This window comes from Mus caroli, unplaced genomic scaffold (genome assembly GCF_978045245.1).
Source record: "Mus caroli unplaced genomic scaffold, Mus_caroli_1 scaffold_13, whole genome shotgun sequence".
Classification (NCBI taxonomy): domain Eukaryota; kingdom Metazoa; phylum Chordata; class Mammalia; order Rodentia; family Muridae; genus Mus; species Mus caroli.
This window is the reverse complement of record NW_028227268.1, coordinates 1,824,439-1,962,836: the sequence shown is the minus strand read 5'-3', so window position 1 is coordinate 1,962,836 and position 138,398 is coordinate 1,824,439. Positions and strand designations below refer to the sequence as shown.

Here is a 138,398-nt window from a genome sequence, read left to right as displayed (position 1 = left end):
GACTGGGGAAAGGTAGGGGACCTAGGCAGAAGGAAGGGTACAGGCTGTGGGACACTAAAGGATGCAGGCTGGGGAGAGGGCACAGAGGCTGATTCTATGGGAGCTGAGGAGCACTGAGCGGAGACACAGCAGAGAAGGGACACGCAGGTCTTGGCATACTAAGGGTGTGGGCTGAGGGAAAGGGTATGCAGGCCTCGGCTACCGGCTACCAGCTACTGGGAAAGAGATTGGACTGGACAGGGAGGAGGGACACAGAGTGTTGAGATGGAGACAGTGGGGTCATCCAGGCTTTGGGGCTCCAAAGAAGTCTGCTCCTAAGTGGGTGGAGGTTTTGGAAAAAGGAGTCGATGGATGCGGGTGACAAAGGCCAGGGGCACCCGGACAGGTTACGGTGATAGAGGAGAGGTCTAAGGTCGGGGGAGGCTGAGATGACGATGAGGGGTCAAGCCGTAGATGGGAGAGCGACTGAGACTGGAAGCTGATTTGAGACTGTGGGCATCTCAAGAGGTCACTGACGTCGTGGTGGTTGTCACGGAGGGCAAGGGTCGCAGGGGAGGTTACAGACGGGAGTGTCCATGGAGGTGCAGAGCTGGGGTCCTGCTGAGTAGCGGATGGTGGAAGGAAATAATAGGTGGGGGATCCAGGCACTCATGGTTACAGGGTTACTCGCAGGTTTGGGGGTGGCTTGTCGGGACACGCTTACACCGGTTGGGGTGCTGTTTTTGCACTGACCGCCTGCAGCTGTGCCACGATGCGACAAAAGGCTGGCCCCATCAGCGCAGAACAGCCGGGGCGCTTGGAGCAGGCGGCGGCGCCGGGCACCGACGCCGTGCCCCGCGCCCCTCCTCCTCCCGCCGCAGCGCCATCTTGCAGTGTTGCTACGAAGCTGCAGGCCTGGCGGCATGTAGGCGAGGCACGAAGAGAGGTTGTCACCTGCAGCTCTGGGGTCCTGGACAACCAGCTATACTACTATTCATTCATTCTTGGCCTGGTTACAGAGCCCTTTGGGGTCCAAAGTTGGGAGAGCAAAGGGATTGTGCTAGTCGGAGGGGCCCTGTTGGCAGGAGGGCCCCAAGACTGGGGGAGAGGGAGTGTCTGGGTAGAGGGTCAGCAGTGACTAGAGTAGAGTGGTCAGAGTCAGCAGGGTCAGAGGTATCAGAGCTGCCCTGATTTTTCTGACATGTTCCTTGTGAAGTTTGGGGGTAGCCATCTCTGTTCATGTTGTCAGCAGAGTGACCCAAAACTGCTCACCTGGAGGGCAGGTGGGCTTTTGGGTTGGTCTTGAGCTCATGGCTGACTAGGTGTTCTCTTGGAACCCTATGGAAAGGGTGATCAAGACAGGCCTGACCCAAAGAAGAACAACTTCTTCCCATGTCAGGCAAGGGCAGCAGTCACCTCTAGGTAGGAGGACCCTTAGTGTTTGGCTCTCCCCTGTTCCCTGACCAGGGTTGAAACAAGGTTCTGAGACTCCTCAGTTAATGTACAAAGGCTGTATCTGATGGGGGTTTGGTTGGGTAAGGGCCACGCACCTGTTGGTTGTGGCCAGAAGCCTTAGGGACTACAGTAGTGTCACAGAGGCATTGGCAGCTGATGTTGAAGGACATTCTAGGGCTGGTGAGATGGCTCAGTGGGTAAGAGCACTCGACTGCTCTTCCAAAGGTCCGGAGTTCAAATCCCAGCAACTACATGGTGGCTCACAACCATCCGTAACGAGATCTGATGCCCTCTTCTGGTGTGTCTGAAGACAGCTACAGTGTATTTACATATAATAAATAAATAAATCTTTAAAAAAAAATAATAAAAGAAGGACATTCTACAGTCCTGCTCCATGCAAGGAGTCATGGGGTGCATAGGGACCGTCCCTGGGAGCAGCTGACCTAGAGGGCATGGCCTGGGGGCGGGGGGGGGCATGCTTATGGAGGAGAGGAAGGCAGAAATGTCCTGGCAGGGAAGCTCATGGGAGAGAGGAAGGCACAGGCAGAATTGAAACACGGACACACGTGCTGCAAGGAATGGGGATAAACCACAAAAACAGGCTACTCAGTGCAGAGGCCAGGCGGGAGGCCGCAGAGGCCACGACTGGAATGTCCAGAGCAGCCTAGTCCACAGAGACCAGCCACAGATGGGGATTGCTGGAATCCCTGGGGAAGGGAAGTCCTGGGTGACCACAAGGCTTATTGTGGAGGTGATTTAAAAAAAAAAAATCTGGGGGCTGGTGAGATGGCTCAGTGGGTAAGAGCACCCGACTGCTCTTCCGAAGGTCCAGAGTTCAAATCCCAGCAACCACATGGTGGCTTACAACCATCCGTAATGAGATCTGGCGCCCTCTTCTGGAATGTCTGAAGTATAGCTACAGTGTACTTACATATAATAAATAAATCTTTAAAAAAAAAAAATCTGGAATTACATAAAAGTGACAGCTACGAGTCCAGAGAGTACAGCAAACAGTGCTGACCAAGCAAAGGTTGTCACAACCAAACCCTACTGAGTCTCAACTTCAAAACGTTTACAGATTACACTTACTTATTGTGTGTAGACACATACACTCACGGGTATCCGTGTCATATGTACAGGTCAAAGGACAGCTTTTAGGAGTCTCTTCTCTCCACTTAGTATGGGGGCTCCTGCGGTCAGACTTGGGTCACCATGACAGGCAGCAAGTCCCTATACCCACTGACCCATCTTGGTTTCAAGACAGGGTTTCTCTGTGTTGCCCTGGCTGGCCTTGAACTCACTTTGTAGATCAGGCTGGCCTTGAACTCACAGAGATCACCTGCCTCTGCCTCCTGAGTGCTGGGATTAAAGGTGTGTGCCTTTAAAGATTCGATAAAAGAGCTTGACTTTGAACATCTGATCCTGGTGCCTTCACTTTTGGAAATGCCAGCACTGTGGCGGTGAATCTTACAGTTTTCTTTTGTTTAAGAATTATTTATTTTATGTATATGAGTATACTGTAACTATCTTCAGACACACCAGAAGAGAGCATCAGATCCCATTACAGATGATTGTGAGCCAACATGTGGTTGCTGGGAATTGAACTCAGGACCTCTGGAAGAGTAGTCGGTGCTCTTAACCACTGAGCCATCTCTCCAGCCCAATCTTACAGTTTTTTGACATCTCAATAAAGCTTGTAGAAACCTAATAATTGAGTAGTTGTGCCTTAAAGAGTCAATTTTTTTTTTTTTTTTTTTTTTTTTTTTTTTTTTTTGGTTTTTCGAGACAGGGTTTCTCTGTGTAGCCCTGGCTGTCCTGGAACTCACTTTGTAGACCAGGCTGGCCTCGAACTCAGAAATCCACCTGCCTCTGCCTCCCGAGTGCTGGGATTAAAGGCGTGCGCCACCACGCCCGAAAGAGTCAATTTTTATGTTTACAAAACCAAAACCACATCAAGTAAAATACTCCATTTTTTCAGTGATTGCAAGAACAGAGAGGCAGCTGGGCCTCCGGAGCCTGAGGCCACAGCCACCACTCACCCTCATTCTGGGTGTTCGCAGATAGCTTGTGCTAGAGACACAGCCGGGGAGGCTCGGTGCTCTCGGTCACCTTTCCAGGTGTTCCAAGCCTCACCGCTCCATCACAGTGAAGAAGAAAAGCATTCTTTATTAGCATAAATTCCATACCTTCCTGCAGCCTGCCTTCTTTCTGACCTGAGTAGCTCCAACAGGGTCCCTGTGGTCACTGAGACCACCAGGACACTCAGGGAGGAGGCATGGTTGAGGAAAGAAGGCATGGAAACAGAGCGTGGGGAAGAGTCCTGGGACTCACTTTCCTAAGGGTGAAGTTGAGATGTCAGACGGCCACACTTCCCAAGAGCTTCTGACCAGGGTCCTTGCTTGGTCTCCTGAGACTCCGGTGTTCCTTCCTTGGCTGAAGGTCCCGGCATGACCCCAACTCTGCCTTGGTGGTTACCCGGTGCTCTGTGTGCACCCTCTTCCAAAGCCAGTGGCCACTGGATCTAGAGACTGCCTTAGGCTGATCTCTCCCTCTCCCCTTTCTGTCTGTGTGTGTATGTGTGAGTGAATATGAATGTGTATGGGTATGTGTGCATGGGTATGTGTGAGTGTGTGTGTGTGTGTGTGTGTAGTACTAAGATGCTGAGAGTGCTTGGTCACTGAGCTGCCCACCACCCCCACCCAGGCATTCTGTAAACATTTAAACTGCAACACATAAGCATTTCTGCAAGGTATCGAGCCTCCCCAGAGTCAGCAGACAAACCTATGTGGTGGATACCACAATGGACACCCCATTGTGGTAGGTCCACACCCTGCCAAGGTCGTAGCACCTCCAGGTACATTTCAACCTCAACCTCCTGGGAACACAGAGAGAAACTGAGGCACTGCAACATGTTTATAGCGAGATGCAGCCAGGCCTGGGATCCGTGGGCAAGGATGAGTGGAAGGCTAGGGTGAGCATTGTGCTTGCACTGTCCCAGTCTTGGGGGAGGGGCCTGTCACACTCAGAGACAGCCTTTCACCCTGAAAAAGAGCCCCACCTACCACAGCTGTGCTCAACAAGCTGGTGGTTTGGCCAAGCGCTGACATTGGCCAGAGACACCAGACGGCAGTGACAGCTTGCCAACGTTTCCTGGCCTCCCCAGGAAGGTAAAGCAGAGCCCAGAGCTCAGAGCTCGTCAGGAACCAGCCCACTTTCCCCGAAAAGGCAAACCACGGGCTGAGGCTGGGGCTGAGGGCCGTCTTTTCATAAAAATGGCTCCCTAGGAAAGAGCTTGTTCTCCTTCAGACTCCAATCGGTGCAGGGCAAGCTGCTGGGGACACTGGGGTTGGGAGGCAGGCTGCACCTGCTGCTGCTCCAGGCAAGAGAGTGGGCAGTATGAGTTTCCTAACAGCCTCTCCAAGGGGACAGGGAAATAATAGTGCGGTGTTGCCACAGCTACGGGTCCTGTGGCTCTCGTAAGCCAAGGCCAGGGCTGGCAGAGAAGCAGCAGCACCCACAGAAGCCGAGGGCCCATGAGGGAGTGTCCACGAGGGCTGTGCCAGGTCTAGAATCCTTGAAGCATGGTCTGGCTTCTGGCTCTTGCCTCCCCTCCCTGAGACTATCCCCTCCCTGGCTTCCTTGGCCAGGCCAGGTGCTACGCTACAGCATCTCTTGGAGATACTTATTTCTTTGGCTTTTATGTTACTGAAAACATCAGTCTGGTGTGTTGTTGGACACCTGTAATCCCAGCACTAAGTTGACAGAGCCTGAACAATTGCTTCCAGTTCGAGGCCAGCCTGTTCTACAGAGTGAATTTCAGGCTACCCAGAGCTACACAGTAGGATCCCATCTCAAGTAGTCAAGAATAAATTAATAAAATATGGGGTGTATTTAGTTGGTAGAGTGCTTGCCTCACACGCATGAGGACCTTGTAAATCAGGCATGGTGGTGCGTACAGGCCAGCCTAAGCTAAACTAATATAAGGGAAATAAAATCATCCCTCCCCACTGTGCATACCATGTGGTGAAATCCACAGAACATAATATTAACCAAGCTAAGGCGGAGGAACCAGTAGTACTGACACATCCAGGCCACTGTGTGACCATCACCACTGCCCACTGCAGAGCAGTCCTCTCGTTCCAGAAGGAAACTGTCCCCAGGAAACACCCATGGCCCATCCCCCTCGCTGAGCCCCAAGCAGCTGTGATCCCTGCTCAGTCCCTGTGGAATTGCCTATTCTGAACATTACTTAAAAATAGAGTCCTATAGCGTGTCGTGTGTCGTGTTTCCTGTTGCTCAGTGTGGAATTCCCAAGGCTCTTTCACATGGCAGCATGTTGCAGACTGACTCCTTCCAACTGCAAAAGAAATTCCACAGTTGGGCGGGGCTGTATTGGTGTGTGTGTGTGTGTGTGTGTGTACGTGGTGTGCATGCTCATTTGTGTGTATGTGTCTGTGCATGAAAGTATGCATGAAAGCATATGTGTGTGTGCACATGTGTGTGTTTTTGAGTGTGTGTGCACTTGGATATACATGCTCATACATATGTGTGTGTGCGTGTGTATGTGTGTGTCTGCATGCATGTGTGTGCATGTGTATGTGCATGTGCATGAAAGTGTGTGTATGTGTGCACATGTGTGTGTGTGAGCTGCTGGTGCCTGGGGTTGGAATAAAACCCTGTGAATATGACCGAGGCAATTCAGGTGCTTCTGAGACAGAAGGAAGGGTTATGTCTATGCACAAGGTGACACAGTGGAGGTGGATGGTCAGGGAAACTTCTGGAATGTCTTTAGCTATCTGATATGATAAGAAGAGGTGTTGCCTCAAAACCATGCAGAGAGCAAGTGACCTGTGCAAAGATCAGTGAGGCACTTGAGTCTGGTGGCGCACGCCTTTAATCCCAGCTCTCGGGACGCAGAGGCATCACATCTCTGAGTTCAAGGCCAGCCTGGTCTACAGAGGCAGTTCCAAGACAGCCAGGGCTACCAGTTCCAAGACAGCCAGGGCTACACAGAGACCTTGTCTGGAAACAAACAAACACATGAGTGGAGGCGGTGGTGGGGGATGTTGGGAAGAAAGGTTCCTAGGATAGGAGAGAGAACACATTAGTGGGGAGTATAGATGTGTATGGAGTTGTCAAGGGATAAATTGAAATAATAAAAATAAATATTTTGCCGGGTGGTGGTGGCGCACGCCTTTAATCCCAGCACTCGGGAGGCAGAGGCAGGCGGATTTCTGAGTTCGAGGCCAGCCTGGTCTACAAAGTGAGTGCCAGGACAACCAGGGCTACACAGAGAAACCCTGTCGCGGAAAAAGAAAAAATAAATAAATATTTTAAAGATTTATTTGCCAGGCAGTGGTGACACACGCCTTTAATCCCAGCACTTGGGAGGCAGAGGCAGGCAGATTTCTGAGTTCGAGGCCAGCCTGGTCTACAGAGTTAGTTCTAGGACAGCTAAGGACTATATAGAGAAACCCTGTCTCAAAAAACAAACAAACAAACAAAAAGATTTATTTATTTATTTTATGTATGTGAATACACTGTAGCTAGCTCAGACACACCAGAAGAGGGCATCATTCCCATTACAGATGGTTGTGACCCACCATGTGGTTGCTGGAAATTGAACTCAGGACCTCTGGAAGAGCAGTCAGTGCTCTTAACAGATGAGCCATCTCCCCAGCCCTTAAATATTTTAAATAAGAAAACCAAACAGAGTAAGAATAAACCAGCAAAGACCTGAATAGTCTAGAGTGGTAAGATTGAAAAATGCTAGAAAACAAGTACCTGAAGGCACAAGACAGACGCCCAGCACCACCAATCAGAGAAGAGCAAACATGACCAAAGATCCCACCTCCTCCCAACAGGTGGCTTGGCAAACAACAACAAACCAAAAACAAGCAAACAAACAAAACAGGAACTAACAAGTGTGGGCCAGCTTCGGACAACCAGAGCCCTGTACACTGTCGGTAGGAATGTGAACTTGTGTAGCAGGTGTAAAAAAGAACCCTGCATCCCTCCAGACACTAAATTTTGAATTACTAAACTATCAGTAATTCTACTTCTAAGCATATCTCTCAAACAAGTAAAAACGGACTCAAGGACACGCAGGCCACCGTGTTCCTGGAGCCAACGGGTACAGAGAATCTCAGTGTCTGTCAAATCTTCCCTGACCGCTGAGCAGGTGGGGCTGCTGTTTAAAAAGGAAGGTGATCTCCTGTTAACTTTTTTTTTTTTAATTTATTTATTTATTATATGTAAGTACACTGTAGCTGTCTTCAGACACTCCAGAAGAGGGAGTCAGATCTCGTTACGGATGGTTGTGAGCCACCATGTGGTTTCTGGGATTTGAACTCTGGACCTTCAGAAGAACACTGAGCCATCTCTCCAGCCCCCTGTTAACTTTTCTTGTTTCTGTGTCCAAACCCCTCAGGATAAGCCAAATAACAGAGGAAGGATTTACTGTGACTTTCCTTCAAAGAGATACAGGATACAGTGTATCAAGGTGCAGCAGTAGGCGGCATAGGCTTGCATTTAAGAAGCAGTAGATTGTAGCCAGCCTGGCAGGGCGTGAACATATTGATATTCTAAAGAGACATTTGTGGATGGGCACTGGTGGCGCACGCCTTTAATCCCAGCACTCAGGAGGCAGAGGCAGGCTGATTTCTGAGAAGGCCACCCTGGTCTACAAAGTTAGTTCCAGGACAGCCAGGGCTACACAGAGAAACCCTGTCTTGAAAAACCAAAAAACCAAAGAGAGAGAGAGAGAGAGAGAGAGAGAGAGAAAGAGAGATTTGTGACCCTCCAGTTGGCTATCACAGTGTGAAACAAGGAACTTCCTGGGGAACTGGAACTTTCCCAGGAATCTCACTAGCAAGAGGAACAGACTGAAGCCCGTGGTGGCCAGAGGAGGCTGACAGGCTCTTTGCACCAGACTGGAGCCAAGATGGTGGTGCAACCATACCTTGAGAACTGCTTGTCTATGCTTTGGCCTCACTGAAACCTAAAACCCATGTCCCTGCTATGACAGGGAAGCTTAACTCTTGGTAAAGAGAGCTGCAGGGACAACTGGTGTCACATACCCTGTTCTGCACTGTCCTTGAAGTCTTCCTTGCAGTCCTGGGTGGCTCCCTTCACCACCACGCCTCAGTCTCCACAGGGACCACGAGTTGTGGGGGGTTCTTCTTACCTTCCTGTAGTCTCCTGAACAAGGGTGCAGGTGGGCTCTGCCTGGGGTCTACTGTGAGGGTTTCTGAGGCGGGGGGTGGGGGGACGGGACACGGCCCAACAATGGCAGATGAACCTTCACCTTTACTCGCATCTGCTATGGCCAGATCTCAATGAACGTCTCCTTCATTGTACCACAGCTTGTATGTCACCCATAAGCCAGGGACCTCTGAGGGAAAGCTACATGCTTTCAGGGACACAGCCCGGCTTCCCTCCTTCCACTTCCTGCCAGCTCAGAGTGACCACAGATAGGTGCCAGGCTGGGTTCCACGGTGAAGCCATCTGGCAGAAGGCGATGAATAACTTGTGTTCACAGACAGCCAGGAGTCTCTTTTCCACCAGGGCTGAGGTGGGGGGACAGGAGTGACTGCGATCTGGGGAGAGGGTATGGCTGGACATACCAGACAAACGAACAAATCTCTATATAATCTAGGAGTCTCCCCAGTCATGAAAGTCTGCTGGGCTGAGCCTTCCTCCAGGCCCAGATCTCAACCTGAACATGGTATCTACATTTCCACAGTCCCTCCCTCCCCTGCACTGTGCCTGCCAGCAGAGGCCTGTCTGTCCCTCTCTGGTGGCTCCCACTGCACAGCCCCTCCTGCTAGTACAGGGGGGCCTTGCAACCAGCCCGGGGCTCCAGGTCTGGTTCCACTCTGGCTTTAGCCAATGCTCCCATTCAGTCATCATGGAGGCCAGGTGCTGCCAATGGTCAGGCTTCCCAAACTAGTGTGGATGAGTCAGGTGCCAGGGAGCCCCTTGGAGTAGCCAGTGCCAAACGGGAGTGTCCAGAAATAGGTGGGGGACAAGCTGCAGCCTCAAGATATAAACGAGCCAAGCAGATGTGGGTGTAAAACTGAGCCCCTGGGCTACTCAGCAACCCAGTCTGAATGAAGGACAAGCCTCACGGGGCAAGGAAGGCCGGAGTTGGGGCCTAGGGAAACCAGGAAGGTCTAGAAAAATGACATGGAAGGATGCTGGTAACCTTTCCTGCAGGCCGTGCTCCTGAGTCCCGGGGAGCCCCATCCAAAGGCCACTTCATCTGCTTGGTCTCAGTCAGACGCTCATGTGTTCTCATGCAATCTGTGGGTGCGTGGGAGGGTGTCCAGAAGCTGGAACAGCATGGGGCGTCTGAGACCTTGTTCACTACCCTCTGGCCCTGGGCACTGGGCCAGAGCCAAGACCTGCGGGGTGGTGGGCTCAGGGTCCCCCAATCCCAGACTCCGTCCCATGGGGCTTCACTGTGCCCTTTCCCACTCCTGCCTCAAAGGCCTTTCTCTCTCCTTAGCCTGTGACTCAGCATCCTTGGATGATGCTGGATCCTGGAGCAGCCTCTCTGAGGGCTATGCGGATTGCTGTTATGGGGGCTTGAGGGGGTCTCAGGACATAGCTATGCTAGGGCCTTGTGGGGTGGCTGGCAGGATGTGAAACTAGCCATCTCTGATGTAATGACAATTGACAGAAAATGGAAGGGAAAGGAGGTCTTTGAGGAAGAGAGGAAGGGCTTCTTAGGTACAGAGAGAGGCATGGGGATCTGGGAAGAACCTGAGGGGCTGTGGGGGATCCTCAAATTCTCCCACCAGACTGAACAGCACAGCTCCAGGCCTCATTGCTGAAGCTATATATAAACAACATCCTCAGGCCCTGATTCCACCTGTTTCCAGCACTGTAGGAGGAGGGGCACCAGTTACTAGTCAGATGGGAAGAGGGCAGAAAACACAGTCCAAGGGCACCAGATCTACCTCTATAAACATGTGTCACGTCTTATGATGGATAGGCATTCCCACCTGTAGAACAGAGCCCTCACTGAACATGTCTTGTAACTCTTATGTTACAATGTCTTGGTTTTGGCTACTTTGTAGGTTCTTCTTTCTTCCACCCTTCTCCACCACTTTTTCTTCTACCGTTTCAACCCCTTAAAGCTAGGTAGGGGGTGGGGAGGATAGAGAGGAAATGACAGAGATCTCTGAATAAAGTCAGGAGTCAGAAAGGGGATGACATCATCATTAGACTACTTCCCGTTGATTGGGGGCATCGAGTTCCTGAGGAAGTTTGATCTTCGCCAGCAGGATAACCATTTCCTTCTTGTTCCTTCTTTGTGTACAACTGCTTAACAAACCGAGACCAACAACAACCAACAACCCACCACCTCTCTTAGGCCTGAACATTTATGTACCCTCTGAAAAGTCCCCAGAATTCCAAATGTCATCACACAATCACAGAAACTGTCTGCAGCTGGAAAAAAATCACACCCCTGCTAGAGCACGAGACAAATCACAGCTGCTGCAAACAATCTGAAGCAGCCGCATATCCCACACCTGGGATTAAAACGAAAATGCATTCCCATATTTCTGTGTTTTTCAAAGAAACCAAAACTCCAAAATTGTCATTACTCTCTAGGAAAGGTTTAACTCCAGGGACCTGAGACCCAACATGCCTCCCATTTCCCCACTCAGTTCCAGGCCTGTCAGTCACCAATGTCTAACTCCTTCCCAGGCTGAATGGCAGCTGGGGTGTCCATGCCCAGGTTTAGGAAGTAGGACCCCGTCTGGGGCCATATCAGGAGACTGGACATGACCCCAGCCACCAGCCAGTCCTGCTCAGGACCACAGACTGTACCTCCTGGTACACACATGTTCTAGAAAGTCCACCTTGTGAACTTTCTGGAGAGTCAAGAAGCCAAGGACACTTGCCAGTCTTGCAGCCTGGGATTTCAGAAATACTTGTTTCTATGGTACCCCAGAACCCATCATCCTTTGGGAGTGCAATTCAAGAACTTGGTGGGTACAACCCAGACAGACATCTGGGATGTCTGGATATCTGGGTTGCAACCACTCAACCCCAGCCTATGCCTGCTCACTGGAGGCCTAGTCAGCCTTGACAGCCCTGGCATGACATGGTTTCCCTGTAAGGAAGGAAGAAGGGGCAGTGAGGTCTCTTCTCAGGCAGGGGCACTTGCCATCTCAGGATGGCACTTTCATCTTTCTCCACGGGGAAATCAAGGCAGGAGAAGCTGAGAGCCCAGGTCCTGTGGAACTCCCTAGACCAGCTGCCCTGTTTTGGTTTGTGACCCCACTACCTACACACTGAGGTTTGTGGGTTTGAGAGCCCAGGTGGGTAGGGACAGCCACAGCAGGGTGGGACATACAGCCTTTACCTCTTACCCGTCCTTCCAGGGTCAGGACAGACACGGATTGCCCGTCCAGATGAAGAAAATGGGCTTAGCCATGGGCACATCATTACTGTCAGACAGGACACAGAGTTGCTACCCTCATACACGAGACACCGAGTGCTATGCCCCAACTTGATTCTGCCCAGTGGGAAGGGATGTAGAACTGGGTCATCCCTGTCCCTGGACCCAGTGCCACCCACTGGGCTGCCTCTGGGCAGCTGGAGAGCATCACCTGAAAGACCTTCCAGACCCTGGAGAGGGACAAGAGCGCTTCCTAGAGTGGAATGAGATCAGGTAACAGCGGTGGCCAAGGAAATGGCCAGAACCCAGTGTCTGCCCACACAGATGTCATGCCTGCCCCTTGAGATGCCTGGCTGACCCTTGCTGGCCTGCTGTCGCGTCTCATAGCAGCTAACAGATGGGGAACATGAATCTCAGTGGTGTGGGATGGGCTGTTTTCCCCTAATCCAAGGGGTTTCTGGGCAGAGGGGAATCGATATCATAGGCTTGGGGAGGTCTGCTGGACAGAGCCAGCAGCGGAGTCTCCGTGGCGGCCCTGAGGTCTGGCTTATCTTGCAATGCCCTCAGGCTCAGGGCCTGCTAGGGACCTATTTGGGGGCATAGGAAGTGGCCATGAGCCCAAAGTCCCCAAGGTGCCACTGCCCAACTGTGGTCCATCCCTGACTTCCTGGTCCAGGAAATTCCACAGGCGTAGTTAAAGGCAGCTGACCAAGAGGTCTACTGAGGCTTGCAGCTGCTTTAATGCCTCAGTTTCCCTACTGAGAAAGGGGGTGATTACAAGGCACCTTTTTAGAAGGGTCTGCTGTGCATCCTTGAGTGTCTCTGAAGAAATTAGGGGACTTGGTCATAAATGTTGAAGGGGGACTTCAGCCTGTGCCTCCCAGGCTGCCACTAAGTGTGCCTTTCTCACACAAGAGGCATCTTTCACCACATCTGGGAAGTAAAAGGCCTATCTCACAAAACCGGGGTATTTCCTACAAATAGGTTTTCTGTTTTACAACTTTCTAAATTGATCAGCTGGGCGGGGGTGGGCACACTTTCAATCCCAGCACTTGGTGGGCAGATATCTGTGAGTTTGAGGCCAGCCTGGACTACAGGGTGAGTTCCAAGATAACCAGGGCTACATAGAAACGCTGTCTCAGAAAAACAAATAAACAAAACCAACAAAACAAAACTTTTTTTTTTTTCTAAATTGATCAAGGGGGAAAAAATCCCAACTAAGTAACAGCGCCACGATGAGCCCCTGCCTTGCCAGGTCCTCATGGCAGCAAAGAACGAGCCTCTGCCCCAGTGGACAATGCCAGGGGCAGTTCCAGCAGGAAGCAGAGAGGGTGCCATGTGCCAGGAAAAACAGAAAAACTTAAATGAATGCTGTCTTATGTGTGTTTGTGCTGGGAGTGCAGACTTGAGCAGAGGGGGAAAGATGAACTTTCAACTGGGTGTGTCCACCTGTCCTTTCTCCATCCCTTAGTTCCCTTGTCACTGTGGGCACCGAGAGGAATCCCATCTCTGGCTGGGGACACTGGCACTGAATTCCCTCAGCCTGATCTTCAACGCTTGAAGTTCCCTTCCCTGGTCTTTCCTGAGCCTGTCTGGTAGTCATGGTGGCATGCACGGTTGGCACACACAGGTGCGTGCAGGCTCAGATGCAGCCAAGTGGTGTATGAAGCATAAAACCTGCAGCCCAGGAGTCAGCTGTCAGCTCTCTTTTAGATTCCTAGGCCTGGCAAGAACCCTGCTATCCAGTTCTTGGGCCTCTGTCCCACCCACATTCACCCCCTCAGTGGGCTCTGCCTCACAGTGAAAACCCCATCTGCATGCTGATAGCTCCATGACAAGAACCTGTTTGCTCTGGTTGTCCAGAAGTGTCAGGTGAACAAGCAGGGGTGAGTGGCTTCCTCTAGGGCTCTGCTAGGTTCACCTTGTCTTAGGGCCTCTGCAGGGCTGCACCTCAGCTCCCCTAGATTGCATGGAGACTTCTGTTCATGGTGCCCTCTGAGGTCACAGGGCAGTGAAGTTGACCATTACTTCACCTTTCTCGAATCTCACTGGGCCTGTTTCCCCGCATTTCCCGTCTCTCAGCACACTGAGCATCCACCACAGGTTAGATTAAGCAGCTCAGACATGGAGTTTCAGATTCCAGAAAAGGCAGGCTGTGAGGCAGGTGCGAAGACAGTGCATTTTACTGCCACACACTTTCCAGTTGATGGCTGGTCAATGGGTAAGCGGCTGTGGGGGATGTCTCTCAGGTGTTAGGTATGTGGCTGCAGCCCTTCCAGGGGTAACCTCGACTAAGAGAAAGTCCAGCCAGTGCTCACACTGAAGCCCACCTTCACACCCAGGTCAGACTGAGGCTAACAGCCCTGCTGAATCTGCTAGGACATGTCATGGTGGCGTGCACCTGAAACCTCAGCACTTGGGAGGCCCAGGCAGGAGGGGCGAGAACTCAGGACAGGACTGGAGCCAGCCTGGACTACAAGCCTGGCTTCGTCGTTAAGAGCATTTGTTGCTCTTGCAGACCTGAGTTTGGTTCCCAGCACCCACATGGTGGCTCACAACGTCTGTAACTCACCCCAGTTCCAGGAGACCCGATATCTTCTTTTGGCCTCCGTCGGCACTATGCCCTCACGTGGTATACCACACTCATACACGTGAAATAAAAATAAATCTTTAAAATAAAATTCAGCTTGGGCTACATAGAAAGACAGATGGAAAACAAAGAAAAAAACAGGTGGACTCACTGGATCGAGTCACAAGCTACAGCCAAACTAGGGTTGCATATTACCTGTGACCACGCCTGCAGGCGGCTTAACTACAGGCCATGGGAAGGTTAGGTAGAAGGGGAAAGACTCAGACACCAAACAAGAAAAGCTGCTATGGGTAGACTGTCAGGTGAGGGGACCTCAAGGGAGAAAGAGCTATGGCTCCTGGCAAGAGGTCACATACAGCAACTCAGTTACTCTTAAGTGTGTATGAACTTACTAACACGGCCTCGACATGCACAAAGCAAAAGCAAGCATATCGGAACAAGAAAGATGTAAACATGGTAGGAGATGTGAGCGTTGTGTCCTCAGAACTTCTAGAACAAGTTGGAAAGAAATCAGTAGGACTACAAAGTGACTCAAGAGGCAATGAAGAAGGCAGGCCTTGCGGACACAGGTAACGCGCTAATTCCAGAACTCTAGCACACTCCTTGATTTTTCTTTTTTGCTTGTGTCTGTGACACGAACCCTTGTATGTCTATGTTCAGGCATATGTGGACACACACGTGTGTGGAGGTGTGGCCACACCCACGTGCACAGACGTGGATGCAGGACACTGACAGGAGTCTTCCGTGGTCAGGTTTCTCCACTGAAATCAATATGGTTCCTCAATATGGCTGGTCTAGCTAGCCAACTTGCTCTTGGTGGGGGGGCCAGTTTCCAGATTCTGAACACTAATTACAGGCACCAGGCCCAGCCCATAGTTGCTTAATGCCCCTCTCCCCAAAATGTCCTCCAACAAAAACTGTTATGTGCATGCTGTGTGCGCCTGTGCAACAGTGAACATGTGGAGGTCAGAGGGCAACTCTGTGGAGGGAGGTCAGAGGGCAACTCTGTGGAGGGAGGTCAGAGGGCAACTCTGTGGAGGGAGGTCAGAGGGCAACTCTGTGGAGGTCGGTCAGAGGGCAACTCTGTGGAGGTCGGTCAGAGGGCAACTCTGTGGAGGTCGGTCAGAGGGCAACTCTGTGGAGCTGGCTGTCTTCTTTCACTTGGTGTACTGGCCAGTTTATGTCAACTTGACACAAGTTCCAGTCATCAAAGAGACAATTGAAAAAAATACCTCCACTGGGCTGCAGGCAAGCCTATAGGACATTTTCATAACTAGTGATTGATGGGGAGGACCCAGCACACTGTGGGTGGTGCCACCCCTGGGCTGGTGGTCCTGGGTTCTAGAAGAAAGCAGGCTGAGCGAGCCAGTCAGCAGCACCCACCAATGGCCTCTGCTTCAGTTCCAGGCTCCGGGTTCCTGCCCTGCCTGACATCCTGTTGTGACTTTCTTTAATGATGATCAGTGATGTGGCAGGGTACACTGAATAAACCCTTTCCTCCCCCATGTTGTTTTTGTTTTGGTCATGGTGTTTCACCACAGCAACAGTGACCCTGACTATGACAGGTGGGTTCTGGGGACTCAGGCTGACAGGCTCCTGTGGTGAGTGTTTTATCTGTTAAGTCATCTTGCCAACCCAACAGGAAGCATACTTCAGGTCAGAGCCAGGCCGTAACCTGTGATCCAAACCCTAAGGCTGGCCTCAGCCTCCCCTTGTGCCCAGGCCCTAAGCATGACGTGTGCTCTGAATTCATATATGCCTTCAGGCTGAGAGTATGGCCTCAGCCCTGGTCCTGTACCCTCTCTTCTGGCCTCAACTGTAAGGTGAATGCTGGAGCTCACATACTGAGTTATGAGGAGACAGGAGAAATAACACATCATATGCAATCATGTGGCCAGACTTCTCCGAGGAGCCCAGGCAAAGTGCAGGCCAGGGACTCGGACAAGTGGCTGCTGAGGGGCTAAGGACCAGTCAGGCTGTCACAGGCAGCAGCTTCTAAGAAGCAGCAGGGTGGCCTGGCAGTCAGCTGAAGCTACACCACACAGGGTCTTCCAGGGCACTGGCTCTGGACTTGGCCTGTCGGGAAGATGATGGGACAGTGAGGCCTGCTCAGAAGACCTTGTCTGTACCAAGTGCTCTAGGCCTCTGCCTCCCATGTATGGGTAGCAGCCTTCGCTTCCCATCTGTGTAGACAGGCCACCCAGGCTGGGCAGTGTAGACAGGTTCTTGGGTACTGATATGTTCTTGGGTTCAAGTCTCTGCACCTTCATGGTGGCTCACAATTGTCTGTAAGTCCAGTTCAAGGGGATCCGATGATTTCTTCTGGCTTCTGCAGGTACCAGGCACACAGGTAGCACACAGACATACATGGAGACAAACCTCTCTCTCTCTCTCTCTCACACACACACACACACACACATGTAAACTTTCTAAATTAATAAATATTAGAAAAAGAAGGAGGAGGAAGAAGAGGAAGATGAAGAAGAGGAAGAGGAGGAGGAGGAGAAGCAGCAGCGGCCGCCGAGGTTACTGGGCTGAGCTAGAGACACAGTTCCTCCTATGAGGTGAGTCTGCTGTACTGAGAGGCCAGGGTAGGAACAAATGGCCAATACCTGCTGGGGATTGGAACTGAGAGCAGAGGGGCTGGCTGTAAGCCACTGCCCTGTCAGCCTGGACAAGTGGGAGGGGAGAGAGGCAGAGTTGGAGCTAGTCCTGCAGTGAGGACCACCACTCCTGACCATGCTGAGGGGCCCAGTGGTCTCCAGCTTCCGGCTCACCACGCCCAACACAGTAGAGAAAGACAAGCAGGTGACATGAAGCAGTTAAAAAAAGCCACCTAACCATTTTACTATAGAACAGCTGCAGGCATGCTGACAGTAACGTCCCGGGCACTGGGCTCCACGGTGCCTCTCACACACCAGCTGCTGTCCTACCCTTAGCTCTGTGTCTTGGAGCGTGACCTGGACACCAGCCGCAGGACTGAGTGTCAGCCTCGGGCTTGGCTCGTCATCCCAAGGGCGATGTCACTTAGAACTCAGAGATGACCCTTTGTGTTGCTCCAGCAGTTCCTCTAGGTGGTCCGCCCGCTTCACGGCAGCCTGCAACACATTTCAGTCAGGCCCTGGACACCCTGACCCTAGGCAAGACAATCACAGACTGCCCGAGGGACCCACCTCATGCTGTTTGCGGAGACTGTTCACGGCCGCCTCCTTCCTCGCTAGAGCTGTCTTCACCCTGCAGTGACGGGCATTCCGCTTCTGCACAGCCCCACCTTCAGTCCCAGGTCAGCCTGAAGGGCGGCCTCTTACCACCCAGCCTCAGCCCTACTCCACCTTGACTGGAGCAGCCTGCCCTGGGCCACTGCCTCCATGACAACCAGACCCTAAGGTGGTTTTTGGAAGAGACGGGGTTGGAGCAAGGTGGAAGTCTCATTCTCATGTTAGGCACAGAGGCAGGCAGGCAGCCACAGCCCCGAGTAGCCCTTTGGGAGGACTAAGGAGACTCTGGGTGGCTACTGTCACCCTCTCTGCTGCTGGCTCTCTGCTGAACATCACCTGTTCCGGCCGGAACCCTGCCCACCTCCTCGGAGAAGCACACGTGGGTCTTTCCCAGCCCCAGAGCTAAGTGACGCCCAGGGGAAACGCCTAGCCTTCCTGGCACACAGATGGAGACCATGTGAGCTCCTGCCCCTGGGCTATACTGCTTATTTGGAAGAGATAGGAGGAGGCACGACTGGCCTCCTGTGCCCCTTCCTGCAGTGCTGAGCACCCACCTCCGGTGCACCTCGTCTAGCTCCACCTGCTGGCGGGCCTGCAGCTCTGCGAGCTCCACTTTCACCCTCTGGGTCTCCTCCTGGGAGGCTGCCAGCTGCTCTGCAAACTCCTGCCGCACCACCTGGGCCAGGTTGGCCCGCTCACTGCACATCTGTGTGTTCACCTGACAAGCAGGGGGCGCTGTGAGCAGGAAGACAGAGTGAGCCCCCACCCCCACCCCATCTCCCCTACAGAAAGAGCCCTGGGCTACTCACCACCCGCAGGTCTTCTAGTTCCTTCTCCTTCTGCCGTACTAGGGACTGCAGTCGCTCCTTCTCCCCTTCGGCCTCCCCCAGGCGGCCTTTCAGCTCCGAGCACCGCTCCTGAAGCTTCCGCTCCGACTGCTCCAGCTCCGAGAGCTCTGTTTCATACTTATCACGCACACGCTTGACACTGGCAGGCAGAGGCAGGGGACAGTGTTCACTCTGTCTCTGCCTCTGCCCTGGGCTCTCCCCTGACTGTGGAGCTAAAGGCGGGAGGCTGCTCACCGGCTCTCGGCTGCTCTCTCGCTCTCCTCCTTGGCCAGTGTCATATCGGCCTCCAGCCGGTGGATGACCAACTCAATCTCCTGGTCTCGGCCTTTTCGGATCTCCTCCTTCAGCTCACGTTCCCTGGTCAGCAGCCATGCTTCCTGCAGGGACATGCAGCTGTCTCAGAACTGGTCAGCAGGAGGGCAGATAGGAGAAGCCGGAGGCAACAGCAAGATTAGCCTTGCTGGGCTCCAGGGGATGGCTCCTGCTTAGAGCCACAGGGAGACACAGAACAGGGTGAAGGGCTCCAGCCCTGCACAGGTCCCCAGGTCCCAAGAGGACCATGTTTTGTTTTCAGGACCTCCCGTGAGCAGGGACATGAGATAGCCCTGGGTAGTATGGCTCCTTAGCCAAGGGGGTCACTATTGCAGCAGGCTGTCCCTCTCTCTTGGAGAACTGTAGTCCAAGATGATCAACTACTACTGTCTGCTAGACAGGCCAAGGCAAAATGGCAAACCTGCCCTGTGGCCAAGGGGCTTGCAAATTCCTAAAAGGAAAGACCAGAGGCCAGGGCTCTGAGGGGCTTCGGGCTCTGGGTATCAGGTGACTCTGAAGGACGCAGACTGGGTGACTCCTGGAGAGAAAGGACAAGTCCTCTCAGGTCTCCAAGATGTCCCTGGCCCCACCTTCCTCTTGTTCCGACTCTAACCGTCCTGGATCCATGTGGACAGTGAGCAGCATGGCCCACCGAGGTCCGCACAGCTAGGAGGAAGAGCCCAGGAAGCCCTGAGCAGCGGCCCGCCTGGCCCAGCCTACCTCCTTCTTGGCACAGCTGGCCACCCACGCCTGTCTCTCAGCTTCCAGCTGGTCCTTCAGGGCCTTCAGCTCCATCTGAGGGGGGTAGACTGTGAGGGCCTGAGGCCACTCCAAGGCCCTGCCCACCCTGCTGAGGACCCCACACCACGGGGGTCAGGCAGAAGAGACTCCCTTCCTCCGCTGCAGGCCAGACTCAGCCGGCACTCGGAGGGGAAGAGCAGGCTGACCTGGTGCCTCCGCTCCTGCTCCTCTCGGCTCCTCTCGAACTCGGCTCTCAGGGCCCGAGTCAGGGCCGCACTGCTCTCCTCCAGCTGCTGCCTCAGCTCCTCCAGCTCCGCCCGCTGCCTGCAGGCCAGCAAGAGTCAGCAACAGAAGGTCACTGTGAGAGGGGCTGGCTAGGCCAGGGGTCACTGTGAGGACAGCCCTCGGTGGCACCTGGCTGCCTGCTGGCCCAGTCGCTCCTTCTCCTCGGCCACCTCATTGTAGAGCCGCCGCCGCTGCTGCTCCAATGCCCGCTGTTCCTGCTCCAGGTGCTGCTCAAACCTGCAGGACGGCGAGGACACTTACACCACAGTGGGTGCCCACAGTGCTTGATGCCGGTTACCCTGCTGACCAGGGCGGCCATATCAGCTCCCAGGGACCCTCTGCTGTCCGTGGGCTTGCAGCCCCCTTCAGCTGCGCTTGTGGCTTTCCGTATCTTCACACTGGCCTCTCTCTGCTTAGCCCCACCCTCAGGTGGGAGCCAGGCACCTGGTTCTTTGACCTGAGTAAGCGCCTGCCATGACCTGTACCCTTTTGTCTTTCCTGAGAGTGGGAGAGCAAAGGGCCAGCAGGTCACGAGAGAGGAAATGACAGCCTTAGGGGGACCTAGCCTGGAGGCCCTGACAGTGAAGGAGGGGTGTCCACTGGTCATTGGTGCCAAGGCATACTACTGACTCACAGAGCCATGTCCCTCGGCCACCATGTCCCAGGCTGTGACATCACAGCCTGGTTATAAGACAGTGGTGAGCCCTAGGGCCGAGGGAATGGATGCGTTGTCCTCTGCAGCAGAGTGACCTACACATCCCAGTGGGCCCGGCTCAGCAAGTCTGGACATCTGAGCGTAGTGACAGCCATCTCCCATGACCACACACAGGAAGCTCACAGCACTGGCTGGGCAGGTGGACGGCACAAGTCCCACACAGGCTGGTACGTTGCAGGGGTCAGGTGGCTGCTCTAGGCCCAAGCCTCCAGAGCCCTCCTTCCTACCTCTGCTGGGCGCGCTCCCGCTCCTGCTGGCCCAGCACCTCCCTCTCCCGGTCCAGGTGCTGCCGCAGCTCTTCTGCCTGACGCAGGTGGCGCTGTGCGGCCTGCTCTTCACGCTGCTGCAGCTCAGCCTCGTGCAGGCCCCTGAGCCTCCTCACCTCTTGCTTGTGCTTGGCAATTAGTTTCTGGATCTCAGGCTCTAGACCTGTGGGGACGGGGGTTGCACCAGAGATAGGGCTGCAAGTCCCCTCCCATCCAGCCACTGCCCCACAGCATGGCAAACCTGATAGACTAGAGGTAGATGAGAGGCAGTAGATTAGCCCGTACTCCAGAGACCTAGCTCCAGGAGTGTCTTGGATATACCATCAGACCACAGTGGCTTGCCCAGCCTCTTGGTGCTCTGACCAATGGGTCTCCCAGTGGCACACAGCCAGGATCCTGGAGAAAACGGATTCTCCACAGGGCAGTCTGAAGGTGCCCACTAGAACCCCCCTCACATACCGAGTCTGTCAGCCTAAAGAGTGCTGATCTTTTCTAGTTTTCTCTGGTTTCTGCAGTGTGACCTACATGTCTTGAGGTTCCGATACTAGCCTCCAAGGGGCGGGAGGTCCCCTTAGGATTCTGTGACCTGGGAGCCAACAGCTAGAATGGTGTTTGCGTCTACCTGCCTTAGGCAGCCAGGACCACGGCCTCACCTAGCACCACCTAGGTTTACTGTCACTAGAGTGAGCTGCAGGGCGGGGAGGCCCCACCTCTGACTGTGATTTCCTTGATCTTCTTCGTTTTCTCATTGATCCACTTCTCACGCCGGATTTTCTCGGTGGCACTCATGAGTTCTTTGAGTTTCTTGATCTCCTGCATGAAGAGCACAGGAGGTCAGTGAGTGCGGAGGGGGAGTCCCGTCCGTCCGCCTCCTGAGCCTGCAGGCTGCAGGGCTCCTTCCTCTCTCCCCAGGGCGGGGACCACCACAGCACACACATGCTAGCCTGAGGTACCACAAAGGGTAGTTACAGCCACTGGCTTGTAGAGGTCCCATTGCTGAGAGGGATGCCACCACCCACTGTAACTGAGGCCACAGAGAAGGGCAGAGAACTAAGGGACATAGGAAGGAGAAGAGGCCCTCTATCTGGAGCTGGTGTGCCTTTCCTGCTGACAGACACCATGAACAAGGCGTCAACAAACGTCACTTACTAAAGCCATGACGCATGTTTTCTTAGAGATGCCACCAACAAAAACCATTGAAACCAGAAGGAACACTTAAGGCCAGAATGGTTTATAGCTTTGCCTGAGCTATTCTCTCTTCCCCAGATTGAAGTGACAGCCTCAGATATTCACATTCACTCATGAACTACAAGCTCACTTACAGGAAGTCTTTAACCCATAAGCCTTGCACGTCGTCCACTCTAACTACGGAGGATCTTTCTTTACACACACCCACCGTGCAGAAAGCCGGACCCTCCCAGAGTCAGCCAGACTCCTCCCACTCCCCCCTGCAGGCCTCCTGAGCTCACCCATCAACTCCTGTGCTAAGAACAGCCAAGTTTAATAATCACCAACTGTGCTTTACGCTGAAATTCTCTGCCACAGGGATGCCTGAGAGGAAGGTCCCTAAGGGCAAGGGAGTTCCCTGGGCTGCTGTGGAGCCGTGACTCCATTCCTGCTGAAGCTGAAAGGACCAGCCGAGAACTTCGGTCTCCAACTCTGGCTGGGGGTGATGACCACTGGGGTCTCTTTAGACAGTCAGCCCACCCTCACATGGGGTCTGGGCTCCAGTCTAGGGTGACTTCAGAGAGAAGCATAACCAGGGGGCTGAGTCAGAGTTCTAACCAGCATCTGCAGGCCAATCAGGAGGGAGCTGGAGGAGCCTGGTGCAGCTGCGCTGAGCAGGTTCTGTCACCCAGGACACCTGCCACTGGAGTAGGCCAGGCTTGGACTCATGGGTCCATGGCATTGTCCTGTGTGAAGGGCAGGTGGACTGTGCATGCTGACCTGGGATGTGGCTGTCCACACCTCAGCACCTGTCCCCGTTGAACACCTGGATGCAGTTCAAGAAGAAGGAACAGGACTACACACACACACACACACACACACACACACACACACACACACACATCCCCAGCCCCCAACTCCCTCCAAAATAACAAACAAGGGAACAAAGGCAGGCCAGGCAGTAGTGGATGCTGAGGAGACAGAGACAGGCGGGGGTCTCTGTGAGTTCAAGGCTGGCCTGGTCTATAAAGTGAGTTCCAGGACAGCCAGGGCTGCCACTACCCCGGGAACCTCATCACAGCCTGGCATCGGCCAAGGAGCTCACCAGTTCGTGCTGCTCCTGCATCTGGGCCACGCGCTCCCGACACCGCTGGTCCCCGTGCTTCAGTTCAGCCACCACTGCCTCACACTTCTCGCTCAGAACTTTCTTGTCTTCGATCAGCTGTGACGGGGGTAGGGTGAGGATCTGGTGTCCAACCTACGGTCCCTCAGTGGGTCAGCACTGCCTCCCCGACTGTCACCTGGTCAATGAAGGACAAGTGCCGTTGGATGGTGGCCTCATACTGCTCCTTCTGCTGCCGCAGCTGCCGGGTCAGCTCCTTCTCTGTCTCCTTAACACGTCGAACAGTGAGGTCACGCTGTTGCGCCTGCGGGAGGAGGGGGAGATAGACAGGAGACGGTGGTGTTGAATCCCTGCCATGTGGGGCAGCAATGGCTCTGGCCCCTGGGCAGGATGCTGGCAGGCCCCGTCCCAGCGTGGCCCTGGGGTGATGGCTCATGGTCAGGCCCCGTCCCAGCGTGGCCCTGGGGTGATGGCTCATGGTCAGGCCCCGTCCCAGCGTGGCCCTGGGGTGATAGCTCATGGTCAGGCCCCGTCCCAGCGTGGCCCTGGGGTGATGGCTCATGGTCAGGCCCCGTCCCAGCGTGGCCCTGGGGTGATGGCTCATGGTCTCACCAGAGCTCTCTGCAGCAGAGCCATGGCCTGTTTCTTCTCCTCCAGCTCCAGCTTCAGCCGCATCACAGATGTGCGTCCCTCAGATCCTGGGCCCGCCTCTAGCACCAGGCTCTAAGGATATGGCAGTCCTCAGGCAGGCCACCCAGCAGTTACTGCCTACCTGACGCCCACCCTCCATAGGGAGTCACTACATGCCCCCTGTCCCACCCCACTGCAAGGGGACAGCTATGTGGGACACCTGGGCAACAGGTCAGCCATGGAGACCAGGTTTACTAATCAGTGCAGAGGAGGGCTAGCCTGCTCAAACACAGACCACGAGGCCTGGTCTGCCCTCTCCTGACCTTCCTGCCCCATTAAAAACAAGCCATATCCCTGTTTTCATTGTGGTCACCACTGTTCATTCAGGACAGAGCCTGCAGACCACCCACGTGGACAGGATGACCTATCTAGAGAGGATGCCAGGGCGGAACAAGGAGGCCCTGCTGGCTTTCACTTTTGTTTGGGGCTCAGGGAGGTTGCACTGGGGCCTTACAAATGATCACTTCCCATTGTGGCGGTTGACTACCTCCCGCCAGGGTGCTGGCCGCTCCTGTCCTGACTTCTCCATCTCATCCAGGAAGGTCATAATGCTCTGAAGCTTGGCCTCTGAGAGCAGGGTCCCGTCATCAGGGGGGCCAGGGGCTGCACTGAGTTTCCCAAACTTCTCCAGGTTGTCAGCTGTCAGGGAGTTGGCATCCTCTTCCTGCAGGGCCAGCATTGGGGACTCAGAGGAGCCTGAGAACTTGGGGTCCCTCGGGGATGGGGGCAGTGTTTGTGTGTGTGTGGGGGGCAGGCCTAGCTGTGGCTGTGGCCTCCCTAGGTGCTCAGACTTTGAGAGTATTGCCACAGCAGGAGAGGTGTATACCCTCCTGGGTCACTGTGTCCCAACCTCAAGGAGACCAGACAGGAGGGAGTCAACAGGCACAGCTGGACCTTGTTAGGGTCTCAACTAAAGCAGGAACATGGTGGCCCGTGCTTTCCTGACCTGCATGGAGGCCTCCCTGCAGGGGATGGTGTGAGTGCCCAGCGCCTGCTCACCTCGTCAGTCCAGGCATATCTGTCCTTATGGTAGGCCTTGGGGTGAGACAGCGGCTCTGGCTCCTCCTCCAGCAGCTTCAGTGTGTCCAGAAGATCGTCCAGGGTTGCTCTGGCCCTGGCCTTGCCCCTGGAAGAGCCTGACACTGCCAGGTCCTGTCTGGCTTCCCCCTGAGAATGGATGTCCTGTAGTAGACAGGTCAGGAGGGAGAGAGGTCAGGCCAGAGGTAGCTAAGTTACCCCACGCACCCATGGTCCCTGTGGGCCAGTGGATCCACCACTTGGCACATGACTCAGGTGCTGTCCTCAAAGGAGAAAAGTTCCGGCCTAGTGTCACACTGAGCAGCCTATGGCCTTGCTGTCCCCTAATGAATGTGAACTGGCAGGATTTCAGAGTGGTTCTGAGACCTCTCCATAGCAAGATCAGCAGGCCTCTGTCTCACACCACAACAGCAGCCCTTTGGGCTCCTTCAGGAAACAAAGGACCCCAAAGCTGAGGAGAAACTTAGGCCAGCCAGGCACGGACATGTCCAGACCTGTGGCTTGTCCTCTGGAGACTGCCATCGCTCTGGAGATGATTCAGAGGCAGGAGGGCAGGGGTCCACGGGGCCTGTGGGGTAGATGCTGGCACCTGTAAAACAGAATGCACTGTCATTCCTCCAGGGCCTGACCTTGGAGGGAATCTGGGGAGGAGCCAGGTAGAAACCAAAGAGACACTAGGGGGCGCTGGTCTTCCAGGGTGTGATGCTGTGTGGGAGCCAGTGCAACCCAAGTGCGGGTCCCACCACTAGGATTGTTGAGGCCTGGCCACCCTCGAGTCTAGCACCACAAGTGACCCAGGCAGCACAAGTGGGAGCAGTGGGACCCCAGGTCTGCAGGTAAAAGTCCCCGTGCCTGGCCGTATGAGCCTCCAGCTTCACCTCACTGTAGGCCTCCCAGGGTCGGGTGGACAGAGACCCACTCACCAGCGTTGTTGGCCTTAGGGTGTGTGACGCAGCCTGGCTCCTGCGTGGGTCGAGGCTGCTCCGGTGCTCGGGTCTCTGGTCTGTCCTTAGGCCGCCTGTGCTCGGCCTCACTTGCCTTCTGGGCTCGTTTCTGTTGTAGTTCCTGACAGAGGGGCACCTCTGAGCAGCCCACTAAAGCAGGGTGTCCCCTGGCCCTCTTGCAGCCCAGCTCCCCTGAGGCTCAGTGTCTCCAAGCATCAGTGTCACACAGAATGGGCTATGGGCTGAGGGATGACACCTGGGGTACCCAGTACCTGAATGGCTGCCTGCCTGGCCTGGCGAGCCTTTTCCTCCCGGGCCTTCTTCCTTGCTGCCTCCTCCTGCCGGTGCAGTTCCAGAAGGTTCCCACCTCCCAACCGCTGCCTCTGCCCCTGCCAGGGAAGCCAAATCCACAAACTTTACAGAACTGGAAGATGGGCAGAGCCCTGGAACCAACTGGGAGGTCTCCACAGGGCACCGAGCGTCAATTAGCATAGAAGGTGGGTGAGATTACCGCTCAGGACACGGAACCTGCCACCCTGGCCCAGCAGAGGGCCAGACCCACACTGAGATGTAGGCATATCAGAGACACAGCTCTGTAGCACTCAGCCCGGATCTTGCTCAGGGAATCATCCTGGCACTGGCTGGTCTCTTGGTACATCAACCCAACAGCAGCATCAAGGACAAGAGGTGCCACAGAGGGGGCTATGCACTTGTGGGTGAGTCCAGATCTGACGTCCATTTGATTTGTCTTAAGAATGGCACTTAATGCACTCGCTGTACACACTGCAGGCGGCGAGACCCTGAGGAATCCCACTGACCTCTCGCTTGGACGCCAGCAGGTGCTCAAGGGCTGCTGCTCCCGCTCGGCGCCTCTGTACCTGGCAGCGGTACCAGCGCTGGATGGTAACTGCAGCCTGGTTTACCTGATGGATGAACCTGTCCAGAGAACTAGATTCAGGACCAGGAAAGGTCCCCACATCCCTGTACCCCTAGAACAAGAAGCTGTTAGTCAAGTGTCCAGATGGAAAGAGACAGTGGTGGCTACACACGGCCCTTTCTCACCAGGCTATGATGTGGAAGGCCAGCCCTTCTAGACTCCTTTAAGACCTAAACCCACCCTCCTGGAAGACAATCCAGGGAGGGTGCAAGTTGTCAGTCTAAAGCAGGCTTGGATGGTTGTCCAGGTAACAGGATATTGCTTGGGAACAAGACCAAGCTCCAGGACCCCACAGCCAAGAACACAGCTGCTCATGAGACAAACAGGTCGGTGGTTGCTAAGGTCAGAGCACCAGAGGAGACCACGCGGTGGGTGGGCAGAGGGAGTTGGGGGAAGTTGAGATAGCCTAATTATTTTCTGTGTTATTTAATTGAGGGTTGTTTGCTTTGTTTTGAAGACAGGGTCTCTCTATGTAGCCTTGGCTATCCTAGAGCGCCACATGCAGTCCGGGCTGGCCTTGAACTCAGAGATCCTCCTCCTCCAAGGGCTGGGACTAAAGGTGTGTGACAAGGCACCCGGTCACTTATTTGTTTTTGAGCCACACATTCCACTCTGGCCTCAGATTCACCATGTACCTGAGGACGGCCTAGAACTACTGGTTCTCCTACCTCTGTTACCCACGTGCTGGGAATGTTAACATGTGCGACCACCTAACATTTGTCAAGTGGGTACATTTTAAACTAAACCCAGTGGTCTGGGGAAGAGAGCTTAGTGGTAAACCTTGCAAACCTCTGGGTCCCATCCCAGAACTGCAAGAAAACAAATAATAACTCAACAAAGCTGATTAAACCAAACCCCTGAACCCTGACTAGAAGGGCTATGCACAGATCGTTGCCAAGGGTAACGACAGAGGACCAAGTACCTCCAGCTGCCTGCCACAGTGCCCTGGCTCTGCAATGAGGCCCATCCAGAGAAGCACCAAGATGGAGCTCTGGGAAGCTGATGGCTCCTGGCCTTGCCTCCAGCTCCCTCCCTCCCACTGTCTACTGGCAGGACCTCTCCCTGTACTCAGCCCCGAGTCACAGGCCAGGTGGGTGCTCTGGATGGACATCCTGAGGCCACCTGGGAGCCCTCAATGCAGCTATTCACCTGCTAATGGGGCCTGGCAAGGAGCCACCATGGTAGCCACTGAAGGCCCCGCCTGTGCCCACCGTTGCAGCCCCAGAGGGCACTGTCAAGGGCAGCCTCACCCATGGTAGCCAGGAAGGCCCCGCCTGTGCCTGTGCCCACCGCTGCAGCCCCACAGGCAGGGGTTTGTTCTCCTCAGTCTTTTATCTCCTTTCTGCTAAATGTGTTTTTAATCACCAGTTTCACGGAGGTATAATTACCGTGCTATAAAACCTTCCCATTTGTGGCATACAATTCAATGCTTTCTGAGGCAGATTTACAGGGCTGTGCGTCCATCAGCACAATCCAATTCTAGAACATTCCCACCACCCTCAGAGAACAATCCCTGTGGTGTCCTGGTTCCTGTCACGCCCCAAGCAACTACAGCCCCTCCCCCATATAACCATCTTGCCCTTGCATTTTAGACACATGGAGTCTCAGCGAGTGTGGCCCTCCCATTCATGTTGTCTAAAAACCAACTGTTAGAGTCATAGGTCCCAAGCCCCTTGCCCCACAACTCCCTGAGAATGGTCACCTCTCAGCTTCCTCTTCAGTCACCTCCCTCCGCCTCAGCAGGCCGGTGGTGCCCCGAGCGGACTGACTGGCACTGGACAAGTTCTTCCGAGGCTTCCCCAAGTCGCTGCCCTCACCTCCCTCACGGGCTGCTGCCTTCACAATATTGCTGACGAGACAAAGAGAAGTCTAACTGTGTCCACAGCTCTAGGCAGGGTCCCCGACCCATGCCCTGGTTCTAAGCCTGGAGGAGGCCCACGAACCATGGTGCAAGGTTGACCTTTCACTTCCACCTTGCTGGCCCCCAGAACTACCCGTACCCCAAAGTCCCGTTGCCTGGCACCTGTGTAAATGTCCTCTACATTTTATAAACAGAAAGAGGTTCTCAGTACAGAAGTCTAGAAGCAGAGAAATGGGGTACAGGGCTCCAGTTACCCCAACTATGGCACGTGGTTCTGTGTGTGTACAGGAGCTTCCTTCAGGGCCCAGCCTGCCTATGTCCCTCCCCCAGGCCACATGCTTTCTGTGTGCATGGGAACAGGCCTTACTTGAGGGAGGGGGCTGTCTGGTTGGAGCTCTTGGGGGGTGACACCGTCTTCGAGGAGGCATAGTGGTTATGCACCATGGTGGTGACACAGTTGCCCACAGCACCTTTGTTGCTCCTGTCAGAGAGACCAGGAAGAAGTGGGGCTGGAGGAGACAATCAGGTTTGGTTTGTGGCACACGCTGCCGTAAAAACTCTGAGTGCATACTATGGCAATGACCAAGTGCTCCTGGGAGTCCATGGCTGGGACTCCAGCGGCCAACAGCCCTTTCCTGCACCCAAAGTGGATGATGTCACTATCCCCAAGGTCAAGGGATGCACTCTTGCTTTGGAAGTGGCCCAAAGCCTGCTTGCTCCAGTGGCTTCTCCTGGTCTATCAGTGAGGCCACAGCACCAGCTCCTGCCTGCCATGCTGGTCACTGCTCTCTGACATGCTGTGATCTGTCCTGTCCCCAAGAGTGATAAGCACAGCTCTGACATGGGCTCACCCTTGGCAGTCAGGTTGGGAGCCCCAAAGGTGACACCTCCCAAACGAACCATTCAAGTCATATACAGCTGGCCTGGAGGAAACTCCTGGACCTGACGTTTCTGAAAAGTTCAGCTGGGTGACTCAGGCGTCTAGAAAAAAGGCTCCTCCAAAGGAGAAGAGCCTTCCAGGAGGCCAGGAGGCTTGCTGAGCTGACCACTGGTACTGTCTAAACAGTGGCCACAGGTCCCTTTTGTGCAAGCTACCATCTTACAGGATTCTCATTTGGCTGAGGGGAAAGCCATTAGTTTGGTCATTGACTTCTCCACTCAGTACAGAGTAGCCAAATCCAGCTACATAAAAGACAAAGAGTCTCCTCGGACCAGGTGTGTGTGGTGGGACAATACCTGTTGTTAGCGGTGAAGCTGGGTGCCAGAGGACACTCCTTCCTCCGTGGGCCCAAGGCAGAGTCAAGGGTGCTGGGACTCTGAGCACTGGCTGGCAAAGCCAAGCCCCTGGGCTGCTCATCCTGTGGATCACACGGATACTTCACAGCCTGGGACACTAGGAGCACAGCCCAATACCAACAGCAGGCCCTTACGTGTCATGAGGCAGCAGATGCTATGCCCCAAGGGACCAGTGTCAGGACCAAAGCTCAGCAAGCCTGGGACACTCTCCCCTCCCCCCACCCCACCCCACCCCACCCCACCCCACCCCACCCTGCAACAGCTGCCTCTCTAGGCAGGAAGGATGTAGAAGGAGCCTGATGGTGATCTGGCAGGAACACCAGGACTCATGGCTGCCTCACACACCCCCTTACCAGGACGTTCCACGTGGCTCCCTTCTCGCTGGATGCCTTGCTAAGACTGGCCACCCTTCTTCTCCCACTGGTGCTGCCCTCAAAGAGCATCAGGAAGTCGGTGGGCTCTGCTGGCCTGTGTCAGAGAGAAGTATGCACACAAAGTCAAGGGCTAGGGATGCCAGGAAGGAAGGCAGGCGTGTGCTCTACAGAAGGCAAGAGGGCATGACTCCAGGACAGGAGTCTGGTCACATCCAGTTTCAAAGAATGTTTCTTGGAGGCTGGAGAGTTGGCTCAGGCTGAGAGCACTTGCTGCTCTAGCACAGGACCCAGTTTGGTTCCCTGCACCTACACAGAGGCTCACAACCCTATGTAACACCATTTTTAGAGGATATGACACCTTCTTCTGGCCTCTGAGGGCAGCAGGTACACATATGGCGCACATATAGGTATATAAGCAAACATTATATACATAAAAAATGTTTCTTAACCCTGACATACATTCCTAACTGGCAGAGATGCCTCAGTGGGACAAGGTCTGGAAGTCTGGGTAGCTATAATGAGCCTGAGGATCAAAGGCCTTAAGACATGTGGCTACCAGCTACAGCTATTACCCTCATTCCCCTACACACAAAGAGCCACACAGAAGTCAGCTCAAGAAAGTCAGAGGCAACAAGAAAGATCAGCTAGACGGCAGGAACTCCCCCAGGGGCCTAAGGACATACTATGCCCAAGGTCTGAACCTGATGAAGTAAGAGAGCCTGGAGCAATGCCCCATGTGTGGCAGGAAGCTCTGGCAGCTAGCAAACTGTGCACAGGGCCATGAGGCCCAGCATCATGCCCGAGTGAAACAATGTCACACAGTGAGCCTTGAAAGCATGCTCAGGGGGAGGGCCACATATAGGAGGCCACACAGTATCTCATTCTCATTATAAGAAATGTCCAGAGCAGGCAGATTCACAGGGACAGAATGCAGGCTGGTGGAGGACACAGTGAGCCTTAGCCATGAGGTGAAGAACACCCTAGATGGGGCCATGATGCTGGCTGCACTGACAATATCGCATGGGCCATGATCTGGCTCAGCAGCAGAGTGGGTGATTGCCTAGTGTGTGCATGGCACTGGGCTCCGTCTCTAGCACCAACAAATAAGCAAATCTCTGAGGTGTTCTTGAGACGTGAGCGGGACAGGACACGAAGTGTAGGTCAGGGACTGTTGGCATTCTTGGCTCTGGGCTGCCATCTCCACACTCTCTAGGAGGGAAGGGGGAGGATGATGGGCAGTCAGTTCCCTGATGTCTCTTCTCAGCCCCGACATATCCTTGGCAAGACTGCCACCCTGATAGACTCCACACCGTTACAGGCTTCACCCATCGCCCTGACAGAGGCCAAGGTACAGTGTTGGCATCACCAGCCATGTTGGCGAGCCACAGAATAAAGTACCACAAAATCCACTTTCCTGTGGAGGGGGTAGGCTCAGTCTGCCTGAACATGGAAGGCAGGGAGGTAGAAGGGGAAGGACTTGTCCTGATTCACAAATGGTGAAGAAGCTAGACACAATGCAGTGCTAAAATCCAGGAAGGCCACCGGGCTAGGGTCAACACTGAAACCCATCGGAAATGGGGACGAAGACCCAGCATGCAATGGCAGGGACTATGAGGCCCTAGACAACCTAGCAAGAAAATATGCAAGACTCTCATGGACTGGGGTTGGTGGAAGTTGGCAGAGCTTATGAAAATGTCACAAAGAAATGAGGTCCAGAGGGCCCACACTGAAGAGCTCTCCTCTGGCAAGTGTCATCCTTGCATAGCTTTCGGAGAGACAGGAGACAGCTTGGGGCCAGCACAGTAAGACACGGGGCAGAAGACAGGACATGAGGCCCTCCGCAGGACCACAGCACCACATGAAGCCAGAATGCCATGGTTGAATCTGATATGTCCCTTAAGCATTCAGTCCCCAGCTTATGGAGCCTTTAGGAAGTGGGGTCTGGATGATAGAACTCATGAGAGTAGGGGTGGCCTTTCCAGGTTACACTTCCAGTTTAGCATGTTCCTCCCCACTTCCTGTCGACCCCAATGTAAGAAGTTGCCAACATAAGCTCCTACTGTCTGGTGACAGTCATAAAAAATGTAAAGAATACAGAAAACCGATGGGGATAGAAGAGTTGCTACTGTGATAAATGTAGTCGCGTCCGACTTGCCAAAGGGTTTGTGGCAGGGACTTGGAAGTTTGAGGCTGAAGGCAAGGGGAAACCCTAATGATGTTTGCAAAGCCAAAAACAGACAAACAAACAAACAAACACAAAACCAGCCAAACAACAAACCAAAAACCAAAACCAAAGAACACCAACAGTAAAGACAGCTGGAGCCGGGCGTGGTGGCGCACGCCTTTAATCCCAGCACTCGGGAGGCAGAGGCAGGCGGATTTCTGAGTTCGAGGCCAGCCTGGTCTACAAAGTGAGTTCCAGGACAGCCAGGGCTATACAGAGAAACCCTGTCTCGAAAAACCAAAAAAAAAAAAAAAAAAAAAAAAAAAGACAGCTGGTTGGGGGGTTGGGGGGCTGCAAATGGAAACAAAGACATCAAGTTGTTACACTGTAGCAACAAATCTGGTTTCATTTTGTAAGAGTCCTGGAATTTTAGGTGAGGCTGAATTCAAAAGCAACAGACCAGTTTATCTGGCAAGACAGTTCATGACAGCAAGACATCCAAGCTAAGACTCTTAGATTTCATTGAAAATGGAGAGAAAAACAAATCAGGAGCAGGATTTTAAAGGCTTGCAGTAGGTAGAAGGGGATGGAAGCCTGCGGAGAAAGGCACACAAGGCAGCTGCAGTCGGAAACGGACACAATCTTTGCACCTGGACAATAGGAAAAGCATAGAAGGCAGACCCCACTGTGGACGGACGGCTCCAGGATGTGAAAATGAAAACACTATGCCCAGAGGGGTTGAAGAGGCGGCTCAGCTGTTATCTGTGCTGGCTGCTCTTGCAGAGGACCCAAGTTGGGTTCCCAGCACCCACGTGACTGCTCACAAAAGGCCTGCAGAGCCCCAGAGATGCCCTGCTCCACGACCAGCAAGGGCAACATTGTTCTGCTTCAGCTGCTGAGGCTCCACTGTAGCAACATGTGGCCCCAAGATGCCCAGATACACCACGGGCTGCCAGGGCTTGGTGGCGTCCACATGGTGGTGGTACATCACAGCATGCAGACTGCAAGAGTTATCACAGGGTTGGGGAGGCTGCGTACAGTGAGGCTGCATGGGACACTTGAGCAAGCAATGCAGGAAACTGTCAAGGGGAAGACCAGGTTGCAGTCTGGATCTCAGAATGTATATGGGGGAACCAAGCCTTTTGGAGCCCAACTGAATACATTATGAGCCCCTAGTACCAGATTTGGTGAAAAGACTTGCCTGGTTCTTTGCTGTGCCCTATTCTTCAATTTTAGAATATGAATCTTATTCTGGGCTCTGATGTATTAAATAAACATACTTTTTTTTTTTTTAATAAAATAGGAGCTAACTGTGACAGACTACAGAGACTGTTAAGTTGGACTAGAAGTATTTTCTATTATAACACGGTCAGGAGCCTGTGAGAATAAGGAGTGGGAGGTTGTGACTTCAGAGCGATGTATTTGGGTACCAAGCTAATAAGGGTTGGAGCTGCGCTGGGTTTTGTCAGTTTAACAAGATCTACAATCATTCGGGAACTGGCCTCTAGGCATGACTTTGTGATCCGTTAATTTGAGGTGGGAAGGCATGCCCGCTCTTTCTTCCCCACGTGGCCAGCACCATTCCTTGATTGGGATCCATGGAGGAAGCGAGCTGAGAAGGACACAGCCATTACCCTCCTCCACTGCAGAGGTGACCAGCAGCTTCCCGCTCCTGCTGTGGTGACTTCGCTGCAGTGACAGACTGCGTTGTGATTCAGAATGAGCAAGATCTTCTCCAGATGGCTTTTGTCAGGGTACTTTATCAGAGCCCAGAGAAAGAACTAAGACATTCAACTGCTAACAGAACTAGGCCTGCTCTCCCATAGGCAGATACATCTACAAAGGGCTTCCTGGGTATCATTAACAAGCATAACTACACTGCAGGCACACACAGACACACACGCGTGCGCACACACAGGCATCACACACACAGAGACACACATATACATACATGCACGCACGCACGCACCACACCACACACACACACACACACACACACACACACACACACACACACGTGCACGCATGCATGCTATATGCACCAAGCCCTCTCCACACACCACATACCTGCACACCCATAGTACACAGCATCCATATCACACAACCACAAACTACAAATACTCCGGGGCTGGTGAGATGGCTCAGTGGGTAAGAGCACCCGACTGCTCTTCCGAAGGTCCAGAGTTCAAATCCCAGCAACCACATGGTAGCTCACAACCATCCGTAACGAGATCTGGCGCCCTCTTCTGGAGTGTCCGAAGACAGCTACAGTGTACTTATATATAATAAATAAATCAAAAACAAACAAACAAAAAAACTACAAATACTCCATAATACACGCCACACAGGAAGCACAGCCCACAAATCCATACGCCACGGCCGTGTGCACGTAAGCCCCCGTATACACCCAACTTCTAGCACCGTCAACATGTGTACACCCCACACCTCAAGTGCGTCCTGCATTTTTCAGCCACCAGTAGTTTGGCAGAGTGGATGTCCTGAGTGCACACCCCGGGCCCTGAGGCTCTGTCTGCGTGTGGGAGGAGTGCAGCCCCGATTTTCCCAGATCCCACTGCCCAGCAGAGACCACAATGGACAGAGCTGCAGGAAAGGCTGGGGAGGGAGGAGAAGGGAGGCTGGAGTTACCTGATGGAACAAGACCACCTCGAGAGGTTGAGGGGGACCGGGAATCACAGTAGGTTACCTGGGGGAGCCCGTCCATGACTGGTTGACCTGTGTAGTGCTGTTAGATCTTCGAAGATTGTTGATAGCTCGGGGGCCTCCAGGTCCAGTGGCCTCCTTCAGAAGGGAAAAAAGAGCCTGCTTAGCAGAGAAGGCCTCAGACACCAGGCTAGGCCTTAGAGAAATCACTGGGAGAGTGTTCTGAGTTCCAAACAAGCTGGGAGGCTCTTGGTGGCACATGAACAGTGGGTGTGGGGGGCAGGGCCCAGCCTCTGAGAACCTAGGTGTACTGCGCAAAGTGGAGAGCCCTTCACCCCTGCAGTTGGGGAGGGCCCAGCGAGGAACTGTTCGCTCTGTCACTGTGGTCATCAACAGCTGGCCTAGTGTTCTCAGGTGGTGGATGCGATGCATCACAGGGAACAGGAGATGAAGCGGGCACAGCAGAGCACGGGCTGCCTGCAGGCCAGAAGCAGCAGCTGTGAACCTTAGCAGCAAGCTTGTCTCTCCCTTCTTTGGCCCTCTGCACTTTAAACAGCGGCACATCTGATTATCTACTCTTTTTGTTTGTTTGTTTTTCGAGACAGGGTTTCTCTGTGTAGCTTTGGCTGTCCTGGAACTCACTCTGTAGACCAGGCTGGCCTCAAACTCAGAAATCTGCCTGCCTCTGCCTCCCAAGTGCTGGGAATAAAGATGTACACCACTACTCTTAATGTGGAACTGTTAAATACATCAACTGTCACGGTGTCAGTGACGGCTCAGGGGTACCCATTCCTTTCCCCCACTTTTCTGATGGCAATTTTATATTCTCCACACTGAGGAAAGGGATAAAGGTGGCTCCTGTGCTCACAGAAGGTGATCAAGTGCGCATCAGATAAATGAGAGCGTGAGCTAAGAACCTTAAACTCCATCTGTGCAAAGGCTCAATGTCATCAGCCCAGGATAGACCCTCTCCCTATTCCATGCTCCCATCCCTCCGAGACAAAGCATGCCCGCTTCATTGTCACGTGGGGCATCTGCTACAATGACAAGTCCGGTCTCTTGAGATTTAGAGACCTTCCCAGAGCAAATGCCCTTCAGGACCCCAATGAGATCAAACAGTGACAAGGACCAGCAGTAAAATGAGGCCCAGCCCACAGGAGGTCCCGGCCTGGTGGACTGTTCTTTCATTAAGTATATAGCACGGTAGCATCATCCTACAAAACAAACAGCCGCACCGATCCCAGAGAGGAGTCCCGAGGAGAGAGGACTTGGCAGCTTCCCCCACCCAGAACTCAGCCACACCACACGAGCTGCCACTGAAGGAGAAACTGAGATGATAGAACTGCTCTCAGCAGGAGGCCTGCGAGAGGTGGCTGTGTCCAGGTAGCCACAGAGGAAGCCCATGCTTCCGTGTAGCAGGGGTGTAGCAGCAGATCTTTGGTCCACGCTGCCCTCCTTGCTTAGGGCTTCGGTGCAGTGGAGGGATCCACACAGGATAAGAAACAGCAACTCAAGCTGTTTGAAGCAGCAACTCAGAGGGCGGGGCTGAGAGTCACGCCAGTCTGAGCTGTCCGTACCTCAGCTGAGGCAGATGGCTGGCTCACTAAGGCAACTTGTCTGAACCAAATGTCCCTTACCGTCTTGCTACTTCTGTCCTTTACCATCTCGCTATCTCTGTCCCAGAATGCACCCTGAGCAATGGAGGGCTACGCCGCCTGACACACTTTTTCAGGAAGAAGGAGGAGGTGGGCCTTTTATCAAGAAAGCAAGCTCAGACACCAACCAGCCCTTCACCCTCAGCAAGGACCTGCTTCTCGGGCAGAGTCGCAGAGGACAGGCAGCATGCAGGTCTCACCCACGTTCCTCCCTGCTTTAGAAGTTCAGGCCAGATTCAGGCACAGCCCTGGCCCACAAAGCACTTGCTTCCTCTCTGGGCCTGGCCAGGGAATGCCTAGCAGAGAGTAGCTTTGGGTTACAGGAGCCCAGCTTGGGGCTGGAGAGATGGTTCAGTGGTTAAGAGCACCGAGTGCTCTTCCAGAGGTCCTGAGTTCAATTCCCAGCAACCACATGGTGGCTCACAACCATCTGTATCGATGCCCTCTTCTGGTATCTGAAGACAGCAATGGGGTACTCATATACATAAAATTAGTAAGGCCAGAGCGAGTGGGGGGGGGCGGGAGTCCAGCTTGACCCCTCATGTTCACACCATGAATTTCTGAGTGACATTCCTGATTCATGCCCCCACAGAGGTAGGCTGGGAAAGGAAAGACAGCTCTCCGCAAAGCCCTCCCTGCCCATCTGCTACCCACCCCACCCAGTTTCTAGAAAAGTAGCTTTGAAGAACCCAAGAAGCCTAAATACAGTGGGAACAGGAGGGGAAAGCCGGATGCCAGAAGGGCCTGGATTTGCCACAGCACAGCTCACGTGGCTCGAGTGGCCCACTGCCTACAGGAGCATGACCATGAATATGAGATAAACGCTCTTGTGAGGAACTGTTCCCAGGGACTAGATGCCACCCCAAGAGGGTCCCAGACCCACACTCACCAGTGCCTTTTTTCTTGGCTCGCTGCCTGTGGCCACAGACATGGAACGGAAAATAGACCTTGTGGCAGAGGCACTGCCGGGCCGCTGGGACATGGGCGGAGGGAGGCCAATCAGACTCAAGTCCACACCTTCTGGACTGCCTTCAGGAGTGGCAGTGATGGTCCGTGAACCTTTCATGGTGGACCAGGCTAACCCTGAAAAGGAAATGAGAGACGCAATAAGACACCGCAGGGCTGGGGATACAGCTCCGTCCAGTCTTCAGCATGGTATAAACCAGGTGTGGCAGTGTATGTGTGCAATCCTGGAACACAGGAGGTGGAGGCGGGAGGGCCAGACTCAAGACCGTTCTCAGATAGATAGTGCATTCAAGGCCATCCTGGGCTACATGAGATGGGAATGAAGCTTAGAGAGATAACCAAGTAGTTAAGGGTGCTTGCTGCTCTTCTAGAGGGACAGGACTTGGTTCCTAGTACCCATAGCAGTGGCCCACAACTGCCTGTAACTCCAGCTCCAGGGGATCTGACACTCTCTTTTGGCCTCTGTTGGTATACAGACATATACACACATACAAGACAGGGTTTCAGGGTTTCATTGTATAGACCTGGCTGTCCTGTCTGGAACTCACTCTATAGACCAGGCTGGCTCAAAACTCACAGAGATCTACCTACCTCTCTGTCTCCGGAGTGCTGGCATTAAAGGTGTGCAAAAACACCTGGCCTATTTGTGCCTTTCACTCTTCTTGAACTGTATCCAAGTATTCTACTGCGACGGAGGGACAGGCCCTGGGCTGTGGGCAGCCACATCCCAGGTCAGCACACATAGCCCCCTTCCCCCGGCCCTTCTCATGGGCAGTACTGGCTCACTTTTAATCCTAGCACTTGGGAGGCAGAGGTAGGCAGGATCTCTGAGTTCTGAGGCCATCCTGGTCTACAGAGGGAGTTCTAGGACAGCCAGGCCTACATAGAGAAACCCTGTCTCAAGAAACAAAGAGCAGGGCTGGTGAGATGGCTCAGTGGGTAAGAGCACCCGACTGCTCTTCGGAAGGTCAGGAGTTCAAATCCCAGCAACCACATGGTGGCTCACAACCATCCGTAACAAGATCTGACTCCCTCTTCTGGAGTGACTGAAGACAGCTACAGTGTACTTACATATAATAAATAAATCTTTAAAAAAAAAAAAAAGAAACAAAGAGCAGGGCGGTGGTGGCGCACGCCTTTAATCCCAGCACTTGGGAAGCTGAGACAGACAGATTTCTGAGTTCAAGGCCAGCCTGGTCTACAAAGTGAGTTCCAGGACAGCCAGGGCCATACAAAGAAACCCTGTCTTGAAAAAACCAAAAAAAAAAAAAAAAAAAAGAGGAAGAGGAGTTGGTGGAGGAAGGGAAGTGGGAGGTCGAGCAGAGGGGGAGACAAGATACCATGGAGGAATCTCACCCCTTGCACTCACAATCTCCACTCACTCTGGACGTGTGGGTCTACCTGTCACCAAAACTCTCAGAAGCCACCACTGGGGATGGAGGAGCTCAGCCAGGAGCATGAGAAGACAAGACTGCTCTAAACCCTATACTGGGCTCTAAATGGTGAGCTGTGAGTAGCTGGGGGTCAGCGATCCCAGAGGGTGCTAGCAGCAGGCAGTGGTGGCTGTGAGCCTGGCTCTGCCATTCACCCCAGCCCTAGGACATTCTCTACATTAAAAAGTGCATCTTCCTGGGCTATCCTGGGCTTTGAGATTGGATCCTGGAGATCCCACAACAACTTCAAGCTACTCTAGTAGGATGTGGACTCCCAAGTCCCTGCGTCACCACAGAGCATCCATGAACTCTGGGGACCTGGCAGCTGTTCTCTTGTTTCAGAGGCACTCTGATACCTCCCTTGCAGGGTGCTCTCTCTTGCAGTCTCCCACTGGCTCTTCTCATCCCTGAAAGCCCAAGCCCCCCTGAACTCTGCCCCAGACTCTCTCCTTTATATACCCTCTCCATCCCTGAGCTTTGCACAAGTACAGCAGGCTATCCGGCCAGGGCCCTGCTCACAACACCCAATACTTCCACACTGCTCTCGGCTCAGGTTACACCCACAGGGGAAATGGCTTCTCGGGATGGCAGAGTAAATCTGAGTACCTGAGAAGTCCAGCTCTGACCCTGTTTTCTGTAAGCACTCCACTGTGCATTAACTAAGCCTGCCTTCCTGCTGTTCTTCAAACCTAGACAACCACTACATCTGTAGTCCCCCTTCCTCCATGCCGCCATCAGCTTTTCTTCTATCAAACTGTTTTGCTTTCTCTAGGACTCCCTTGAGAGGACAGGGACCACAGAGTCTTGGGTCCTGATGTGTGGAGGGCACTGAGATCCTGAGATCTGGGAGGAGATGGGACACGGGACAAATGCTAAGTGATTACAATCCCCTTGCAGAGTCAGGGAGCCAGGGGCATACACTCACCATGGTCCAAAGTCAAGCTGCCTTGGTACTGACATCCAGATGTGTGTGGTGGGGGGCAGTGTCCCTACTCTGAGGCTGCTCTGCCATTAGTCCAGCCAGTGTCCCCGGTTACACATTTCTGATTGTGTAGGTGAAACCTAATACCTTGCCCTTCTTGGCACTGGCTACACCTTGATGGATCCTAAGCTCCTAAGTCTGGTGGACATAGCTTTCCCAACACCACGTGCAGCCAGTGAGGTTCTGGGCGGTAAACATAGCCTCTCCATGGAAATCTATAAGCCAGATGGCCGGAGGCTGGGGAGGCCAGCCTCACCCGGGACAAAACCGTGCCTCCGGCAGGAGCCGGAGGGGCAGGAGCCTACTCCCTCGGGGGGCCAGATGACTCGCAGAGGCAGAGCCCTTGAGCAGCGCACTGCTGTGCTCCTCCGCGGGCGACCCGCATCCCCCAGGCCTCTTGAGGTTTAAGGCAGGGGTTCCGGGCCGCCCGAATGGACCCCACGGCGACCTTCCGGGGCTGGGGGTACTGGGCACAGGCCGTCCTCGCTGCAGGGCCCGACCCTTTACCGCGAGACGCCCCTCACCTGCGCGGACCTAGCCTGGGGCGCAGGGCCCGTGGGCTCGGCCTGGCGGGCGAGGCTGCAGAGCCACCCGGGGCCCCACGGGCTGGCGCGGCCTCCGCCGTGGGTGACAATAAAGCGCTGTCCGCAGGGGCGAGCCGCGGCGGCTAGCAACCAGCCTGGCGCCTCCTCCGCTGTCCGTCACGCCGGCCCGCCTTTGCAGCGCGCGCCGCTCAGCTATTGGCTCTTCGGACGCCCGCCCTGATCTTCGGGTAGTTCATTGGGCCGTTAGGCTGTCCTGTAAGTCCCGGAGTGGGAGGAGCTGTAGAAAGCCAAAGTGGAGTGGGGCAGGCAGAGGGGCGGGGCTTTAAGGAGGCGGGTCCCGGCACCCTCTGAGGCCCCCCGCGCATCCCTGGGCCTCTCCGGTGCTTGGCAGGACCGCGCGGTGGTGTTTGTGCCTCCTCTCCCCATTCTTTCCTAACTGCTTTCAAAGACACTGTCGGAGTCCGCGAGTGTGTAGTTGTGGTCTTCTGCCAAAGGGTTCAGGACATACAAGCTCAGATGGCCTCTCCAACAGAAGTTAGATTAAATAACAATGTTATAAACTCAAATGCTTTAAAAATTATCTGCATATTAATCTTATGAACAAGCGTGTGAGTGTGAGTGTGTGTGTGTGTGTGTGTGTGTGTGTGTGTGTGTGTGTGTGTGTAAGTTAGGATGGTGGTCCAGGGCCTTGCATGTGCTAAATAAGGACTCTGCCATTGAACCTCAGCCATTTTTGCTCTAAGAAAGAAAGCATCTCATATACCACGTAGCCCAGGCTGTCCTCGAACTCACTATATAGCTGAGAATGACCTGGAATTCCTGATCCTTTGCTTTCCCCTCCTAAATCTGGAATTACGGGCAAAGTGCCGCCACACCTGGCTTTCATCTTTTCTTTCTAAGATTTAGTATGTGTGTGTTTCTGCATCATGTTGAGGGTGCTGCATCTCCTGAAACTGGAGTTGTGGATGGTTGTAGGATGCCATGTGGGTGCTGGGAACTAAAACCCGGGTCCTATATAAGTAAGTGCTTTCTTTTTTTTTTTTTTTTTTTTGAGACAGGGTTTTTTATGTAGCCTTGGTTGTCTGTAGACCAGGTTGGTCTTGAACTCACAGATCCACCTGCCTCTGCCTCTGAAATGCTGGGATTAAAGGTGTGTACCACTGAAAGACCCCCGAAGGGAGACCCTCACTCTGCCAGGTGTAAAACCAAGGCACGAGGTGGGACTCGAACCCACGATCTCACAACCCTGAAACCAAGACACAAATTCAATAAACTCAGATGGATCCAAACTCAGACTTCGCCATGCTTCAGAAACATAGGACAAGACACAAACAACCCAACACAACAAGCACATGTTCCAATGTTCGTTTCAGAAAACAGACACTCAAAACAGAGACACCAGCCAGCACATACACAAGAGGGGATCCCCATACCTCCAAGTCGGTTCTCGGGTGTGAGGGGTGGTCGCGTTTCCCGGCCAACGCACCAAATGAAAGACCCACAACGTGAGGACTCTCCCCACGTTCTGACTCAGGAGAGGCGACACCCCAAATCACACAAGAAACGGTCTTGCTGCAACTGCAAGAGGATTTTTATTCAAGAGCGCTCTCGGGCCCATGGTCATACACCACGCAGGGGTAGAGGACCATGGAGCCCCAAGTAGCTGAGTAAGGGGGTATTTAAAGGAAGAAACCACAACTCAAGGAGGTGGGGAGGGCATTGTTGGAAAATACCAAAAATACCAGTTAAGAGTCACAAGGAAGTATAAAGTCACAAGTGTCAGGTTATCTCTCAAGACAGTTTCTAAGAGCCCCTAACAATCTAAGAGCCCCTAAAGATAGCACATTTGCATTGTAGGTTCCAGTAATGGTCAGGGTGCCATTCTTTAAATGAACATTCTTTGAACCCAGGAAGCAGGTGGGTGGAGGAAGGAATGTTGCTATCTGTTTTATGACCAGCACCTGGAGCACTAAGCCACAAAGGCCACACTCCCAAGCCTGGGCCCAAAAGCCTCGAATTTTGCTACACTTCTTCACCACCACCACCCAGCATAGTAGGTGCTTTTAAACACTGATGGTGGCTTCTTTTTTTGTTTGTTTGTGTTTTGTTTTGTTTTTCGAGACAGGGTTTCTCTGTGCAGTTTTGGCTGTCCTGGAACTTACTCTGTAGACCAGGCTGGCCTCAAACTCAAGAGATCCACCTGCCTCTGCCTCCCAAGTGCTGGGATTAAAGGTGTGCGCTTTTTTAAAATTAAGAGAAAGGTTTGGTTTATACATATCAAAATTCACATCCTTTGGTGTCGGTTAAACACCCATTCAGACTTAGTCACCCTTCCGCCACACCCTACAGAGCCATTCCTTGTTTAATCCCAGCTGTTTCAGGCACCAGCTGGCTGGGACCCTTTGTTTTGTCTCTTGAGGAAAGTCAGAGACAAGATGGCACAGAGTGTCTTCCTACATCCCCCCCCCGACCCCCCCCCCTGAAGCTGGAGGATTCATTCTGCTGTCCTAGCCAACATGTCACCTGACTCTTAGAATGCCCCAGCAAGCAACTATTCCAAGTGAGAGTTCGCTCGATGGAAGCAGCTGTAGACACTCACTTGCTGGCTTTTGTCTAGGTTTTTCCATCTTCTGCAAATTACTAGGGCAGAAATCAGTGCTATTTAAGAAACTGCCAGAGGGCTGGTGAGATGGCTCAGCGGTTAAGAGCGCCAACTGCTCTTCCAAAGGTCCTGAGTTCAAATCCCACAACCACATGGTGGCTCACAACCATCTGTAACAAAAATCTGATGCCCTCTTCTGGAGTATCTGAGGACAGCTACAGTGTACACACATATAATCAATCAATCAATCAATCAATCAGTCAATCTTAAAAAAAAAAAAAAAGAAAGAAACTGCCAGAATGTTTTCTAGTCACTGTCCAGCCAATGTCCCAGTTGGTGTCTGTTCCTTCCGCTCTTGGAGTGTTTGGGTCCTGTTCTCTCAGTGACATTAATAGGTGAATGGTTGGGGTGTGTGTGTGTGTGTGTGTGTGTGTGTGTGTGTGTGTGAATACACTGTAGCTGTCTTCAGACACACCAAAAGAGGGCATCAATCCCATTACAGATGAGCTACCATGTGGTTGCTGGGAATTGAACTCAGGACCTCTGGGAGAACAGCCAGTGTTCTTAACCGCTGAGCCATCTCTCCATCCCCCTAGCTGGACTCTTGTAACCCAAAACTGCCCTTTGCTAGCTGTTCTTCTGGCCAGGTGAGTGGTTTGTACACCACATCTGCCATCCCTGCATTCGTCTCCCTTCATGTCTGTCAGATCATTTACCCACTCTGTAATTTGGGTGGTTTTCTAGTTTTGAGCTTTAAACTTTGGGTGTGTGTGTGTGTGTGTGTGTGTACACTCACGCCATAGCAAACATGTAGAGGTAAGGATAACCTTCATGAATCAGTTTTCTTTTTCTACCATGTGGGGCCCAGGGATTGTACTCTGGTTGTCAGGCTGTGTGGTAAAAATGCCTTCACCAGCCTAGCTATGCCATCGATCCTGTGTTCTCAGTGAGGTTTTCACATGAGTCTGCGAGACACGTCACCTGAACAGTATCTCAGTGTTTGGCTCGACTTTCCATTCCCTTAACTATGACATTAAAGCCTTTCCCTTTGATAAGATTTATTCCCCAACACAGGGTCTTAGTATGTAGACCTGGACGGCCTAGAGCTCCCTATGTAGACAAGGCTGGCTTCAGCTTCATGGCGAGCCACCTCTGCCTCCTGAGTGCTGGGATTAAAGGGGCATACCACCGTATCTGGTGTTTCTGATTCTTAGGCTATGGTTCACTTTAAATTTTTGTGTGAAGTCTGAGGTATGGGCCAAGATGTTTTCAGTTTTTTACACATTGCTGGTTCCAACACCGTTGACGGCTACTACCTCCCCACTGAACTACTGCAGATAAAGAAAAACCCCCAACCAAGGGCGTGGCTCAGGAACCTGGGCTTGTGAGGTTCTACCTCCGGGATGTGGATGTCGCTGACCATCACTTGTGTAGAAGACCCCGACGATACCAGCCTTGGCTAGCACAGCTGTGGTGAACTCTGACCTCTGGGCATGGCAGGAGAGGAGGGGTTCTAAGTGCCACCCCCCACCCCAGACATCACCAACAGTTACCAGGGAAAAGGCCACTCTTCAATGGTATACCCGCCATGAGCGTTTCCCTGCTCCTCCAACCCTTGACTCAGCAGCTGAACCTGTATGAAAATGTTTCTGTCCCTGGGGTCCACAGAAAAATTCCCGGTTTGAAAAGCCACACCATAGGAGTTGTAAGATCATCTTAACTGTTCTTATCTCTTTTTTTCCCTGTAAACTTTAACCTCAATTCATCACTGTATACAAACTGAGCTGGGAGTACAGCCCCAGGGGTCCCGCACTTACCAGTACACACAAGGCCCCACGTTTGACACAACTGAACACCTGCGGAGACTCTGGTGGGGTTTGGGACAGCCCCTCTCTAGCCATGCTCTCCGCTCACCCTGGAGCAGCATAACCACAACTTCTGTTCAGAATGCCCTCCTGGCCCCTCGAGAGGGGGGCAAAGCAGCACCACTGAGAGGGTCCACCAAACACTCAAGGAGGAAACACCTGCTCTACTCGGGAAAACAAGTCCTTAAGGTATTGATAATGATAATAATAATAATAGTAATAATGATAATAGGGGCTGGAGAGATGGCTAAATGGTTAAGAGCACTGACTGCTCTCCTGAGTTCAATTCCCAGCAACCGCATGGTGTGGCTCACAACCATCTGTAATGGGATCTGATGCTCTCCTCTGGTGTGGCTGAAGACGGCGACAATGTACTCATATAAAGAAAAATCTTAGCACAAAACCAACCGGCCCAAGTGGCACAAGCGGTGTAAACATGTGTTTATTGAGAAAGTGCACGTTGCATCTCCACAGGTTCTTCTGAGATGGGACGACTCTCTCCCTCTCTCCCGTGTCCTACAGAAAACTGTGGCAAGCTGGCATCCAGTGCTGGGCCCTACAGGGACTGACACTGGAAATGGCCACAGGGCACTTGTCTGAGGAAACTCTGAGAACCAGAGGTACCCGCCCAAACCCCCTATCCTCACGGCTGTGGCTCCCAGCTACTTTGACCTTTGACCTCCCTGAGGAAGGACCAGAGATCAGAACCTAACTGTGAGCCAAGTTGGTGTTTTCAACCCTCTCCAAGTGCTCATTTCTGAGGGTCAGGCCCACAGGGCTTGCCCAGGGCACCCAAGGTCAGCCCGGCAGCCTTGCTACTGGCCAGCTGTCACCGTAGGAATTCAAGTCCATACAATCATTGCCAGCACCTAGCAATGGGACAGGTCCGACTGGGACTGAGGTAGCCTGGGAGTTGGGGGTGGGGTGGGAGCTGGCCTCAGTGTCCAGCCTCCAAGGGACAACAGAGCAGCAAGGGGCGGAGGGGTTGTAGTCGACAGCCCTGGGGAAGTCCTGCCCTGCAGATGTACAAGGTGGTCTCCAGCTATGGACAGACCGCTAAGAAGGTCTGTGTGGGTCTTGCTGGGAGGAAGAGGGAAGCCAGTCTCAGAGTCAGTTCCCAAGAAGCAATGGGTGTGCGGACATCTTCTGAGGCACCAGTTGACCGTATTTTCCACACCTCCATGTTGGCTGGTCAGCACTAAGGGCCCAGATCCCTTCTATAGTGACTGTTCTGAGCACTGGGAGGCCCATCCAGGGTTCACCTGGCTCAAAGGCCGCAAGTTTCCTAGGTGAAAGGAAGGGGCCAGAGGGCGAAGGGACAGCCAGAGGACACCAATGGACCGCTCCTTGGTGAACACAAGGACAGGAGGCCATAAGGTCCTGGGGCCTTCCATATGAGGACCAGAGGGGACGCTGTACAGCCGGGCCCAGAAAGTCACATGTTTAAAAATGCAAAAGCTGATGGCTCTGAAACTGGACCTTCTGTGGTTACCTTCTGTAAATCTGCCTGGAGGTCCTGCGAGCTGGGGCAAGGCAGGCGGGGGCAAGCCACCAGCTCCATGCCAGCAAACAAAGAGTTGGGGCTCCACGGGAGCGGACTGGAGCTATCCTCTGGGGTGTCTGTGTTCTCCAGCCTCTGCTCAGATTCTGTCCCCTGTTCACTAGAACACACCAACTGGGTTCGGACCTCGCTGGGCTCCTCCAGAGCAGACGGAGGTAAGGTATTGGGGGATGGAGTGGGCACAGGACTCCTGGGTACCACTGTGGCGGAGCTGAGAGGCTGGAGGAAGACCTGGCTCCCAGGGGCAGGCACGGGGCTGGTCAGCAGGTCAGCTGGGCCCACAGGGGCAGCTGCAGAGTTGGGCTGGGCACAGAGCCTTAGGGTAGGGAGCTGTTGTCCACAGGAGGCTTCAAAGTGTCTCAGGATCTGCAGTAAAACAGGAAGGAGTTGGAGGTTCCTGCTTAGTGCTACAAACAGTGAGATACAAGGCTGATTTTTCTTAGTACAGGCAGGTACCCATTGTCATGAAACAAGTCCTACTGAAGAGATGGATGGGCAGTCCCAGCCTCAGAACCTTCCAGGGGACCAAAGAGACCTGATGTATCTGGTTGCTCTGGACACATGTTCCTGTAATGTTACCCTAAGTTTACTGGGTGTTGTGACCACAGGAAAGTTAACAGGTGCTAATAGTATATTGGCCAACCTGGACTAAGAGGCTGTGGCAAATTTAGTAGCAACAGAGAAAACAGGAGACCCTGGTCAGGTGTGTGGCCATGCCTTTAATCCCAGTACTTGGGAGGCAGGCGGGCAGACCTCTGTGAGTCATTGGCCAGCCTGGTCTATCCAGTAAGTCCCAGGCTAGTCAGGGCTACAGAGTGCGACGCTGTCTCAAAATGTAAACAAGCAAACAAACAAACAAACAAACACCAGCTAGGGATGCAACCAAGAAGACAGAAAGGGCACACATGAGGGATCCGGTACATGGATGGGACTCTGGAGATGAGGCAGGTGAACTACCCCAAGGAAGACTTTCTGAAGCAGGGTGAGTGTGTGCAGCACACATGGTGGTGAGCCAGGCACAGGAGTGGGTGTCCAGGTAAGGAAGGAGGCCGAGGCACCCACAGTGCCGGAGTCCAGGGAAGGTGGGCACCAGCCACTACGCAGGGCTGTAGGGATGCACCCACAGGTGCTGGTCGTGGCCAGCTGGGGCCACTCCGAGCACTGAGTGCTGAGACAGTCTGCCACTCCAGGGCCCACTCCCCACCTTGGTGGCTTTGTTGGTCACAGGTCCAGGGCTGCCCGCGCCAAGTTCCTGCAGCTGCTGTCGGCACAGGAGGAGGACGTGCTCCTGAGGCAGGAGGTCAGCACTCCCAAAGGACGCGATGGCACACAGCGCCCTCTGTGGACCAGAAGAATGGGAGAATGGGAGTCAGCTCTCCAGGGCGCCTCATTCAGGGCAGTGAAGGCCACACAGACCTGTGCATGGCCCCGCCCTCTTCTGCTCGGCCTTGGGTGAGGAGGAGATACTAGCTGTGCTGTGCTGCTGACCCCAACCCCCTCTCCAAGTTCCCAGGTGGACCCCATCAGCCAAGGGTGCCCTGCTGTCTTCCTGTCACCCACATAGACCCACGCAGTCCCCATCCCCTCACACAGCTCGCTCACCATCTGCTCGCACTCACTGGTCCCGACCAGTTGGCGCAGGAGCAGCTCCAGCACTGCCTCGCAGTTGAGCAGGCCACACCTGCACAGGCAGAGGACACATGGGAGGGATTAGGGGCAGCCACAGCAAGTTCCCTCCTCCCTGGGGGGCCGGGGCACGCAGGTGGGCAGCCCACTCTTTGATGAAGTGCTGCGTCTCCTCACGGCTCAGGAAGACACGTGGCCCCTGTGTCACAGTCCTCACTAGATTCAGTTCTTGTTGGCAGTCATTTGGGGGCGTGGCCTCAGCCCTGGGAAAAGCACAACAGCAGGGCCAAGTCAGACATCAAGGTCTCAGGGAGATGGGTGGGACAGCACACCTGAGCTCCCACAGTGGGGTAAGGTATGGCGTAGAGGTCAGGGAGCCTGTTGACAGCCCCACTGGGAGAGGTGGCCACCTATTCCACACACCTTTCTGCCAAGTCACCTGGCTCCCGGCTGGTGCCAGAGTGGCTGTCACTGCCAGACCGACTGCCCGAGTCAGAGGCCCTGCTCAGGTTGCTGGTGCAGGAGGAATTCTGGGAACTAGGACTGCTGTCCAGCTCATCCCAGCCGCCCCCAGCCTGCCCGGGCTGGTGTCTCACAGCTGAAAGAGACCAGAATGGCAGTTAAGGCCCAGGGCTTTCCACAGACCTCACGCCATCTTCTTAGGGACTCTGGGCTAGGAGGAGACAAGGGGTCGTGTCCTGAGCTCAGGTGTGCTGTCCCAGAGCTCCAGAAACTCCAAGCAAATAAAATGGGGGAGTGCTTCCTGCCTCCTGCCCTTGTGCCGCTCCTGCCTAGGCATGAAGGAACCGTCTGGACCCCTAAGGGTGGCAACCCTTGCCTCCATACCTCTGGCCCCCAGGATGGCTCCAGGGAGTAGATTCCCAGGGTTGGGATGTGTGTGGCTAGCTGAAGGTGTCACTGCAGGCTGGTAGGAATCACCATATGGCAAGGGTCCCTTGGTACAAGGATTATCAGGTCCAGGACGCACAGCATTAGCCACTACCTCTGCGGCCCTCTGGATGGTGGAGAGGAAGGTTTCACCTGCGGAGCCTGTAACAGAGGAGGCGGCATCAACACCCCAGGCCCCGCCCCTACCTCTGCCCACATTCCCCAGGATAGGGCCAGGGCGACTGTCTGCTCAGAGCTATGGAGGTAAAGACACCCGACACACACTACAAGTACAGTGGAGCAGCTGCACTGTGGTCTGGACACTTAGCTTACAGCAAGCAGTTCTGGCAAGGGATGTTCTATGGGGATTGCCCTGGGTAGTGGAAATGTCCTTGTCCCTTCACTCAAGGGGTGCAGACATGCAGACAAGGATGGTCAGGGGCGCACCCTTGCCTATGAGGTCCCTGAAGAAAGAACTTCCAAGTTAAAGCACCAGGCAGAGGCCCCCCAGCAGCGGAAGGGCCCGTCTGCAGCAGCGTCGAGCACATAGCTGGACACAGCCTAGCATCCTGCCCCAAGGACAGCTCTGTTCTGTGCTGTTGTATAGACCCTCAACAAACAAGTGTCAAGTGTCTGGTGAACAGGACCCCCCTCCCCCCTTCCTGCACTGTTACCACCTGTGCAGATGACCCTCTAGGGTCCTGTCACGGCTTGGAGCCTTGTCCCTCAAGCAGCACAAAGGCCAACGCAGTCAACTGACTTAAGTCTAGCTTCTCCTTCCTGTCCTTCAGGTAGACCTGGCCACTGCTGCCATACCTTCCTCTCAGCTTGGCAGAGGAAACAGCACAGGGGGCACAGGCAGGAAGGGACGAGTCCACTGGGGTATACTTGGAGGACAGCTAATGTCGATGCCAGTGAGGTCTGGCCCTGACCTCTACATGAATAGAATAAATTCCTTTTTTCTTTTTGGTCTTTGAGATAGGGTTTGTGGGGTGTGTGTGTGTTAGGGTTTTTGGGGTGTGTGTGTGTGTGTGTGTAGCCCTGGTCATCCTGAACCAGGCTGGCCTCAAATTCACAGATCTGTCTGCCTCTGCCTTCCGAGTGCTGGGATTAAATTTGTACACCCCCCCCACCCCAGCCTGATCCCCTCATCTCTCTACCCCAGACCTGTGTACCTTACCTGTCCGGCCGCTCTCCTTCGTGTAGCCGAAGCCTTGCAGGGCACTAAGAGGTCTGGCCTGAGCGCCCATGCCTAAAAGACACTGGCCTCAGCATGGGCCTTCCCCAGCCCTGCCCACATGCACAGAGACATCGAGGACACCTCGGGGGTGACCTCCGATGACGGCTGGAGGTGGTCCCCAGTAGCATACCTGCAGGAGGCGGGATCTGAGGTGGCTGCGATGGAGGCTGTGGCACGGTGTCTGAGAACAGGGTGCTACCCAGGTCCTAAAGGAAGACATGGATGCTGAGTCCCACCGAGCCTGCTACTCTGCCCATCCCCACTAGCTCCGCTCTTGAGCTGCCCTACCAAGCACGGCAGGGGGGGGGGGGCAGGGGGGGCGGGGGAGGGTTGTGGCTCGGCAGGGAGGAGTGAGCTGGGTCCCATGCAGCAGGAAAACAGCAAGCCCCTCATAGACACTCTGTCACCCTGGACTCTACGCAGTGACCCTGCTTGGGGCTCACCTGGGCAGCTGCCCGCACCTTCTGGTACAAGCTATTTCCGTGAAGAGGATCTGGAGGCCCTGAGAAAGCTGCAGGGCGGAAGGCAGACGGGACAGGCTGAGCCTGGGCACTCTTTGCTACCCACAGAGCAGGCCAACCCTCCCAGAAGGTACATCCCCCATCCCCCTCCTCAGGGGGTGGGGTGGGGTGGGGATATAGCATTTAACACTCTCCCTTGACCACCTGAGGTAGCAAATCTACCATCTACCTCTATGATGTTGACCGTGTCTGCTGGAGACAGACCTCCCACCTCCCACACACGCTGAAGTTATGCCTACCTAACTGCTTCCTTGGGTCCATGCTCTTCCACCCACCTGCAACACGGCCCTTCGCAGTTTCTCAGGGCCTAGCTGGCTGACCTGAGGTCTCTGTCAGGACCTTTTACGTATTGTTTTGCCCCTGATCCACAGGCTGATTCAGCCTGAGCTAAAACTCCTCTGCTAAAAAAAAAGGTTCCCTCATGGAAAATAAGGTTTTTTCACACCACATTAAGCCACCCCAAAGCTTTCCTTGGCTCAGGGCCTTTGCACATGCTGGCGTATAGCGCGCGCGCGCACACACACACACCTATACATGCCAGCTCTGCCTCATCCTTTCAGGGCTAAGAGCCATTCCTCAGAGAATCCTTAGTGGGTACCTCCAGCACTGGCACCTTTTCCATTTACAAGCTCAGAGCAGTCAGGACCCCAAGAGTAGCACCCAAGGGTTTTGTAAACCCACGCCCACCCCCTGCTTTCCCTGGGCACACTTGTGTCTTTCCACACCCAGCCCCACCCGCTGCTTTCCCTGGGCACACCTGTGTCTTTCCACACCCAGCCCCACCCCCTGCTTTCCCTGGGCACACCTGTGTCTTTCCACACCCAGCCCCACCTCCTGCTTTCCCTGGGCACACCTGTGTCTTTCCACACCCAGCCCCACCCCCTGCTTTCCCTGGGCACACCTGTGTCTTTCCACACCGAGCCCCACCCCCTGCTTTCCCTGGGCACACCTGTGTCTTTCCACACCCAGCCCCACCCCCTGCTTTCCCTGGGCACACCTGTGTCTTTCCACACCCAGCCCCACCCGCTGCTTTCCCTGGGCACACCTGTGTCTTTCCACACCCAGCCCCACCCCCTGCTTTCCCTGGGCACACCTGTGTCTTTCCACACCCAGCCCCACCCCCTGCTTTCCCTGGGCACACCTGTGTCTTTCCACACCCAGCCCCACCTCCTGCTTTCCCTGGGCACACCTGTGTCTTTCCACACCCAGCCCCACCCCCTGCTTTCCCTGGGCACACCTGTGTCTTTCCACACCCAGCCCCACCCGCTGCTTTCCCTGGGCACACCTGTGTCTTTCCACACCCAGCCCCACCCGCTGCTTTCCCTGGGCACACCTGTGTCTTTCCACACCCAGCCCCACCTCCTGCTTTCCCTGGGCACACCTGTGTCTTTCCACACCCAGCCCCACCCCCTGCTTTCCCTGGGCACACCTGTGTCTTTCCACACCCAGCCCCACCCCCTGCTTTCCCTGGGCACACCTGTGTCTTTCCACACCCAGCCCCACCCCCTGCTTTCCCTGGGCACACCTGTGTCTTTCCACACCCAGCCCCACCCCCTGCTTTCCCTGGGCACACCTGTGTCTTTCCACACCCAGCCCCACCCCCTGCTTTCCCTGGGCACACCTGTGTCTTTCCACACCCAGCCCCACCTCCTGCTTTCCCTGGGCACACCTGTGTCTTTCCACACCCAGCCCCACCCCCTGCTTTCCCTGGGCACACCTGTGTCTTTCCACACCCAGCCCCACCTCCTGCTTTCCCTGGGCACACCTGTGTCTTTCCACACCCAGCCCCACCCCCTGCTTTCCCTGGGCACACCTGTGTCTTTCCACACCCAGCCCCACCCCCTGCTTTCCCTGGGCACACCTGTGTCTTTCCACACCCAGCCCCACCCCCTGCTTTCCCTGGGCACACCTGTGTCTTTCCACACCCAGCCCCACCCCCTGCTTTCCCTGGGCACACCTGTGTCTTTCCACACCCAGCCCCACCCGCTGCTTTCCCTGGGCACACCTGTGTCTTTCCACACCCAGCCCCACCCGCTGCTTTCCCTGGGCAGACCTGTGTCTTTCCACACCCAGCCCCACCCCCTGCTTTCCCTGGGCACACCTGTGTCTTTCCACACCCAGCCCCACCCGCTGCTTTCCCTGGGCACACCTGTGTCTTTCCACACCCAGCCCCACCCGCTGCTTTCCCTGGGCACACCTGTGTCTTTCCACACCCAGCCCCACCCCCTGCTTTCCCTGGGCACACCTGTGTCTTTCCACACCCAGCCCCACCCCCTGCTTTCCCTGGGCACACCTGTGTCTTTCCACACCCAGCCCCACCCCCTGCTTTCCCTGGGCACACCTGTGTCTTTCCACACCCAGCCCCACCCGCTGCTTTCCCTGGGCACACCTGTGTCTTTCCACACCCAGCCCCACCCGCTGCTTTCCCTGGGCACACCTGTGTCTTTCCACACCGAGCCCCACCCGCTGCTTTCCCTGGGCAGACCTGTGTCTTTCCATACCCGTGGCTTCTTGGATGAGAGCAGAGTTTCTCCTGAGGATGAGGAGGAAGGAGGAAGAGCCATGACCACACAGGTAAAGCAGAATCTTCAGCACCTGAGGAAGAGTCACAGAGTCACCGGGCGCAGTGGCTGCGGGGCTGGTGGTGGCTGCGGGGTGGCAGTGGCTGCAGGGATGAGAGTGGCTGCGGGGCCGGCAGTTGCTGTGGTGCAGCTAGGTGCCCCTCCCCCATGACCTGGCCGCAGGAACTGAGGCCTCACCTTCTGCCTGCCATCCAGAGACTCACCTTGAGCTTCACATGGCCGGAGCTGCTGTCCAGACGGTTCAGGAGGTACTCCAGCAGGCACTGGCTGCTGCCTAGTGACTCGTGGGAAATCTCTGAGAGTCATTTGGGTTAGGGAAGCAGGTTGACACAGGCCATACCAGGAAGGATCTACTGGCTGAGACAGACTTGCCCTCCTGTGACCGAGGGCCTTCTCAGGTCTCACTCTATGAAGACCACTCCCACAGGCTTTGGTTTAACCAGCACTGGAACTTTTAGGGTGTCCCGGTCTCTATACTATTGGTATTGCAGTTCTTGGTGTTTCCCCCAAACCCTACTGCCACACACATCTGGATGCTAGGAAAAAGAACTTGTCTGTGAGCTGGGCGGTGGTGGCGCACGCCTTTAATCCCAGCACTTGGGAGGCAGAGGCAGGCGGATTTCTGAGTTCGAGGCCAGTCTGGTCAACAAAGTGAGTTCCAGGACAGCCAGGGCTACACAGAGAAACCCTGTCTCGAAAATCCAAAAATAGAAGTTGTCGGTGCTCCTGGAATAGCAGAAGACCCCACCCTTGTGCAGTATCCCTTCCTGCTATGTCAGGATCCCCTCCGTACTAAACACTAAGCCCGCCAATGGGAACGGTACAGAAGGATACTGGCGATCTCTTCAAACAGGTAGCCTGGACATGGGATGCTATCATCTGAGGTCCCCTTCAACAGAATGGGGAGCTGAAGGGGAATAAAGGCCATGGTGAGCTGCCAGCTTAGACAGGCTAGGTCCCAGCCACTGAAGGGAATGGAAGCAAGCCTCATGCTGACTGGGGCTAAAACTGCCCAGGAGAGAGTCTGGGCATGGCCACAGTCAACCTAAGAGCCACAAAGTAGAGCTGCAAACAGGCTCTGCTCTGGCATGGAGGAGTGACCCGGGAATGAGGAAAATGAACAAAGGTTCTCTAACGAGGTCAAGATGAGGTTCAGCCCCTGCCTCCTACACTAAGTAACGGCAACAGAAAGAATCTCAGGGCTTTCTGTGTATTGGATGGGTGAGACTCCTGGGTACAGACCCAAAGAGTGGGAACCGCTCAGCTTGGGGACTTTAAGGTTCCTTGAAGATGGCGAACTTCCATCTTACCGAGTCATGAATCAGCTTGGTTGTGCTTGCTTACTTACTTCCTTGCGTGTCACTGCAAGCCTATGGTGTTTACTTGGTTGAAATCTGGGAACACCCTATCTCATCCATCAGTACCTGGACGAGAGGGCGAGGTTTAGGAACTTTTAAGACAAGTATGTCTTCACCGTGCTATTTGTCTACAGTGCCTTCAAGGGGATCTGTAGGGAGGGAGCTGCACAGTTCAGTACTTGAGATCTTGTCCCAGACTTGAGTGATCTGATCTCTCGTAAGCAGGGATTCTTAAAAGCCTAAGAAGGGTCCCTGGGGCCACTCAGTGTCCACAAGATCCAGTCAGAAAGCTCAAGGCAATCAATTTATTGCAGTCAACAGCTGGCAGCAGGCTCCGCCCTCGCCACCCCGTGGCTATGGCCTTCCAGATGCCCCCTGTCCCCCGGAGATGTACGAGTTTCCAGGATCTTCTGAAATGAAGCCTGGGGAGAGCCGATGGGCCCCGCTGGAGATCGCCCGCCGCCCTTGGGGTTAACCTTCTGCTATCACGGCAGGCACACTCATTCTCGGCAGCTGCTGGACAGTCTGTCCCCGCTAATCTAGCGAGGTCCCCGGGCGCCGGGGGTCAGCACACCCGGTGAGTTTTACTCACCCTATGCAAGAAGCTCAAGCGGTCCCGCAGCGGCGGCACAGCTGCCATGGTCCAGGTAACCTCCCAACCTGCCCCGCTTCCGCCAGGCTTCGATCCTCCAATCGTCGCGCTCCTCTCGCTCCCCCGACCAATGGCTCGTAAGGGGCGGACATGAAGGCGGGAACATCTGCGCCTCAGCCAGTCCAAAGTCTCAAGAAGAGACGGACAAGGACGGAGACCAATTACAGAAGCACAGGACTGCGAATCTGACCAACCAGAAAACAGGATAGGCGGAGAGTCCGGATGTTCACGCGTTCGACTCCGGAAGAGGCAGGGCCCGAGATGGCGGCGCCCTGGAGGGCATGAAAGGACCGCTCATGTCTGTGAACGGAACGGTGTGGGGGCGTGTGCGGAGCCGTCTCCGAGCCTTCCCCGAGCATCTGGCGGCCTGTGGAGCTGAGGTAAGGAGCGAACGGAGCGGAAGCGGGATGGGTGGCGACTTGGGTCAGGTCCCTGTACGGTCCCGTCTTCCCTCAGGCCTCGGCGTATGGCAAGTGCGTGCAGCAGGCGTCCACCGCCCCAGGAGGCCGCCTGAGTAAGGACCTCTGCGTTCGCGAGTTCGAGGCCCTACGGAGCTGCTTCGCCGCCGCGGTAGGTGGGCGTGTCCCCGCTACGTCATCCTTGTCTGGCGTCCTCTTTTCTGCCAAGCAACTCCAGTGACAGGGGGACAGGGCCTCCAGTTAGCTGTTGGCGTCTTGCCGAAGGGCAACCCGATGAGACCGACCCCAGCTCCACTTGGTTTCTCCCAGCAATTCCTGCTAGATGCCAGGGCAGTGTCCTGCTAGGCACCCACCCTTGACGCTCCCTGTCCCCGAGGAGTAAAGTGCAGGGTCTGCAGCAGGTTCTCCCTGCAGCACGGAAGCGATGCTGAGAGCCACTTGGGTTCTTGATCCTGGCCTTCTTGCCCATGACCCCTCCACTAGAGCTAGGGTCGGTGGTTCAGAACCCAGGGCGACAGACACACTGCACTGGTTTCCCCGCAGAGGCTGTTCAGTCATCAGGTGTTGCGCTTTTCTTGTTTCTTCTAACTTGACCCCTGCCTTGTGGCTGCCTCCCAACCCTGTGCCCCTCCCTGAGCGGGAAGGCGACCACACAAGCCTTTATTTACTCTTGTGGTTGGTGGCCAGCAGCTGTCATTGAAACCCTAGGCACACTCCTAATGGTCACAGTTTCTGCTGTCCCTGCCACCCTCTCTGTGGCCGACCAGAATTGTGTGACTCCATCTGCTGCTTAGCCTGGAGCAGGTAAAGGCATCCCGCTGTGCTACCTCATCCATCCCCGCCCAGCTCATAACGGAACCTCTCAGTCACAGGGGCCAGGCGTCCTCCGTAGGTGAGCCCAGGCTGGGACCCCCAGAGACACACTAGCACCTCAGTTCTTTAGCGTGGTTGGGAGAAGGTGGCATTTGATGTGGTAGATGTCTTGCTTTAAGCCATATCTAAACAAATGCTTTCTCTTCCAGGCCAAGAAGACCATGATGGGAGGCTCCTAGGAAGAGTGGTGGGCACGGGGACCCTGTCCTGACAGCACGCATGTGGGCAGCAGAGTTCCTGCTGTGTAATGGTTCCTCCCACCCTGAACCATGGGCAGGCAGGGCAGGGCTATTTCCCGGCAGTGTGTATATGAGGATCTGGATTTGGTTGAGATGTAACATGAAGATGATTTAATTTTGTACAGTTTCAGACTTTTATATATAAAGCATGGTATAAGGAACTGGTCTCTCCCAAGAACAATGTATTCAGAGGACACCTGCGCCCCCACCCCACAAAGGTGGCAGCTCTCAGCTGGGTGTGGTGGTGTACACCATTAATCCCAGCACTCAGCAGGCAGAGACAGGTGGAGCTCTTATGAGTTTGAGGCCAGACTGGTCTACAAAGCAAGTTTAGGACAGCCAGGGCTTGTTACACAGAGAGAACCATCTCAAAATAAACAAATTAAAACGACAAACAACAACAAAATCAACCAAAACCCTGTTCTCGCCTTGGGCTGGAAAGATTGTTCAACAGTTAAAATCTCATGCTACTCTTTTAGTTCAGTTGCTGGCACCAACATGGCACCTCACAACTGTCTTTACCTCCAGTTCCAGGGGATCCAGCACCCCCTTCTGGCCTCTGCAGGAACCAGGCAAACATGTGGTACACAGACATACAGGCAAAACGTACATCTAATCTTAAAACAAAAACCCCTACTATTCTCATCAAAAGTGTTTAGTCTAAGTCTGGCTCATCGCGCCCCTGGCCTGACAGCTTAGAGTAAGGCACGCCAGAGGTAACCATGGCAGCAGCATAAGGGAGCAAGCCTACGCAGTGAGAAGTGCCCTGTGGATGCTGCTCAGGAACTGGGCAGAGGCTTTTCTAGACAAAAGCCAACAAGGACGTTATCTTTGGACCTTCAGTGGGGGGACAGCCATCCCTGCAGCCTGTTATGGACAATAGCTCCCAGCCTTCATTCTTTCTTCCCCTTCACACAGTGGGCTTGAAACAAGTTCAGAGTGCAGAAGGATTCTGTGTGTGAGTGCCACCTGCTGGGAAACATGGGAACTACTCAGTCCCGTTTCTTAGGTGTGGAGGTCACGCTTGTCCTTGACAGTTTGTACCTGCCTCAGAACCCTGGATCCCAGGAACAGGGCTAGGGCCAGGGACTGTCAAGCCCTACACGCCAGGCCCCAATCTCTGCCTCCATGTGGCACCTAACTGCTACTTCTGGAACCAGCCTGCCCATGTGGGGAAACCCAGGTTTTTTAGTTTAAGATTTATTTATTCAATGTGTACAGGTCTTGTGGCTGCGTGCATGTAAGTACACTGGTGGGCAGGAGGGCACAAAGGTGTTGGGACCCCTGGAACTGGAACAGATCATTGTGAGCTGTCATGTGGATGCTGGGAAGTCAAACCTGGGTCCTCCTTTAAGAGCAACAAGTGCTTTCAAATGTTAGGCCATCTCTTCAGCTTCTAGAAAACCCATGTTTGATAGATTCTTGAGTCCATCTCAAGACACGACTTCTTGGCTCTTACTACGACCCAGAGCAGCTAGATTCTGTCTCCGTGGACAGGGTGGTGCTGGGTCTTAACAGACCTGATGTTGGTCTGATTGCCCAGGGATTGCAGATTGTTCTCCACAGGTCAGAAACATTCTTTTCTCCATGTTCTCAAGAGCTTACAGCCCAAGGCCAGCCTCCTCAGACTGACTTCCCAACCTGCCAAGTGTCATCTTCAAGTTCTCTTGAAAGCTCATTGACTGTAGCTTCTTGTATCTTCTCCCTGAAGACTCCCAACTTTGGGCCCCACTGAACTCAGGCTCCCTCAAATCTGTGTGGCAAAAAGTTCTCTCCATTTTCCACCGTAACCCCGAAGAAGCAGACAGGTCACGGCCCTGAGTAGCCCTGGCCTACAGACAGCTCAGCTCTTAGGGCTCCAGGGCCCACGCCTTCCAGCTCTGTCATGATGTGAATATTAGATTCTCATACACACGGACCTTATCCCATGGACTAATGTTCGTGAAGCCTTGGTCCCCGGCTAGTGATTCTATTTTGGAAGGTCCTAGAAACTTCAGGAAGTAGGTCGCTGTAGGCATGCTTTTGAACATTGTCCAACGGGACATGGAAACCCTCTACCACATGCTTGTGCTGCAGTCCTGGCTGGGCTGCTCACATGGGCCAGGCAACCCTGGTACTGAAGCTGAGCAGAAGAAAGGACATTGTCCTCAAGTACTCTGGCCACAGTTGTGCACGCTCCTTAAGCCTTTGTGCCTGCACGAGTCTCCGGCCTCCAAACTGGGAATGCATTCACTGGCTACAATAGAGACAGCTTCCAAGGCTGTATCAGCCACATAGCACTGACGCTGCTCAAGCATGCAGTCAGTCAGTTGGGGCTGTTGTAGCAGAGTATTGAGATCAGGGGATTTATAAAGAATGCAAATTTATTCCTCACAGCCTGGAAGCCCAGAGTTACCAGTCAAGTTCTAGTATTGTGAAGCCCTCCTGCTGAATCTTCACTGGACACATGTTGCCTTGGTGGACCACCTTTTTTTTCTAAGCAATTAAAACTCCCTCCTGGTTCTGCTACTTGGAACCCTGCATCTTAGACCACACTGAAGCACAGCAAATGTCTCTGCCTCGGGTGAAATCTGGTTTGTTCTGTTTTTTTTTTTTTTTTTAAAGATTTATTTATTTATTATATGTAAGTACAGTGTAGATGTCTTCAGACACTCCAGAAGAGGGAGTCAGATCTCGTTCCAGATGGTTGTGAGCCACCATGTGGTTGCTGGGATTTGAACTCCGGACCTTCGGAAGAGCAATCGGGTGCTCTTACCCACTGGGCCATCTCACCAGCCCTTGTTCTGGTTTTGATCCACAGTTTCTCTGTGCGGCCTTAGTTGTCCTGGAACTCGCTATGCAGGCCAGGCTGGTATCAAACTCGGAGAGATCCATGCACCCATGCCTCTGCCTCCCGAGTGCTGGGATTAGAGGTATGCGCCATCCCTACACCAGTTCTGTTCTCTGGAGAGCTTGAGCTTTACTCTGTGCGCTGCTCTGTTGCTCCGGAACAGAAGCATACTGTTCTACAGCAGCAGCATCTGTGGGCAGGCATCACATTCCAGTAGCCTGCCTGTACCAGGTACCTACTAGACCCAGTGCCCACTAGAGCTAGTAGCGGAACTGGCAGGCTGCTGACCCGGAGGGGGGGGCACTGTCTACCTCAGCATTTTTATAGTTTACCAGCAACTCCCCCACCCCTAATCTGTAGGTTTGTGGGTTTTTTTTTTTTTTTTTTGGGGGGGGAGGGCTATGTGTGGTTCAAGACAGGGTTTCTCTGTGTAGCCCTGGCCTTGAACTCAGAAATCCACCTGTCTCTGTCTCTCAAGTGCTGGGGTTAAAGGCATGCACCACCACCACCCAGCTAGGTTTGTGTTTTCTAAGATAAGAAATGCCCTCCCTCACCTGAAGGCTGACAGCAGGGTTGGAGGGGAGAGCTAGGAGGAAGAGCTGAGGACAAGGACAGCCCTGCCTACCTCTAAAACAGATCCTCAGAGACCAGGGAGAGTAGAATGACCTCAGGACTATCAAGCTACGAGGAAGCCCCAGTCCCAGCAAGGCTACAAGAGCTCCAATCTGAGGGCAAGGCCAGATGGCGTCTTTCCACCAGATATTTCTTGTTTTAGTCAGAAAGGATGGGAGGAAGCCTGACGCCCTCTTCTCACATCCAAGGGCACTGCATGCATCTGGTGCAGAGACAGGTAAACATTAGTACATATACATGAGCCTAAATTTTAATTGTAATAAATATATTTCAAGAGGTGCAGAACATGCACACTAACTAGGGTGTGGCCTGGTCCAAACAGGACCCCACTGAGGCTCCTGGTCCTTCAGGCCCTTCATTCCAGGGCTTGGGGACAAACCAGGTTCTTATCCCTCAATCTCCTTACTGGGCAAAGGAGTGACAAAACATAACAGTGTTCTCTGCTCAAAGACAACAGGGGCAAGCCCTGGCAGCAGTACTGGCTGACAAAGGGCAGCTCGACTGGGTCTGAGGCCACACAGATACAGAACAGCAAATGAGACATCCCAGGGCTTGCTGGTGGCAAGCCTGAGCTCACTGTTCAACCTCCTTCCCTACAACAGGGATCAGCATGGGAACCTGTTGGTCTCCCAGCTGCACTCGGCTAGGGCGCATGTCCCTGTGACCTCCAGCCTGTTTGGTGTCCAGGACCCTGAATGTGTTTTCCTCAGGTAAACCAACTCGACTCGAGACTTGTCAGTGGCATTTTATTTTTTGTTTCATAATCAGCCTTCAGAAGAATGTGGGTGATAAAAACCAGGGGAGCTGTGTGCCTCCTTCCCCAGCCCAAGTCAAGTCATACCTACCGCCCCCCCCACGCCCCCCCAGGGCAGACAGACATGCCTGTTGCAGGTTTCCCACCCTATGGAGTCAGTGAAATCTGGCTGTCACAGGTTGCAAGTTAGAGGAAGACTGGCAACTTCAAAGTTGCCTGCCATGCTGTCAGCACTGCTTCTGGCCAGACCGTGAGTCTGAACAGACAAGCGTCGGAGCTGAACCTTAGCACTGTCTTTCCTGGGCTGCCTCAAAAACCAAACCATACTCGGGCTAGTGAGTGCTTTGGTGTAGCCTTGGAGCAAGTGATGTCTGGGGTGGGGTGGCAGGTTAGACTTTCACAACTCATCATGAGGGACTTAGATACTGATCCCTGGGAACATAAGAATGTGGCCTCCAATCAGGGTGGCACCAGAGAACACCAGCTGCCATCCAATGTCTAGCGGCAGCCTTTCCCTGACCAGGCTCTCAGGCTTCCTCCATATCTCCAGACAACTGTTTAATCTGTCGGCTATGTACCACCTGCAATGCAGCCCCTGCAGCCTGGCGGAGCTGGGTGTCCAGAGCACTGCGGAGGTCGTTCACCTGAACATTAGGGAGGGAGTTAAAGCTAATGATGACGCCATCCTTTGGAGCCAGCTCCTGCTCTGGATGAGAGGCAAGATCCCGCCGTCTCCTCCGCAGGTCAGAGCCAGCCTGCACTTTTAGGTCTCGGTTGGGTTTGGCATTCTCTGGCTTCTGACCCGCAGGCACAGCTAGTTTGGGCCCAGAGTTAGGGTCTGGTCTCTGCTTTGCCTCCTGGATGGCAGCACCCCCTTTTCCTCTGTGCTGCTCTTCAGGAGGTATGTGAACCCCTCGGGGGGCCTCACTTCTCACCTCTGGGTGAGAACCCTGACCTGTGTCAAAGATGGCCTGGGATTCTGGATGAAACTTGGCTTGGGCCTGAACTGGGGCCTTGGTGGGTCCCGACTGCCTGGATTTTGTGTTCTTAGCTTCTGCTCCTACCAAGGGCTGGACAGCCTCTTTCTGAGTATCAGCACCAGGGGCCATTGCTTCCTTTCCAGTTTCTTTCCTTTCTTCGGAGCCTTCACCAAAGACATCTTGGCGCTGCCCGGCAACTGCCTTGGCAACCTGCTTCTCTGGACTCTCGGGTACCTCAGCAGGGGCTGCCTTGTGCACTGCTCCCACGTTCCCTGGGACCAGCTCCTTCCCAGCTCCAGCCGCCTTGAGGGCAGCACCTTTCGGGTCTTCTCTCAGCTCAGTCGGGGCCCCCTGGGGCTCTGTGTCAGAGCCACCAGCAGGAAGGTCAGCAGGGTCTCTGCCTGGCAGCACCTTGACTTCCCCTGGGGGGTGCTGGCCCATGTCTTGGGATGGAGCGGGGTGACCCCTAGGAGCTCCAAGCACAGGTTGCAAAGGCTGTGAAGGGTCATCTCCCAGTGTCTCCCCAGCGTGCTCAGCCTCCTCCTCCTGTCCTTGGAGTACAGCCACCCCAGGCTCTGGCTGCACGTCTGCTGTGAAGGAAGGTGAGCATTGGTTTAGCCAAAGAAATGGACACAAGTTGCTAATGCACTGACTAAAAAGAAACTTTCAAGCAGTTAAGACTCACTAAGAGCTGGGAGATGACTCAACATGTGTGAATGCCTGCTGTTCTTGGAGAAGACCAAAGCTACTTTCCCAGCACTAATCCAGGCAGCTCACACCAGTCTGTAACTAGAGATCTAGGGGACCTGACATCCTCTACTAGCCACCACAATACAGACACACATAAGCACACATGTAGTAAAAGTAAATAGAAAAAGGATCATCAAGACTGAAACCTCCTCCTTCACACTCCAGGCTCTGAGCCTCAAAGGTAGCCCCAGACCTGGCTGTCCAGCTGCCTGCTCCCCTGGGCTGGGTCCTACCTACCAGGCTTAGGCTTGTCTTCCTCACCCTCCTGTCGCTGCTGCCGGATCTCCTTGTGCTGCTCCTCAATCACTGCGAGCAGCTTTTCCTGCTGGTCCAGGAGGCGCTTCTGCTGCACCTGCTGTTCTTGGATCACCTGTAGCAGCACGGCATGGTCCAGCATCTCTGCCCTCCCAGCTTCTGGTGGGGACACAACACACAAAGTCAGATGCACTCCAGACACCGGTGGGACTGCTGGCCTTTCAGTGCTGACAGTGACCCATGGGGAGTCGGTCCTGCCATGCCTGTATCTGCAACACCATCTGCATTGTCACCCCAGTCCCAGTGTCCCAGTGGCACAGAAGTGAGGCGCTGAGTTAAGGCTAGAGGGCTAAGCCCTAACCAGGGCAGCCTTCCTGACCAGCAGCTGTCCTGCCTGCTTTTCCTCTCCCCTCAGTGGGTCAGACACACTGGTCGATCCCAGATCCCTGTCTGTTTCTGGTTGAAAATGCACACCACATCCACACAGACATTGAGAAGGAATGCACTTGACAGTTAGTTGTAGGGTCTCTGGGCTGGGTGGTTCCTCCCCACACCTCACACATTTGTTCTAGGACTAACACAAGAGAAAATAAAACCTAAAAGCTACCTTTAAAAAAAAAGGGGGGGTGTTACTATTTTAAGAAAGTTTCTTGCAAGTGTTCAAGCGGAGCCTGAGAGCTGTCTGTGTGGACTGGAGGCCAGGGGCGGCTGGGTGGAGCCCAGGGACAGCTGGGAACCCAGGAGGAAGGAGCTCCACCTCCTCACTGGGGGCCACGCCCACAGCACAGGTAAGAAAGCTGTCCTAGTCAAATTTGCTGTATCCCACCCAGTCACCCCAGCTGCTCTTGGTGGCCACTAGCAAGTACAGCAGGGCTGGCTGGCTTCTCACCCCAAGCACTGGGGTCAGCACTGGGCCACTTACCCACAGCAAGCAGCCAGGGCAGTTTAATCTTCACAACCCATACCATTTTTATACTGGGCATCGTTAGAAGATGGGTGGGTTAGGGACTAGGTGTCAGAGCATAAACACATCTTGTGTGGGCATGGGGTGGAACACACCTTTAATCCTAGCACACAAGATTTAGGCAAGCAGATCTCCGTGAGGTAAGAGGCTAGCCAGGGCTATATAGCTCCCAGGCGCAGGGCACACACTCATAGGCTCCCACCAGTAACTCGCTAGAGCAATTCATTGCCAGTGACCTTCCAGGGGTCACAAGTATGTTCCCATGAGCACGCTCTAGAGTCTCCCCAAACCCTTCAGTAGCCTGTGCAAGGAAAGGCAGGTTGGACCATGGAGAGGATGTTGGGGCCCACCATGAAGAACAGAGCTGACTTCAAGAAACTCTGCTGGTCCTCTTGCCAATGCCTAAGGTCCAGACAGAGGCTTGAGAAGGAAAGAACTTCTAACACAGGGCTCCTTTCTTCTCCCTTCACATGTGCTCATTGACTGCACGGCCATGTGACTGTCAGTTACATAAAGATACACAAAGTCACACACACTGCTGGCACTGCCCGACCTGCTAAGAGCAAGGTTCTGAAAAAGCAGGCCCCACGCCTCCTGCATGCGTCAGCTTGAGAGGGAGAGGGAAAAGGTGCTGTGTCCAGCTGGAAGCCCCAAGGGCAAATGGGAAACAGCATGGTGACTGGCTTTCTTTCCCAAGCCAGAACCTGCCAGGAGTGGGTGTCTGGCCGGGATGGAAGCCCTCACACGAGACACAGGCCACACAAACAGCAGCAGGTACATGCAGCCCCAACCCTGTCTCTAGCTCAGGTTTCAGTTGCTTAGAGACACCGTTAGGCTGTTCTCTAAGGACAAGGCCACAGGGCTGAGAAGGAAGAGGGAGCTGGAGGGTCAGAGACCCCACCTAGGGGGCTGTGCTGTGTCTGGAGGGGTGCCACTCCTTGGGACTGACCCGTCTTCATGCAGGGCCCTCAGGGGCTGCATGTGCCACCAAGGTGGTCCCCACACTGCCAGGGCCTCCACACACATGCTTCTTTACATCACAGTCCTGAGCCGTACCTGCTACTAGCTTTTTAATCTCAGCTGTCCGTCCCATTGAGAGGCATATGGAAGAGAGGCACAATAGGAAACCATGAAAAGTCTCTTCTTCAGAAAGAAAAAAACAATCAAAGAATCAAGCATGTTTAGGTGACAGATTACAGAAACTGGAACCAACAAATTTAGTCAGACTAAAACCAGAGACAAAAATAACAAGTGTGGGAAAGTTCCACAAATAAGTTGTGAGCTCCAACCAAGCAGAAGAAAGCTCTGGGTTCTACCTTCCAGGTCTGCACTGTCAGCCAGGAGCAGTGGCTGAGCAGCTGCTCAGGTCTGGCCTTCAGGGCTGAATGAGAAGCAAAGCCTCAGTCTTTTCAAACCCACTGCTGGGCACAAGTACCCTAGGCAGGCCCAGGTCAGACTTCAGCTGAGGGTTCACCAAAACTAACTAGGCAGGTGGTCACTAGAGGGCTCCTGGGCGGGCTAGCACTGCAGCCCCTGCACAAGAAACACCACAGGGAGACCATAAAGCCAAAACGGACATGAAACTTTAGAGGAACTCAGGGCACATCAGCCGTGGCAAACTTCAAGTGCTGGGGGACACGGGGCATGCTGCTGACCACCAACGCCACCCCAGCCCGACCTGCGCACAGGTACACCTCAGGCACAGCCTTCAAATGAGTCTTCAAACCTGTGTACCAAGGCCTCCCTCCCAGCCTTTAAGCAAGAGTAGAGAAAATATTAACCTGCTTAAAGAGGAAATCAAAATAGTAGTTAAAAGCCATGTGACGATGTGACACCTCTTTTAGGGGCACAAAAGGGGAGATTAAAAACAATCCTAGAGAGGTAGGAAATAGGGAGGGGTCACTGGAGGTGTTTCCTTAGCATAAAAACCATGGAGGCAGGAAGGACCCAGGAGCACCCATCCCACCCCAGTTCATTCTGGGGCTCCTCCCAAAGGGCCAGCCTCACCTTCCAGCTTGCTCCCTGCCTGGTCTCCACCCTGTTGCTCAGCCTCCTTCTTCTCCCTCTGCTCTGCAGCCTCCGGCCTTTGTACAGGGAGGCCCGCCTTCCCACCTGCACACAGGGAGACTCAGCTGCTTTGTTGGAAAGTCAGAGTTGGGTGTGGGGTGAGGGGCTGGCAGATGTTTCCTAAAATGACTCTATAGCTAGCAACCGCCACCCGCCCAGCACAGTTTATATCCAACCTGATGATTACCAGGGAAGTAATAAAGAAATATTTAACAATCTCAGCTGATGGCTGTGAGCCAATGGTGACTACCTGAGCCAATTAAAATGCGAGCGCTGTCCTAACCAGCTCTTAGACGGGTACTTAACAGTGTGTTACCTGTCAAGCGTTCCTGCACTGTCCCCCGTGTGCACCCCAAGAACAGCCTGGCACCTGACATTTAGTGGTCTGGCAACAACTGTGTGACAGATATTATGGAAGCTGTCAAGCTCCCAGGCTCTTCTTCACTCCACCAGCTGCTGAAGGGGCCGTGACATTCACATGCTAATCATGTGGAATGGGAGGGCTGGGGACTGAGAAGGACTAGCCCATTTCTGCTGCACCCACCAAGGGAGCTCCCCATGATGAACTCCAGGCGACTGACACTCACCAGCATCGCTCTCAGCAGCATTCTCCACGGGCTTCCACAGGGCGCCTCCAGCCTTCTGTGCAGGCTCCCTGCCGTCATCTGCTGCCAGAGCCTTCAGCTCCACAGAGTCCCTGGCCTGGGCAGCTGGCTGCGGATCCCTATTTCCTGGCCTGGAATCTTCCTTCCTGGGCTGCACAGGTGGCTGGCCATTTGCTTCTGGAACCTTCTGAGGACGTTCAGTTTCTCCTACTGCCAGGACTTGCCCGAGTCTCTTTCCTTCCCCTCCTCTCTCAGGTTCCTGCTTCTCCTTCTCTGACTCAGGCAGAGGTGGTGCCCCCTGCCCCCTGTCTGCAGGGTCTCCTTCATCAGGGAGCCTGGGAGGTGGCTTTTTCTCCTCTGGCCCTTCTTGGTCCTGGCCTTCATCCACCACCACTTTATCATGAGGGATGGGAGGCTCATGGCGATGGGCCTCACCCATAGGGACAGCAATACCTGGAAGGGCATAAGGACAGGTAGAGGAGATGAGGCTGAAGTTCCTAGGAATTAGAACTGTCCTCTGGCTCTCAAGTGTGACATGACCATAACCTCAGGTCCTCTACAGCTATCTGAGGACTGCCAGGACTCCAGAATGGTAATGTCACAAGAGGAACAGTAGAGGGCGGCTGTCTTGACCAAGGGGAAGGTGGAGCACAGGTCTAGGCTAAGTTAGACATGCGAGCCCTTCATAGGGCTGCTTACGCCTTTCTCTGTCAAGGCAGCTGGTTGGGGCCATTTACTTAGCACTCACCTTGGCCGGGGCGATCCAGCTGTGCAGCTTCCTGCTTCTCCTTGGGAGCTTCCCCGCCAGGCACATCTACTGGACCCTTGATCTGGGCCTGCTCCAGTACCTCTTTGTCCTCTGCTGGCTTTAGCTTCTCTTGGCTATCCTCAGCAACAACTACAACGGGATCCTGGACTGCAAGCACAGCATAGTGAGTCACCAGAAACCAGTACAGGCTGGGCCATCTTCCTAAGATCGGGACCATATATCGAAGCCAAATGGCAGAATGGAGGTTTCTTCCTGTTTAATCATGATTATCAGCTAAACGGTACAGAATCCTTCCTTTTCATTCATGATAAAAAACGTCGTAATTCAATTTATACCTGTAGTCAGATGACATGCTGTGTAATACTTGTCCACAACCACCAGGTGGCAGCGTGAGCACACAGCCAGGCAATGTCCCTAGGGTCTCCCAGCAGGGACCAACTGCTTGCCCTGAGGCCTAAGCTGAAGGACTTTTAAGGATATGGTTGGGTGGGCCTGTCAACCTCTTGCTGTTGGTGGGGGAAACTCACACCACAAGGTGAGACGAAAGGAGAGGCTGCCAAAGTTGTCCTTCACATGCCCACAAATGCATAGGGGTCCATGTTCCATCAGGAAACACAGCAGAGTACTGTGGCTCCAGAACTGGAGAAAACTAGCTTCACTGAAAAGACTGCTTTTGAGAGCTTGGGACCTAGCTGGGCTGGTAGCACACACAGGCCCTGGCCAGGGCTCAGTACCAGCATAACATAAACTAGGTATAGCATCATCATATGCTTTGGAGGTGGATGTGGGAACCTTACAGATTCTAGGTCATCCCCGGGCTAGTTTCAGGCTAGCCTGGGCTACGTGAAATCCTATCTCAAAAAAACAAAACAAAAAAAACCATGTTCCGAGTGCTGGGGAATCATAAGAGGATCTGAAGAGCTATGCAGATGAAAAACCACCTTAGAAAACAGAATGTGAAGACGGCCATGTGGTTCTGAGCACTGACTGCTTGTGCAAAGGGCCTGATTCAGTCCCTAGTACCCACACCGGGGTTCAGACCATCTCTAACTCCACTTCTCGTTGGTCTGATGCATCTTCTAAGCTTTCAGACAGCAGGCATACACATGATATACAAACACATACATACGAGAAAAAAAGTTAAGGTTTGTTTGGTTGGTTTTTTGGTTTTTTTTTTGTTGTTGTTGTTTTTTTTTAATGTAGCCATGGCTGTCCGGGAACTCAAAGATCCACCTGCCTCTGCCTCTGCTGGGATTAAAGGCGTGCACCACCATCACCCAGCTAAGAAGAAAAACCTTTTAAAACAACAGCAAAGGCCAGTCTACTCTGAGCAGTGTCTCACTCGTGTTCCGGTGAGGCGGAGGCCTGCTGCTCACTGTCTGGAGCCCTGGGGCAGGCTCCGCCCGCATGGCAGCTAAGCATTTGGCTCAGTGACCACACAGGTATGGGGTTGCCCTAATGCTCTTCTGAGAGGCCTCTCAGGATTGCCAAGCCTGTCTGTATTCTAAGATAGGAAGTAGCCTGTCAGGCAGAAGCTGTGAGCCTGTGAGGGTTTTCTAGGCCCTACTACCAACAGTGAGCTCCAGGAATTCATGGCTGCTGGCCAGCACTGGACATGGGCTCTCCAAGATAGAACAGACCTTTCATCAGGAATGCATGTTGACAATGACCCCAGCCACAACCAAACATAAACTTCCAAAGCTGGCAGCTCTCACCCTGCACAGCCCCTCCCATTTGTTTCCAATTTCAAGGCAACCACAGGGTAAAAACAGGAAACAGTGTGGTGGTAAGGTTCACCTGCCTCACTGGCCAACTGACAACCAAGAAGTGAAGGCTTGGCCTGGTATGGCCCCGAGGAGGGATGGCAATGCTCAATGAGTAAGACTCCTCACACACTCTACCTGCCATCCCCTGTAGTCATCAGGCCTGCTGACAGTAACTGGAGCCAGCAAAGACCCATGTTTTGTCCTCCCATGCACAGATGGACCAATGAGGTGACAAGCCACATGCTCACCTGCTGCAGTGTTTCCCTAAGGGACAGACAGGAGTCCTGCCTCCCAGAAGGCCCACCTCAGGAGGTCTTGCTTGTGGAGCAGGGCTTGCTACAGGCTGTAAGTGTTCTCCTTCGTTCTTCCCTCCCTCCTCCCCTGGCCCTCTCGGAGACAAGCTCTACCACTCCGCCTGACTATCAGGCTTGAGGCCGCTTCTGCCTCTGAGGAGCTGGACAGCAGGCCCCACATCCCAGTGGAGGTCTGCTGGTCACTGGCCTCCTGCGCTCATGCTCACCCCTGCATGCTGGCATCCAACCTAGAGATGCTAAAAGCCTTCTCCCTCTGGATGAGGTCCTGCTAGTGCAAGAACCGTCGCACCTCTCAAGAGCTCAGCAACCCAGGCTCCTGAGGAAGCCAGCCCCTGTTCTAGGGAGCTATCCTAATAACTAGTTTCTGCTTTGTTCTCCAGGCTTCAGTGAGGAAAGTGTTACCTGCTGAGGTCTGACTTACAACCCAATCTTTTGGGCTTAGCTGGATGGCTCCATAGCTCATCTGTCCAATTATGGCTCAGACAATAAGCTCCTGCAAGCTGGAGGGCTAAGCTAATGACCAGGACCGACATTGTAGTGTTAGCATCAGCAAGGAAGCCTTCTGAGCCCTTCACTCTTGGTTCCTCCTCCACATGAAGCAGGTGCAAGGGAAAGCTAGCACCTTGCCCCTTGAGCAGCACCTCAGCCACAGCACACAGAGGTCTGACATAGGTCAGCAGCTACCCAAGGGGAACCCTTCTAATCCAGCAGGTCTCATGAGGATCACCACCCCAGGGAAGGCTGTGAAACGAGCCCACTGCATCTCCCGGATAGTTCGGCAGAAAAACTGAACGTGAAAATAGTAGGACAAAGGAGCACATGATTTAAAGTGCTTTTAAAACCTCATGAGGCATAGAGGAGAAGTGACAGGACCCTTGTCAAGAGGTCAGCCAAGGAGGGAGGAACATATAGCAGCAGGGTCTCTCCTGGATGAATCTTGACACTATCTAAAGCTCTGGGGCCTCTGCAACCTCCACAAGTGGCCAAGGCAGGTAGCAGCAGAAACCATGGAAGGTCCCAGAGAAGAGCGATGACAAGAAGGCAGAGGAAAGGTCTATTCTAAGACTCTGGGATACAGCCATGTGCCTGACAGGGACCCGAGGTCACCTGTACCTGGCACCCACGGCACCCCATGGCCAGGTGGCATAGCCCCCTAACTTCTACTTCCCACTAACTAACCGGTGCTACCCCCCATGCTGCAGAAGCAGGAGGCCTGGGGAATGGCGTGAGCTGTCCTGTCCCAGGGTGCGCAAGGTGGGTGGGCAAGAGGAGGAAAGGAAGCAACAGCACCAAAGTGTTCCGAGGAGGAGCCGGAACTCTACAAAGTCCAGACCATCCCCAAGACCATCTAGGGCACCGTCAGGCACAGAGATAAACAGCCTAACTAGATTTTTTAAATGGATAACTGTCTTCTTGAGCATTCACAGGGACTCGGCCAGGCTCACCAAAGGCCCACGAGGCCAAGCATGGGGCCTCGGCTGCACCCGATAGTCACATGTATCACGTGAGAGTACAGTGCAGTCACAGCACAGTCACGTGTACCACGTGAGAGTGCAGTGCAGTCACAGAACAGTCACGTGTACCACGTGAGAGTGCAGTGCAGTCACAGCACAGTCACGTGTACCATGTGAGAGTACAGTGCAGTCACAGCACAGTCACGTGTACCACGTGAGAGTGCAGTGCAGTCACAGAACAGTCACGTGTACCACGTGAGAGTGCAGTGCAGTCACAGAACAGTCACGTGTACCACGTGAGAGTACAGTGCAGTCACAGCACAGTCACGTGTACCACGTGAGAGTGCAGTGCAGTCACAGAACAGTCACGTGTACCATGTGAGAGTGCAGTGCAGTCACAGCACAGTCACGTGTACCATGTGAGAGTGCAGTGCAGTCACAGAACAGTCACGTGTACCACGTGAGAGTGCAGTGCAGTCACAGAACAGTCACGTGTACCACGTGAGAGTACAGTGCAATCACAGCAGTCATGTGTACCATGTGAGAGTGCAGTGCAGTCACAGCACAGTCACGTGTACCATGTGAGAGTGCAGTGCAGTCACAGAACAGTCACGTGTACCACGTGAGAGTGCAGTGCAGTCACAGAACAGTCACGTGTACCACGTGAGAGTACAGTGCAATCACAGCAGTCATGTGTACCATGTGAGAGTGCAGTGCAGTCACAGCACAGTCACGTGTGCCATGTGAGAATACAGTGCAGTCACAGCACATGATGGGCTCTCACTAGAACAAGCAGATTCTGACTGGGACCCCACACCATCAAAGAGATCAATAAACAAGGCTCTCGCACCCGATGGTGCAGCTGACAAGGCAGTCAGAGAAGGCTCTTAGTCCCAGCCCTGCCCAAACCAGGCAAGACCTCAATTAAGTAGGAGGCCGAGTGACTAGAAAACAGAATTAGCTAAAAACAGACGGCATGTGGTTCTGAGAGGAGCCATGTGTGTTGTTACAGCCTCATGAAGAAATGGAAACCAGATGTTGCCTCAGAGGGCACAGGTGAGCAGGCTGCCTGTACATTCTATAGAGATGGGACACAGCTGCTGGCTATGACCAGAAGCTGCACAGGACAGCCACGCACAGGACAGCCATAGGGGCCTGGGTGTGGACTGAGGAGAAACTAGTTATCAGCCCAATGAGACACAACTGCACCAGGTTTCGCTAGGGTGACCTCAACAGTACCCAGTGCCATGATGTCCTCACTACCCACAGCAAGGGAGCATGCTCAACTCCTAGTTTATCAGAATGCCTCCGTCACCACCATGCATCTCTCCCTTTCCATGTTGCTGTTCCCACGTCAACACCTGTTCTCTGCTGGTAGCACGGGCAGTGGCATCAGACTTTTCCATCTGCTAGGGAGGGCATGCAATGTGCACCTCCTTCCTCAAGCAAACCTCTTCCCAGTCCAGATTACCAGCTCTACAGCCACACTACACATGGTCCTCTGCGGCTTCTCATCATTTGTCTTCAGTCTCTGGGAACCCCAGCTATCCACCGGGGTCCCCAGTGACCTTGACTTCTTGACCTCTTGATTCCTGGGAGCTGGGACAGGAGGACTCTTCTCTGCCTTTGCCAATCCAGGAAGACAGATGAGAGCATCTTCAGCTACCTAAGCCTAAACCTCACTGACTTTTAGTCTAATGGGTAACACCCACCACTGCCAGAGAGAGAAGCCAGGATTGCTGTTATCCAAGACAGTACCTGCTAAAGCACCCATATTTGCTGGCACTCACAGCTGCCAGGCAGGCTTGGGGCCTCAGCCTGATGGTGAATACTGGCCCTGTGTTACCCTTAGCAGCTATGCCTAGGAAGGCCTGGGGTAAATCAACCAGAATAAACAGACATGCACAGAAAGTGACTCTTAAAACACATAGCCTGGATCCCTGTGGCATGAGCACAGATCGGGGAGATGGGGCACCACCAAGACCCTTGCTGGGGCGGTATGGCCAGTAATGGCAAGAATAAAGAACAAGAGACAGTGAACTAAGCTGAGATACACTAGCTGACTTTGTCAAGAAGAAAACTGGCTCAAACTTAAATCCTTAAAACAAACGTGGGCAATACGCATAAATGTATGTACCTTTTAGTGTTCACAATGGCCAGACATGAAGATCTGAGCCCAAGATGGCACTGTGCCATCCCCCGAGTCACCTGTACAGAGGTGGCAGTACATTGGCCAGCCTCCATGTAGAGTGCATAGCTTCATGGAATGGGGTTGGTTGGGCTGAAGCCTAGAACTTCCCACTTAGCTCCATCACTTACAGGACAAAGGCTACTAACAGGGGACAGAAATCCTTGAAGCAGAAATAACGGGTTACTTGGAAATTACTACCCATGACCATGAGCTGGTACTGAGGACTCTCACAGCACCAGAGTTCAGGATTTGGGTCGGGGCCTGTGTATGTACCTGATAGCCGGGCTGCCTCCACCTTCATTGCGCCCTCAGCATCTCCTCGGCGGCCGCTGCGAGCTTCTTGCGTCAAGTCCAAAGGAGCTTCTTCGGTCACAGAGAGGGTGGTGAGTGTGCTGACCACGAGGATGCCCAGGCCGACCCAGAGCACCACCTGGACCAAAGACCCCAAGACAGGAGGAATGACGATCATCCCTGTATCCAGCTGGAAGCTATGGACGGAGACTCTGAGGCTTCCTGGAAGTACTCAAGTAGGGTTCTCTTTTTCCTTTTCTGACACAGGGTGCTACATAGCCCAGGCTAGCCTCAAACTCACAAATTTCCTGCCTCAGCCTCGAGGGCTGGGATGAGTTGTGCACCACAAGGCCAGGCTAAGGTCAAGTTTCTCAACCACTGTGGTAAGAGAAGCAAGACTCTGAGCAACTACCCACTGTAGAGTGGTGGCTCTTGCAGATCTTTCTTTAGGTGCATACTCTCCAAGGACCCCAAAATGTAGGCCTGTCCATGGGCTGTGGGCCACACAGGCTGGGTATCCACCATCACATTACCCACATCAATTCCAAATAACAGCTGGACACATGCGACCCGGCAAGGTCTGATACCCTGCCGGCAGAACCAGGGATACAGGCTTCACCTCTCATCTGAGGTAGGAGTGGCCATGGGCACCCACCAGGGCTACAGTCAATGTGCTGCTGGCTTTCATGGGGGCCTTCCCTCCTTTTCGAGGGGCCCTACAATTGATAATAAATTCTGTGGTACTACAGACCCCTCCTATTGTAGGGCCCCTCGAAAAGGAGGAAAGGCCCCCATGCCGCCAGACACCTGCTAAGCCCCCTCTCCACTCTGTGTCTGGGATGCTCCCAGTACAGGTGTTGCTATTTGTGCCTTGGTCCGGCTTCCTCAAGCTTGCTGAGGGGCAGTCCCTCCTGGTTGCACAGTCTGCAAGAGGAGCCGACAAAGTTGCCTCTTAGCCAGAGGATACTCACTGCCTTGATGTCTCAGAGCCCCTGACATTTCTGGCAGGAACCATGGCTATCCAGTGAGCCAAAGTCTATGTGGGGATACTGTCTTATCTGTATCCCCTTCGGTCGGAACCTGCATTCTACAGTACTCAGGGGTTCAGGGCCCCTGCCCTCACCATACCCTAAACTCTTTTCTTAGCTCTGTGGAGGCTGTTTCCTGAAACTCACCATACTAATCGCTCCTATAAAGAAAAGATTCAGGGCTCAGTGCTCACTGGCCGACCAACAGTCATCTCAGGAAAACAAAACACGTATGGTCTCAGCCTCTGGGCGGCATCAGCTCCCCAAGGCAAGGGTGCGGTGCGAGCTAGCACAATGATGGCTGATTGGTGCTGAGGCTGTCTCAGGAGGTAGACTCTGAAAATTCTTTTGGGCCCTGATGACCCAAGCTGTGCCCTCATGACCTGTCCTAGGCCAGCCCTCTGTTTTCAAGGCTCCTGTTCCCCAACTCCGACCTGGTAAAGAACAGAAACCAGGCTCACGATACAAAGGTCAGAGGATCTGGATGGAAGTTTAAATCAGCCACTGAAGGAGCCAAGAGAGGGCTTCACATCATGGTCTGGACCCGAATGCCCTTCTTTCTCAGTGTGACACTGGCTCTGGCAGGCTAACAGAGCCAGCCTCCCACCCCACCTTCTAACAGCGCAGCGCACTCAGTATTTCTCCAGCTGACAGCAGAAATGACCTTTTTGCTGGAGCCATGAGAAAAAATGTTTCTCCCTAAATGCATTTCCCACCCACTGGTGGGGCAGGCCAGGCCTGGAGAGCAGTGAGTGGGCCAGAAGATAAAGGGCTGCTGCTCCATAATAGAATCCCAGTTCCTGATGAGGACGCAGCCCGGGGACTCTGACAGGGCCTGGTGTTCTGTCCCCCGTGCACCCAGCCAAGAGGGCTCTCCTAAGTGGCCTGGACCCAAGGTAGAGACATTTGCTGGTCATTTCATATCCGTTATTTTCAACGGGGACTATCAGTCATCAACTCCATGGAGACTGACAAGGGAAGGTAGCATTTCAGCCATGACTTTGAATGATTTATTCCAACCTTCAGCTTTCTGAGCTTAACACCACCACCACCACCCAGAAAATAAAACAACAACAAGAACAACAAAAACCCATTAACTCTGCTGATACTGGGAGACAAGCTTCTTGAAAAACTCCAATTATAGGCCAGGTGTGATGGCACATGCCAATAATCTCAGCACTCAGGACGTGAGTCAGGGGATCCCTGAGTTCGAGGCCAGCCTGGTCTATAGAGCGAGTACCTGGACAGCCAGGGCTCTGTAGGGAGACCCTGTCTCAAAGACAAAACAGAAAGAAAAATCCCCCTTATGATCAACTTAGAAACTGAGTTCACAAAGTTCTCAAGACAGAGTAGAGTGGACAGGAGGTCCCCAGCCCCCACCTGCCCTCCACCTCTTGAGGAGAGGTGGTGAAGCCAGCTCCGAGCGTACAGGCACACCGAGAAACACGTTACGTAGAAAATGAAGATGGACTAGACGGGGACTTGTACAGTCGTAGGAAAGGCTGGAGTGTATTCCAACTACAATCCATGGGACCCAGAAACAGGCTCAGTCCATCCTACCTTGGGTGCTTAAACCCCCCACTCTGAAAGATGCTGACTCCTGCTCCACAGAGCAGAGGCCAGCAGGATGCACAATCAACTCTTTTCTTCAGACCAAGACAACAGGCTCTGCATGCTATAAGGATGTCTACTGGCCACCAGCACGCTACACACCCAGCTGATCACCCCGCTGATGGTCGCAAGCCTCGTCTTACTGCTTGGACTCACCCCTACGCACGCTTGTCAGCGGCTGGCTCCGAGGGCCCCGCCCCAGGCCAGCCTCGCCCACTGTCACACACTCACCCTCTCCTCTGAGGCAGCAGAAGACCCCAGGCAAGAGCTCCAGATCTGCTCAGCTTGAGGGAGCCATGGAAACAACAAGGCTAAAGACATCTATGTGCTCGCCCATGGTGGCGGCCTGCGCAGTGAGTGCACCCATTAACAGGCAGGCACCTAACTGAAGCTCTTGGCGACATTTTTGCCACAGCCAGAACAGACCATACCCAAAGAATACTAAGTGCTACTGACCACGGGTACGAAGCGTCTTTAGTGAGTGCAAACAAGCAGGAACATACATCTACATCTTGGGTAGTGTGGGAAGCCCAGGGTCCCAAACTGTCCCTGAGCTGTACTGGGCTATGGGTTGGTATGCCGACTGCCACCGTGTGTGTGATGAAGTGCTAACAGCTCCTTTGGAGTTCCGAGTTCTGAGTTCCTTTCCAGTCCTGTCAGCTGCAAGGCAGGCTAGAGAGTCAGGGAGGGGGAGCCAGCCCAGGGCAGCCTCAGGCCCAGGGAGAAGACCCAGCTAGCCTCAGAGTCAGCCCGGCTCCCAGAGCTGTGCCTCAGCTTCCTGCAGCGGAAGAGCTGCTTTTGAAGCAGGGATCTTGGTCGATAAGCAGGATCCGGTGTGCCAGACATCTGATTTCAGAGCACCCTGCTGACTGCAATTCTGGCATCGATCCATCTTAATGTAGTCCAGAGCCAGCCAGGAAAAGACACAAATCCACCCCCTACAGTGCAGCTCAGGCTTGGAAAATACAGGGGTCTGAGCAGGGCCACAGTCCATAAACATCCTATCTCCCCCCATCCCTCAAGGAGCTCCACAGTGGCTCCCCGAGGAGCCCTAACTCCTAACACTGTAGAGCCCTAGGACTGGGCAGAGAACACACCTTTCTGTCCTGGACAAAACAGTCCATACACTTGAATTCTAGAGACGGAACATATACCCAAGGCCAGGCTCAGTAGAGCACCTTGATTCTGGTACCAACAGTACCAAAGTACCATGTGGGTGAGCGGGTCCCCCTGCCTCAGGCACCTCACTCTAGCAGACTACAAGACAGGCACTGACCTGCTGAGAGCTCATTGCTATGTGCGCAGGTGTGTGCCACTCACACTTGCCCAAGATCAGCTGATTCCAAAGTGGGGCCAGCAGAGCCTTTATTCCTGGAAGAATCCACTACTCTTGCAAGCGTCCTGGGACTGCAGTGCCCCCTGCTGGTTTCATAGCAGGAGATCCTCAAACAGCAACCCACAAGGCCAGCCAGCCTCACTAAGGATTAGAGACAGAAAGCAACTGCTGGGTGAAGCTAGGTTTTTGTTGCCGTTCACTGGGCCACTGTCATGCTTTCTCATCATCCTTCCTTCACGCACCCTCGCATCCTCGCACTAGCTGCCCACCAGCCTTTTCTGGCTCTTTGTGAGGCCCCCAAGCAGAGAGCAAACACCGCACTGAGCCAAACGTTCAATTGACCGGAGGAGCTGGCTCAGCTTGTCCCTTCCTTCTGCAGGAGCAGCTGGGACAGGGCCTGGTTCCTGCTTCGCAGACCTGGCCACACTTCCAGAGAATATTTTTCACAGTATGGAAGCTACCACATGCCCCAGTCAGCCCAAATGATCACCTGGTTGAGTAGAGCAGCACAGAGGCTGGAGGATTCACGGCAGAACTGCAGTATCTTCCTACCTCAGTCAGAAAGGAGTTCAAACATTCAAGAGCCTCAGGAAGGAAAGGTTAGACCAGGTCATGGCTCAATTGGTAGACACCTGGTGTACCACACATGAAGCCTTAGGTCAGATCTCTAGCACTACATGACATCTGAGAGACAGAGGCAGACCGAGCTGAAGCTCAAGGACATCTTTGGCTATGTGGAAGGTTTGAGGCCAGCCTGGGCTACACAAGACCCTGTCTCAAAGGCCAGGCTATAAAAAACAAGCAGATGCAGCAGGTGCCATGGCGTTGTGAGAGAGCAGAGGGAGAGACCAGCAGTTGACTGTAGGCCAACTAAGTGAGCAAGCAGGCATTTACTCTGGTGAGCCACCATGTGGGTGCTGAGAACCCGACTCAGGTTCTCAGGAAGATAAGGAAATACTTTTACACGCTGAGTTAAATCCCCAGCCCAGGGCTGGTGAGATGGCTCAGTGGGTAAGAGCACCTGACTGCTCTTCCGAAGGTCCAGAGTTCAAATCCCAGCAACCACATGGTGGCTCACAACCATTCGTAACAAGATCTGGCGCCCTCTTCTGGAGTGTCTGAAGACAGCTACAGTGTACTTACATATAATAAATAAATCTTTAAAAAAAAAAAAAAAGAAATCCCCAGCCCAAGAAAACCTTTCTTCCTTTAAATTTTACATTTATAAATTTTATGTGTATGAGGGCTTTGCCTTCACAAGTGTGCACCACATGCCTGCCTCATGCCCGCTGAGGTCAGAGGTTATAGATGGTTATGAACTACCATGCAGAAGCGGGTCTCCTTCAAAAGCCACTGATTCTCTTAACTGCTGGGCCAACTCTCCAGTCCCAAGAAAGTCTCTCTAACTAGGATTCCCTCCCATTCTACCCCCCCCCACACACACACACACAGCTGAGGTTAAACAGTGGGATTTGACAAACTAGTGAGCTCATCTGCCACCCAACAGGCAATGAGTTAACCTCACTGCCAAACTGCCACATCAAGTCCTGTAGAAAGCTGGTATCGCACGTTTTCCCCATATACCTACAGCACTAGGTGAGAACACTGAGGTCACCCGGCTGGCGACACGGGCAACAACTCCAGGGAGCAAGGTAAGCACTCAGGGAAAGGCCACAGTCTAGACTCCAGAGTGACTCACCAGGCTGGGCACTGAGAATTGGAGCATAGGCTCCAGCGGCCACAGCCTGAGGGAGAGAACAAAAGCCCACGCAAGCATGATGCCCGAGTGTGCCGCTCTCCTCAAGTACAAGCCAGGGGAGAGCAGAGCACGGAGGGAGCACAGCAGCTGCCAAGATGAGAGTGATGATGCCAAGATGAAAGGCAGTGAGAATTGGCAACATGAGATCCGAGGAGCAAGGGCACACTGAACCCAAGTTTATCCCAGCTAGCTACAGCCTCTGCCCATGACCTCACAGGGCACACCGGGGGCGTGGATGGGGGTGGGGTCACACCGCTCAGAACCTCCATCGTTTCCTAAACATGACTGAAAAGCACTAAGCATACCAGGAGACAGGACTAAACCACAGAACACTAAGGACCAAAAATGGAATATCAGTCAGAACTGAGGGCAGCCTCCTAGATTCACAATGGGGTTATACCTTGATAAGCCCAACGTAACTTGAAACTACCTAAAGTTGGAAACAACGGCGAATGCACCAGGGCCTCAGTCTCCTCTCTGTTGCTGTGATGAACACCCTGACAGCAGCACCTAGGGGAGAAGGGGTATACTTTGGCTCACAGTTTCAGGGTACAGCTCCCCATAACAAGAAAGGCATGGGAGCAAGAGCTGATGGCAGCTGCTCAGCTGTATCCTGGGCAGGAAGGAAAGGGAGACCCTTGCTCAGCTCACTTCTAGGGTCCATGACACCACAACCAGAGATGGTCCTGGCTCACGACTAGAATGAGTATCTCATTTGATTGGGAATGAAGATAACCCCTCACAAGCATGCACAGAGGCTAACCTAATCTAGCCCACCATCTAGTGCCTCGAGGCTTGTCTCTCAGGTGATCAGAGGTATGGTCAAGCTGACGATTAGCACTAACCAACATGCCATCTCTCGCCTTTTCTTTTTCTTCTAAGACAGAGTTTCTCTGTGTAACCCTGGCTGTCCTGGAATTTACTCTGAAGACCAGGCTGGCCTCGAACTCAGAGATCTAGTAGCCTCTGCCTCCTGAGCTCTGAAATTAAGGACGTGCCCATCACCACCCCAGCTGCCATCCCTAGTGTCGAGAGTCACTGACTTCTGAGAGTGGGCTAGAAGGGAGTTACAGCTTGTCATTGCCACCCAGTGCCACAAGAGCTTCCACAGCACTGACTTGAGAAGGTCGAATATCCATGTACAGCATCTACTGAGTGTGTGTGAACTTCACACCACTGTAAAGTCAAAGAGCTGTGTAGGCCTGCGGTCGTGAGAAACCGTCCATAACAGAAGCAATAATGATGCTGAGGGCTGCGAGGCAGCTCAGTCCACAAAATGCTTGCTGTATAAACACGACTATCTGAGTTTACACAAACACACACACCGCAGGCACACACACACCCCAACCCCAACCCCATGTTAATAAGTAATGGCCTGGGGTGGATGGAACTGCCTTTAATCCCAGCAATCAGGAGGCAGAGGCTGCCTGGTCTACATAGTGAGTTACAAGACAGTCAAGGTTACACGGTGAAATCCTGTTTCATAAAAACAAAATCAAAGCCAGGCAGTGGTAGCGCACACCTTTAATCTCAGCACTTGGGAGGCAGAGGCAGGTGAATCTCTGTGTTCAAGGCCAACCTGGTCTACCTCTAGATCTGGGCTACACAGGAAAACCCTGTGTTAAAAAAATAAAAGACAAATGGAAAGTCTAGCCTAAGTCAGCGGGTACCAAGTCAAGAACTTGACTCTGCAGGGAGCAGGCAGAGAGCCACACCCCTTACACATGACCCTCGCACACCAGAGTATTAGCAGGAAGAAGAACAGAGACGTTTGTTTATCGCTCTTCTTGTTGCTGTAACAAAGCACCAGACAAAAGCAGCTTCAGCTCAGAAAAGGCACAGTGGCGGCGGTGGCGGCGATGCGGGGCAGTAGGGCAGTGAGGGAGCGTGGGGTGGCTAGTCACACTGCATGAGTGGTCAGCAAGTAGAGATGAGCCCTGGTGCTCTGCCACTCACTCCTCTCTGGTTGGCCCTTAGAGTGGCTCCTCCCATATCACTCAAGCCCAGGCAGGCAGCCTCGTCCAGAGGGTTGTCTCCTACATGACTCTAGATCCTGTTGACAAACAATATTAATCATCATAGCCACACAGCCACACCAAACACAAAACAAACCAAGCCAAAGAGTGGGAAAGCCAACCTGAGCAGAGCAGCATAAGCGGCTGTGAAACCAGTTAGGGACAGGATCTCCACATACAGGGGGTGAGCACTTCGCAAGGCAAAGCATCGGCTAACAGCACAGCCTCACACTGAAAGGCAGGCCCAGAGCAAAGGACACGAAACTACAATTAGGAATTACTGTACCTTTCTCAGAACTGATAAGATTTTTTAAAAATAAGTACAAAAAAGCCCAGTTTGTGACTTTAGGCCCAAGCATTCACAGAACATGCCACACATCAGACCATGAAGCACACTTTAACCAACGACAAGGAGCTGAAACTCTCCAATATACATTCAAAGAGTTACTGAAAACCCCCAAATATCTGGAGACTGTTATGGCTTGGATTTGAAGCATCCCACTAAAGGCTCCAGTGTTGCATGTTTGGTCTCCGACTGGAGAAACCGGTCACTGAGGGAGAACGGGGTCCCAAAGGGGATGAAGCAATTCACTGACACTGTGGCACCATGGAGGTGGTGTTTCTCCATCTCGCCTGTTCTCTCTGCTCCTTGGATGCCAAAGGTGAGAGGCCCTGGCACACACTGCCATCACTGTAACAACATCACCATACCTCATACCTAAAAATGGGACCAAGGACCACACCAAAAATCTGAAACTGTGAGCCCAAATCAATCTTTCCTAAGTCTCCCTCAGAGGCGTTTGTCACAGTGATGAAAAGTCTACGAGGCTGTAGGCAAGAGAAGGCACCAGTGGGAAGAATCAAATACTGTGCGGAGCTGGGGCGATGGCACAGTTGCTAGGAGTACACGCCTTGCTCTCAGAGGCATGAGTTCAATTCCCAGCACCCATGTCAGACAGCTCACAATACCCTGTTATTCCATTTCCAGGGGAGGCAAGGCCTCTGGCCTCTGCTCACACTTGTACTCAAACATACAAACCTACATATATACACATAATTCAAAATAAAATAAATCTTTAAAAACATTAGGAAAATACTGTCAGTTGGAGGTGCTATCACCTCTACAATCTAGTCAGCAATGACAAAACGTCAGCAATTATTCTGGAGCAGGTCAAGCATGCAGAGGAGCTCTGACGGCGAGGAGCACAGACAAGGAGCACCTTGAGAAGGAGAGAGTGTTTGTGTCCCTGTACCAACCATGGAGGAAGAGCACGAAGGCTCAGCACATAAAGCAGGCAGAACAGGCACAGGAGGGACCAGCACACCAGTCAACAGAGGCGCCACCAAAAGCCTCAAATAGACAACAGGACACAGCAGGGGACAGTGTGGATCAACTGGACCACCACATGAGTCCTGTGTCACTTAGGTTGATCCCAAGTGGGGTGAAAGATAAAAGCCACCAGAATAGATCTTTAGAACTTGGGACAGGCAGTTATCTCTACTTTTCTTAAATAGAACCAAAAAGCACTAAGGGAAGAAAAGCCAATAAACTGGGCCAAAGTAAAACTCAGAACTTCTGTCACCAAAAGATGTCCAGTGCCACATAAAGTAACGTACACATATAACCCAGCACCTGGGCTACAAAGTCAGTTCCTGGTTCCAAAACACAGTGCCATCCCAGCAGCTCAGTGGGTTAAGGACACCTGGGTCCGCTCCAGGGGATCTGACACCTTCTGGCCTTCAGGGACACTAGGCACACTCATAACATCCATTAGCTTATGAATAATAAATTTAAAAAATGTAAATGTGGCCACTGAGATGGCTCAACACATAAAGGTGCGTGCTGCAAAGCTTGGCAATTTGAGTTCAATTCTGAAATCCAGATGGTAGAAGAGGAATGACTCCCACAAGTCCCCCAACCGATGTTCTTAAGAAAGAAAAGAGTGGCAGGCAGTGGTGGCACGCCTTTAATCCCAGCACTTGGGAGGCAGAGGCAGGTGGATCTCGGAGTTCAAAACAAGCATGGTCTACAGAGTGAGTTCCAGGATAGCCAGGACTACACAGAGAAACTCTCTTAAAAAACAAAAGAAAGAAATTAAAAAAAAAAATAAAAAAAGCCAAACAAGTATAAAGTATATATATTTGAAAAAAATACATATTCCATTAAAAACTCCTACAAAACAAACAACAAACAAACCAAAAACTCTATAAACCACTGGGCAATGATACTGGACACCTTTGAGCTCAGCATTTGGGAGGCAGAGGCAGGAGGATCTCTGTGAGTTCGAGGCCACCTTGGTATACAGAGGGAGTTTCAGAACAAGCAGGGCTACACAGGGAAACCCCGCCTCAGAAACAAACAAACCAACAAGCAACCCGTAGAGTTCACCCAAGTAACAGCAAGGCCTCATGCAGTGACTGTAAACCTCCACGTGGACAGACACCATGAGGTGCCACTGCACCAAGCTAGCTCGCAACACCACAACAGACAATGGTAACCTTTTTTTGAGATGCAGAGTCAAAGGATGAAAGGGGCTCACAGGGAGTTTGGGGGTGCCAGGATATCAATTTGGCCTGGAGGGTTTCTGGTTCAGGTCACACTGCCAAAATGAGTGATGCTGTATGTAAGAACTGCTTTCTACATACATTGCACCTTTCTTCAGTGTGTGTGTATGTAGAGGCCCGAGGCCATTGTCTGGTATCTTCTTCACTTTACTGAGGCAGGGTCTCTTGCTGAGCCTGGAGCTCTCTGATTCAAGTCTAGCTACCCAGACTGCTCCCAGAACAGTCTCTGTCTCTCAAGTGCTGTGATTACTGGCTGGCCACCACACCCACAAAGCTTTCACATAGGTGCTGGGAACTCAAACTGCAAGCCTCAGTCACAGTATCCAAGCCCACATCATCTTAGACATCTACCACTACACATGAACAAGAAAACACACAATTCCCAGAGAAGGAAGCAAAACCACAGGCCCTTCCTAGACAAAGAACCTAAGTGGCTGTGTGCCTGAGATGATTGATCCCACTCTCTGTGTGGAAGCCGAGGAAAGGGCAGACATGGTGAAAGACACCTTGGAGTCATGACCTCACCAGGCACAGGGTGGGAGGTCCCCACACTCACCAGGAGTCTCATTTCCAGAATACTTTCTACAGGTACGTTCTCATGTACAGGGAAACACCTGTGCCAAAAGCTGGAGATGCCTAAGTGGGAGACTAGGATTATGGAATTTCCATACAGTGAACTCCTAGGATGCAGCTAAAAATAAACTGGATGCCCGCACCTGTGGTTGAGGAGCAACCTGCCGTGCATGTTAAGCAAAGATAGCAGAAAAGCTACATTACCAAAAAAAAAAACAAACAAAAAAGCTGGAGCACGCCCACGCCTGCATACACACATCGTCCTCCTAGGACACCCACTAATGCAGCAGTGGTGCTCGCTGCGGGGACGGGACGAGTGTCTCCTGGAGGGGACAGCTGAGTCAGAGTATGAACAGATTTAGTGTCATGTCTTAGGAAATCAGGAGACAGTGTCCTCTCTGGGAAAGCCCTGAGAGGCGCAGAGACCAAGCTACCTGTGTGGCCCACTCCCCACATCTCCTGGACCAAGTATTCTTTGCGTATGCCACTGAATGAGCTGACAGAACCTGTCTGAAGGCCTCGGGCTGGAGACTCTTCGGCTACCTCTCCCTGACTAGACTGACTGACCAAGGGCCAGGCCACCTGGTGGGCAACTCTCATCTTCACCCAGGGTCAGTGTAGATGGCCTGGGGGAGGGACCCACTCACCTGGGCTGAGGGGGCATTCTTGTGGGCTTTCTTATAGATCAGAGCCGGGCAGATGAAGCAGATGAGGCTCCCCATCGTTGCTCCTGTGAAGCCAAGGATGGTTTCCACTGCAAATGAACAGACAGCAAGGGGTGACTGGGAGCCCGTGTTCACCGGGCCTACGAGTGATAGGGTCACTGCAAAGGCTGCCTGGGTGCCAGTGGATAGACATCTGCTGTATCCAGAGGGCTCTACCACCATCTCCATCTTTCTCTCCTCCTCTTCCTCTTCCTACTCTTCTTCCTCATACACTAAGATTTGTCAGAGCAGGGCATTCTGGGAAACTGCTGACAGCTGATGTTTAACTGGCCAACCACAGGGGGTTTCCTACAGAAAATCAGAAGTTGGCTCCACATGGCTTACTATACACACTGCCATCACTTGGCAAGTGCCCTTGTGCCTTGCTCTAAGGTATCTGTGAAAAGGATACAATGGCTGAAGCCATTGCTCTGGTGTTTGGTGACACCAAGTTACAACCAGCCTACGGGGAAAAGGTATGACCTTGAGTTTCTAGGCATACTGGATACTAGGCACACTGGATACTAGGCACCCTGGATACTAGGCACAATGGACACTAGGCACAATGGATACTAGGCATAGTAGGATACTAGAAAAAAAATGGCATGAGACTCCGGGAGTCATCTTAGCTGAATGCTAAGCATGGGCCAGGGATATGGGCCCTGGGTCCCCCATGCAGCAAGGAGAATGGAGCAAAACTAAGGGCAGAAGAGAGGCAGCAGGGCCAGTCACTGCAGGGATGTCCACCTACCATTGGGGATCATGACCCCACCAACCATGGTTCCAAACACCACTGAGAGGGTGAGGACTTTAAACCGGAGTGGGGGCATGTAGCCTCCTGCAGCAAAGGTTCCATCTTTTTGCTACATGAAAGAAAACAAAAACAAGCAGTTTTGAAATGACCACTTTCCAGTGGCGTACATAACACCACACAGGGCTCTGCCAAGCAATCCTATCTCTGCACAGGCCAGGAGGGAGCTCACCCGGCAGGTGACTGTCCCCGCATAATCAGATTTAGCATAATCAGATCTGGCTGAGCGGCTTTAATAGAAGCCGACAGAATGCCAGGCTCTACTCCCAACACGGGCTGTACATCTTACAACATTGTTTTGAAATGTTAGTATTACATTCTTTTTTGGGTTTGTTTCTGCTCTTAGAGTAAAGACAAAGCAGAGTCTTAGACACACACACACACTGGACAGTGGACTCCCGAGGGCCAGCCCTGTGGAGTGGGTGGGTCAGCTTCTCGTCAAGGTGAAGCTTCAGAGATCGTGTTGAAGATCCACATGCACACATGCACGCGCACACACACACACGTACACGCACGCTAAGCTGTTATCACCATTCCCAACAGATCCATGGTGGACACTTAACAAAGTCCAGAAAGGAGGAAAGTGGACAAGGATTTGATGTGGCATATCCCAACACCCTGCCATGCCTGCACACAGGACACTCTGAGGTGTGGCACCACAGAGGTGTTGGCCTCAGAGTCTACATGCCTAAGAGTCCCACACAGCCTGGTTCAGATCCTGCCTCTGGCAGCACCAGCTGTGTGCCTCTGTTTCCCCTCTGACAACAGAAGTTGATCCTCACATCAACTGACACACAGGAAGACTTGACTAACATACTGATCACTACTGGGCTAGGAATAACGGAGCCTCCCAGAACTAGAATTTCAAAGTAACTTCTTTTCATAAGAGACATTAACCCGAGCTAGACTGAGGTAGCTGCAGCTGGAATCGTTCACTGAATAAGGATGACAGTTTGTACATAACCCAGGAATCCCACGCACAGCACACTGGGAGTTGACCAAGAAATTCTCTAAAGGAGGAAGCAGGAACCTGTGCGTCAGATATTCCTAAGGACAAGCAGAAAAGCCATCAACAGAACATCTACAGGAGATGTTGGAGGTTTCCGTGGGTAGATCCACTGAAAACAGAGGAGAGGGAAGGGAAAGTAGCCCTGTCAACAGACAGACACAGGGACACAGCCACACGCTTGTGAAGGAGAAGGCTGAGAAGCTGGTGCACTGTTTTTCAAGATATGGTTTCTTGGATGGGTCTGGCTGTCCTCAAACTCACAGAGATTCTACCTGCCTCTGCCTTCCGAGTGTGGGATTAAAGACATGTACTACCACTGTCTGGCAGTGAACTTACTTAATAATTCTTTTTGTTCCATTATTAATGTTTAATTTTACAAAAGAGATGGATACCAGCCCTTGGGAGACAGAGACAGGTAATTCTCTTTGAGTTCAAGGCCACCTTAGTCTGGATAGCGACACCTAGACCAGGCATAGTAAGACCCTATTTTTTCTTTTTCTTTTTTCTTTTTTTGTTTTTTTTTTGAGACAGGGTTTCTCTGTGTAGCCCTGGCTGTCCTGGAACTCACTTTGTAGACTAGGCTGGCCTCGAACTCAGAAATCCACCTGCCTCTGCCTCCCAAGTGCTGTGGGATCCAAGGTGTGTGTCACCACCGCTCAGCCAAGACCCTATTTCAACAAAACCAAACAACTTTGCAAAAGAAGGGGTATAGTATGCAAAAATGCACTAAAGATGTTCCAACCTGAAACACATGCACACACTAAGCTCACATTAAGCAGTGAGAAGTGGCCTTGGGAACCCACAGGTGAGGCTGTACAGCAAGGACAGGGTGCAGTAGGGTGAGTCTATGGCCACAGGGTTGATCTCACCTTTGCCCCTCAAGGGACAAAGTCCTAAATTCTACTTTGCATAGCATCCAGGTACATAAAACTAAGAGGTACACTAGGAGCTAGCATGTGAGGGCACTCAGCCTGTGGCACTGGGCCCCTCTACTGTCACTGGCAGCCAAGTCCATGGGAAGGACTCAAACACCAGCACTGCATGACTCTAGCAGATAGGAGCTCTACGCTGGTTGTTTCTACTGAGGTTGTACACACTAGGACCAGCACTAGTCTCACCCAAAGTGCTCGAGTGACCTTGTAATTCTGGCCACCAGGAGTCCTGGCTGATCAGATAAACCATGTCTAAGAAGATATGGGGCATTGGAGCAAAAGCTGCCATCACAGAAAACAGCCCAGGTAGAGGAGCTAACTTGCCAGACTCAGGAAAGGGCGCCCTGTGAACAAGGGTGGAAAGCTGAGATGGAGGGGCTTGATAGACAAGAGGCAACCCCAGGGCAAGCAAGGATCAGAGAGCCTTTAGTTTCTATCCTTGTATTTGAAAGTTTCTTGTGAAGGGCGCGCGCGCGCACACACACACACACACAAACACAGTACAAGGGTTCTACCAACATATTTCCAGAAGTCACACCAAAGTACAGAGCAGAGCAACACAAGCCCCTCCCACAATGCCAGCTGTGATCAATATCGGCCAATGTGATTAATGTGATCAACGTGTCCTGGTGCAGCCTCCCCAGGACTTGAGGTTGCTAGCATCTATGCTGCCAAATCCCAGAGATGAGCTGAGTTACCTATGCAGCTGGCTGGCATGGCCCACAGGCCACTCTCATATGTTCTTTTTACCAAGGTTAATTCAAGCCATGCCTGGTCAGGGGGCTGGGAGTACAGCTCGAGAGCAGTGGGTATACTTTAGCATACGTGAAGTCCAATTCCTATCAACAAAGGAAAGATGGAAAAAAGGAAGGAAAGAAGGGAGGGAGGGAGGGAGGGAGGGAGGGAGGGAGGGAGGGAGGGAGGGAGGAAGGGTGGATGGATCTCTGCTAAAGACTTCCTGAGAGGGGCCAGCAAGAACGGCTCAGCAGGTAAACACACTTGTCAACAAGTCTAACCATCTTAGTCTGATCCACAGAATCCACGAGGCGAAGAGAGAGAACTGGACCCCATCCATTTCCTCTGGCTTCCATTCACAAACCATGACATGTAAGTCCTACTACCATCACTAAATAAAAAGTTAAATTACATGTGAACAACAAAGCCACTGAGTCTCACCTGGGCATGGTGGTACACACCTGCGATCCTAGCACTTAGAAAGCAAAGGCAGGAGAATCCAGAGTTCAAGGCCAACCTGCACAACATGGCAGACTCCCCTCAAAATAAGCCAAGACTTCACTTCACTTGAAGTTTGTTTGGACCAGTCGGATGTCTCAGCAGGTAAAAACACTTGCCACACAAGCCTGGCAGTCTGGGCTCAACCACTGGAGCCACAACAGAAGGAGAGAATCAACTTCTAAAAGTTGTTCTGACTTACACACACACACACACACACACACACACACACACACAGAGTCTGTTTCTTTCTTTTTTTTTTTTTTTTAAAGATTTATTTATTTATCATATGTAAGTACACTGTAGCTGTCTTCAGACACTCCAGAAGAGGGCACCAGATCTCGTTATGGATGGTTGTTAGCCACCATGTGGTTGCTGGGATTTGAACTCTGGAAGAGCAGTCGGGTGCTCTTACCCACTGAGCCATCTCACCAGCCCCGAGTCTGTTTATTTCTAACAAGCAAACGCTCCTAGGACCACTGTCATGAAAACACAGAGCTAACCCAAGAGAACGGGAGAGGACCATACCTGCTGCTCAAACAGCAGTGTGTTCAAGGCCTGCCTGCACGGCAGAATCATCATGGGGAAGCCCACAGCCACAGACATCATGAAGCCCACTCGGATCATCTCTGTCACCGGGTTGGAGGGGAAGTGGATCAGCACATTGCCTGTGGTGGCATCAGTGAAGCTGACGTAACCAAAAAACCCCACCTGTTGAAGGAGAAAAAACAGCAATGTGGCCAGCTCTGTCTCTGCCAGTTCACCACCAATCACTCTCTGACTGCCTACCTGCCTGCCTGTCTGCCTGTCTGTCTGTCTGTCTTTGTCCCACACTGGTCCTAGAGTACCTCCCCAGGGAAGCTTGCACAAGACCCACCCTCCCAAGGACAAGAGCACTCCTCAGCCCCTCAGTCCTGAGGCTCCCGATGACAGAGGTGGACTACTGTTGACATGCAATTCAGTATACCTTCAACAGAACCATAAATGAGGCAAAAATGAAAAGGAAGGTTCTAGAATGCCTCTTTCAGAGGAGCCACTCTTTTTTTAGTTTTTCGAGACAGCATTTCTCTGTGTAGCCCTGGCTGTCCTGGAACTCACTTTGTAGACCAGGCTGGCCTCAAACTCAGAAATCCGCCTGTCTTGCCTCCCGAGTGCTGGGATTTAAGGTGTGTGCCACTACACCCAGCTCAGAGGAGCCACTCTTAATCTGGTTTCAAGCTCAATCAGGAGCTGGTGTAGGGGCTCAGGACTGTGATCTCAGCTTTCAGGAGGCATAAACAGGAGGATGGAGACAGTTCCAGGCAAACCTGGGCTACACAGTAAGACCTGCCTCGAAAAAAACAAAACTGGGGGGGGGTGGGGGAACAAATAGTCAAATAACTGTGGGGTTAGGAGGACAGAAGAAGACCAGGACGACGATGCTCCAATGACCACTCAGAAGACTGTTACCATAGCAAAGGGTGGGAGCTAAGGCACAACCCTAGCATGCTTCCATTCTCATTTCAGACAGGATTTCTCCCCTCCATGGTTCTAGGGATCAAACCTCTGGGTCATGGATGCAAGGCAAGCTCTCTACCAACTAGGCAGCTTACTGATCTCTATAATTTTACTTAAAGACAACACAGAGAAGCAGGTGTGGTATAATAATCCCTGCTCTTGGGAGGAGAAAGCAGGAGGATCAGGAGGAGTTCAAGGCCTAAACTACATGTGAGCTTCAGGCCAGCTTTAGTGACACAGTGAGATCCTGTCTCAGAACGACAAGACAGACAGACAGACAGATAGACAGAGATAATAAATAACTACAGCACTTAAGTATATTAATAAGAGCCAGGTGGTGATGGCACACATCTTTGATCCCAGCACTTGAGATGCAGAGGCAAGCAGATCTCTGAATTGAGGCCAGCATGTTCTTCAAGGCAAGTTCCAGGACAGCCAGGGCTACACAGAGAAGCCTTTTCTCAGAGGGAGCGGGAGGGAACTATGAAAAATGGTCATAATGTTTGTGGACTAGGTGTCTTCTCACATGGGTATCCCATGCACCACACACAAGTGTAGCTGGCTGCAGCCACCTCAGCCCCATTCTTTTTAGTGGGAATGCTTTCTGTAGAGAATTAACAATGGCGCGGAGAGAGTTAACGCATCTGGGACCAGTCCTGGCCAAGGTGCCTGAGCTCTTCAGACTGGACAATGTCAACACAGCTGGGTGTGGTGGTGCTCACCTGTATTCCTCACACTTGGGGGGGGGAGCAAGAGCAGGAGGAGCACCCCAAGTTTGAGACCAGCCTCATCGATATAGGAAGCTCCAGGCCAATTAGGAATACAAAGTAAGACCCTTTCTACAAAACCAGAAAAAAATACAACACGGTCCAGGACAGAAGCAGCTCAGAGGTGCCTGTGCCTGGATGACAAGCGCGTCACACAGACTCTAGACAAGCAATTCAGCTGAGGACCTGAAATGTTCTGGGTCCCCACAAACACAGGGCACTTACAGACGCTGACTCGGAAAAGGTGAGAGCCAGCGGACCGTCTGCAACCCCCGCAGACGGACAGCAGAGGCCACACAGGGCCTTGAGTGCTCAAGGAGAGGGTATGGAACAGTTCCTACCATGACATAGAAGGCGGTGACCACGTTGAGGGAGGAGGCAAAGATGGAGCTCATGGTCTTCACTGATGGCTCGTCCAGACTGTCATAGGTGGGCAGGACCTGGCTGTGTAAAGACAAGCGAGTCACACGGACTCTAGACAAGCAGGCACTAGGACCTCACCCGCCCTCCTGACAACTCCTAGGACTTCTACCAAAATGACCAGGCAACAAACCTCTGACACTTCCTTGGCAAAACACTCACCACAGAGCAGGATTCCTGGAGCCAAGGTCACTAGCTGGGCGATACTACAGACAGCTGCACTGTGATAAGACCCACAACCTACACCCTACAAAGTTTCACGTAGACCCCTCACACTGTGCTGTGCTGTGCTGTGCTGTGCTGTGCTGTGCTGTGCTGTGCAGATGTGACTGGGCAGGGAACCAAAGCAGACCTGAGGAAGGAGCACACAGCAAGCCCATGCAGCTCTACTGCCAGGGGATACAAGAGTCGGACGGACACACCATCCACAGACACCGAGGTCAGCGGCCACCTCATCACCAACAGACACAGAGGTCAGCCTAGGCACACCTCCCACATAGCAGCCTCTCACTGGTGTGATGAGAAAACTGGATTGTGTCCTGGGTCTGGTACCAGGAGTGTGCTGCTGCTGGTCAGGTGGGAGGGACCCAAGTCACAGCAGGGCAGTGACGTGACAACTCATCTGAGGACTTGGGACAGGAAAGCCAACTGAGAGGGACATGCAGGACCTGGGCACCTGTGAGGTGTAGGGGAACCATGACTGCAGAGAGAGGACATGAGTGTAGAAGAGAGGCTGCATCTGAGATGGCACAGGCTCAGACACTAGCTAAAGAACTACGCTAGAACAGGAGGAAAAATCTGTGTGCCTCCCTCACATACTTCCCCGGTGGCTATGGCCTTTTAGGAAAAGACCACAAGCATAAAGGAAGCCAGTAGAAACACACAAGGAAATGTGTGTGTGTATGTGTGTATATACCACTCACACACATGCATGCTGGAAATCAGCAACTAATAAAGAGAACGGCACACAGATCAGTGGAGCCCTACCCAAAAATGTCCTTTAAAAAGTCCAAGAGAGTGGGGCAGAGGTGGTGCACACCTTTAATCCCAGCACTTGAGAGGCATAGGCAGAAACAGGCAGATTTCTGAATTTGAGGCCAGCCTGGTCTACAGAGTAAGTACCAGGACAGCCAGGGCTACACAGAGAAACCTCAAAAAAACAAAACAAAACAACAAAAAAAAAACAAAAACAAAAACAAGTCCAAGAGAAGCAAAGAGGCACACACTACACTTTGATCAAGAAGTAGGCAAGAATAAGTGGGAGCCCTGGCAAAGTGAAGCTGAGATTCCTGTCCACCCCAAGCTCACACGTCAACCTCAGCACAAGAGGCCACCACTGTAGTCAGCTAAGAGAAAAAATGGCAGCAGCACCCTACCCAGCCTCAAGGACACAGAAGGCAAACGAGCCCTGGCTCAGCCATGAGGTGGCAATAGCTTCTCAGAGCTGAGTAGTCACAGCAGGAGGCCATCCTGGCAGGGAGCTTGAACCACATGCATGTGCACACACACAGAGGAATGCATGCACACACACAGAGGACCGTATGCACACACAGGCAAGGGCACAGCAGGTGCTGTGAAGGGGAGACAGGGTGTGCCTGGACACAGTGGGCCCTGATCCATGGGCTTCCATCCAATCCCAAATGCCACGCCCTTGGGAGAGCAGCCTCCGAGGCATCAAACACCCCTGAAGTGCCCCTAGGCTGAAAGTGAGGGCTAAGTGCACTCTGTTCCACCAAGGCTTTCCATGTTCATCAATATGGCCATTTCTCTGGCCCCATGATGACAGTTATGCATAACACAAGATTCATTCACCAGGAAGTAAGATCAAGAGGGCCAGAGGGTGACGGTGAGAACGATCCCAGGCACAAGGTAAGGAACTGGTTGCCACCCAGCACACGGGCCCTCTGGTACAGCCCACCAAGAAATGACCTCTGTCACCTCACCTAGCAAACATTCCAGTGCTCGTAGCCTGGGGATAGTACGTGACCAACACAGAGGAAGAGGGCACACTTAAGGCCCCTAGGTCCTGCTGGAAGGGAGATGGATCCTGTACTTAAGGCAGTGGCAAGCTCCCACCCTCCTGGAACCGGGACCTTGCACTAAGAACAGCCCACAGACGTGCACTGCCTGCAAGGTGGCTACTATTGAGGAAGACCAACCACAGGCTTATCTTTTCAAAAGCAAACACACAGACAGAAAGGACAAGTGGTAACTAGGTACACTGCACAAGAATGTAACTTCTGTCACCAGTGATAATGGGACATTAAACAGCGAGGCTGGAGCGCGCGTTCTGGTGGAGACAGAGCTGCCAAGCGGGAGCCGGTGAGTGGGAAATGACGATCTGGATCTCGCACGTGGGTGTCAACAGCAGTGTGAGCAAATTCTCTGTCACACTAGTTTACAATTGGCACAATGCATGCCCACTGACACCACAGGAGGGGGGCTCCTCTGCCAGCCCCCCCCCCAACATGCTGATGGTCTTTTCTCAACGATGTCGGATTTACGCTTACTGTTCCCACCCAGGCATGCATCACTAGCTCCTGCCACCCTGGTGAAGGTAGCACTGCTGCTGCTGCTACTGCCATGGTGAAGCAGCCCTGTGTTCACAGAGCCCCGCTTGCCAAAGAGCCCGCCTGCACACACAGGACTCAGAGACATCCTAGCACCAGCCTCAAGTCAATGTTTGTGCAACATCTTTTTAAATATTCTCAGAAAACCAGCTAGATTCTGGCAAAGTACTCGGGACTCTTCTCAGTCAGATGGCTGGGTAGCTGCTGCACCCCACAGCCAACTCTCCCTTCATGGGATCTGGGAAACTCAGGCCCTTGCCAGTTAGTTAGCAGTAGTTTATTTCCTGGTTAACACAGAACTCTCCCCTCAGCCTAGAGGAACAGTCTACACTAGGTCAGCCATCACTCCTCAGTGGCCAGAAGCAAGAAAAGCAGGCTGTTGACCCCACAGCACTTCCCTTCACCCTCCTCCCTCCTCTCCCTCCTCCCTCCTTCTCCCTTCACCCCTCCTCAAGGCTACACCCTCAGCCCCACCCCGCCCCCTTCTTTCACCTCAGCAGTACTTACGACTGACAGGCAAAGGACATGCCAAAGATGGGGACACAGCGGAAAACACCTTCCCAGCGAATGTAGCTGACCTGCTGCAGCCACTGCCCACTAAAGAGGCCATGTTTAAGGGAGGACAGCACAATCTAGACCAAGAAGAGAGTGAGACATGGGGTCAGGAGAGAGTAGAAACTGTGCCACAGAGGAGGTGCAGGAGACACACAGCTCTTCTCTACACCAAAGCTGGCTCATTCCTGCAACCTGGGGCTGTCTGAAGGGGCAGGGGCTCCACCTCACCTATGTCCCTGGGCCCTGGCTTAGAACCCAGTCCATGCATGGAGCTGCCTGAACACTACTGAGAGGTGTACCCAGCTGCAGGGGGGTTCTGCACATGGCGGAGCAGCTCCGATGTGGGGCCTCAGAGTGGAGAGAGAAGCAGAACCTCACTCCCTCCCTCAGCCCTGTAACTGAGATGACAGGGAGCAGTGCCCTCCATGTGGGCATGTCCTTTACTTCCTTGCCCTGGACAGGCAGACAGCCATCTTTCAGGAGCTCATCCACTGAAGACATGGCTATGAGTAAGGAGTTAACTGTCCCTGGCTGGTCCCCTGCAGCCAGACCTGGGCACAGCTCCTGCAAGCACACTTGGCCCCTGCCCTCAGGAAGCAGAGCGTCTTCCCTGGCAGTGAGGGTGAACCCCCAAGGGTGCAGCAGGGTCAGGGAGGAAGGCTAAGGACTATGGAGAAGTCCTCACACCCCATCTTCCAGACTGTCCCCAACAAAACACCATGTGACAAAACACTAGCGCATGCACCTGGTTCCACATGGAAGTTCTTCCCATAAAACATACAGCCACCTCACTTGCTTTCCAGAGCCTGGGTAAAGGGTTTCACAGCCCCTTCTGGATCCTGCTGTCCAACTGCTCTGCCTCTGGTGCTTCACAGACCAGGCATGCACACGGCCTTCACGACATTGCAGTAGCTCTACCACAGGACTCAAAGCCACTTTCCCATAATCCCCCCAAGGTAGCTGGTGGCAACAGCAGACTAAGGCGTGGACACGTGTGGTTATGGGAAGGACTAAGCCACAAACAAGCCCCTCAGCAGTGTCTCTGGTGCTCACCACGAACATGAAGACGGTGTAGAAGAGGAGCGCCATGGCACTGAAGGACTGGATAGAGGCCATCATGTTTCTCTGCAGGCTGAGCGGGAGCACAATGAACAGGGACACTGCGAAGAGCAGGAACACACGGACAGTCCAGGTCACCTGGAAGGGAATCAGCTCTAAGCTCTGAGCTCACTCACTGCCAGGACTCATCTTACCAGTGTGGCCAGGGCAGGAGCCACCACAGGCTGAGGAGCACACTGAGCCCTTAAAGCAGAAGGTGGTGTGGTCAAGTCTGGCACATACAGGCTGAAAGCTCCCCTCTCAGTGGCCACGTGGATCAAAGTACTGAACACCCCTGGCCCTGCATGGTCCACCCAGCCTCCACAATGAGACTAGTCAGGACCAAAAGATCAGCTACCCAGAGCCAACACGTTACACAGTGTCAGAATGTGGCAAGAGCACGCAGGAACTGCACTGCTCTGGAAGAACCCTTCCCAGCTGGTGCCAGTGGCTGGTCACCAAGTCTCCACACAACTCAGAGCTATCTCTACCACAGAAGGAAATTCTGACCCAGATAATTCATCACAAAACTCCGGGCTGCACCGGTCTGGGGATATCTACCATCTGACTGATCTACAGCCAGCACGTTTGACTTCCTGGATCCTTCTTCATAGGTGACAGCACAGGCTGGAGGCGAAGAGCTCTCCAGCTACACACACCTGCAAATCTAAAACAGCCCCACACCGCTGAGCATGGCAGCACTGTCCATGATGGCTGGTGATAACCGAGAGGCTCTGTGCACACTCTCACTGTGTGGCAACCATTTGCGAGGCCACAGAGGCTGATACTGCCCATCCTGCAAGTCTCTCAGAACTGCAGGTGAGATATCTGGCCCAGGCACAGATCAGTAGGGTTTTGAGAAAGGACTCAAGTAACTGTGTGAGAGACTGACCCACAACTCTGCTGGACCCAAGGGAAGAGTGGGAGACGGACAGAAAGCCAAAGGGGAAGACACAGACCAGGGCCAGGCTCACAGGACACTCTCTGCAAAGTCCTCCCACACCATGCAAATCCCACACATATTCATGAGAAGGATCCCCTCAGCTGTCATGTTTACAAACTAAAAGCCATCTCCACCTACCTGGTAAACAAATACAAAGGAGTCTTCACAAAAAAGACCCCCCCCCCAGGGTCATATGCCCATTTTCCCTAGGTGGTCACTGGTTACAGCTCTGCTCCCCAGTAGGGGAGGAAGGTTGTGTGGGGCCCAGTTCACAGGTGGGACCTTCACAGTCAGGGAGTGGCAAGCTTGGAGGATGCACAGAGCTATGTCACAGGCCCTGGGAGCAGTGCCCTCTCGTCTTCCTCAGCAGGGTGGGCCCCAACTCCCTGCCTCAATGTACAGATCAACAGCCCAGCACAGAAGCTGCACGAGGGCCTGGCCTCTGTTGCCTTTTGATGAGCACCGCTGGAAGGCTGAGGCATCTGACCTGCACAATGATTTGCTGTGTCCTACCCCTCCTCCTCCCTGCCTCCGCCTTGTACACCATCAGGCTGTATCACAGCCTGCTCTCCCTCTCTCCCTCTCCTGGTGCCTCTCAGACACTCCTCCAGCAGAGTCCTGAAATCCAAGCCAGGGAACTTGAGTGGCAGGCAGGCAGGCACAGGCCCCAGGTGGCTTAAGGAAAGGAGGCATCAGGCAGCAACCCCAAGGATTAAAACAGACCAGATATCTAACAGTGTCTTACCTGTAATCCAAGCAGCGGAGCAAAGAAGTTGGACCCCAAGTCACCGATCACGACATAGAAGGTAATGCAGGACCCCAGCATCAGCCCAATCATGCTGTGAAGAAAGACACCCAGAGCTCTGCAGTCAGATTTAAGAAGGTGATGCTTTGTGATCAAAGCTAAGCACCTTTGCAGACTCAAGACTCAGGCACCCCAAGTCTGACACCCAGGACCACATCCAGTTCCTGGGCTTTGCTGACATGGAACTGCCATAAAATGGCTGGGCTGGAGGCAACTGTGACCATGGGTGTCTGGGGGACCTCCACTGCTCTTGGGGTAAATGCAGAACTACACTCAACTAGTCTCTCTTGGGTAAATACCAAATCACACTTAACTAGTTTCTCTTGGGGTACCAAACCACACTTAACTAGTCTCTATGTGCTATCCTAGTCCCCTTCCTCAGGAGCTTCCGAAACTCTTTCAGGTACAGAAATATTAGATAAGTTAAAGGAATAATCAACTGCTTCTAAAAACTGTTTCTTCTGTGTTTACAATCCCTTGATTAAGAAGCCTAAAAGTGTCATTTTCTGACAAATTTTTCCAACTCATTAAAATTTTACTCTCAAAAAAAAAAAGTGACATTTCAATTTAGAGCCTCCCTTCTGTGGCAGAGTTGGGGACACAATTTAGATAACAGCATTAAAATTAGCTGTACTTGGGGTAGGGGAGTTTGTGGAAGGGAGACCGGGAACGGGGATAACATCTGAAATGTAAACAAATACAATGATTAATTAAAAAAAAAAAAAAGATTAGCTATACTGAGAGAGCTATTTTTCTGTACTTCCCAAGTCTCTTATTCTCATGTACATATTAGCAAGACTTAAGGCTTTCGACTTGGACAGCAGTCACTGTGAGGTAAAGTCACAGTAAACTGACTGTGAGGGACTCCTCAGAAGCACATGAGACGCTGTAAGCTCTCCCAGTGTGACGCAGTGTTCACTCCCTGACATGCTCCAGTAAGAAGGATGGACTCAGCAGGGCTGCGCCACTCACCTGGTCTCCACCAGCATCTTCCCGGCCTTGCCGTAGGCGTGGAACGCTAGAGAAAAGGAAAATGCTCAGTCCGACAGTAACGCACACCAAGAGGCCAGGCGTGGTGGCGCACGCCTTTAATCCCAGCACTCGGGAGGCAGAGGCAGGTGGATTTCTGAGTTCGAGGCCAGTCTGGTCTACAGAGTGAGTTCCAGGACAGCCAGGGCTACACAGAGAAACCCTGTCTCCAAAAACAAAAACAAAAAAAAAGCCACCGAGAAAAGCTGTGTGCTGCAGTTTGACGAGCATCCGTTTGCTTGAGTTTCATGGATATAAGGAGACACTTTAAACTCTGGTGCCAGACCTTCTTTAGACCTACCATCCCCAAATGAAACACCACAAGGCAGGAGCAAAGCAAGGAGACACAAGAAAGGGACACACAAGCAAGGGACATACAAGCCAGGAGACACGGATACAAGCAAGGGAGATAAAAAGCAAGGAGACACACACAAAGAGACACAGACACAGCAGGGAGACACAAGCAAGGGTTTCTGTAGTTTCTTATGAATTATGAAGGGGGAAAACGGAAGCCAGGACCCTGCAAGGTTCCGGGTTCTGCTGCGAACAGGCCCTGCTTGGAGCAGTATGAAAACAGCAGAGCCAGCCCCACTTAGGGACAGGGGAAGAGGGAAAACTTAAGAGGGGTCCAGAAGGTTCAAGCCTCTCCCCAGAGCCCAGTATTCATGCCCTGCTCCACAAGGATGCTGCTGAGGGCTTCATAGTTGTGACTTACAGAAGGAAACTGAATCTTTGCAAGCATGGCACTCTGGGGAAAGGAGGGAACAAGTCCTCTGAGACTTGCCAGTGCCCAGGACAACCAGAGACAGAGCCCTGATGATGGCTGGCATGCATGGCCACAGCAGTGTCCTACCAGGAAAGAGACCTCCGTCTTTCCTTCCTGACCCAGAACTATTTATTGCCAGCAGATGAGAATGAAAGCTGACTTCACCGGTCCTCAGCGGACCTTTCCAGTTATCTGGTCTCCACTGCTTCCCCCATGGTCCAGCCAGATGAGAGAGCAAAGGAAGTAAGCTCTAGTCTTCTGGAGCAGCCACAGGCAGTGCATGTGACAGGATGGCCTCAGCCTTGTCACAGCCCCAGCTTCCTGCCTCTTGTTTCCTCTCTTACTCTGGGCCAATGGCCCTCTGAGGTTGGACAGCAGGAAACACATGCACTGAGTATGAATGAACCAAACAAAATCCTTGTTACTTCTAACTGAGGAAGAGGCACAGTGTTGGCAAAAAAAGGCAGACAGCTGGCACCAGCCTCCGCTTGGCCTGACAACAGTAAGACTTCAGCCTCCAGGGGTCACTCTGGCCTTTCCCAGACTCAGCTGGGAAGGAACCTAACATACCCCTTGAGTTCATCTAGCAAGAATTAAAACACACTTCAGAACGTTACTTGAGGTCTAGATAGGAAATCTCAAAAAACTAAAACAACTCTAGAGGTGGTGATATCCATAGCTGCTGCTATGTCACCAAAAGATCCTCTCCAAGCCCTGTACCAGAACACTCAGCATATGACACAGAGGACCAGCTGGCCAGTGGTGGCACACGCCTTTAGGTCCCAGCACTTGGTACGCAGAGGCAGGCAGATCTCTGAGTTCAAGGCCAACCTAGTCTACAAAGTGATTTCTAGGACAGCCAGAGCTGCCCCAGAAGGTGGAACCTCTGGCCCATTCCCTCTCCACTCTCACTCCTTATTCTCTGACAGGAAAGTGGGTCTCCTGCACACAGAATACCCTGCCCTAAAAGATGCTATTGGAAAATGCAAGTCACCAGCTAGTCAAGAGATCAGCAGGAGGTAGCACTCTCTTCTGCCAGATCACTCTGAGCAAAACCCAGGCCAAGACTAGGCTTTCTGCTGACCTATCTGAGACCTGAGAAACAGGGCCACAGGACAACAGGTAGAACTGACTCTACCCTCCGCCTCTCTGTAACACTCAGCAAGGCAAGAAAGAGGTGCTATTCAAGATAGGAACAGATAGGGACAGAGATGAGGCAGGGAGGAGGTTGCTGCTCATGATGACCAGGTAGGCACACATGAGGTAGGGAAGGTTTCAGTTGAGCTACTTCTGGAGGAGGTGGAGAGAGGCCCAGCAGCCCCAAATGCCGGAGGAGCACAAGGCCAGCAGCACTGGGCAGGTGCACAGTGAACACTGCCAGCTCCAGGAGGCTCCAACAGCATAGAAACGGGGGGGGGGGGGTCAGGGGACTCCACCTCACAGTCTTGCTTACCAAACCACATGGCAGGTATACAGATCACACTGCTCAAGGGCATGCAGGAAGAAATACTCAGCTGCCATGCCCTGGTGGGCACTACTCTAGGCCTATGAAGGATGAGAGGCACTCCAACCATAGGCCATGGTGACACAGAACCAACGACATCCACTATTCACTAATGACACCTTGGGTGGATGCCAACAGTCTCTACTGCTATGGAAGGTGCTTCCCTCCCGGAGCACACACTCCTAGGGTAGGAGAGATTCCCAAGAGCCACTGATATGTCTGTGTTGTCTTCTCCCTGACTGAGAAACGCCTCCCTCAGATTTCCTGTAGCAAGTCTGTAGGGCATTTCTTTCATTACTGATTGATGTGGGAGGTCCCGGTTCACTGTGGGCACTGCCGCTCCTGGACGTCCTGAGTTGTACAAGCTGAGCAAAACATGAAGAGTAACCTAGAAAGAACACTCCTCCCTCCCTCATGGTCTCTGTCTGCTTCACTCCCTGCCCTAACTGTCCTCAGGGGTGACCTGAGTGTGGCCCGAGTCATAAGATAAAATAACCCTTTCCTCTCCAGCTGGATTGGCCATGGTGCTTTATCATGCATGAGAAACCCTAACGTGCCTTCTGAGATGAAACGAGGTTTAAAGAAGACCATGCTGAGTATAACAAGCTGGGAACAGAAGCAGGAGGTTTACTTAAAAAAAAAAAAATCAAAAATTACTACAGCAAAAACAGACAAAGCAAATGGGTGCCCAAATTCATCGACAACCCCTACTGTGCTATGACTCTGCACCCTGCAGACATTCATCCTCCAGAGCTGGGGGAGAGGGCTATGGGACAAGTCACTGCCACAGATGCTGATACGGTTAAGACTTAAATGTGAGGAAAAAGGTCCCCGGTCCTCCATCAAGTGCAGTAAACAGACTACCACCCTGGAACTTCCTGCCTTCTTCCATAGTCTCCAAGGGAGGACAAGGCCATCTGCCCATCTCATCCGCAGAGCACCTATGCTCATGACCCAACCCAGGACTCACTCTCATGCACCCACAGACACAGGCCATCCGTCAGGGCTGCTGTACCTTGAGGGGAGAAGGGGCTCACCTTCCAAGCCCTCTGATGGGCTGTGATACAAAGTACACACTGAGGCCTAGCCCATCAAGAGAGTGAAGGACAAGAGAGAAAAGAGGCATCTGCCCAGCTTCCTAAGAGGGCTCCATACTACCTGTAGGGCCACCATGCCAGGAGGTGGCACAGCAGGCCCTCCCCTCTGCTGCTCTGGCCCCACACGGAAACTGGCGCTTAGCTGACAGGCCCTGAAGACTGGGAACCTGAGAGACTGGGGACCAGGAAGATCAGAACCCCAAGAAATCGCCTAGACATCTGAAAAGCTCTGAAGACTGGTAAGACTGAGGGTCCAGAACACTGTCTGGGGGTGCCAGGAGATTGTCTGAGAGCCTAGAAGATTCTATGAGGGCCTATACAAGTAAGCTGCCTTGTTTAGGATCAAATGTGCAAAATCACTGGCACATGGGAATCTGTTGTTTGCAGTGGTTCAGATATAGCTGGAGATATAGCTGGAGCCAGGCAGCGGCATTCACAGGTGGTGTCCATCTGTCAGCTTCCCTTGTCTTGCACATCTGGACAAACTGGTTTCACTTCTCAGGAACTTTTGAAGAATAACTGACTGGCCAACCAACAAGTACTAGATGCCATGACCTGCCCAGCCCAGGGTTCACACCTTTCAGAACACAGGAGTCCTAGGCTGGAACTTAGGCGACTGACAGCACAAAAACAGATCTTAGAGAGAAAGGACCATGCGCTGCACCTTGGCTCCACACCACCAAGGGCACGCCCCGGGCACGTCACTCCCTAGACTCTAGTAGGGAGCATTTCATCTGGTAGGACAGAACTAGGCCATCTCAGTGTGCGTCAAGTTTACCTGATAAGCCTCACCTCCTCAGGTGGCAGTAAAAGACAGAGCACCACTGTCATCAGAAGAGGAAGAGTGGGAAAGCATCCCTTGGGTTCTGAGACCAAGAATCAACGTAAGGCACTGGTGCTGACCGCAAAGCAGATTAGGAAAAAACCCGAAAGGCTATGCTGCAGAAGCCCCACGGGCATCTCTAACGTGGGCCAGGTGGAGGCCGGGCGCCCACCCCTCCGCACGTCACTCCAATTCAGCCGTCAAGAAGTACTTTATTCTGCATTACTTCATTTGCCCCCAAACTCTGTGCCATTTTCTTCTCTGACAGTGAGAGAAGGGAGAAAAGGCCAGGCGCACTCAGGTGAGAGCAACACTGCAGCCACACAGGGGCTGCTAGGTGAGGAATCACCAAGAGGCCAGGAATTTTCTTTTCATATTCTCCCACAAGGCTAAGTCCCAAGAGCAGAAGAGCGACATTCTCACCCCCATGCCAAAGAGCCCCAGCATAAGCTACATAGCAAAGTCCAAGCCTGGCAGGCAAGAGACCCAGGCTGCACATGCTACCACAAGAGGAGAACAAGACAGTGGGGTCCCCTCAGTGTCCTTGAAGCCAAACCACCCAGAGACAAATAGTAAGTGCTCTGTTTAGTCCCTGTGGCTGGCACTGTTTACAAAGACCTAGAGGGAACAGAACTGCAACCAATGGTCTGGAGAGAAAGGCCCACCCTTTGGGCAGATGAGCACTGAGTCTCAGCCACAAACTGCACTCAAGAGCTTCCTTCAGGAACTTCCAGGAATCTGAAATGTTCCTCTCAGCCACTCAGGGCTTTCAGGAACAGGAAGGCATCAGGTACAGGGAGCCAGTGTCAGCAAGTGAGCAGCAGCTTTGGGCTCGGTGAGCCTGCTGGCTTGGAAGGTAAGTATGCGTATCTGCACACTACACATCTGCACGGGGCTCAGTGAGAAAGAGGCTGTGGCTCTATACCCTCCCTCTCAGCTCAATTCTAAAGCAGGCAATTTGGGATGGGAGTGGGGTTGGGTTTTGAGATAGGGTTTCTCTGTGTAACCCTGGCTGTCCTAGAACTCACTATGTAGATGAGTCTGGCCTCAATCTCAGGAGATGTACCTCTCTGTCCGACTCCCAAGTGCTGGGATTAAAGATGTGAACCACCAGACTTCCTCATTTCTGCACAGTGTTATTAACTGTATGCTTTTGAAAATTATTTTATTCAGCACACAGAAAGCAGAGGCAAGTAGAGCTCTGTGAATTCTAGGCCAGTCTGATATACATAGCAAGTTCCAGACCAGACTTCACAGTGAAGCTTTGTCTCAAAAACAACAACAAACTTTGCACAGTATATGTGTGTGTCTGTCTGTACATATATAAAGTCCTGTTCATTACTGTGTGTGCACATGTGTATGGGTGCACACATGCCAAACTGGACAAGTGCAGGGCAGAGAACAATGCTTTAACTGGGTCTCCTCCTACTTTTATCACCTGTCTGTGGGTTCCAGGAACTGAACTCAGGTTGCCAGGCCTGTGCAGTCACTCACTGTATCATCCCACCAGCCCATGTTTTGTTTTCTGGAGATTTCTCCATGTAAACCAAGCTGGCCTCAAATTTGCTATGAAGCCAAGCAGAGGCAGGTCTTGAAATTCTTACTGTCCTGCCTTACCCTTCCAAGTGCTGGGGTTAGAGGTACATACCACTACACTCAGCTGGCATTAACACTGAAAAAGTATTGCACTCCAAAAAACTCCTTAAGAAGAAATAGAAGAAAAAGAGCTAAACAAGAGGACTCAGCCCCCAGGCCCCCAAGCAAGAGCATCCACTTCATGGGAAGGGCCTATCAGCTTTGACAGCACTCTGGAAGCCAGGTCTTACCCAGGCCAGCATAGGTCCTCCTCTTGCTCAGGCTGGCCGACTTCACCAAGAACATGCAAGACTGGTGGGTCATCCAGGAGCAGAAGACCAGGAGCAGGGCCCCCAGGACAATGCCACACTGCAGGGTGGAGAGAGAAAGACACGTTTACAACACCAGACCTCTGAATCGCCGCTTCATACATCCACAGCACAAGGGGCGCAGGCAGGCCCTCACTGCTGCGTCTGTTCCCACTGACCACCACCACGGGTGACACCTGAAAGTGATATTTCCCTAAAATAGAAGCAGGATCCTCAAGTCTTGTTTTAAAAGGGCCTTGTAGGTCCTAAGTCTGCTGGGGTATCAACTAACCATCCCACACTCCCTACACACACCTCACACGCAGCATCTTAACCACTTCCTCAATAGCCCTATGTGGTAAACATAGCCTAGAAGGACTAAGGATGGTGTGCGCCTTACTTACAAATTAAACAGATGTTGGCCATGAGACCCTGCAACCACTCTTAGGCCTTTCTCCTTCAGGAATGAAATGCCTACGCACAAACCATTTACAAGTGGGTTTAGCCATAACCCAACAACAACAAAAGAGTTCAATGGCCTTCAGAGGTGACTAGAAAATCAAGTCTAGTCCATTCATGAAAAGAAGTTTATTAATGTTCAACGTCACAACTGCCCCGTGCTGCAGAGAAGGAGGGCCATGAAGACAGCTTTCTGTGTGCTGCCAGGCACAGAATGCTTAAGAAAGACTGCAGCTGGGCCAGGCCACAAGGCAGAAGGCTGAGGGAGGGACAGCTGTTGATCACAGAGCGGCAGAGGTGACTTTTGGGGATAACAAAGTTCTTCCATGTCCTGACCACAGTAGCCATACACTGTATACACACATCAAAACCCAAAGGACCACACCCGGAAAACAGCTACGTTTTGTTATCTATAAACTGTCCCTCGATTACTATGACAATTAAGGCATCAGTAGTTTGCACCAGGCATGACGGTACTCAGGCTTTGATCCTAGAACTAGGAAGACAAAGGCAGGTGCATCTCTGTGGGCTCAAGGCCATCCTGGTCTGGTCTACATAGTGAGTTCCAGGCCAGCCAAGGCTATATAGTGAGAGTGTCTCTAAATAAATAAATAAATAAATAAATAAATAAAAAGACACTAGTAGTTTGAGGATGTGGTTCAGCAGTAGATTGTTTGCCTGGAATTAGAACCTCAGCACTGAAATAAATAAACAAACAAAACAAAATATTAGCTCTACTACACCAGAACAGTGTGTTACCGAAATGGGGAGTTGAGAGGAGGGATATGGGGACCGCCTGTGCTTTCTACTCAGTTAAAGCTAAAACTGCTCAAAATAAGTAAACAAACAAAGCTTATCAAACCACAACATCAAACTCTCACCAGAATGGTCCTGCCAAACACTGCAGAGGATATGATGCACTTGCGCGTCTAACACTTGTGCTGGCAGGCACACACACACACACACACACACACACACACACACACACAGGGCAGGATCTGTGTGTGCCCCAGAGAAACACAGGTCTATCCAGAACATAGCATTATTAACCACAAGTTGATACCCACACACCATGACCCCACCTTCTCCAAGTCAAACCAAGCCACATCCAACCTCTGGCACAGTCGAGCAACAGGTAGTCGTCTTCTGGTGGGTGGCAACAACTGGTAAGTGTGCCAGCATTGTGGAATTCCTCAAGTGTGCAGTAAGGTACATATGTTCCTTTACCTCATGAAAATTCATCAAGTGTGCATTTAAAATATGTGCAGTTTTCCACACACTAAATACAATAAAATGTTTCTCCTTTTTAATTGCCGGAATCACTAAACAAACTATCCTTAAACCCAAAGGTTTGGGTTTTTTTTTTTTAGCTCCCCCTAAACACTAAGATATTGCCCACTCTGCTGGACTCATGGCTCTGCCCCAAGGCTCCTGGAGGAGATAACAATCTAGTGATAGGAACTGACAGGTTTTAGGCACAGTTTGACTGTTTCTAGTCTCCCTTGCACACTGGGTTCCAAGCTCTCCCCAAACAGATCTTCCCTGGGCTCATCATCTCCATTTGCTCTGGCAGAGGCCTAGCACCCGTGCACTGCCAGGTTCCACTAGAGACTGCTCAACCTTGAACCTGAGCCCAAACAGCTAACTTCCCAGTCAGCTACGACAGACCCCAATAAAGGGTCAGTCACACTTCACAGACAGGCAGCAAGGATGACAGAGTTCACTTGGAGATTCGAAACCAGCCAACACTCAAGTCCCAGGATGCAGTTCTGCTGACAGACAGTTTCCATGGACACTGGGACACGTAGGCACTCCAAAGACACCCAAAACCATCCCCCAACAACTCAACACTGGGGTTCACAACACAGATGTCGCCCCTGAGGATCTAGCTCTGTCCTCCTGTCTACATCTATTAACCATATCAAATACCCTACCCGGGAACCCTAGATGCAGTCTCAATCAGGATAGGATGTTGAGGGTCAAAAACTCCTTGATTAAAAAAACTTGTTTTCTATTTTTAGCCTGGGACGTGAACCACAAAACACACGAAGTAGTTGTTAGTCTACTATTAAATTATCAACAACCCATTTTCACTTCCAAATGTCTATCCCGGATTAACCTTCCACCTCATCTCCTGGGGGTCATCAGGTAGGAGGAGTGGTCTCTGCCTTGATATCCCACTGTTTCAATGGAACAGGACAGCAGCACGCGTGGCATGGATGAGCGACAGGGAGCCCCGCCACTCCCTTTGTTACGCGTCATTACCCAATTTGACGTTTCCAACTGCTTCCGCATATCACTGGCAGACACAACAGAGCCACGTAGAAATGACCATCTTTTCATGTGGCATTCAACACAGAAATAACAGCAAACTTTTTTGTATGCCGGCTTTTCCAACTGCGGTGACACATCATACAGATCAGACCAAACGAATGCTTTAAATCGCCTTGAGTAAAGGTGGGTAGCCGAAGCCGAGGACCGGCATGCTTCCGTGCAGTCGGTCGGAGTCAAAAACAGGACCAACAAAACCACTATCAATCCGCTAACGTATCGTTCTCTGTGCCTTTCCGTACAGTGTGAGCAGCCGCTGAGCGCGCAGATCCGGACCGCGACTCGCTTCGGGGACGTTGCTTGGGTCTCTCCCCGACCCGCCGTGCTCACACCCCCTTCCCACCAGACGAGCACTTCAACCCGATGCCCCCGCGCCCTCGACTCACCTGCTTGAAGCAGAAAGGCATGGTGAGCACGCTGACGCCCACGATGCTGTTCACCACGTTCGTGACCAGCCCCCACTTGGAGGTGGTGGCGGCCGTCATTTTGAGGGTCTAGGGGCCAGGACAGAGCGACCCTAGATAACCCTAAACCTGGAGCAGGGGGGCCCTCGGACAGGCGTCGCGAGGTCAGCCTCCAGACCCTGCCAGGCTCCGCAGCAGCCTCACAGCCATGGTTCCAGGTTCCCGCCTCCGCCTCCCGAGAGTGAAGCGGGAACCCGGAAGCGCCGCAGGCAACGATAGCAACACCTCAGCTCCGCTTCGCTGCCTCCGGCACCTAAACTTCCGCCTTCGGAACCTACTCTACCAGGAAGTGACGGTATCAAGGGCGGGATGAGGCGGGACGCCAGCCAACTAGAAGTAGGTGTGTATGCCCGAGGAGGCGTGGCTTGGGTGGGCCCCAAGGCGGAGCTAGGCGTAACTCTAACCAATAAGAAGTATGTGGGGGAGGGACGGCGGGAGGTGGGGCGAGGTCTGAATCAGGGCGGGGCTACAATCCTGGGTTCAGGATTCCAGGCTTAGACTAGTGACTGCTGCCGCTGAAGAAGAGTGACTTGCAGGGTACAACCTTTAGCGGAAGAACAGGAGAGAAAGAGAAGGACTACCTTTCAGGTGAGGAGTGGGCTCTTGAGGGTTAATTTTCAGGTCATTGCGCACAGGAAGGATTTTGGGTCACGATTGGAGGACCTGTCTAGACTGCCAACTTATTGGGACAAAATTAGCACTTAACGTTTTACAGATAAAAATCATCGGGACACCGGGAGGTTCAGAGACTCAGCAAAGTCACAACAGCCTGGAGGAGGGAGCATGGAGATGTGTCTGTTTGATACACTAAGTGGGTGAAAATAGTCTACTGCCCTAGTATGAAAGAAAACCAGAGGAAAGGTAAAAAGGAGAGACTAGGGAAATCTAGGATTTCAAGAGATGGTGGCTTCTGTACTGGAAGGACTAATGAGAATTCTTCCTGGAGTAATGGACATTAGGAGACTAGAAAAGAGAGAACGCTCCAACACCTAAGTGGATTACTGGCACCTGGCAGTGTTCTTTATGGTGGTGTCTGTGGTGAATGAAGGCCTAGGGACCTGAGGTCCAAGAAAGACCCCACAATGATTCCTGGAGGCCAGAGCTGTGCATGCAAGGAGGAACTTCAAGCTGCCTAAAGAGGCTCTCCTAGAAAACAATTTGAGGTCCATGCAAGATCTCAGACAAGGGACAAATTCTTCCAGCATCAGGCAGAGCAGTGTCTAGAGATGAGAGACAGAGACAGACAGAGACAGAGAGGAGAGACAGACAGAGACAGACAGACAGACAGGAAAAGCTAGAAAGAGCAATTAGTGGCATAAGCCGTTAATCCCAGCATTCAGGAGGCAGAGACAAGCAGATCTCTCGAGTTTGAGGACAGCCTGGTCTACATAAGTGAGTTCCAGGACAGCCATGGCTACGTGGAGAAACCCTGTCTCGAACAAAAAAAAAGAGTAATTGAATACAAAGCCAGAATAGGGTTGGAGAGATGGTTCAGTGGTTAAGAGCACTGACTGCTCTTCCAGAGGTCCTGAGTTCAATTCCCAGCAACCACATGGTAAAGGGATCCAATGCCCTCTTCTGGTGTGTCTGAAGACAGCAACTGTGGACTCCCATACATTAAACAAATAAATCTTTAAAAAGAAAAAGCCAAAATACTAAGTGTCTGTACTCGTCGTTTGTAAGTGAAGCCATCGTCCACAATCTATCTGACCTGTTTCTGTGTCTCCATATCCATGTAACTGAGGTTCAGGGCTGCTCAGGGCTGAAGAGATACACTGACTGCTCTTCCAGAGGTCCTGAGTTCAATGTCCAGCAACCACATGGTGTCTCACAACTGTCTGTAATGAGATCGGATGCCCTCTTCTGGTGTGTCTGAAGACAGCTACGGCGTACTTAGAGAAAAAGTAGAAGAAGCGGGTAACTTTTCAGTTCATCATGGGATTGGGAACACAGACATAAACATGGTGATAGAAAGCCATCTTACACTTTGGGAACAGGGCAGGACCTGGGCAGAAGTGGAGCAACAGGTGGGAAAGAGCCTGGAGGTCTAGACACGATCACGAAGCAGGCCACTCTGCCAGTCCCTCTCCACTCTCTCCCAGTGGCTCCATACAGTAGAGACAATTTGATTTAACTACCTGTTGTATTCCGTTTCGTGAGCTAAGCTCTAGGCTTACTAATTCCTTGTGCATGAATAGGGAGAGCGTTTTTGCATCTTTAACTATCCCAGCTTTCTCACGCAACCTTATTTACAAAAGTTCACCATCATCTTGACTATGTGCTATGAGTCATTCGTTCTTACTGCTGACATCCCATAATGCACACATACCCTTTCTTCTGCTCAGGGCACCTGAGTTGTTTCCAGTTATTTTCCACTGAAACGAATGATTCTGGGCTGTGATGTAGCTCAATTGGTAGAGTACCTGCCTAGTATGCAAAAAGTCCTGGGTTCCAGCTGTGTAAACTGGGTGTGGTAGTATATACCTATGGTTCCCAAACTGAGGCAGAAGGATCAGAAGTTCTAGGTCATTCTCAGGTATATAGTGAGTTGAAAGCCAGCCTGGGCCAAAGGAAATGCTGGCTTTAAAAAAAAAAGTTACAACGAACTTTTTTTTTTTTTTTCAAGATTTATTTATTATATGTAAGTACACTGTAGCTGTCTTCAGACACTCCAGAAGAGGGCGCCAGATCTCGTTGCGGATGGTTGTGAGCCACCATGTGGTTGCTGGGATTTGAACTCTGGACCTTCGGAAGAGCAGTCGGGTGCTCTTACCCACTGAGCCATCTCACCAGCCCCATACAACGAACTTTTTAAGATTCATTTTATTTTACGTATATGAGTACACTGTAGCTGTCTTCAGACACCAGAAGAGGACATCGGATGCCATTACAGATAGTTGTGAGCCACCATGTAGTTGCTGGGAATTGAACTCAGGACCTCTGGAAGAGCAATCAGTGCTCTTAACCGCTGAGCCATCTCTCCAGCCCGAACACTAGCTGTTATGCTTGTCTCCGGAATGTGTGGATGTTAGAGTTCATCTGAGGCAAACACCTAGGAGTAGAATTGCAATTGCAAATTCAAGTGTATGCATCTCAAACCTCACTTGGTCTTGGCCACGTGCTCTTCAAAATCACTAGAAGGCTCCAGACATCAAAGGTGGTCAAACTTCTGTTAGGAGTCACATGGTTGCCGCGCACCCCTCCCTCAGTAGTTTGGGACAGAGCACTTGCCTTGCATGCACCAGGTCCTGGGTTTGATCCCAGAGCTGCAATGGTTCAGCATGAAAACGGACTGCCTTTGCAATGGCCTCCTTGGAAGTCATGCGCCTCTCAGACTTTACAGTCTCTGTCACAACTATTCAGATTTGCCATTGTAGCTCAAACACTGCCATGAGCAATATATAAACAAGTGGGTGGGTGTTCCAATAAAACTTTATTTATAAAGACACAAACTTGACCCATTTGATCTAAGGGCTATAGGCTATGGGTACTCTGCTCTATATGGTTCCCAACATCTGTTATCATCAGTTTGGCCAAATTAATGAATCAAACCATATCACTGTGCTTCGAATTTCTTCCTCCTAATCATGAATGAGGTTAATCATCTAATCATATTTTACCATCTATTGTACTTTGGTGAAATGCATTTCTTTTTTCTTTTTAACAATTTGTTCTTTGTAATTTTGAGCTCTCTCCGTGCGCTTGATAACCAACCCCAGGGCCCTCCTTTCGGGTTTGTCAGCTGTCTTCCAACATCACATTAGGTTTCCATTGTGGCTATACCAAACAATCACAAACCCAGCAACTGAGGGGCTGGGGAGATGGTTCTGTGGATGGAGAGCTTGCTTCGGTGGTATGAAGGCCCAAGTTAGGATCCCTAGACCTCCCTGCAATCCCAGCCTTCTGGTGGTAGATAGATCCCCAGAGCAAGACAGCTAGGTAGACGAGCCAGACCGACAAACTGTGGCTCAAGTAAGAGGCTATGATTCACTGTAAAATGGGAAGAGTGATCCTGAAAGCTGCCTGGTATCAACCACTGGCTTCACATACACAGGTGTGCACACCCACACACACACGTGTGTCCACAGCATGTGACTGAATACACACACACACATTCAGCAAATGGATAAAATCAAGGTGTCGGACACATCATTTTCTCAGAGGATCAGGGACTGTCTTAGTTAAGGTTTTACTGCTGTGAACAGACCATGACTAAGGCAACTCTTATAAGAACAACATTTAACTGGGGCTGGCTTAGAGGTTCAGAGGTTCAGTCCATTATTACCAACGTGGGAACATGGCAGCATCCAGGCAGGCATGGTGCAGAAGGAGCTGAGAGTTCCACATCTTCATCTGAAGGCTGTTAGCAGAATCCTGGCTTCTAGTCATCTAGGATGAGGGTCTTAAAGCCCATACCCACAGTGACACACCTACTCCAACAGGGCCACACCTTCTAACAGTGCCATTCCCTGGGCCTAGCATGTACAAATCATCACAGGGGAGTCTGGTTACTGCTCTTCTGACTGTTGGCAGAGCTTGGTTCCTTAGGGTTCCCAGGTCCATTTTCTTCCTGGTTCAGGTATTCCCTACCTCCATCTTCCAAGTTACCAACAAAGGGAAAGAGACAATGAAGACTTTTACGTGGCATCGTTGGCAGGCCTGGGGACAGTTCTTTGATTTCAGGGCCCCTTGCAATCACTCATCAGCTAAATAAGAGAATCTGCCTCCAGGACCGACCACCTCAAATGCACACATCCAGGCTCTGTGGGCCTGTTCTCCCAGGTTCTGGCAACTAAAGGGTGCATGTTTTCCAGAGGCTCTTTGTCTGCGATCACAATTTCTGCGATTTCTTCATATGATTTGGGTTGTGTCCTTTTCAGAGAGGGTTACTGTGTTTTATTGACCTGCTCCTTGTCCACGGGACCCAGCCCAAGTTCCCTACCATCTAGTCTGTAAGGGGCCGCCATCTTTACCTCCTCTCTCTGTGTATTGTTGTCCCTCCAGATTCACACACTGAAGTCTTGGTTGGTTACCTCAGAACACGACCTTCTTTGGAACTTGGTTCTTTGAAGATGTCACTCATTAGCACGAGGCCACAAGGTCATTCTGAATTAAGGTGTTCTCTACCTGCCGTGGACTGGTGTCATTAAAACAAGAGGCAAGCATGAGGAGTGGAGCTCAATCCCCAGCACCATTGGGAAAAAGCTACTGGCATAGGGAGGCACGTGCTTCCAACCCCAGCAGTGAAGAGGCAGAGAGACAAAGAAGCCTGGGACTTGCTGGCCAGACAGCCTGGCAGAATCAGTGAGCCGCATATTCAGTGAGAGGCCCTATCTCAAAAAGCAAGGTGGAGAAATGGCTCAGGGATTAAGAGTTCTGGCCACTCTTCCAGAGGACCCAGGTTCAATTCCCAATACCCACTTGACAGCTAACAACCAACTGTAACAGTAGTTCTAAGGGATCCAACACCCTCTGGCCTTTGTAGGCACTGCAAACACTGTGCACAGACATATGCAGGCGAAATACCCAAAAACATAAAGTGTAAATTACTTCATTTTTTTTAAAAGGTGGATGGCTCCTGTGGAATGACAATTAAAGATTTATTTATTTTATGTATATGAGTATGAGTACACTGTAGTTGTCTTCAGGCACACACCAGAAGATGGCATCGGATCCCATTACAGATGGTGGTGACCTACCATGTGGTTGCTGGGAATTGAACTCAGGACCTCTGGAAGAACAGTCCGTGCTCTTTACCACTGAACCATCTCTCCAACCTGAGGAACGACACTTAAAGTTGACCTCTGATCTCCACACATGTATGCCCACACACGCACACCCACATGCACTAAAATTAATTAATAAAATAAATAAATAATAAAATGGAGCTGGGTAAATGTCTTAGCAGGTAAGAGTGTTTGTTACCTAAAATGAGGACTCAAGATCAAATCCCCAGTATACATAAAAAGCCGAACACAGCTACACATGCCTTCGTCTTGGGTGCCAACCCACATGACTGCACATGTGCCTTACAACCTCTGCACCTGTCACAGCATTCCTGGGTCCTGTTAAGTCACCTGACCACCATGGTCATCCCTCCTTCCCCTTCATAGATTTCCTGTGCATTTACCCCCTCCCAACTTGGCTTCATCCTCAACTATCAAAGCCTTAACCTCAAAGCCAGTTGACAGAGGAGCCAAGTTCACAGCAGCCACACAATCTTCCAGAGAGACCCATGCAGAGCAAGAGGCAGGCACTTGCAGGAAAAGAGCCAAGCATGAGGCCTGGGGCCTCAAAGACTGGGAGAGACCAGACCTTCCTGCCAGATTCTGAGGAGGATGTTGTCTTTGGACCACGGCTTCTCAGAAAGGAATGAGCCCACCAGTCCGGGCTCCTTCACTGAGCAGCACAAGAACACAAGATGATCCCCTCATAGAAAAAGCCACACAGTGGTGGTGCACACCTTTAACTCCAGGACTCCGGAGGCAGATGCACCTAGATTTCTGTGAGTTCCAGGTCAGCCTGGTCGACAAAGCAAGTTCCAGAAAACCAGGGCTACACAGAGAAACCCTGTCTTAAAAAAACCACGAAGAGGAGGAGGAAGGGGAGGGGGAGGGGGAGGAGGAAGAAGAAGAGGGAGAGGAAGAAAAGGAGGAGAAAGAGGAAGAAAAAGGGGAGGAGGGAGGAAGGAAAAGAAGGAAGGGAGGGAGGGAGGGAGGGAGGAAGGAAGGAAGGAAGGAAGGAAGGAAGGAAGGAAGGAAGGAAGGAAAGGGTCTTCTCAGGAGGAGAAAGACAGATGTCTGCAGGGAACCCAGTGAATGTGCCACTGACTAGAGGGAAGAGCATGAGGGCAGCCAGGCAGGACAGGTATGTTCTTATGACCAGGACCTAACCCAGTCAACCAGAAAGGCGGGGTGGTTTTTGTGAAGACTTCTCAGCTATCTCTCCTCCTCTCTGTTGCCTGGAGAGCAGGGGAAATGTTTCAAGTTCTCACAGCCTTTGTGAAATCATCTGTGACTTCACTGCCAATCAGGAACTCATGGCTAGTTCATCCTCAGAATCCATGACCACTTCCTGTGACACTGCCTCTCGGTCTGGGTTATCATTGCTATCATGTACACTTGATCTTAGATAACTCCACAAAGGACCATCCATGTACTGTGGGTCATGTGAGAGGCTCTCAGGGAGCAAGGAAGCTTCAGGGGGTGGAGCCTAACTAACGTAAGGAAGTTAGGTCATTGTGGGTGTGCCCCCAAAAGGGAAGAGCCCTTTGTCTCACCTCTTATCTCCTTGCTTCACCATGTGAGGCTGAGTAGGTTGCCTCTACCAGGACGCCACCCCCACCATGATTAACTTTACCCCTTAGGGCCAAAGCAACCAAGCAAAGTGGCCATGGACTGACCCTTTGATGCCAGGAGCCAAAGATAACTCTCCTTCTAGGTTGATAACTCGCATGTGCTGCAGGGCAGTGAGACACTGGTCAGCCCAGACCCCTCTCCAGGGACGCTTCTCTACAGTGTGGTCCTCGCCTCACTGGGTGGTCCTCTCTGCTCGCCACACAGAAGCCAGCATTATTTCCATCCATGCTGTCCGCTCACTAGGACCCTGCAGAGTGCACAGCCCACCGGTGCCAAGCTGTCCCCAGCATCCTCCCTCCCTTAGCCCACCTCCACCTCAGTTGTGCTGGTGGGTCCTTCCTGAGGCTTAGGGAGGTGCTGGAGACCACATAGGCCACTGTGATCCCAAAGTTCCCGTCCCTGTAGCAATCAAGACCTGTGAGCAGAGCAGATTTCCCATAACTTCTGGCTGCTGCCGTGTGGAGTCTCGCACTGTGTCCCGTGCCTTAGGAAAGAGAGTACAGACTGAACACACCTTCAACCACTCAGCCCCTCATCCCGCTGGCCTAGAGCAAAGCCTCGATAAAGGCCTTAGGTACTGCTTTGTAGGTCTCCACGAGAAGTGGGAACTGGGCCCTTATACCCTCTCCTCTCATGGTCTTAAGGTGCAAGCCCTTGCCAGTCTCAGAGAGAGGGAGGTCACAGGGACACCTTGTCCCAGCAGATGCAGGAATTTTTCTAAGTGAAGCCTGAGCTTGAGTGGTCCACCCCCACCTCTGCCCAGAAGCCTGACAGTGTGACCTTTGCAAATGTCCCCAGCTCAGACAAAGGCTGCAGATTATAATCTTGGCCACCAGGAAGAAATGTCCCCTGAACCTTCCATTATTAGTCTGTAATTACTGGAAGCCATGGAGAATCCGACAAGGTGGAAAACCTGCTTTCATCTACATTTTTTTTTTCTCCTTTTCTTACAACTCCAGATGAGAGAAAGAGGAGGGCTTGGTCTCAGTGTAGCAAGCCTTTCTGTCTGCTCCTCCTACATAGCAATACAGTATTGCTGCCCCAGAGACCCTTGCGAACTTCTCCTGAGCAGGGGTGCCATCGCAGCCTCCCTCCCCGGAAATCCATATGCCATGTATCTTGTTTAGACAAAAGGCAGAGCCTCAGAGACTGAGGGACAGAGGGGACAGAGTATAAGCACACCCTCCTCCTGACACCCTCAGCAAGGGACAGGCCTGGCCCAGAAACACCGCCTCCAGCACAGGCTTCAGTCTTCCCATACTAGGACCGCAAGCTGGGGACAGCTGGGCCACCTTAGCTCAGCCTAGGACCTTGTGGAGTTACCAGGCCTGAGGTCCAGCCAGCCTGCACTCAGCTCTCCACACACCGACCCCAGGGACCCTGCGACCCAGGAATGCCAGGCCATCGAAAAACTCAGAACTGAGATGTCCTACTCTTCAAACTGCAACACAGATGACTTGGGATAAAAGAGCAGAGGGACCACATTGGATCCACTCACCGCCATCCCCTGGAGTGCCAGGAGAGGGAGCCCCCAAGGGCTCTGGCCATGCATGGAAGCAGGGATGCTGCATTGTAGAAGAGACCAGGGGCAGATGACCAGTATCCTCTGTGCCTTGCCCAGGGATGGAATACCAATGACCAAAGCCTTTAATACCTTGCTCAGGGGTGGGATACCAATGACCAGTGTCCCCAATGCCTTTCTCAGGGATGGGGAAACAATGCCCTCCATGCCTTGCTCAGGGCTTCCAGAAGTGTGGGCAGGCAGGGCCTGGGTCCTTCCTTCTCCCCCACCCCACCCCCAAGGCACCTAGGATGCAACCTAAGGGCTTTGCATGTGCTAGACACCTACTTTTACACTGAGATATATTCCAGACCTCAAGAGACCCACTGTACTCAGTTTTGGCTTGTCCCATCAACAGACCAAAGAGCAGAGGGTTCTCCTGTCTCCTACAAAAGTGTGACCCAGTCAGGACTCATCTAGAAAACATGAGTCCTATAGCTCCAGGGAAGAGACGACCTCCTGGTACAGGGTAACTGGACCCCAGATGAGTCCCACCCTATGAGGGATTCCTGAATGCTTGCTGGATCCCCTGTGGTACCAACCCCCAGGCCTCTTCCAGGTGTTCCTTCTCTGTTAGGCTGAGACACTGGGGTACAAGGATCAAGCAGACACAGCTGAGAGTCCTGGGGCACAGTTGGGCTGTATCCAGGTTCCCATGCAGCAGCTGCAACCCTGAGCTCCCTGCACCTCCCCAGTGCTCCTGCTGTACCGTGGCCCCGGGGAGGCTATGCTGGAATGCAGCAGGCCCAGGCCCAGCTCCCCAGCCTCCCCAGCTGTGACAAGGACCATGCAGATAGAGCTGGGGTGAAAATCCCTACAGGAAAGCAGTGATAGAGGCCACAGCACACAGGGCTCCAATAGGCTTACATTGAGGACAGGGCTGGCGAGGGCGAGGGCAGGTGACCTGCATGGAGGCAGAGCCTGGGCAGGGAGAGAAGGCTTGGCCAGGGTGATCAGTGGGAAGGGGGCTTAGGAGAGGCCATGTCTAAGCCAGGAGGGTATTTATGCCAGGCCTGGCCTAACTCCTGTTCCATCTGTACCTGTCTAGTAGACATGGAAAGTCTACCAGCCAGCAAAGGCCTGGGTCATACCTGGGTCCTAGCTGCAGGAGAATGACCCCAGTATCTTAGCTTGCTTGTTTGCTGGTCACCAGAGACTCCATAGCAACAGGGATTCTCTCACAGCCAAGGATTATAGTGGTCCCTGACAGTCTCCAAGGCAGAACCCATTGTCCCACAGTGTGGTCTCCAGACAGTAGGTTTTACTTACATTCTCAACGTTGAGGGGAGCCCTGCAGGGCAGGGAACTAACCTTCCTTTCCGATATGCCCCCTCACCCCAGGGTTATAATACATTTGACTGGAGAGCAGGGATTTGGTGGGTCATGGACCCCTGAGCATAGGGGTCCCCAGGAGAACTCCAGGCCCCAGGGAGATGTGCTAGGGGTGGCACCTCACCTACCCAGGAATGATAGTGCCAAATTGGGTATTGTATTCAAGCCTATAATTCTAGCAGCACTAGGGAAGTGGAGGCAGGGGAATTAAAAGTCAAGGCCAGGGGCTGGAGAGATGGCTCACCGGTTAAGAGCACTGACTGCTCTTCCAGAGGTCCTGAGTTCTATCCCCAGCAACCACATGGGTGGCTCACAACCATCTGTAATGAGATCCAATGCACTTATCTGGTGTGTGTCTGAAGACAGCTACAGTGTACTTACATACATACATAATAAATAAATAAATCTTTAAAAAAAAATCAAGGCCAGCTTTGACCACATGAGACTCTTTTATTTTGTTTCTTTTCTTTTCTTCCTTCCTTCCTTCCTTCTTTCCTTCCTTCCTTCCTTCTTTCCTTTCTTCCTTCTTAGTTTTTGGGTTTTGTTTTGTTTTGTTTCGAGATCGGGTCTCACAACATAGCTTTGGCTATCCTAGGTTCATTGTGTCCACCAGACTGACCTCGAATTCACAAAGACCTGCCTGCCTCTGCCTCTGCCCCTCTGCCTCCCCGGTGCTGGGATTAAAGGGGTGTACCACTACACCTGTTTTGGTTTATTATTTATTTGTTTGTGTTTTCTTAATTAGTATGATCCCAGTCAGCACCCCAGTATGTGACAAGCCACGGGAGCTGCTAGGGGAGAAACAAGAGCTTTTCCCCACGTTCTAGAATTCTTGAGAAAAATTAGGGCTCCAATTGGCAGAGGGGGGCTGAGCAAGGGCTTCACATAGCCAGGCTGTTTTCCCTCCCGGTATCTACCTAGTAGCTTTCTAAGTATGTTCTGTGCCACTTCATAAGAAATCAGATCCAGACTGGAAAGATGGCTCAGTAGTTAAGCAAGAGCACTCACTGCTCTTGCTGAGGGCTGGATTTCAGCCAGAACCCATAACTGGCTGTTGACGCTACTTGCAAGAGCTATGCTGCCCTCTTCTGGCTGTCATGGGTCACTGCATGCATGTGGTACACATACTACACTTAAACACATTTCAACTGTATGTATGTATGTATGTATGTATGTATGTATGTATGTGTTTAAAGAAATCAAAGGAGCCGTGCAATTGTGGCTCACACCTTTAATCCCAGCACGTGAGAGGTAGAGGCAGGCAGATTTCTGAGGCCAGGTTGATCTACAAAGCAAGTACAGAGAGAAACCCTGTCTCCAAAAGCCAAAAGAAATAAAAGAAACCAGAGCTTCCAACCAAGGAGTGCCTTTTTTCTCAGGAATATCTGGGAAAGAAGTGACTGAAGGCCTCTGCAGGTTACAGAGGGAGGTGTGCAAGGGTCCACCCATCCCACAAGGCAGGGGCCGGGTATAGCAGAAGAACACAGGAACTCTGAGTTCAAGCCTGAGAAACACCTTGTACCATTTCTTTCATCAATACTCCTAGGAAGACCAGGCTGGAGGGCACTCCTAGGCCCTGTACTGCCAGGTACTACCAATAAAAAAAAACACCCCCTGGCAAAAACATACTTCAAAGTAGAATGCAGTAGTATAATATGTCTATAACCCCAGCATTTAGGAGGCAGAGACAAGAGGGTCCGGGAAAGTTCAAGGCCAGGCTGGGTTACAGAGCAAAACCCTGACTGAAAAAAAATGTTTTAAGAAAAGAAAAGAAAAAAAAAAAAACACGCCCCAAGGGTCACCGTGGACACTTACCACATTCCCATCTCAGAGGTGACCTCTGCACGTGGCAGTCAGTGCTTGTCCCTGGAAGGAGCCAGGGCAGGAATTCCCTCTGGATAAGAGCCCTCAGTCTTCCACAGGGTGGGGCAGGACTGAGAGTTTGTGAACAAAGACCAGGTGAGGTCATAAATCAGCTGCCCTATCACATTTCCTGCCCTGAAAGCCCCTGTAAAACACAGGAGAAAATTGACCTGTCAGGGGGATAGATGGGGCAGCGTCAGCCCTACCTCCAGGGCGGCTGCCCGTCACCCTGGGGTCCCACCTGCCCTGTGTGCCCTCACGCTGAGCAGACTGTAACTGCCCAGCAGCAGTGTGGAGAAAAGGCACAGTCTACGCAGCCTGGGGGCTTGGCTCACCCCTCACCCCTCCACCCACCCCAGGCAGACAGGCCCAGCTGCTGAGCCTGTAAGCTATAAACCGGATGGAGACCAGGCTCGGTGTCAGGAGACAGCTCGAGTGCCTTTTAAAAATTGTAATCTCTTTTTATTTCCCCCACTCTCCCCTCCCTCCTCCCTCCAGACCATAACCTCCAGTCACTCCTCCCCTCTTCCTGTGCCGCTGGAGGTGACCTTGGCGCCCAGACCTTAGTGTGAGGCCGCTAGAGCCAGCAAGGACGCCCTTCTCACCTTGAATATCCGTGTCAGGAGCACGGTGTGGGAGAAGGAGGCAGGCTGTGGTGTGGCAAGAAACTGCCCTCTCCAAGGTGACCCACCACCTGCAGCTGCCCAGCACAAGAGTCTAGAAACCGAGGCTGGAGCCCTTGAGGCTTGAGGTAAATGACAGCGCCCTTCTGCAACCCACTCCTCTGGATAATGGAGGCTGACACCACCGGACTCCAGGAGCTCAGCAGAGCTGTGCCTGACCTCTTGCAACTTGCTTCCAGTGAAACCCAGCTGTATGCCGTCAGCCCATTTTATGGTAGAGAAAAAACAGCCAGACAGCTCTGGAAGTTGCCCCACGGTTAGCTAGTGGACAGTTAGGCTGGATTAAGATCTTGTCTGTCTGTCTGTTCCTCAGGAACTCTGGGATCTCAGTGCTCCAAGCTATGATGTCCAGATGATCCCTCAGGCCCCTGGGCCACAGCCACAGTGTCCCCAAGACCTGAGGATTATCACTTCTCACACTCTAGGGGGACAGGTAAGCTTGTCTATGGTGACAAAGCCAAGAGCAGGGGACAGAGGAACCTTCACCTAGCAGCACAGGGCTTCCCTCATGACCCGGGATTAGGCAGAAGATGCTATGTGGGGACTAGTCTGAGAAAGATGCAGGTTTCCATCCCCCAGGCTCTGGAGGCCAGTTTAACAGGGGAGGGGAGATCCTGGGAGCTCAAGGCTTCCACGCAGGTCTGGGTGGCCAAAGCAACAGAACATGGAGGTCATGTGTCTAGGGAAAGGGTTAGACAGAGGTGACGATCTAGCAATAGAGGATTGGAACCAGGACAGAGCCAAGAGTGGAAGTCAGCGAACCTGTCGGCCCATGCCAGCCCAATTGCCCTCCCAGACACAGAATTCACTACATAAACCCAGTTAGGGCTCCCAGCCCTGCAGGGGTACAGTCATTCTCCTGGAATCCAGAAGACAGCTTCCCAGGCTTCCTTTCATCCTGTCTCCTGAACCCTGCATGTCTGATATGGAGAGCTCTGGGGCCTAGGGCCTAAGTATAGGGTATTGAAGGTTATCTTCTAGTCTTCTGGGAGAATAATACCAGAGATTGTACAACCTCCATCCAGGGAGCTGAGGTGTGTTCCTCTCAAGGCTCAGCTGGACCAGAGTTCCCATCAGCTTTGAACCTAGACTCTCTGCAGGTGCTTTCTGAGGACCAAGCACACTACTGCTCACTCCCATGTCCCTCAGCCAAGAGTAAGCAGGCACCTCCAAACACGGGCTTCCACAGCAACTGCTCTGAGGTCTGAGCGGCCAGCACAGCCACAGGTTCCCAGCTTCCCCAGGCTGAGGTCTTCGGATCCTAGAACAGCCCAAATCTCCTAGCTTCCCAGCCTCTTTCCCCCCCCCCCCCCCCATCTTCCTGGGCCTTTCAAGCCCTCTCTCCTGACCCAGCCCCTCCTGTGGTACCTATTCTCTTCCCTCAGAACCCTTCCCCAGGGCTACCTCAGCCACACACTACCTGAAGTCAGGGCTACTTCAAGCAGCTTAGTTGTCTCTACATCCCAGCCAGTGGCTGTGCCTTATCAAAATAAAAATGCATGTACACAAGTGCACACATACACACACACATGCACATACATGCATGCACCACCACCACCCCATTGACTTCTGGCCTTAGGCTCTCAAATATAGGCTGAGGGTTTGTGGGGACTTACCCTGCAGCTACATGTGCCCAGTGAGAACAGAGCATTTGTGGAGGCCCTGAACTAGGAAGCCCATGTGTTTATCCCAGGAGACGGTTCCTTGGGGTACAGAGGAGAAGGAAGACCTTTGCTTATCTTCCTTCCCTGTTTCTGTTCTTGCCTCTGGACAATGGAACCGCACAGGACTAGTCTGTTTGCCCCACTCTGATCAGACCCTCTCTTTCAGGTAATGTGTGGGTCTTCTTGCTGCCTTCCTGGAAGAGAACCAAAGGCAGATGTGGGTAGATTTTTCTCCCTCTCCTGTGTAATTTAACCTTTTAGCCTTCCAGCACCTTCACAAGCCCTGAGCTCTTAAGGAAGCCTGGCTTGTGCCACAGGGTCACCCTAACTCATTACCCAAGCCTTGTTTCCCTTGTTTATCTCCTTGAGCTAGGCATACTGGTCTCTGCCCTTCTATCTGTCTAGCTTCACCCCCTTTTCTACCACTTCATTCTATCCCCCCCCTCCCCTTCTTTTCCTCAGCTGCATCTGAACTCCAGGATGTTAAGCACTGGGTCCCCCGCGGTGCAGGAGTAGACTTATGTAGGGCAGCTTTGGCTCATGGGGCCACCTGACACGGAAAGCAGGTTTCAGCCACCAGGCCTGAGGCCAGCATGCTATAAGAAATGGTATCCACGGGCAGACACTGGGATTTGGGGCCTGCCCAGCCCATCCAAGAAAACCCAAGGGTGACTGTACTTGAACAAACAAGTCAGGCCAAGGTCACTTGGGACTTTCTATGTTCCAGGGTGTCCTTGGTCTGCCCAGGACTATAAATCCAAACAGACATGGTACATAGCCCTACTTGGGTCCAAATTTTGTTGTGTGTGTGTCTTTCTCTTTTCAAATTTAAGTTTTTTTTTTTTTTCCATGTCTCAAATTTTTTAAGCTTTCTAACTGATAGAGCAAAAGAAAACTCAGGAAGCCCGCAAGGTTAGGGGCTCATGTGGGCTGGTGTTTCAGGTTAGGGGCTGGAGGGGGGCCCTTCAATGCAGGGGAAGGTCAGGAGGCCATTGTGACTTGCAGCCTCTGCTTCGGGCACTAGAGAAAGACCTAGGTGACTCTCTTCCCTTCAGTTTCTTCTGGATTGAAGGTTTGCGCCTGCAGCTAACACTTCCCCTCAGCCCCTGCCTACACCTGACTCTTGTTCCTCAGTGGGGCTGGACAGGGCTGCTGGAGCTCTCTCTTCCCAGACACACAGCTCTCTCCCACAAAATAGTTTAATGCAACTTAATGGCTTGAAGTTGATGTAAAAATTACAGGCACACGGCTGGGGTGGGGTGGGGGCCTCGTAAGAAATCCTTTAGAAAATATAATTGAGTTAATGGAGCCATAACTGCGGCTCATTTTGGGGGTAATTGGCCCGCTTTTTGTCACCCCGTCCATTTACATACTCCTGTTTTCTTTTTGCGATTGATTTTTTTCTTTATAAAGTGGGCCACTTTACTGCAATTTTTACAGCCCCAGTGATGAATAAAACCTCATCTTCCCGCTCATTAAGACACTGGAATTAGCCGGGCCCAGGGCCCCACCAGGCAATTTGCTTAACAATCCCAAGGCCGCAGCAGCAGGCGGGGCCAAGCTCCGGAAGGTGGGTCCTGGACCCTGATCCACCTCCCAAGGAAGGAAAGGAGGACAGAAATCTGCCTCTAACTACCCAACCTTGAACTTAACACATCCTCTCTCTCCTCCCGCCTTCCTCTCCTGCTGAAGGCTTCTTCGGCCTTGGACTCTCCTCCCTACAGCCGGCCTCCTAAGGCTGTCACTCAGAGGCCCCACCCACCCGCCCCTGACTGCAGATCAGGGTCACGCTTTCTAGAAAATACTATTATTTTTAATTATATATATACATATATATAAATCTATATACACACAGAGTGAGTGAGTCTGTTAGCACAATGGGACATAAAACGGAAACGGAGCTCTGGGAAGGGTGGGTGCTCCAGCACCTAGCCATTCTCTCCGCAAATGCAGGAATAGTAGGCACCCTTAAACGGGTCAGACCCAACTCACCTGCCACTGGCAACCTGCTGTTTGATTTTGACTTTACTCTCTTCTTCCGGCCCTATGACCAAACCCAGGGCATCCTGGGTGCTAGGTTACCACCGAGCTCTGCCCTGCTCTCTCTTTACCTTCCGTTTCCAGACATGGTCTCTCAAAATTACCCAAACTGAGCTTGAACTCCTCCCTGTAGCTGAGGCAGGCCTTGAGTTTTGATCCTTCGGTTTCAGTCCCCCCCCCCCGCCCCCCCCCCCCCAGTAGCTGCAATCAGAAGCCTGCAAACGCCAGGCCTAAGTCACTTGGCCATCTTCCACGGCATTGTACAAGGATCCACGTGGTTTTTTTTTTTTTTTTCTTTCTCACTTTGTAATACTTCCTTACATGTGAACAGGCCTCCTGCATCACACGCTCCTGCCATGAAATACTGTACCACCATAATTTCTGTCTTAGTTTCTCTTCCAGTTGATGTAAAGTATTCTTACCAGCTAGGCATGCCGGTTCTTCTGTCTGGTTTGCGCGGCCCTAGCAGTCTCAGCTCCTTAGAGGAGCACCTTTAAGGGCCCCTACCTGTCCTCCCAACATCGTTTCAAATTTGTCTGGGGAGCAGACTGGAGCCTGTACTAACAGGATTTGGGTGACACTAAACCGTAGGGGCCACACTCAGAACCACTGCACCAGGCCAAATCCTCGGTGGAGGCAGTCACTGTGGGCAGCGGGCCTGCTAATATCCTCACCTATGCTGGGAGGAGGAGGAGGAGGGTGTCCTTAGACACGACCCCCAGAAACCTAACACCCCGCTAGGCAGAAAAGGAGGCAGGCAGTGAACTCAGGCAATGGAGAGTCAAGGGCTAGCAGTGACAGGGCTCCGGGCTAAGTGGCCTTATCTCCGCAGCCCCCCAAACTTGGACCCACCCGCCAATGGTGCCCTCTGCTGGCCATCCCAGTCTCTGACGGGAAGGCTAATTGGCTCAGGAATCAAGCATAGTCGGTTCTGATTGGTCACACTGGGCCGGTGGGCTAGGATACTGTGATTGACAGCCAGACCAGGAAGCGGCCAGTTGGAAAAGCTGTCTGGGCACCTTGTTTGGATCAAGCTCTTCATACAAACATGAAAAAAGCCTTTCTCCTTCCCACCCGTACAGCGTGGCTCCAGCCCTGCATAATCACAGAAGTGGAGTTACTTCTGACCCAGAAGCCTCCACGCATGCTCTGACTATGTTAGAGTGTGAGGAGAGCCACAGTCATCCTAAGAAAGCTGGTTGTCAGTCCTGAGTGTCAGGCTGAGGGACCTCTTCTGAGGAGAGTGCTTTGCAGCTGAGCTGGGTCACACCTCTGCTTCCTTGTTTTCCTGGAGCGAGCGTGTGGGGCACCCGGAACACTTGTAGGCGGATTGTGGGATGGAGAACGGACAGCTATATCCCTGGAGACAGGTGTCTACTTTCTGGAGATGATGGGGATGCAGGCAGGGGTTACTATTATTCATGGTGTCCCCTAGAGACATGGGGGGTTGGGGGGAGTGTAGGGTGGTTTGGATTCCAATTGTGTCACCTCCTTCGAGGTCTGAGTGGAAGGACTCTTTGGCAACCCTTCAGGGGAGGCAGTCCACGTGGCTGCCAACTTGGACTCCTTGCTGAGAGGGATGGGAGCCCCCTAGCCTGTGCCACACAGTAAGGCACTCTGAACTGTCAGGGCAGAGATAGCTGCAGACCCTTGAGGACAGGAAACCAAGACTTTAGGGACAGTGAGTAGAGCAGCAGGAAAACCCACAGGACCTGAGGAAGTCCACCAGAACTAGAGGAGAAACATGAGCCTTTTTGAAAACCACGGATGCCAATGCCAAATCATACACCCGCCTGGGTGCTGCGGATGCCTTGCTCTCCCATGAGAAGCAGAGTCGTGGGTAATGGGAGCCAAGTTCCCTACACTTCACCCAGGGTCTGTCCCGGATACTCCTGGCTGGGGTGCTTCCTACAGTATGACCCGACCACTTAGATACCTCACAGCCACCCCCATGGTCCCTCTCCATCCCTTGGTCCAAAGGGAACTTCATGTTCCCTCCATGGGTCCACAGACCCAAGTGGACTTTGTGGTCCCTGGATTTCGAGCCTCAGCTGCAGGATCCCTGTCCAGGCGTCACTGTTGATCCTGCTGCCTGGGGCAGGCCGGGTCCCCACTCAGGCCCCTATCTTCAGCATTTGTTGGTTCTAACTCCAAGGCCCTCCCTCCTCAAATGGGACAGCATAGCAAAGAGACTGGGCAGAAAAGGAGACTCCCTGCAGTCTCTAGCTCCTCTGCCCAGTGCTGGGGGTGAAGAGGATGAGCACATGAAGCCTCCAAGAAACCTGGTCTGTCTCCACCCCAGGACTCTGATCCACTTTCCAGGAGAAGGTGTGGTGTGGTGGGACAATGGACAGGCTGAAGTTTTATGTTCTTTTCCTGGGGGAAGAGATGGAGACGGAGTGTGACCATGTTGGGAATTGGATACTCCAGCCCCTAGGCTGCATCTTCCAACGTGTCATGAGAAACCCCCAGGGGATCACTAGGTAGCTCTGGCTGGACCTGGAACTTCACATGTAATCAGGCTGGCCTCAAACTTGTAATCCTCCTGCCTCAGCCCTCCAGGTCTTGGCATTACAGGCTGGCTCTACCATACATAGTTCCAGCAGCTGTTTTCTGCAACAACTGAAGACTAAGGTCATTGAGAGGCCAGCAGGGTAGAGGAGGCCCTACCCCTCCAGCAGGAGAGCCCTCCCTCCCCCTGCTGCCCCATGGCCTGGCTAGACCTGGGCCCCAGAGAGTTGGGGGTGGCTCCACAGCCCAGGAGCCACAAAGGGCAGAGAGAGTGCAGGCGGCCAGCCGCCAGCAGGGCCGCCAACAATGTGGTTTCAATCTAATTGTCCCAAAATATTGTTACAACACAAACCACGTGCCCTCCATTCACCTGCAACTGATCAACCACAAAGCTACCGGATAAACGGGCTGCATACTCCGCCTGGCTCTGCGCAAAGCTACCGGATAAACGGGCTGCATACTCTGCCTGGCTCTGCATCTGGCCTGCTTTTTGCCTGAGCAAGGACGGTCAGGACGAGGGGCTAGGCTCTTCCTCTCTCTGTGGTCTACCAGCCCAGTGGTCCCTGTAGATGAATCAGGACTCTGGGCCTCAGAAGCTCAAGAGGAAGCTAAGGACTGCACCATAGCTGAAACTTAGTCAGTAGAGATGTGTCCAGTTAGTGGTGGCCCAGGAGGCTCGTTGTCGTCACTGTGAAGTGCTGGAATCTTCATCCCGGGAGGAAACATCTGCACACCCATCACAGTAGCGGCAAAACGGGCTTCAAAGGCTCCCAGGTCTCCCATCCATCCATAAGACTTGAGTGACTGTGGGTGGAGTAAATTGAAGACAGCCTGACTTAGCCATGGAGGAAACTGAGTCTCACAGAAGGGGTGGGCACTCCACATCCAATAACAAAGAGCTGTAGCAGTAAACACCAGAACCTGGCCTGGTACCTTGCTCTCCGAAGACACAGGCCCCTATAAAGGAACCTGGAGCTTGATCTCCAGGGGGACAGGTTATGACCAGCAAGTGCTAGAGTGGCCAGCAGCTCTCACTATACCCCCCGGAGCCCAACCTCAAGGCCTTAAGTGATAATGGTGTGATAGGAGATGGGAAACAGGATAACAACGAACCCAAATGGGGTCACAAAGAGACCCTGATAGGTTGGGGACAACCCAGCTTCTCACAGTGACTCAGGATCTTCCAGAGAAAGGACACCCCATCCGATGATAAATATGCGAGGGTATACCTGACACCACCACAGGGTGAGCAAGGAGGGCCACAGGCTCTGAAGGGCAAGCTGGGGATGTCAGGGAAGAGTCCACCCCACTGGGTAAGCACAGTACGGAGAAGAGGGACTATGTATGGACCCTCGCGGCTGTAGCACCTGATAACAGCCTGGGCAGCTTGACCATCATTTGTCTTCCAACAAGTATGGAGCGGCAGTCCAGTGTCCAGAGATGCTATGGCACTGGCCCCTGGGGAGCTTGGGGAAGACTTGCTCTCACCTGACCCAGCAGCTGGGGCTCTGAATCTGAAGGCCGCTAGGTAATGTCAGCATTACCGTAGCCTCAGCCTTTCTCCAGCCTTTCTTTCCTGATGTGGGCCTTCTCTCATCTCTGGTTTTATGGTCCAATGGTCCATGTTCCATTGGATTTAGGAACCATTCCAACCCAGCATGAGCTCTCCTCAAGATCCCTATGTGAGAGACTAGACCAGTGTTTCTCAACCTTCCTGACGTTGTGACCCTTGTTGTGGTGACCCCAACCATAAAATTATGTTGATGCTACTAAAGTAATTTTGCTACTGTTATGAATTGTAACATAGGTATTTTTGGATACAGGTTTGTCAAAGGGGTCCAGACCCACAGGTTGAGAACCACTGTGCTGGTGTGCCGGCTCAGCAGTTAAGAACACTTGCTACTCTTGCAGAGGACCGGAGTTCATTTCTCAGAACTCACACCGGACAATTCACAACCCTCTGTGACTGCAGCTCCCGGGGGACCCGACACCATTTCCTGGCTTTTGTGGGCACCTGTGTGAGCATGAGCATGCACACGTAAATGCAAAATAGAATAACATTTTGTTTTGCTTTAATTCTTAAAAGAGACTCAGAGACATAAAGCAATCTACCTTGAGGCAGCACAGCTGTGAAATAGTCAATTTAGTGGTCTGTGCTTTGCTGTAGAACAAAGTCTGGAAAGAATCGATAGAAGTCGGGGGCCTCCAGGTGCAGAAATACAGGCGCGGATATCTGGCAGAGAGGAGAGCAACGTCTCCAAGTGTCGCTTCGAGCCTGTGTGTCTCGAGTCTGTGTGTGGAGATAGTTACTCATCTGAACAGCTTGGAGCCCAGAAGGGCTGTAACTGCATTTAGCATCACACAGTGGTCAGAGACAGAGGAGGCACTCCCGGCTCACACTACGGGGACTGCCTCCCATAGCCAGGAGCTAGGACTAGCCTTTAGGATCGTGCGTGGTAAGCAACTCTCGCATCATAGACAGAGTTGAGCACCTCCTCAGAGAGATTTCCTTGTCAGTGGATAATAATGAGATGTGAGCTGTACAGAGAAAAGATGCTACCTCAGGACCAGAGATAGCTCTTCCTGTGGCCCCGGAAGTGCTCTTGGGGTGGCAGCAATTGCCCCCGAGCAGTGGATACTGTGAGAAATCAGAAGACCCATACTCCATTTGCATTACTGACAAACTCTGCTTGCTACCCACTCTCTGGCCACAGAGCAAAGTGGGCAGGACTGCCTTGAATCTCCTGTTGAAGTAGAGCTGAATAGCGGGTGTGCAATGAGGAGCTAGGATGGACTCCCATCCCTTAGAGGGAACCCAGGTAGAAGCCTCATTCAGCACCTCATGCCTCTCATGGACCTCTTTTGTTTCTCCGTACAGAGCTGAGGATGACCTTGAACTTCTAATGTTCTTGCTTGCACTGCTCAAGTTCTGGGATACAAGCACGCACTATCACATCTGCTCTATACTAGGCAAGTGCTTTACCAGCTGAGCTCTAACCCCTGCAGCAGGCCCTTTCCTTTTAACTCTCTCTGTCTCTGTCTGTCTGTCTGTATCCATAGCTCTGTCTGTCTGTCTTTTTGTCTCTGTTCTCTCTCTCTCTCTCTCTCCAAGCAGAGTTTCTCTGTGTAGCCTTGGCTGTCCTGCAACTTGCTCTGTAGACCAGGCTGGCCTTGAACTCACAGAGATCCACCTGTCTCTGCTGGAATTAAAGTCATGTGCCACCACAGCCCAGCTTTAAACTTTAAATCTATTTTTAATGTGTGTGTGTGTGTGTGTGTGTGTGAGTGTGTGTGTGTGTGTGTGAGTGTGTGTGTGTGTGTGTGTGTGTGTGAGTGTGTGAGTGTGTGTGTCTGTATCATTTGCAGAATGTCCCATCTTTCCAGACAGAAACTCAGTTACTTCTAGGCAATGCTGTCTCAGTCCTGGTATCTTCCGTCTCCATGAATTTTCCTGTTTGAGATATTTCACAGGGGTGGATTCTGAGGTACCCTTTTTGTTTTCCTGTTTTCATTCACTTAACACAAAGATTGGTCCAAATGCTAACAGGTAGCAGAATTCCTTTTCTTAAAAAATTTTTATTGTAATGTTTTAAAAAAAATCAAGTGTTTCTATGTGTCTGTGCATGAGTGTGTGTGTGAGTGGAGGGGCCTGTGGAGGCCGGAAGACAACGTCAGATCCCCTGGAGCTGGCAGTGCTGGGACCCAAACTCAGGTCCTCTGCAAGAGCAGTGTGCACTTCTCACCCCTGAGCGGTCTCTCCAGTCAGGACTCCTTTCCTTTTTAAGGCTGAGTGCTAGTCTGGATCCAGCACATTTTGCTATTCACTCCTCCATGGACCGGCACATGAGCTGTCTTTATCTTTCAGCTCTTGGGTGTAAGGCACAACACAGAGAACAGTGTGGTCCGGGTGGTCACATGGTTGTGGCATTTGTCGAGTTGTGATAATTCTATGTTGAACTTTTGGGTGACACCAAACCTCTCTTTGCCAACCTAGATTCTGGTTTTATTATTATGTTTTATCCTTTGCAATGTTGGGGTGGAACACAGGGCTCTGTACTCACTGGCGTGAGCTGCACTCTAGCCTGACCCTCACTGTTTCCTACCCCATCCCTTCCCTGGGCCCAGAGGGTTCATGAAAATGCAGAGCTCAGGAACTTGAGCAGAGATGTATGCACAGGTCTGGGACTCGGGAATAGATACTGTCTCCTCCACAGCCTCAGGGCCTGAGCTGCTAACTCCGCCATGATGCCTCAGTTTCTTCATCTCTTTATCTGTTAGTTGGGGACAGAACAGTACCTGTCTCTCAGGTTAGGAGCATTGGGGCAGGCAGGTAGAGCCATAGCTGGCACAGAGTGGTAAGCACTTCTGAGTGACAGCACCGGGTGCTCACAGCCCGGGGCAGAGAAAACAGACCCCAGGATTGCCACCTTGGTTTTTGTTTGTCTTGTATCTTAGTTGTTTGTGTTAGGGTCTCACTATGCAGCCCTGGCTATCCTCAGACTTAATGTAGTCCAAGCTGGCCTCGAATTCTCTTTGTGCGGCTAGAAACGGGCTGAGTGGTTATAAAGGCACTTGCTGCTCTTGCAGAGAACCAGAGTTCCGTTCCCAGAATCTACAGGGTACCATATACACACGCAGACAAAGCACTTATACGCATAAAATAAAATAAATAAACCTAAACAAATTAAAAACAAAACGAAAGCAAAAATCATCTTTCTCTGTATGCCAGGCTGGGATTTCAGGCTCAGGCCACAAGGCCTGGGTACATTAAGATGTGGGGCCTCCCCTCTATCTCAGCACCGTTCCCATGATGCCTGGCTGGAGGAGGGAGGCGAGTACCTGCCCCTAGGGAGCTTCTCTGTCTTCACAGAGAAAAGAGCTGCCCAGCCCCTGAGAAGATGCTCCAAGCTGACATCCTTCCCACTGGTTTTGCCTGTTTGTCAGGCTAGTGGAGGAATGGATGGACAGATGACTCACGGCTAGCCAGGTGCCCACTTTCCTGCACCCTTGCCCCGGGTGAGGTGAGAAGCAGATGAGAAACTCCAGCCCAAGGCCTGAGGCAGGGCAGGTGTGGCTGGCTGTGGCCTCCCTCCCACACCCACACGGGCCCCAGGCCAGTGTCTGAGGCCAGCTTGGATGTCTCCCAGCTCCGAAACAGCAGCTGTCTGTCCCCAGGCCTGGAACCTGGAGTCCGGGTGGGCCTCTGGCACTCACTTCAGGTTCTGCATTTGCTGGGAGCAGCTACGTTGACTTCTGGCCATAACCTGGGAGTCTAGCTACCTGCCACTAGTGAGCTGTGTGGCCTTTGGCAGATTGTATGCCCTCTCTGGGTCTCAGCGTCTTTCCTCTGGATGGTTGGTTCCATGATCGCTTCTGGGCCCCTGAGACCCATAGCTGCTTCCTCTTGCCCCAAAATCTGGAAGCCAAGCACACATCCTTCACCTGTGTCAGAGGGCAGGTGTGCGGGGTCAGGAGAGCAAGTCAACGCTGGGTGGAGGAGCCATTCACAGTGATGGAATTGAGATACTCTCTTCCATAGGCAGGGGGAGTGGAGGGGGAGGGGAGGAAGGACCCTGCACCTGGGACCCCGCAGCATTAGGACAACCAGGTTCCAGGAAACTGGAGCCTTCCCAAGGAGAGTAAGACAAAGGACAAATTTCCACAGACTCTCAGCACAGACATGGCCTGCTTCTGGGATCAGGGTGGGAGCAGTTAGTGGTCAGCGCCGACTGGCTGGCTTGGTCCGTGCCCGGCGCCTCCCTCTCAGGCTTAATCTAATATTCATAGGACATCCAGTGATAGGGTGTCACACATCCTCATGAGAAGGGAGGCAGGACATGGAAACTGCAAGATAAGTGTAGGTGTGTTCTGTCCCCACCCCTACCATCACCAGTGCAGAGCCCCTGTAACTCCAATGCCTGGTTCCAGCCCAGCCGTGGCTCCAGAGAAACATGGGCTCTTAGCTGGGGAGATGATCAAATGGCTAAAGTGCTTGCTGAGCAAATGTGAAGGCGTGAGCATGGATCATTAGCATTCATGTAGAAGCCAAGCATGATGGAGCATGTCTGTAACCCCAGCACTGAGGGGGTGACACGGGGGGAGGGGGGAGGGAGGAGCTTGCTGGCCAGCCAGTCTGCTGGAATAGTGAGCTCCAGTCCCGATCCAGGGAGATCCTGTCTCAGAGAATAAGGTGAAGTCAGGCGGCAGCAGAGCACACCTTTAATCCCAGCACTCAGGAGACAGAGGCAGGTGGCTCTCTGAGCTCAGCCTGGTCTACAGAGTAAGTTCCAGGACACCCAGGGCTATGCAGAAAAAGCCTGTCTCAGCCTCCAACCCCAACATAAAACAGCGAATATTATGTTAATTATGATATTAAATGGATGGAGAAAGGAATTTTGATATCACTAAATATAAATGTTTAAGAAAAAAAAAAAAAGATGGAGTCGGGGTGGAGAGATAACTCAAGAGTTAAAACACTTCCTGCTCTTCCTGAGGACCTGAGTTCAGTTCTCAACACTCAAGTCAGGCAGCTCACAGCGGCCTGTAAGTCCAGCTCCAAGGAACCTGACGCCCGCTTCTTTTTTTTTTTTTTTTTTTTTTTTGGTTTTTCGAAACAGGGTTTCTCTCTCTCTCTCTCTCTCTTTCTTTGTTTTTTTGTTTTTCTGACACCGGCTTCTTATCTCCAAGAGTACACATGCACACTTACAAACACACACACATACAAATGTATACAGATACATATACACACATATACATGTACACATACACATATACACACATACATAGAAATGCATATACACATATGCATACATATGCATACAAACACACACACATACATACAAACACATAATACATATTTTAAAATAAGGTGCAGAGTGATAAAGGAAGATATCTGGCATGAGCCTCTGTTACATGGGCATGCATCCTTGCATGCACACAGCATGCACACACAATACCAGGAATGTAAGCTCTCTTCTGAGCCTGCTGGAGGCTGCAGGGGACACATACATGAAGCAGCACCTACTCGTTTAGGGCACTGACCAGGGCTTGAGACCCTGGATAGCATTACCAGAAGTAAACTAGAAAGAGACGGGGGTGGGGTGGGGTGGCTGGCCTCAAGGAAGGCCAGACTAACTGTACCCCTCTCTCTCTGTCTGTCTGTCTCTTTTGTTTTTCGCCCTGGCTGTCCTGAAACTCTCTTTGTAGACCAGGCTAGCAGATCATGGCGCTCTGCCTGCCTCTGCCTCCTAAGAGCAGGGTTTAAACGCATTTCCCAACACCTCCCAGCACATGTGTGTCTTTCTGCTTCTTCATGAATCAGAAAAATATCAAAGGTAATCCCGGGATAACTAGGCCTTGCAAAAAGCTTAGGGTCTTCTCCAGGCTCAATGGGTTCCTGAGAAGCTGAAGTCCCCCAGCCCAAACCTGGCTAGTGATTCTGAGCCAAGGGGCCAAGGGCACATCACTATGGGGAAGTCAGAGCATATCCCAGAGGCTGACAGGTCCTCCTTCTGGGGCCTGGTCCCCAACTATAGCTAAGGGAGTCAGAAAGCACTGTCAGGGGATGGTGCTATGTGAGTCTCACAGGACCCAAGTCAACCTGGAATTCAGCTCTGCTTTCCCCAGTTGTCACCTCACAGTGGCCATAGCAACTGTTTCCACGGCTGAGGTTTGGCTTGTTCATCATGAAACACAATGTCAGCAAAGTGGACTGGTCAGCCTAAGCAGCCGCTGGGTGAGCAGGAGCTCCCATACTTGGCCCAACAGGCAGGTGCCAATGTGTGGGGTGGCAGACAGGCTCTGGGACTTTGATGACTGGCAGTGTCTCCACCTCTGTGTGCCTGGGGATACTGAGATGAAGGTGTAGGTGAGATTTACCCACATCCTCTCCCCATGTCCCTATGCTTCGTAGCAGGCAGACTTTGGGGGTACTGTCGTCCTCAGGCACAGTACCTAGATTCCCGACATGAAAACTTTCCAATCTTTGAATTGGGGATAATTGGAATAAACAGATGGTACCAGGCTAATGTTGATTTGACCTAAGAATTTTGTCTTCTGCTAGGCGGTGGTGGTGCACACCTTTAATCCCAGCACCCAGGAGACAGAGGCACATGAGTCTCTCAGTTCGAGGCCAGCCTGATCTCCAGAGTGAGTTCTAGGACAGCCAGGCTACACAGAAAAATCCTGTCCCAAAAACTCGAAAAGAAAATCAGGGTTAGAAAAAGGATTTTGTCTTCTTGCTGGTGTGAAAGTGTGACACATTCAGAAGCTGCACTTTGAATTTTGACCTTTCCCTGACTTTTGCTAAGAGGTCTAATCCTGAGGACTGGAGAGGTGGCTCAGTGGTTAAGAGAATTTACTGCTCTTACGGAGAATGCTAGTTCAGTTTCCAGCACCCACGTGGCAGCTCACAACTGTAACCCCATCTGTCACTCCAGTTTCCCAAGCCCTAGGATCTGCTGACTCAGGAGCCCCCATGCTTCAGCTACAGTGGCTGCTCAAGCAAGCCTGTTAGCATGGTGTGTGTGTGTGTTGGGGGGGGGCACCTGAGCCTGTCTTCTGCTGTCTACCTCAGTTCCTGAGTTGCCTCAAACATCCCAGCACTGCTCTCTCCTGTGCTTCAACATGGGAAAGCATCCCTGGGCCCAGGATAGGTCAGAGAAGCCAGACAGGACTAAAAACTAGTAACATGTGCAACATGTAGAGGTTTGGGGGAAGTCAGGGCCAAGGTGGGACACTGACCCCATGAGACACATAAGAGAAGGCTGAGAAGTGACCTTGATAAGACAAGACAAGACAAGACACCTTAGGCAAGGCCAGAGGCTGGGTAAGGATAAGTAGTCACCAACATGGAAGAGGCTAGTCTGTGTTCTACAACCCCACAGAGCTAAGATCTTCCAGTATTAGTGACTGAGGCTGCTGAATCTGCACCTTCTCTCAGTGACAAGTGTCATTTTGGGGCTGGAGACACTGTCACCTGCAGGGACAGGATCTTCCAGGCTTGTTGCACAGAGGCCTTCAGCCATGCAGGGGAAAGGGTGGGAAAGGAGCCACTGGACAGGGCATCTCAGTCAAGCCTAGTGGCATAGCATGGGAAATGGTCAGAATGCCTGTGTGAGACGGCGTCTCAGGCCCCAGAGCTGCCAGGTGGGATGTGAGCGTTGTGTGTCGTGATGCCCTCCTTGGCCTGTCTAGCCTGGGAACCGTGAAAAGCTGGAGGTCCCAAGGCCACAGGTGGTACTGGGCAGCAGAAAGGATGTGTTAAGGGGCTGAAAAAAATGGTTTAACAGTTCACTGCTGCCCTTGCAGAGAATGGAGTTTGCTTCCAAGCAGCCGTGTCAGGTGGCTCACAACTGCGTGTAACTCTAGTTCACAGGATCTGATATCCTCTTCTGACCTCCACAGACCACACCACACACACACACACACACATACACACACTAGATTTTTTTTTTTTTTTTTTGGTTTGGTTTTTGTTGTTGATTTTTTTTTTCCCCAGACAGGGTTTCTCTGTGTAGCCCTGGCTATCCTGGAACTCACTCTGGAGGCCACACTGGCCTCGAACTCACAGAGAGATCCATCTGTCTTTGCAACTCAAGTGCTGGGCTTAAAGGCATGCGCCACCACTGCCCAGCAGTAAAGCTTTTTTTTTTTTAAAGATTTATTTTTATTTTATGTATATGAGTACACTGTAGCTGTAGATGGTTGTGAGCCTTCATGAATTGAATTCAGACCTCTCTCGATCCAGCCGGCCCCATTCGCTCTGACCCAAAGATTTTATTTATTATTATATCTAAGTACCCTGTAGCTGTCTTCAGGCACACCAGAAGAGGGCGTCAGATCTCATTACGAATGGTTGTGAGCCACCATGTGGTTGCTGGACATTGAACTCAGGACCTCCGGAAGAGCAGTTAGTGCTCTTAGCCACTGAGACATCTCTCTAGCCCCAGCTTTTTTTTTTTTTTTTAATAAGAGACATGTCAGGTGTAATGATGACTCTAATCTTTAAGATTGTATCATGCAAAAGACTGCATTTCTCAGTCGGACAGACCTATTTCAAATCCTACTGTGTGACCTTGGCCAAATAACTGACCTACTCTGTATTTATATACAGTGATGTGTCTCTGTAGCAGAACAGCCACAGGGCCCTAAGTTCTGTTGATATGGATGTATGAAACCAGCCACTCCTCAATGACAGCTTTCTCTTCCTTCACATCTGTATCCCGGTGGCTGAGGGACACAGGCCTGGCACTCTCCAGAAAGCTGACACTCTGGGCTGCCACAAACCCAGCTGATTCCAGGAAGGCTTGAGACTGCCTGTTCATGGCTGAGGCTGCAAACCAGAGGGCAAGCCTCTAGCCACACCTGATGCAATCTTCCTTCCTGCCTCCATGAGCATGACCCAGCTCCTCCAGGGCCACATTTGCCAATGGGAGGCTGCACCCGGGCTACTCACATGCCTGAGGTTTGCCACTGTCTGTCCCCTAAAGGTTAACTCTGCTCTCTGGGAGAGTTCCAGATGGGGCCTGGAGAGCAGCTCGGCTGGCAGCAAGCAGAGCAGCCTGTCAGGAGGCGAGCAGGCCATCTTCAGGCCTCAGAAACCCTCCATCAGTAATCCTTCATTCATCCATCCATGCATCCACCCTTCACTCCACTAACAGAGAACAGTGTGTGTGTGTGTGTGTGTGTGTGTGTGTGTGTGTGTGTGCACGCGAGTGAGTCTCTCCTCCCCTGCTCCCCTGTGCTGGCCTATAGTCCATTCTAGGTCTTCTTGGGCAGCTCTTGGACCTCCTGAGTCAAAACTATTTAGGTCCTTTCATGTCCACTCCTGTGTTTTGAAGTCTAGACTGTCCCTAAGAAACTGTCCCCGAGGATATAAAGGTGCATCCCAGAGCTGGCAAAGCAGCTGACAGCAAACCTATGTTGGGGACTCAGAGCTGTGGCTCCCAAGAGCACTGAGAGGTGGCCACCTGAGGTTTATACACAACCTGGTCTCTGTTGGCTACACTGAGAGGCCCAGTGGGCACTAATGTGTCAGGGATAGATCCCAAAATCTCTCTGGGGCTGCACTTCCTGCAGGACACCTGTCTC

At 52.4% G+C, this 138,398-nt stretch overlaps 4 protein-coding genes and 2 long non-coding RNA genes across 19 annotated transcripts; 2 read left to right on the top strand and 4 right to left on the bottom strand.

Annotated features, from left to right (window-relative positions):
* Positions 1 to 17,256: 17,256 nt before the first annotated feature.
* On the bottom strand, positions 17,257 to 40,811 carry Cep131 (centrosomal protein 131). Its single transcript, XM_021176360.2, has 26 exons — positions 40,639 to 40,811; positions 37,623 to 37,816; positions 35,122 to 35,216; positions 30,233 to 30,347; positions 29,820 to 29,941; positions 28,951 to 29,064; positions 28,425 to 28,571; positions 26,604 to 26,721; positions 26,058 to 26,174; positions 25,765 to 25,906; positions 25,336 to 25,430; positions 24,803 to 24,985; positions 24,291 to 24,467; positions 23,726 to 23,836; positions 23,292 to 23,417; positions 23,096 to 23,212; positions 21,534 to 21,636; positions 20,785 to 20,986; positions 19,972 to 20,079; positions 19,764 to 19,881; positions 19,537 to 19,611; positions 18,739 to 18,881; positions 18,466 to 18,643; positions 18,211 to 18,374; positions 17,612 to 17,672; positions 17,257 to 17,536 (listed from the first exon to the last, which is right to left on the bottom strand). Exons 2-26 carry the CDS (start codon positions 37,797 to 37,799, stop codon positions 17,462 to 17,464), a joined length of 3,183 nt encoding a protein of 1,060 aa, XP_021032019.1. The 5' UTR covers positions 37,800 to 37,816; positions 40,639 to 40,811; the 3' UTR covers positions 17,257 to 17,461.
* Positions 40,812 to 45,538: 4,727 nt separating this feature from the next.
* On the bottom strand, positions 45,539 to 55,569 carry Tepsin (TEPSIN adaptor related protein complex 4 accessory protein). 3 transcript variants are annotated; one of them, XM_085829369.1, is made up of 13 exons: positions 55,495 to 55,569; positions 54,379 to 54,451; positions 53,748 to 53,839; positions 53,448 to 53,557; positions 50,885 to 50,952; positions 50,572 to 50,647; positions 50,382 to 50,453; positions 49,160 to 49,363; positions 48,737 to 48,911; positions 48,463 to 48,576; positions 48,290 to 48,368; positions 47,892 to 48,026; positions 45,539 to 47,053 (listed from the first exon to the last, which is right to left on the bottom strand). In XM_085829369.1, exons 4-13 carry the CDS (start codon positions 53,524 to 53,526, stop codon positions 46,562 to 46,564), a joined length of 1,494 nt encoding a protein of 497 aa, XP_085685495.1. In that variant the 5' UTR covers positions 53,527 to 53,557; positions 53,748 to 53,839; positions 54,379 to 54,451; positions 55,495 to 55,569; the 3' UTR covers positions 45,539 to 46,561. The 3 variants fall into 3 exon arrangements, with proteins under 3 accessions (XP_085685495.1, XP_021031962.1, XP_029340066.1); XM_021176303.2 differs by having other exon boundaries at positions 53,464 to 53,557; positions 55,495 to 55,567; XM_029484206.1 differs by lacking the exon at positions 50,382 to 50,453 and having other exon boundaries at positions 53,464 to 53,557; positions 55,495 to 55,567.
* A 212-nt stretch (positions 55,570 to 55,781) lies between these two features.
* On the top strand, positions 55,782 to 57,205 carry Ndufaf8 (NADH:ubiquinone oxidoreductase complex assembly factor 8). Its single transcript, XM_021177917.3, has 3 exons — positions 55,782 to 55,934; positions 56,011 to 56,124; positions 56,996 to 57,205. Exons 1-3 carry the CDS (start codon positions 55,836 to 55,838, stop codon positions 57,023 to 57,025), a joined length of 243 nt encoding a protein of 80 aa, XP_021033576.1. The 5' UTR covers positions 55,782 to 55,835; the 3' UTR covers positions 57,026 to 57,205.
* A 4,075-nt stretch (positions 57,206 to 61,280) lies between these two features.
* Slc38a10 (solute carrier family 38 member 10) lies at positions 61,281 to 108,493 on the bottom strand. 11 transcript variants are annotated; one of them, XM_029483444.2, is made up of 17 exons: positions 108,218 to 108,493; positions 104,985 to 105,102; positions 98,912 to 98,957; positions 97,880 to 97,973; positions 96,147 to 96,290; positions 95,046 to 95,170; positions 91,890 to 91,992; positions 89,813 to 89,995; positions 86,051 to 86,162; positions 85,243 to 85,349; positions 73,691 to 73,847; positions 67,672 to 67,839; positions 66,906 to 67,376; positions 66,259 to 66,363; positions 65,308 to 65,331; positions 63,270 to 63,446; positions 61,281 to 62,872 (listed from the first exon to the last, which is right to left on the bottom strand). In XM_029483444.2, the coding sequence occupies exons 1-17, from the start codon at positions 108,314 to 108,316 to the stop codon at positions 61,830 to 61,832; spliced, it is 3,276 nt and encodes a 1,091-aa protein (XP_029339304.1). In that variant the 5' UTR covers positions 108,317 to 108,493; the 3' UTR covers positions 61,281 to 61,829. The 11 variants fall into 11 exon arrangements, with proteins under 11 accessions (XP_029339304.1, XP_029339305.1, XP_085685489.1 ...); XM_029483445.2 differs by having other exon boundaries at positions 61,281 to 62,869; XM_085829363.1 differs by having other exon boundaries at positions 63,294 to 63,446.
* On the top strand, positions 107,787 to 114,132 carry LOC147001361 (uncharacterized). Its single transcript, XR_015044908.1, has 3 exons — positions 107,787 to 107,957; positions 108,076 to 108,635; positions 113,300 to 114,132. It is a non-coding gene; the product is annotated as an uncharacterized LOC147001361 (long non-coding RNA).
* A 1,569-nt stretch (positions 114,133 to 115,701) lies between these two features.
* LOC147001360 (uncharacterized) lies at positions 115,702 to 120,516 on the bottom strand. Of its 2 annotated transcripts, XR_015044833.1 has the most exons (4): positions 120,362 to 120,516; positions 118,791 to 118,866; positions 116,069 to 116,137; positions 115,702 to 115,900 (listed from the first exon to the last, which is right to left on the bottom strand). It is a non-coding gene; the product is annotated as an uncharacterized LOC147001360 (long non-coding RNA). The 2 variants fall into 2 exon arrangements; XR_015044832.1 differs by having other exon boundaries at positions 115,702 to 116,137.
* Between the last annotated feature and the right edge of the window lie 17,882 nt (positions 120,517 to 138,398).

What these genes read in the sequence shown, in the direction of transcription:
- Cep131 (XM_021176360.2), bottom strand. Translation starts at nt 37,799, where the DNA reads ATGAAAGGTTCACGGACCATCACTGCCACTCCTGAAGGCAGTCCAGAA. An exon ending in TGCAGGAGCAGCACGAACTG is followed by an intron (nt 21,637 to 23,095) that starts GTGAGCTCCTTG and finishes CTCTTCATGCAG; the next exon opens with GAGATCAAGAAACTCAAAGA. An exon ending in CGGGAGCGCGCCCAGCAGAG is followed by an intron (nt 20,080 to 20,784) that starts GTAGGAAGGAGG and finishes GCCGTCCTGCAG; the next exon opens with GTTTGAGCAGCACCTGGAGC.
- Tepsin (XM_021176303.2), bottom strand. Translation starts at nt 55,542, where the DNA reads ATGGCAGCTGTGCCGCCGCTGCGGGACCGCTTGAGCTTCTTGCATAGG. An exon ending in AGCCATCCTGGGGGCCAGAG is followed by an intron (nt 48,912 to 49,159) that starts GTATGGAGGCAA and finishes GGTCTCTTTCAG; the next exon opens with CTGTGAGACACCAGCCCGGG. An exon ending in TGACCAACAAAGCCACCAAG is followed by an intron (nt 47,054 to 47,891) that starts GTGGGGAGTGGG and finishes GTTTTACTGCAG; the next exon opens with ATCCTGAGACACTTTGAAGC.
- Ndufaf8 (XM_021177917.3), top strand. Translation starts at nt 55,836, where the DNA reads ATGAAAGGACCGCTCATGTCTGTGAACGGAACGGTGTGGGGGCGTGTG. An exon ending in TGGCGGCCTGTGGAGCTGAG is followed by an intron (nt 55,935 to 56,010) that starts GTAAGGAGCGAA and finishes GTCTTCCCTCAG; the next exon opens with GCCTCGGCGTATGGCAAGTG. An exon ending in GGAGCTGCTTCGCCGCCGCG is followed by an intron (nt 56,125 to 56,995) that starts GTAGGTGGGCGT and finishes TTTCTCTTCCAG; the next exon opens with GCCAAGAAGACCATGATGGG.
- Slc38a10 (XM_029483444.2), bottom strand. Translation starts at nt 108,316, where the DNA reads ATGACGGCCGCCACCACCTCCAAGTGGGGGCTGGTCACGAACGTGGTG. An exon ending in TGCCTTTCTGCTTCAAGCAG is followed by an intron (nt 105,103 to 108,217) that starts GTGAGTCGAGGG and finishes TCCACCCTGCAG; the next exon opens with TGTGGCATTGTCCTGGGGGC. An exon ending in CACTGCTGTTTGAGCAGCAG is followed by an intron (nt 86,163 to 89,812) that starts GTATGGTCCTCT and finishes TCTTTCATGTAG; the next exon opens with CAAAAAGATGGAACCTTTGC.